General features: G+C 44.1%; 11 non-coding genes across 11 annotated transcripts; all 11 read right to left on the bottom strand.

Annotated features, from left to right (window-relative positions):
- Positions 1-32,875: 32,875 nt before the first annotated feature.
- On the bottom strand, positions 32,876-32,965 carry TRNAY-GUA (transfer RNA tyrosine (anticodon GUA)). Its single transcript is given in 2 exon segments — positions 32,876-32,911; positions 32,929-32,965. It is a non-coding gene; the product is annotated as a tRNA-Tyr (tRNA).
- Positions 32,966-35,918: 2,953 nt separating this feature from the next.
- Positions 35,919-36,008, bottom strand: TRNAY-GUA (transfer RNA tyrosine (anticodon GUA)). Its single transcript is given in 2 exon segments — positions 35,919-35,954; positions 35,972-36,008. It is a non-coding gene; the product is annotated as a tRNA-Tyr (tRNA).
- A 2,258-nt stretch (positions 36,009-38,266) lies between these two features.
- TRNAY-GUA (transfer RNA tyrosine (anticodon GUA)) lies at positions 38,267-38,356 on the bottom strand. Its single transcript is given in 2 exon segments — positions 38,267-38,302; positions 38,320-38,356. It is a non-coding gene; the product is annotated as a tRNA-Tyr (tRNA).
- Positions 38,357-41,602: 3,246 nt separating this feature from the next.
- Positions 41,603-41,691, bottom strand: TRNAY-GUA (transfer RNA tyrosine (anticodon GUA)). The gene is given in 2 exon segments: positions 41,603-41,638; positions 41,655-41,691. It is a non-coding gene; the product is annotated as a tRNA-Tyr (tRNA).
- A 3,267-nt stretch (positions 41,692-44,958) lies between these two features.
- On the bottom strand, positions 44,959-45,048 carry TRNAY-GUA (transfer RNA tyrosine (anticodon GUA)). Its single transcript is given in 2 exon segments — positions 44,959-44,994; positions 45,012-45,048. It is a non-coding gene; the product is annotated as a tRNA-Tyr (tRNA).
- Positions 45,049-48,271: 3,223 nt separating this feature from the next.
- Positions 48,272-48,360, bottom strand: TRNAY-GUA (transfer RNA tyrosine (anticodon GUA)). The gene is given in 2 exon segments: positions 48,272-48,307; positions 48,324-48,360. It is a non-coding gene; the product is annotated as a tRNA-Tyr (tRNA).
- A 2,985-nt stretch (positions 48,361-51,345) lies between these two features.
- Positions 51,346-51,435, bottom strand: TRNAY-GUA (transfer RNA tyrosine (anticodon GUA)). Its single transcript is given in 2 exon segments — positions 51,346-51,381; positions 51,399-51,435. It is a non-coding gene; the product is annotated as a tRNA-Tyr (tRNA).
- Positions 51,436-56,533: 5,098 nt separating this feature from the next.
- TRNAY-GUA (transfer RNA tyrosine (anticodon GUA)) lies at positions 56,534-56,623 on the bottom strand. The gene is given in 2 exon segments: positions 56,534-56,569; positions 56,587-56,623. It is a non-coding gene; the product is annotated as a tRNA-Tyr (tRNA).
- A 2,785-nt stretch (positions 56,624-59,408) lies between these two features.
- TRNAY-GUA (transfer RNA tyrosine (anticodon GUA)) lies at positions 59,409-59,498 on the bottom strand. Its single transcript is given in 2 exon segments — positions 59,409-59,444; positions 59,462-59,498. It is a non-coding gene; the product is annotated as a tRNA-Tyr (tRNA).
- Positions 59,499-62,441: 2,943 nt separating this feature from the next.
- On the bottom strand, positions 62,442-62,532 carry TRNAY-GUA (transfer RNA tyrosine (anticodon GUA)). Its single transcript is given in 2 exon segments — positions 62,442-62,477; positions 62,496-62,532. It is a non-coding gene; the product is annotated as a tRNA-Tyr (tRNA).
- Positions 62,533-63,680: 1,148 nt separating this feature from the next.
- Positions 63,681-63,762, bottom strand: TRNAL-UAG (transfer RNA leucine (anticodon UAG)). Its single transcript has one exon. It is a non-coding gene; the product is annotated as a tRNA-Leu (tRNA).
- Positions 63,763-117,861: the final 54,099 nt, after the last annotated feature.

The raw sequence follows: 117,861 nt of genomic DNA on the forward strand, positions 1-117,861 counted from the left end.
GGTGACGTACAGTGTCAGCCGAAAAGAGGAAGACCCTCAAAGAGGTGGATTGACACAGTGGCTGCTGCAAAAATGGGCTCAAGCATATCGATTGTAATGATGAAGCAGAACCGTACAGTGTTTTGTTCTGTTGTGCATAGAGTCACTATGGGTCAGAACTGACTTTATTGGAATTCTTAAAATTAATAAAAAGTTTACAGAAACTAGGAAAATGCTTAGTCAATTAAAAAAAAAAAACCAGTTGACTCTAGGTAAGAGAGCTTAGTGGAATTGTAATTTACTCTAACCCCATTCCCTGCTGCCCAGCTTGGTGGGCACACATTCCCCGTTCAGGTTGCTAGTACTGAGGATCCGAACTGACCTTATTGAAGAATTGTGGCTGTTTGTGACCTGTTCAGTGGCTCCATGTTTCTGTTACACTGGAAGAGCTTGGTCACTTCCATAAGTCTGTCTACAGTGTTCAAGGAATGTTGTTGCTATTGTTGGCTACCATTAGTTGGTCCCTAAATCATGAAAACCTTATGCACAAGGAAACAAAACACTAACCAGTCTTGCACCATCCCCATGATTGGTTGCAAATAAGGCCATTGTGATCCATAGAATTTTCGTTGGCTGATTTTCCGAAGTAGATCAACAGGCCTTTCTAAGGAAAATTTGGAGAAGGTAGTTACAGGAGGGAGTGGTTGACATCAGCCTGCTGTACTGTCCTTTGTGTAGCAATGTGCTCACCAATTACAATGGCTTCTCTTGTCTCTCTCAGAACCTGAGAATTATCAGATGAATTAATTATCCTACTGCACACTGCCACACAGGGCCTACTGCTAATGGAACTATTTAATCGCTACCCATAACTATAAGCACTAGCATTGCACATGGCATGCAAAGTTAAAAAAATAAAACAAACAAAAAACCCCAAACACACTGCCATCAAGTCAGTTCTGACTCATAGATTTTTTAATTACCTTAATCATGATCACTGTTATAGATTGAACTACTTTCTCCAAAAATACATTGAAGTTCTAACCTGTGAATGTGACCCTGTTAGGGAATGGAGTTTTCTTTTGTTATGTTAATGAGGCCATATCATAGTAGGGTGGGTCCTAAACCTAATCCCTTCTGAGTGATGTCTTATAAAAAGAGAAAACAGATACAGAGAATCAGACACACAAAGGGAAAGATACCATGTGAGGATCCATCTACAAGCCAAGACATGCCAAGAAATGCCCAGGGCCATCAGAAGCTGAAAGAGACAAGGAATGAGCTCCTCTTAGAGCAGAACAGTACATAGTCCTGACAAACCAAAAAAAAAAAAAACCCAAACCCATTGTCTTCGAGTGGATTCTGACTCGTAATGACTCTATAGGACAGAGTAGAACTGCCCCATAGGATTTCCAAGGAGCAACTGGTAGACTTGAACTGTCAACCTGTTGGTTAGTAGCTGAGCTCTTAACCATTGTGTCACCAGGGCTCCATAGTCCTGCCAATGGTTTAAATTTGATTCCAAGCTTCCAAAACTGAGACAATAAATTCCTGTTCTTCAAAGCTAGCCATATGTGGTGTTTTTGTTAGAGCAGTGCTAGGAAATTAAAACCATCTCCTAGTGACATCATGTTCTCTGGTACCGTGTTTGAGAAACCCTTCTAAGCAGTATCAACTTGTGTAAATTCTAGATGTTACTATTCCTTTTTTTAGAAGTTACTTTTTAATATTATAAGCCTTCTATATATTTTTGTCCAAAATAATTTCTTTTTTCTCTAAATAGAAATTTTCTTCCTAATTAAGAAAAGTATGGTGACAGAAGCATCTTGGTTGATGAAAGCCCTTATGACGTCTGTCTCTTGTGTCACACCATTCCAAACCAGACTCTTTAGCCCTCATGCTCAAAGAATCTTGTCTTCCCCATGATTACAGAGATTTCCTTTACCTCTCTCCTATATTGGAGTGCAAGGTTTCTTTGTTTCCTATGTCTCTCTTTTTTTCTTTACATTATAGTGCCATGAAAAAGTGTAGGAAAAAAAATTTTTCGAGACCTTTAATGTCTGAAAATGTCTTTATTTTACACTACTACTTGATTGATAGTTTGGCTGGTTATAGAATTCCATGTTAGAAAATATTTTCCTTCAATATTTTGAAGCATTTTCTCCCTGTTTTTAGCTTCTAGAATTAGTATTGAGAAGTCCTAAGCCATTATGATTGCCAATAATTTATGACTTGCTAATCTTTTTCTCTCTGGAAAATTGTAGGGTTTTGTGTTGTTTTTTTGTTTTGTTTTTGATCTCTCTGAATCATCTCTATGAAATCCTTTGCTGTAGTTCTATTTTCAGTCACTGTTTTGCATGTTTGGTGAACACTTTTACTCTGAAAACTAATACATTTAAAATATGGTAAATTTTGGTGTTATCTTTTTTTTTTTACATTTTAAAAAATATTTTATTGTGTTTTAGGTGAAAGTTTACAGAACAAATTAGTTTTCCATTCAACAAATTGTACGCAAAGCATTCCATGATATTGGTTGCAATTCACACACTATATCAGTGCTCTTCCTATTTCCACCCTGGTTTCCCCATTTCCTTTCGTATGACTTTCCTACCCCTTCCTGCCTTCTCATCTTTACTTTTGGGCAAATGTTGTCCTTTTGATCTCATATAATTGTTTGTTATATGGAGCACATTGGTTTTGGGTGTTATTTTATAGGTCTGTCTATTGCCTGGCTGGAAGGTGGTTGCCAGGAATGGCTTCAGTTCCAAGTCAGAGGGGCATCTATGTTGGTCATCTGCTGTTATTGTTGTTAGGTGCCATCGAGTCAGTTCCAACTCACAGTGACCTTATGTACAACAGAACGAAACACTGCCCAGTCCTGCACCATCCTTACAATCGTTGTTATGCTTAAACCCATTGTTGCAGCTGCTGTGTCACTCCATCTCATTGAGGGTCTTCCTCTTTTTTGCTGGCCCTCTATTTCAGCAAGCAAGATGTCCTTCTCCAGGGATTGATTCCTCCTGATAACATTGATCCCTCCTGATAACAGTCTTGCCATCTTTGCTTCTAAGGAGCATTCTGGTTGTACTTCCTCCAAGACAGATTTGTTTGTTCTTTTGGCAGTCCATAGTATATTCAACATTCTTCTCCAACACCACAATTCAACAGCTTCAATTCTTCTTTGGTCTTCTTTTTCATCATGCAGTTTTCACATGCATAGGAGGTGATTGAAAACACCATGGCTTGGGTCAGGCTCACCTTAGTCTTCAAGGTGACATCTTTGCTTTTCAACACTTTAAAGAGGTCTTCAGCAGAAGATTTCCCAAATGCAATGTGTCTTTTGGTTTCTTGACTGTTGCTTCCATGAGTGTTAATTGTGGATCCAGGTAAAACGAAATCCTTGATAGCTTCAATCTTTTCCCCGTTTATGATGATATTGCTTATTGGTCCATTTGTGAGGATTTTTGTTTTCTTTGTGTTGAGGCGTAATCCATACTAAAGGCTGTGGTCTTTGATCTTCCTCAGTAAGTACATGTCCTCTTCACTTTCAGCAAGCAAGATTGTGTCATCTGCATAATGCAGGTTGTTAATGAATCTTCCTCCAGTCCTGATGCCACGCTCTTCTTAATGTAGTCTAGCTTCTCAGATTATTTGCTCAGCATACAGACTGAATAGGTATGGTGAAAGGATACAACCCTGATGCACCCCTCGTCTGACCTTAAACCACGTACTATCCCCTCGTTCTATTCAAATGACTGCCTCTTGATCTATGTACAGCTTCCTCATGAGCACAATTAAGTGTTCTGGAATTCTCACTCTTTGCAATGTTATCCATAATTTATTATGATCCACAGAGTCAAATGCCTTCAGATAGTCAATAAAACACAGGTAAATATCTTTCTGGTATTCTCTGCTTTCAGCCAGGATCCATCTGACATCAGCAGTGATATCCCTGGTTCCACATCCTCTTCTGAATCCAGCTTGAATTTCTCGGAGTTCATTGTTGACATACTGCTGCAGCCACTTTTGAATGATCTTCAGCAAAATTTTACTTGTGTGTAATATTAATGATATTGTTTGATAATTCCTGCATTGGGTTGGATGGTCTTTCTTTGGAATAGGCATAAATATGGATGTCTTTCAATCAGTTGACCAGGTAGCTGTCTTCCAAATTTCTTGGCATAGGCAAGTGAGTACTTCCAGCTCTTCATTTGTTTGTTGAAACATCTCACCTTGTTTTTCACCAATGCCTTCAGTGCAGTTTGGACTTCTTCCTTCAGTATCATTTGTTCCTGATCATATGGTACCTCCTGAAATGGTGGAAAGTCAACCAATTCTTTTTGGTATAGTGACTCTGTGTATTCCTTCGATCTTCTTTTGATGATTCCTGAGTCATTTAATATTTTCCCCAAAGAATCCTTCAATATTGCAACTCAAGGCTTGAAAATTTTTCTTCGGTTCTTTCAGCTTGAGAAATGCAGAACATGTTCTTCCCTTTCTACATCTCCAGCTCTTTGCACATTCATTATAATACTTTACTTTGTCTTCTCGAGCAGCCCCTTGAAATCTTCTGTTCAACTCTTTTACTTCGTCATTTCTTCCTTTCGCTTTAACTACTTGACTTTGAAGAGTGAGTTTCAGAGTCTCTTCTGACATCCATTTCAGTCTTCTTTCTTTCCTGTCTTTTCAGTGGCCTCTTGCTTTCTTCATGTGTGATGTCCTTGATGTCATTCCACAACTCATCTTTCTTTGGTCATTAGTGTTCAATGCGTCAAGTCTATTCTTGTGATGGTCTCTAAATTCAGATGGGATATACTTAAGGTAGTGCTTTGGCTCTTGTGAACTTGGTCTAATTTTTTTTCCTTTTCAACTTGAACTTGCATTGAACAATTGATGGTCTGTACTCAGGTTGGCCCTTGGCCTTTATCTGACTGATGATATTGAGCTTTTCCATTGTCTCTTTCCACAGATGTAGTTGATTTGATTCTTGTGTATTCCATCTCTTGAGGTCCACATGTATAGTCACCATTTAAGTTGGTGAAAAAAACTACTTGCAAAATTCTATCATGTGATCTCTGGCATTGTTTCTTTCACAAAGGTCATATTTTCCAACTACCAATCCGTCTTCTTTGTTTCCAACTTTTGCACTCCAAACTGCAGTAATTGTCAGTGCATCCTGGTTGCATTTTTGGTGAATTTCAGGCTGCAGAAGTTGATAAAAATCTTCAGTTTCTTCATCTTTGGCCTTAGTGGTTGGTACATAAATTTGAATAATAGTCGTATTAACTGGTCTTCCTTGTAGGCTTACAGATATTATCCTATCACTGATAGCATTGTACTTCAGTATAGATCTTGAAATGTTCTTTTTGATGAATGCAATGACATTTCTTTTTAAGTTGTTACTCCCAGCATAGTAGACTGTATGATTGTCTGATTCTACATGGCCAATACCAGTCCATTTCAGCTCACTAATGCCTAGGATGTCAATGTTTATGGGTTCCATTTCATTTTTGATGACTTTCAATTTTCCTAGATTCATACTTCGTACATTCCAGGTTCCAATTATTAAAGGATGTTTGCAGCTGTTTCTTCCCATTTTGAGTTGTGCCACATCAGCAGATGAAAGTCCCAAAAGCTTGACTGCATCCATGTCATTAAGGTTGACTTTATTTTGAGGAGGCCGCTCTTCCCCAGTCTTCTTTTGAGTGCCTTCCAATCTGAGGGGCTCATCTTCTGGCACTATATCAGACAATGTTCTGCTGGTATTCATAAGGTTTTCACTGGATAAATCTCTTCAGAAGTAGACTGGCAGGTCCTTCTTCCTAGTCTATCTTGGTCTGGAAGCTCAACTGAAGCCTGTCAGCTATGAGTGACCCTGCTGGTATTTGAATAACGGTGGCATAGATTCCAGCATCACAGCAACATGCAAGCCCACAAACATGTGGGGGTTTTAGTCATCTAGTGCTGCTATAACAGAAATACCACAAGTAGATGGCTTTAACAAACAGATGTTTATTCTCTCACAGTCCAGTAGGCTAGAAGTCCAAATTCAGGGTGCCAGCTCCAGGGCAAGGCTTTATCTCTCTGTTGACTCTGGAGGAAAGTCCTTGTCATCAATCTTCCTGTGGTCTAGGGACTTCCTTGTGCAGGAGCCTCAGGTACAAAGGACATGCTCTGCTCCCGGTGCTGCTTTCTTGGTGATATGAGGTCCCTATGTCTCTCTGCTCACTTCTGTCTTTTTATCTCAAAAGAGACTGACTTAAGATACTATCTAATGTTGTAGATCTCATCAATAAAACTGCCGCTAATCCATCTCATTAATATCATAGTGATAGGATTTACAACACATAGGGAAACCACATCAGATGACAGAATGGTAGACAATCACACAATACTGGGAATCATGACCTAGTCAAGTTGACAGACATTTTTGAGGGGCACAATTCAATCCATGACTGTGTCTTAGGGCCATAGTCTCGGGGGTTCCTTCAGTCTCCATCAGGCCAATACGTCTAATCTTTTTTTACGAGTTTCATTTTTTGTTCTATATTTTTCTCCTGCTCTGTCTGGGACACTGTATTGTGATCCCAGTCAGAGAGATCATACCACCATCTAGTTCTTCTGGTCTCAGGGTTGTGTAGGCTGTGATGCATATGCTCCATTAGTCCTTTCAACTAATTACTCCCTTGAGTCTGGTTTTCTTCATTGCCTTTACCCTGGGTAGTTTCTTAGGTGGCTTTTTGCGAGCTTTTAAGACTACAAATGCTACTTCCCTAAGTAGTATGCAGAACGTTTTTTTTATGCGCTGTGTTATGCTAGTTGACATAGGTGTCCCCCAAGTCTATGGTCCGTAGCCTTCAAGTCTAGTATCTTCATCCTGGGAGGTGTATTGTTGTGCATAAAGTGATATCCTTTTATTTCCATTCTCTCTCTCTCCCCTACTTCCCTCTTCTTACTCACTCATTGGAAATACTATGTCCTTTATTGATACTCAGATGCTCATACCTTCTCTCTCCTGTTTCCTATTAGTAATCATCTTGCTTTACATTTTGGGAGCTTCATTGCCTTTATCTTCAGACCAATTAAAAATTTTTGCTATCATATTTTTTAATTCCTAAGAGCTCTTTTTATTGAGTGTACTTTTTAAATGACATTTACTTTTTTTTTCTATGTGTGCCACATATTACCTCTGAGACAATTAATGACATATTCTAAAATAAAAGTATTCCCTTCCTGCATAGCCAGTGTTTTCTCCAAGTTACCTTGTTCAGGTAGCTTATTTCAGACAAATAAAACCACATGAAGTGATTTTTCCCCCCAGCAGTTGGCTGATCCTTGGCTGAGTATTTGTATTTAAGAGAGGGAGATTAAATAGCTATTTGGAAGCCTGAATGAATGGATGGTACTTGACCATTCTGGACCTCACTCTAGAGTAATATGGCTTGCTTGTTTTATTCTTGATAAACACCAATGTAGCATATTTAGCTCTTTAATTGTGGACTAGTCAGATTCCCCAGAGAAAATTCTTCAGTCCCCTGTCTAGCTGGCAAAGTTGTGGGAGCTAAGTAGCGGAAGTAGGCTTCAAGTAGGCACCTCAGCATTTAGTACACATACATTCATTTAAGTCCTAGTTTCAGGTACAGTACTCTTATCTTCAACAATCTAGAGAGATTCTGTTTTACCTGCTTCAGAAACAAACCATCCAGTCTTCTGCTGGGGTGCGGGAGGGATAGAAGCCAGCCTAGATAGTGCAGAAGGTATCTAGAATCTAACTGCTTGTTAGTCAGTTTTCAACCAATCCTTAATTTAGCCTTTCATTCATTCTGTTTCCTAAAATGTTGAGGGATTCTGCGGAATACATTGAATGGAATCTTGACTTTCCTCATTAATTCCTGAGTAGAATTAATCTTTCTCAGTCAGCCGTTCTATGTCAGTTACTACTAGACCATCTGCTTTACAGTTTTCAAAATTTGGTTGCTATCGTGTTAATTTCCCATGCTATTGTGGGGTTTCAGAAGGGAGTGAATGTAGCTGAATGTGTTTGATTCACCATATTTATCCTAATGTTTACCAATTTCTTTGTTGACCTTTATTTCTTATTATTTCAACCTGCCTAAGCTCATTTTCTGTTTTCCTGGAGTACATCTTTTAGATGTTCCTTTACTAAAGGCCTGTTGGTCATTAATCTTCTCCATTTTTATTTATCAGAAAATGTCTTTATTTCACTCTTGTTCTCGAAAGACAGTTTTTCTGCATGCTTCATTCAAAGACTTATCTTCTCTCAGCACCATCTTCAAGTTTTAACCCTATGGGGCAGTTCTACTCTGTCCTGTAGGGTTACTATGAGTCGGAACTGACTTGACGGCACCTGAAACAACACAACAACTTTGGGAAGTCAGCTATCATTCTAATTGTTATTCTTTAGAGGTAATTTTAATTTCCTCTGGCTGCTTGTAAGACCTTCTCTTTGCCTTAATATGCCAGAGTTTTACTACAATCTATCTATGTTTGGATTTTTTTTTTTTTTTTGCTTTAAACCTGCAGGGTCTTTTTGTACATTGTGCTTCCTATATCTGGAATTCAACTTTTAATCATTAGTTCTCTGAATTCATCATCTATTATCACTTCAAGTATCCTCTCTTCTTTATTCTCTCTGTTTTCTCCTCAAGGACATAATTTCTTACATATTTTCCATCTCTTCATCCCTCTTTGTTAAATTCTTGGTAACATCTTCAGATATATATGTATATATATATAACCCACTGCCGTCGAGTCGATTCTGACTCACAGTAACCCTATAGGACAGAGTGGAACTGCCCCATAGAGTTTCCAAGGAGCGCCTGGTGGATTTAAACTGCCAACTCTTGGTTAGCAGCCATAGCACTTAACCACTTTGCCACCAGAGTTTATATATATATATATATTTACTAATCCTTTTTTCTTGTGTGTAATCCGCTAGTTAAATCATTTATTGAGATTTTAATTTCAACAACTATATTTTTCATTTGAAATTTCAAGGGCTTTTTCTTTTGCAAATCTACATATCATTTTTATAGTTTGAAGTTGCTTACCTATTTATATGATCCCATCTTTTATTCCTTTAAACATTTCATCCATAGTGATTTCATATTCTTGAGCTGAAATTTTCCATATCTGAGTTACTTATAGGTATAAGGAAATCCTGGTGGCATAGTGCTTAAGTGCTATGGCTGCTAACCAAAAGGTTGGCAGTTCAAATCCACCAGGTGCTCCTTGGAAACCCTATGGAGCAGTTCTGCTCTGTCCTATAGGGTCGCTATGAGTTAGAACCAACTTGATGGCAACAGGTTTGGTTTTTTTTTTTTTTGGTTTTATGGGTATAAATCTTTTTTTTCCTGTTTCTTTTTTCTCTGTGGTTAGTGATTTTTTAAAAAAAAATAAAAGCTTGTCTTTTGCTTTATCTTTATCTGTGGAACCACTGACAAACTGATCTGAACATGCACTCAGTATTTGCCTTGCTTCTGCCCACAGCCAAGGCTGCCTACCTGCATTCACTTCAGATCACTTGGAGAGTCACAGCTTAATGAAGAAATCTCAGGTTAAACTCTCCTATTTTGTTCCCAGCCACTACACTTCTCCAACACATTCACCCAACCACAACCGGGATACGAGCACCTGCCTTCAGCGAAATCATGCTATCCAGTGTGCTCAATGACACATTACTACTCATTTTATGAGGGGGAGGGGAACCTGGAGATTTCCTTTATTTTCTGAAACCCTGTAACTGTAATGAAGATTCATTTTATGCATAATCTAATTAGTTGTAGCAGAAGTACCTCTTCCTCCAACAGAAGCAAATATTCCAATGATGTTATTGCTGCGGAGACTCTGTTACCAGGGTTTCTCAACTTCTGCATTGACACTCTTTTTTTTTTTTTTGAGAGGGGTGAGCTGTCTTGTACATTGTAGGATATTTAGCTGCATCCCTGTCCTCCACCCACTAGATGCCAGTAGCACCCCCTTTGCAGCTGTGACAACCAAAAATGTCTCCAGATATTGCCAGAGGTACCCAGGGAGACAAAATGGCTCCCGATTTAGAACGATTGATCTATAGAAAACTTAAACAAGCTCCTTTGAGCTGGAACCAAACTGGCCACCTAAAGATGTCTGCAGAACAATACAGTCTTCTACTTTACTGTCTAGACCAGAGATGCCAGAGAGCACACGAATTGACCATATGACTTGTTTCTTCTTATTCCATATCTAAAGGCCAAATGAGCCCCCTTTCATTTATATCAGGGGCAAATTGGAGAAACCTGAGTTTGTGGAACTACCTGGGAAGGGGGCTGGCTATTGCCCCCTTCAGGTATACAGCAACAGGTATCTTGGGAGCTCTGAAAAGCTTAAAGTCTTTGGAGTGCAAATTTAGCCTTAGAGTCAACTGGGGAATTAATAACAACAAAAAGTCTCAGTTCCTACCACTCAGATTCTGGTTAAATATATCTCGCTTAAAAATCTTTTCCAGATGATTCAGAAATGTTTGGGCATACCAAGTTTGAAATGACAGGGGTACCAGATTGTGATCCTGCAGGTCTCTGACTGTCTCGTCTGAGCGCTTCCCTTCCGTCAGCAGTTTTCCACTTCAAGGACCCACACCGACCTGGGAGACGTTGCCAAGAAAACCAGGGGCAGAAAAGCGAAGCCACCTGCTTTGGGGAAGAGACTGCAGACTACGACCTGCTCCTGGTGAAGCGGGGCTCAACCCCCAACTCTTGCGTCGCAATCGTCACAATCGCTGTGCCTTCCGTCACCCTCAGCCCTCGGGTCCCTACTGACATGAAGGGAGTACAGGTCTCTCAGCAAAGGGGCAGGGGCCTGTGAGGGGATCGCTTTCCTTCAGGTTTAAAGTTCAGAGCTGGGCTCAACCCAGCTATCCCTCTCTGCACCCAGGTAGGCCTGCTCCTTCAGGGCATGAGCTCTGCGGGTACCCCGCCCTTCCTTTCCTCTTCTGCTCCCTGACATTGCTCTCGCTTTCATTCTTATTTATTCTTGCCTCCACTTTGCGGGTCTCAGAGGCCTCAGGTCCCGCTGGAGACCATACCTGATCCATGGTCTCTGCCTACCACACCTGGCAGGAAAGATAAGCCCCCATCCCCTACCTTGTTACCTAAAGCCCTTAGATCTAGAAGCAAAAACGCTCGTGATTAGTCTCAAAGGGTCATCTCTTTGATGAATGAAGAGGTTCTTTCTCATTGAGCCTCAGAGTCTGGCTTGGTCTTCATAGTCCAGGTTCCACTTCCCCGTAGCTTCCCACACAGGAACTATAAGTAATGGTAGAGTGGAGACTCTTCCCAAGTGTGTCTGGCTGTTCCCCGTTCTGGCGCTTGGGAATCCAGGCCGGTGTGGGCGGCGAGGACCCCTGGGAAAGGCCTGGTGGGTTCAGGGTAGTCTGCCCCACCACGACTTGCAAAACCTTCCTTCCCCTGGCAGGTCCTGTGTGTCTGGTCAAAAAGCCAAACCCCATTACAGTCGAGTCGATCCTGACCCGAGGGTAGAACTGCCCCATAGGGTTTCCAAGGAATAGCTGCTGGATTTGAATCACCCACCTTTTGGTTAACAGCTGCGCTCTTAACCACTGTACCACCAGTGCTCGGGTGTGTCTGGAGGGAAGCATAATTACCGTAAACCTTAAACCGGCTGATTCCCATTGTCACGCCAGGAGCTCCCACCTGGGTTCTTTCAGAACAAACTACCTGTTTGTGCTGTAAATCTGGAGTTGCAATTGTTTGCAGGCGATAGGCAAGTATCCACGTTGGATTTACTCTATCCTAGTAATTCGTGGTGGATCTCCGACTTTAGACCTTCTCCCAAAAAAGCGTTCAGGGTGAAGCTCCACGCCCAGGAGTTATCACACTGCAAATCAGGGATCAATAGTTCAAATCTTGTTGGACCCTTTGCGTCTAAATCGAACATTAGCTTTCATCTTCTTAATAACGCTCTCCTAAAAAAAAAAAAGTTTTTTTTTTTTTTTTTTTATCGCTATGAGTCAGAATTGACTCAACAGCAGTGGGTTTGGTTTTTTGGTTTTTAGTGGTTCTGGAAGCCCTGGTGGCATAGCAGTTAAGAACCGTAGCTGCTAACCGAAAGTTTGGCAGTTCGAATTCACCAGGCGCTCTTTGAAAACTCCATGAGGCAGTTCTAATCTGTCCTATAGGGTTGCTATAAGTCGGAATCGAGTCAATGGTAACGGTTTTGGTTTTGGCTTTATGGTAGTTCTGGAAGCTCTGATCGTGTAGTGGTTAAGAGCTGCTAACCAAAAGGTCGACAGTTCGAATCCACCAGGCTCTCTTGGAAACCCTATGGGGCAGCTCTACTCTGCCCTGTATGGTCTCTATGAGTTGGAATGGACTTGATGGCAACGGGTTTGGTATTTTTGGTTTATGGTGGATCCAACAGAGGGGGGCAAACTCCTTCCTTACTGAAAAGAATTTTACAGTTGATTTGGAGAACACACACGTATATACATAAATCTTGTTCTGTCCTTGCTATACTGATAGAAGGTGTTTGGTGGTAAATGAAGAGTAAGAAATTCCCATCGTTTCACAATTATTTTGAAAATGTTTGGGACGTAGGGAGTCAGGATCATCGATGTAGATGCAAACAGACTTATTTTCCTGCCTCTTTAAGGGGGGATAAAAGAGATAGAGGAAAGTTAAGTTGACATAATTTAAGTAGGTTTAAAATTATCTAGTATCTATGGTTGATGGTATTCCATGTATTTAGTGGGCCAAAATCAGAGCTAATGTTCTGCTATATGATTATTCAGTATCAGATATTTATTGAGCATTTGCTGTGTTTTAGGCACTGTTCTAGGTGCTGAGGGTGTATTAGTGAACAAAGCAGACAAAACTGCCTCCTTTTGGAGTTTACCTTACATTAAATAGGTAAAAGAGTTTGAGAAGGGTGGAGGAGGAGCAGCTGATAAGACAGCAGATGAGGAAGAAGACCCCACCTCTGAGGACAGGGAAGAACCTGGAGGAAGTGCAGAAGGTGGGCACTGTAAAAGCAAGAAACTTTTTCTAAAGAATTATGATGATGATGTATGGGTTTGAGGCTAGCAAAAATCCTTATATTGAGACAGTGGATATTTTTTAAGACCCTCACAGAGTACATTCCTGAAGTGACTCAAAAGGCAATGCTCAACTGGAAGACAAGGTCAAACACAAGTAGAAAATTTCACTTTCTTGATTTAGAAGAACTCAAGGGGGTTCTTGAGTTGCCACAGTTAAAGAATTGCTTAAATATGAACGAAGAATTAAAACCAGCTAGAAAAGCCCTTAATGGAGCAAACTGTAACCTGGGACCTTTTGTACTTTCTAAAGACTTATTATTATTGTCTGGGACAATCGTCTATAGTAACTATTTTCTAGCTTGTTAAAAACTTAAGGTTCTTTCATGTAACCATGTAAATTAAAGGTGGAGAAATACCAAAGTTTCCAGCCTTTGTTCTGCTGCATTTTAGAAGTAATACTTAAGTCTTTAGTTGCTTGTCTTTATAATATCATACTTGGATTATCTATGGGGTTTCAATGACCTTACATAAATTAAAATACCCTGCAAACTATGCAATTCCTTCTAGATGAAGTAGTATTTATCTATTAGCAGCTTTTTGTGCCATTGTAAGCTATAAGAAGTTCTTTAATATTTGAAATCTGAGCATCTTTGGCTTCATGATAGTTGAAAAATGTACTTCCTGTAATTTCAAGTTTTTAGACAACAGTAGTTTGAGAATTTGTTAAAAATAGTGAAGTAATTTGTGTTTCTCTTAAATAGAAAGTGATAAAGAAAAGCACATTCTTTGGTATGAGTGTTCAACTACTTTAAAAATAGTTGGTTTTAATATCTGTTTCTTCAGATATTAAAAGTTATTTTCCTGAAGAAACTAAATATTCCACATAAGTGCCTCAGCGTTTTGTTTTGGATTTTTTTATTTTGAATCTTTAGGACTTAGAAATATTATTTGCCCAGTTTTAGGAGAACCCCATTTTTCCCATACAGAATTAAAATTTCTCGAAAGAAACAATTTCAATCAGGAATGGCACTGCTTTAAAAACTGATAACAAAAGCATATGGGTTGGTTTTCAATTGCTTATCTTATTAATTTATTATCTTATTAATATCTTATGATCTAAGTAATTATTAATGTATAGATGCTCTTTATATACTTGAGGTGTGAATCGCTTGTTGAATATCTTTTGCAAATACTTTTGCCCACTCTGTGGCAGGCCTCCTCACTCACTTAATGGTAATTTTTTTAAATAAAAAGATCTTAATTTTAATGTAGTCCAACTTATCGATTTCATCCTTTTATATTCATGCTTGTTGTATCTTGTTTAAGACATATTTGCCTAACTCAAGGTCATTAGGATATTCTCTTATGTTTTCAAGAAGCATTTTGTTTTACATTTCACCATTAGATTTATAATTCAGCATTTTTGTATGTGATGTGTGCTGTGAATCAGGATTCATTTTTCCCCATAGGATTAACTAATTGACCCAGCAACATTTATTGAAAAGACAATTCTCTCCTCTACTGCACTACTGTGTAATCTTTGTCATAAATCAGTAGGCAACTGTGGGTCTATTTCTAGACTCTGTTCTGTTCCATTGGTCCATTTGCTTATCCCGTGTCATTACTACACTGTCTTGTTATGCCTTTATAATAATTTTTGGTGTCTCGTACAGCAAAGCCTCCCTACTTATTCTTTTTGAAGAGTATATTACCTAGTTTTGACCCTTTGCATTTCCAAATATAATTTAGAAGCATCTTGTCATGACGATTGCCTTCACCAAAGTTACCACTTACCTACCGTCTATTTAGTATTTTTCCCTCCCCACCCTTCCTCTCCCTCATAACCACCAAAGATTGTTTCTTTTTGTGTGTAAAACTTTTCATGAGTTTTTATAATTGTGGTCTCATACAATATTTGCACTTTTGTGACTGACTTATTTCACTCAGCATAATGCCCTCCAGATTCATCCATGTTGTGAGATGTTTTGCAGATTCATCATTGTTCTTTATCATTGTGCAATATTTCATTGTACTATAGTTTGTTTGCAAATACCTTTTTTCAACAACATAGATGGTGACTACACACATGGACCTCGCTAGATGGAATACACAGGAATTAAATCTACTACATCTGTGGAAAGAGACGATGGAAAAGCTCAATATCATCAGTCAGAACAAGACCAGGGACAGTCTGTGGTCTCATATGCAAGTTCAAGTTGAAGTTGGAGAAAATTAGAACAAGTCCACGAGACCTAAAGTATGACCTTGAGTATATCCTACCTGAATTTAGAGACCATTTCAAGAATATATTTGACCCATTGAACACTAATGACCAAAGACCAGCTGATTTATGTAATGGGATGAAGAAAGCAAGAGGTCATTAAAAAGACAGGAAAGAAAGAGAAGACCAAAATGGATGTCAGAAGAGACTCTGAAAGTTGCTCTTGAACATAGAGTAGCTAAAGCAAAAGGAAGAAATGAAGCAAAAGAGCTGAACAGAAGATTTCAAAGGGCGGCTCAAGACGACAAAGTATTATAAAGATATATGCAAAGACCTAGATATAGCAAACCAAAAGGGAAGAACATCCTCGGCATTTCTCAAGCTGAAAGAACTGAAGAAAAAATTCAAGCCTCAAGTAGCGATATTGAAGGAGTCTACAGGTAAAATATTAAAAGATGTGGGAAGCATCAAAAGAAGATGGAAAGAATACAAAGAGTCACTATACCAAAAAGAATTGGTTGATGTTTAGCCATTTCAGGAGGTAACATATGATCAGGAACTGATGGTAAAAGTCCAAGATGCACTGAAGGTATTGGTGAAAAAAAAGCTGCCAGGAATTCACAGAATACCAAGTGAGATGTTTCAACAAATGGATGCAGCACTGGAAGTGCTCACCCTTCTATGGCAAGAAATTTGGAAGTCGACTACCTGGCCAACCAACTGAAAGACATCCATATTTATGTTTATTCCAAAGAACAGTGATCCAACCCCATACGGAAATTATCGAACAATGTCATTAATATCACACACAAGCAAAATTTTGCTGAAAATCATTCAAAAGTGGCTGCAGCAGTATATTGACAGGGAGCTGCCAGAAATTCAAGCCAGATTCAGAAGAAGACGTGGGTTGAGGGATAGCATTGCTATTGTCAGATGGATCCTGCCTGAAAGCAGACAATACCAGAAAGATATTTACCTGTGTTTTATTAACTATGCAAAGGCATTTGACCGTGTGGATCATAATAAATTATAGATAACATTGCAAAGGATGGGAATTCCAGAACACTTAACCGTGCTCATGAGGAACTGTACATAGCAAGAGGCAGTTGTTCCAACAGAACAAGGAGATACTGCATGGTTTAAAGTCAGGAAAGGTGTGCTTCAGGGTTGTAGCCTTTCACCATACCTATTCAATCTGTATGCTGAGCAAATAACCAGGAACTTGGACTATATGAAGAAGAACAGATTGGGGGAAGACTCATTAACAACCTTGGATAATCAGATGATATAACCTTACTTGCTGGAAGTAAAGAAGACTTGAAGTACTTACTGTTGAAGATCAAAGACCACAGCCTTCAGTATGGATTACACTTCAACATAAAGAAAACAAAAATCCTCCCAACTGTACCAATAAGCAACATCATGATAAACGGAGAAAAGATTGAAGTTGTCAAGGGTTTCATTTTACCTGGATCCACAGTCAACACCCATGGAAGTGGCAGTCAAGAAATCAAAAGACACATTGCATTGGGCAAATCTGTTGCAAAATACCTCTTTAAAGTGTTGAAAACAAAGATGTCACCTCGAAGACTAAGGTGCACCTGACCCAAGCCATGGTGTTTTCAATCGTGTCATGCATGCAAAAGCTGGGTAATGAATAAGGGACACCAAAGATGAATTGATGCCTTTGAATTGTAGTGTTGGTGAAGAATATTCAGTACACCATTGACTGCCAAAAGAACGAACAAATATGTCTTGGAAGAAGTACAACCAGAATGTTCCTTAGAAGCAAGAATGGCAAGACTGCGACTCATACTTTGGGCAAGTTATCAGAAGGAATCTGTCCCTAGAAAAGGATATCACGCTTGGTAAAGTAGAGGTTCAGCCAAAATAAGGAAGACCCACAACAGGATGGATTGACACAGTGGCTGCAACAATAGGCTCAAGCATTACAATTGTGAGGATGGCACAGGACTGGGCAGGGTTGCATTCTGTTTTACATAGGATTGCTATGAGTTGGAACCGACTCAGCAGCACTTAACAACAACATCAACAGCAGCAACCATAATTTGTTTATCCATTCACCTGTTACCTGGCACTTAGATTGTTTCCTTCTTTTTGCTGTTGTGAATAATGCTGCAATCAACATTGGGTGTGCATGTATCTATTCACCTGACAGCTCTTACTCTCTAAGATATGTTCATGGGAGTGGGGTTCCTGGATCATATGTTATTTCTATTGCTAGCTTTTAAGGAAGTGCCATATTGTTTTCCAAAATGGTTGTACCATTTTGCATTCCCACCGGCAGTGTGTAAGTGTTCCAATATCTCCGCAGCATCTCCAACGTTTGTTATTTTCTGTTTTTTTTTTTTTTTTTTTTGTGCCAGTAATGTGAGGGCGAGATGGTACTTCTTTGTGGTTTTGATTTGCATTTCCCTAATGAGTAGTGATTGCGAGCATTTCCTCATGTGTCTGTTACCCTCCTGAATGTCTTCTTTGGTGGAGTGTCTATTCATATTCTTTGCCCATTTTTCAATTGGATTATTTGTCTTTTTGTTGTAGAGGTGTTGGATTTTCCTGTAGATTTTAGAGATTAGAACTTTGCCAGATTTGTCATAGCCAAGTTTTTTTCCCCAGTCTTTTCGCTCTTTTGAAGTCTTTTGATGAGCATAAGTGTTTAATTTTTAAGAAGATCCCAGTTATCTAGCTTATCTTCTGGTGTTTGTATATTGGTAGTTGTGGTTTGTGTCCTGTTTATGCCATGTATTAGGGCCTCTAGTGTTAACCCTATTTTTTCTTCCATGATCTTTATAGTTTTTGTTTCATATTTAGGCCTTTGATCCATTTTGAATTCGTTTTTGTGTATGGTGTGAGGTATGGATCCTGTTTCATTTTTTACAGATGGACATTCAGTTTTGCCAGAACCTTTTGTTAAAAAGACTGTCTTTTCCCCATTTAACAGACTTTGGACCTTTGTTGAAGATCCAGTGACCTTAGGTGGATGGATTTACTTCTGGGTTCTCAATTCTGTTCCATTTGTCAATATGTCTGTCATACCAGTAGCAAGTTGTTTTGACTAGCACAGCTGTATTTAAGTTCTGAGGTCAGGTAGTGAAAGTCATTCCTTTATTCTTCTTCAATAGTGCTTGTAAAGATAATATTTTAAAATGTCACATTCTAACTGGTTGCTGTGGCATATATAAATATATTTGATTTTTGCATATTAACCTTTGATCCTGAAAATTTGTTAAAATCACTTGTTTCTAATAATATGCCTATAGATTGCTGTCACAGGCTGGGTTCTCTAGAGAAGCAAAACCAGTGAAGTGTATAGATATATGACAGGGAGAGGCTCACACAGTTGTAAAGGCTGGAAATTCCCAAGTCAATGAGTCAGGCAAGAGGCTTCTCCTGTCTCACGTAGCTGCAGGGGCTAGTGAACCCAAGATTGGCAGGTCAGACAGCAGGTCTCTGGCTCACAGCCTGCAACATGTTGTAGAGGCTGACAAATCCCAAGACTGGCAGGTAAGACAGTAGGCCGCTGGCTCAAGGCTGTGTTGTTGTTGTTAGGTGCCGTCGAGCTGGTTCCGTCTCCTAGCAACCCTGTGCACAACAGAATGAAACACTGCCCGGTCTTGCGCCATCCTTACAATCGTTGTTATGCTTTACCCCATAGTTGTGGCCACTGTGTCAATCCACCTTGTTGAGGGTCTTCCTCTTTTCCGCTGACCCTGTACTTTGCCAAGTATGATGTCCTTCTCCAGAGACTGATCCCTCCTGACAACATGACCAAAGTATGTAAGACACTGTCTTGCCATCCTTGCCTCTAAGGAGCATTTTGGTTGTACTTCTTCCAAGACAGATTTATTCATTCTTCTGGCAGTCCATGGTATATTCAATATTCTTCGCCAACACCACAATTCAAAGGCATCAATTCTTCTTTGGTCTTCCTTATTCATTGTCCACCTTTCACATGCATATGATGTGATTGAAAATACCATGGCTTGGGTCAGGCGCACCTTAGTCTTCAGGGTGACATCTTTGCTCTTCAACACTTTAAATAGGTCCTTTGCAGCAGATTTGCCCAATGCAATGCGTCTTTTGATTTCTCGACTGCTGCTTCCATGGCTATTGATTGCGGATCCAAGTAAAATGAAATCTTTGACAACTTCAATCTTTTCTCCATTTATCATGATGTTGCTTATTGGTCCAGTTGTGAGGATTTTTGTCTTCTTTATATTGAGATGCAATCCATACTGAAGGCTGGGGTCTTTGATCTTCAATGGTAAGTGCTTCAAGTCCTCTTCACTTTCAGCAAGCAAGGTTGTGTTATCTGCATAATGCAGGTTGTTAATAAGTCTTCTTCCAATCCTGATGCCCCTTTCTTCTTCATATAGTCCAGCTTCTCGGATTATTTGCACAGCACACAAATTGAATAGGTATGGTGAAAGAATACAACCCTGGCGCACACCTTTCCTGACTTTAAACCAATCAGTATCCCCTTGTTTTGTCCGAACAACTTCCTCTTGATCTATGTAAAGGTTCCTCATGACCACAATTAAGTGTTCTGGAATTCCCGTTCTTTGCAATGTTATCCGTAATTTGTTATGATCCACACAGTTGAATGCCTTTGCATAGTCAATAAAACACAGGTAAACGTCCTTCTGGTATTGTCTGCTTTCAGCCAGGATCCATCTGACATCAGCAATGATATCTCTGGTTCCACGTCCTCTTCTGAAACCGGCCTGAATTTCTGGCAGTTCCCTGTCGATGTACTGCTGCATCCACTTTCGAATGATCTTCAGCAAAATTTTGCTTGTCTGTGATATTAATGATATTATTCTATAATTTCCACATCCAGCTTTCCTGGGATCACCTTTCTTGGGAATAGGCATAAATATGGATCTCTTCCAGTCAGTTGGCCAGGAAGCTGTCTTCCATATCTCTTGGCATAGATGAGTGAGCATCTCCAGCACTACATCCATTTGTTGAAACATCTCAATTGATATTCCATCAATTCCTGGAGCCTCGTTTTTTGCCAATGACTTCAGAGCAGCTTGGACTTCTTCCTTCAGTACCATCGGTTCCTGATCGTATGCTACCTCTTGAAATGGTTGAACATCGACTAATTTTCTTGGTATAATGACTCTGTGTATTCCTTCCACCTTCTTTTGATGCTTCGTGCATGATTAAATATTTTCCCCATAGAGTCCCTCACTATTGCAACTCAAGGCTTGAATTTTTTCTTCAGTTCATTCAGCTTGAGAAACACCGAGCACGTTCTTCCCTTTTGGTTTTCCATTTCCAACTCTTTGCACATGTCATTATAATACTTTGTCTTCTCGAGCCGCCCTTTGAAACCTTCTGTTCAGTTCATTTACTTCATCAATTCTTCCTTTTGCTTTAGCTGCTCGACACTCGAGAGCAAGTTTCAGAGTCTCCTCTGACATCCATCTTGGTCTTTCCTTTCTTTCCTGTCTTTTCAATGACCTCTTGCTTTCTTCATGGATGATGTTCTTGATGTCATTCCACAACTTGTCTGGTCTTTGGTCACCAGTGTTTAATGCCTCAAATCTATTCTCCAGATGGTGTCTAAATTCAGGTGGGATATTCTCAAGGTCATATTTTGGCTCTCATGGACTTGCTCTGATTTTCTTCAGTTTCAGCTTGAACTTGCATATGAGCAATTGATGGTCTCTTCCATAGTCAGCCCCTGGCCTTGTTCTGACTGATAATATTGAGCTTTTCCATCCTCTGTTTCCACAGATGTAGTCAATTTGATTTCTGTGTGTTCCATCTGGTGAGGTACATGTGTATAGTCGCCATTTATGTTGGTGAAAGAAGGTATTTACAATGAAGAAGTCTTTGGTCTTGCAAAATTCTATAATTTGATCTCCAGCATTGTGTCTATCACCAAGGCCATATTTTCCAACTATCCTTCTTCTTTGTTTCCAACTTTCGCATTCCAATCACCAGTAATTATCAATGCATCTTGATTGCATGTTTGATCAATTTCAGACTGCAGCAGCTGATAAAAACCTTCTATGTCTTCATCTTTGGCCCTAGTGGTTGGTGTGTATATTTGAATAATAGTCTTATTAACCGGTCTTCCTTGTAGGTGTATGAATATTATCCTATCACTGACAGCATTGTACTTCAGGACAGATCTTGAAATGTTCTTTTTTTTTAAATAACTTTTATTAGGCTTCAAGTGAACGTTTACAAATCCAATCAGTCTGTCACATATAAGTTTACATACATCTCACTCCCTACTCCCACTTGCTCTCCCCCTCTTGAGTCAGCCCTTTCAGTCTCTCATTTCTTGACAATTTTGCCTGCTTCCCTCTCTCTCTATCCTCCCATCCCCCCTCCAGACAAGAGTTGCCAACACAATCTCGAGTGTCCACCTGATATAATTAGCTCACTCTTCATCAGCATCTCTCTCCCACCCGCTGACCAGTCCCTTTCATTTCTGATGAGTTGTCTTTGGGGATGGTTCCTGTCCTGTGTCAACAGAAGGTCTGGGGAGCATGGCCACCGGGATTCCTCCAGTCTCAGTCAGACCATTAAGTTTGGTCTTTTTATGAGAATTTGGGGTCTGTATCCCACTGATCTCCTGCTCCCTCAGGGGTCCTCTGCTGTGCTCCCTGTCAGGGCAGTCATCGATTGTGGCCGGGCACCAACTAGTTCTTCTGGTCTCAGGATGATGTAGGTCTCTGGTTCATGTGGCCCTTTCTGTCTCTTGGGCTCTTAGTTGTCGTGTGGCCTTGGTGTTCTTCATTTTCCTTTGCTCCAGGTGGGTTGAGACCAATTGATGCATCTTAGATGGCCGCTTGTTAGCATTTAAGACCCCAGACACCACATTTCAAAGTGGGATGCAGAATGATTTCATAATAGAATTATTTTGCCAATTGACTTAGAAGTCCCCGCAAACCATGTTCCCCAGACCCCCGCGCTTGCTCCGCTGACCTTTGAAGCATTCATTTTATCCCGGAAACTTCTTTGCTTTTGGTCCAATTATTAATGGATATTTGCAGCTGTTTCTTCTCATTTTGAGTCGTGCCACATCAGCAAATGAAGGTCCCAAAAGCTTTACTCCATCCATGTCATTAAGGTTGATTCTACTTTGAGGAGGCAGCTCTTCCTCAGTCATCTTTTGAGTGTCTTCCAACTTGGGGGGCTCATCTTCCAGCATTATATTAGAGAATGTTCTGCTGCTATTCATAAAATTTTCGCTGGCTAATACTTTTCAAAAGTAGACTGCCAGGTCCTTCTTCCTGTCTGTCTTAGTCTGGAAGCTCAGCTGAAACCTATCTTCCATGGGTGACCCTGCTGGTATCAGAATACTGGTGGCATAGCTTCCAACATCACAGCACACGCAAGTCCCCACAGTACGACAAACTGACAGACATGCGGAGGCTCCAGGCTGTGGAGTCTGACAAATCCCAAGATCAGTAGGTAAGCTGCTAGCTCAGGTCCCAAGAACTAGAAGTCAGATGAGGATCCAGAGGCAAGAAAAAGCCAGTGAGCTTTGCCAGAAAGCACACATATATTGAATGGAGGCCACATCCCTAAGGAAACTCCCTTTCAACTGATTGAAAATAGCAGATCTCATCATGGTAGGGATTACATTACATCAGATCTCATTACATAGCTGTCAAATTACATCATAACTGCCAAACACTGAGAATCATGGCCCAGCCTAGTTGACACACAGCCTTAACCATTGCAGTCTATTCCTTGTCAACTTGGCACCCATACACATTGCCCTAAAACATACACAATCTCTAAATAAAGACAATTGTAAAGTCATACTTGTGTGTAATATGATACAACTAACACAGATACAACAGAAAACCCCCTAGCCCTATTAATATCTTATATTTTATAAGTAAACAAAAATATTTTTGATGCACACATATAAGGAAGAAATACTCATAACAATTACAGTCCTTATTTCTGCAATTGGTCACAGAGTCTTAGCTGACATTTAGACCTGCTTTTTTTTCTTCTACCACCCATTCTGTATTGCCTTTACACTCAGCAAACACCTCAGCTGGTCATGGTTCTTTACCTGGTGGGCTGACCCAAACGTACATTCCTGAAGGGTCTGGGTCAATAGTAGTCAAGCTAGAATTGGTTTACTATAGTTTTCTGTTGACATTAATCACAGGGCATGATAGTACCAAGAGAAGTCCTAAGGATCCTCTGTATTCCAGACATACTCTTCTTTACCTCCATTATATACTATTAATCCAACTTCTTCTTGGTAATCAGAATCAATCACACTAGCCAGTATGGTAACGTCCTTCTTTGCCTATTGCAGAGGCATAAGGAGCCCAAAGTAGCCATGTGGCATTCTAGCTTCCAGTTCAATGTAATCATTGTTGTGTCTCCTAATGGGAGCGGTCCTCCCTTTGGAACAAAGACCTCTAGTCTTGCAGAGCATAAGGTCACAGAAACAGGAAGCAAAAATTTTGCTAGTGGGTCACTAGGGGTAATAGTGAATGGTGCCACTTCCATTTCCAATCCTTGATTCCTGTACTCATGAATCCTGGCTATGGGAGAAACAGGGCCGTATATCAGAGGCTGGTTTAGAGCATACACAGCCTTCTGGAGAGCATCACTCCAACCCTGCAAGGTATGGCCACCTAGCTGGTGCCATAATTGTGTCTTTAGAAGGCCATTCCATTCTTCTATCAAGCTAGCTGCTTCAGGTTAGTGGGGAATATGGTAAGACCAGTGAATTCCATGAGCATGGGCTCATTGTTGCACTTCATTTGCTGTGAAGTGAGTCACTGATCCAAGGCAATGCTGTGTGGGATACGAGGATGGCGAATAAGGCATTCTGTAACTCCATGGGTGTAGTTTTGGCAGAAGCATTGTGGGGAGAAAAGGCAACTCCATATTCAAAGCAGCTATTCCAGTAAGAACAAAATGCTCCCCTTTCCATGATGGAAGTGGTCCAATGTAATCAATCTGCCACTAGGTTGCTGGCTGATCACCTCAAGGAATGGTGCTATACTGGGGACTCAGTGTTGGTCTCTGCTACTGTAAGACTGGGCACTCAGCACTGGCTATAGCCAAGTCAGGTTTGGTGAGTGGAAGTCCATGTTGCTGAGCCCATACATAACCTCCATCCCAGCCACCATGGCCACTTTGTTCATGAGCCCATTGGCAATTATGGGAGTGAGTGGGGAGAGGATAACAGGTTTCCACAGAATGTGTCATCCTATCCACTTGACTGCTAAAATCCTCCTCTGCTGAGTTGGATGTACATAGCAACACTCCATCATTAAATGAAAATGATATATACGAGATTGGGCCTGAGCAAGACCTGAAGGCACAAGTAAGTTGCATGCATAAGTGGACCAAATGCCTATGGTCTCCACTCCTATCACATTGCCTTCCATCTTCCAGCCTGCACCTTTGGCCTCATAGGGAGTTCCTTGTGATCAATTGATTGAGGAAGTGAAAACTCCTGTCTGGTTTACAGATGGCTCTGCACAATATACAGACACCACTCAAAAGTTGACAGTAGAAGCGCTACAGCCCCTTTCTGGGACCTCCTTGAAGGACAGTGGTGAAGGGAGATACTCCCAATGTGCAGAACTTCAAGCAGTGCACATGGTGGTTCACTTTGCTTGGAAGGAAGAACAGCCAGATGTGTAATTGTATACCAATTCATGGGCTGTTGCCAATGGTTTGACTGGATGGTCAGGGACTTGGAAGGAACATGATTGAAAAATTGGAGACAAGGAGGTATGAGAAAGAGGTATATGGATAGACCTCTGTGAATGGGCAAAAGAAATGAAGATATTTGTGTCTCATGTGAATGTTCACCAAATGGTGACCTCAGCAGAGGAGGATTTTAACAATCAAATGGATAGGATGACACTTCCATCATGGAAAGGGGAGCATTTTGTTTTTACTGAGGTCACATCCCTGATTCAATGTAAAGGGAGTTTCCCTGGGATGAGGCCTGTACCACCTTTTGTCTTATAAGAGATGAAAGGAACGCAAGCAGAGAGTAGGGGATTTCATACCAGCAAGAAAGCAGTGCAGGAGCCCAGCGCATCCTTTGGACCTGGAGTTTCTGTGCAGAGAAGCTCCTAGTCCAGGGGAAGACTGATGACAAGGACCTTCCTCCAGAGTCGACAAAGAAAGCTTTCTCCTGGAGCTAACACCCTGAATTTGGACTTGTAGCCTACCAGACTGTGAGAGAATCAATTTCTCTTTGTTAAAGCCTTCTGCTTGTGGTATTTCTGTTAAAGCAGCACTAGATGAGCTTAGCCAGATCAATAGCTGCATACCAGTTGCCAGGAGCTGTATTAATTTCATCATGAAAGGAAACCACATCTGGAATAGCAGTTGCAATTGGAGTCACCACCTGGTTAAGTTTTCAGTAATCCACTGTCGTTCTCCAAGATTCATCTGTTTTTTGCACAGGCCAAATAGGCAAGTTGAATAGGAATGTGGTGGGAATCATCACCCCTGCATCCTTTAAGTCCTTGATGGTGGCAGTGATCTCTGCATTCCCACCAGGAATGTGTATTGCTTTTGGTTTTCTATTTTCCTAGGTAGGGGCAGTTCTAATGGCTCCCCTTGCTTTTTCCTACCATAATAGTCCTTACTCCATTTGTCAGTGATTCAATATAGGGGTTCTGTGATTTGCTGAGTATGTGTATTCCAATTATGGATTCCTGAACTGGGGAAATCACTATTGAATGAGTTCAGGGACCCACTGGACCTACTGTGAGAAAGACATGAGCTAAGACCCCATTGATAACCTGACTTCCATATGCCTTCCCTCTGACTGTTGGGCCACAGTGACATTCAGTAATTCAGTATTCAGTAATTCCCCCCAAAATCTGATTATCTCCTTTTCCCCAGTGAACAGTCATTCTCACAAAAGACCACACATCCTCTTGGGGAAGGCCGGGAGAAACATTAACGGCATAAATTTTGGGTAGTGTAGTGTGGTCCTTCCTCAAGAGAACCCAGCTTCCCCTTCATTCAAGGTGTTATGATTCTGTAAACTCTCTCAAGTCTGGATTAACAGGCCATGACTCTCTATTCTGGTGATTCAAGTTAGACTGCTGTTCACTTGGCCTAGAATTCTTCCTCTTGTACAGATCAAGAAAATATTTAGTAGATTTCCTAACTATTTCACTTATAAGAACGTGTGACTAAGTAGCCAATGGTATAAGTCCATCAAGTCAGACTATTCTAATTATTTCTTTGACTCCATTTGGTAATCACACCCACCTCATCTTCATTGATTGGGTGCCGACACTTGGCCCCTACCACCTCAGGGTCCAATCAACCCCACTGTAGTTAGTTGTCTTAATTCATTTAGAGCAGTTCCTGCTGTTGAATCTGACTTACATAATAGCAATAACAGCAGTCTTTAAGGATGCTGGGGCTCTCTTCACAAATTAGTTCCTCACTGTTGTGGTAAAAGATGTGTTTTGGGCATTCCGTGTGTGGGACTGTGGGTGCTAGGGTCTAACACTCTAGCATGCTGAATTCCCTAAGCCATTGGATATCTTCTTCTACAGTATACCAAGGCAGATCTGGCACTAAATTAACTTATCATAGGCTACCATATAATCCATGTTTCAGTGACCCAACCAAATAAACTATTAGATACTTTCTTAACTTCTCGAGCTGAAACATTGAATGAAGAATCTATGCTTAGTGGGCCCATAACAATAAACTCAGACTGATCCATCTTTATGTTTCTTGCAACATTATCCCACACTGTTAATAGCTGTTCCCACACATATCCCCCAGGTTTCTGTTTGTATATATTAGAAAATCAAGCAGTTCTTGGAGTGTAGTGTACCTTCTCCTGGGTCATACTTTGTACTTCACTTTTTAGGGCTCACTGCGACTTAAGTCTAGTTGTAGGTCTAGAAGCCAAAATTGGTGGTGGGGAAATGTTTTGAGAACATTCAGCATTGTTTTGTAAAACATCTGCCTCAGGCTATGCCTCAGGCAATGACTCAGACAAAAGCTCTTTAGATGCAGCTGTGTTAATCTCATCAGATAGGAGTGGAGGAGCTAATGGCTTTACTAGGGAGAGTGACCTAGCAGATAAAAGAAATAAACATGGGATAATCTCTTCAGATGGGAATGAGAGGGCTGATTTTGTTGACAGGAGTGATTCACCAGGATTTAGGAACTCAGTGTCTCCACCTTCCCAATTATCTGTCCTGTCATGGATGGAATTATGTCCCCACAAAAACGTGTGTATCAACTTGGTTATGCCTTGATTCCCAGTATTGTGTGATTGTCATACATTTTGTGATTGTAATTTTATGTTGAAAGGATTAGGGTGGGATTGTAATACCACCCTTAATCAGGCCACCTCCCTGATCCAGTGTAAAGAGAGTTTCCTTGGGGTGTGGCCTGCACCACATTTTATCTCACAAGAGATAAAAGGAAAGGGAAGCAAGCAGAGAGTTGGGGACCTCACACCACCAGGAAAGCAACACCAGGAGCAGAGCACGTCATTTGGACCTGGGGTCCCTATGCCTGAGAAGCTCCTCGACCATAGGTAGATTGAGGACAAGGACCTTCTTCCAGAGCTGACAGAAAGAAAAAGCCTTCCTCCGAAGCTGATGCCTTGAATTTGGACTTGTAACTTACTAGAATGTGAGAGAATAAATTTCTCTTTGTTAAAACCATTCACTTGTGGTATCTGTTATAGTATCACTAGATAACTAAGACATGCCCATATGTCCCCATCCCAAGTTTCAGGATCCTATTTCTTCAAAATCAGTGCCCTCACTTTAACTTCAGAGATCTCTTGAGGTTGGCAATTGAGTTGGGGTTGTAATTCAGCTGCTTCTATGATACGACTCTGGGTTTGGTTTCTGGCAATATCAGCTCTGTTAGTACAAGAAATAAGATTTTCTTTCAAGGCATAAGTGTAAACTTTGAGGTCATTTATGTGGCACTTGAGCTTTGACTCCGAAACCGTGAGCCCATTTCTTTCTTTTACCAGTTTGTCTAGTGAAATTAGGACCAATCAACCAGCTTTCATATACTTTTCATTATGACAAAACTGTAGAAAGATATCAAACATGTGATCACCCAGAGCCTTGCCTTTTACCAATACCTGACCTATTGGTGGTGCTATTTTGCACATTTATATTGCCACCTTACACCATGGATTAGTAGTGCCCTCTCTACTACTGGAGGCAAAGTCATCAACATCTTTAAGACTAACCAGGCTTGAAAACCAATTTAGAAAACTCATCCTTACAACCTCGTTTCTCTAGAACTACTCTCAGTACCAAATGTCTTGGCTGGGTTCTCTAGAGACGCAAAGCCAGAAAAATGTATAAATAGAGAGATTTATATCAAGGAAATGGCTCATCTCGTTGTAGAAGCTGGAACATCCCAAGCCCGTGGGTCAGGATAGAGGCTTCTCTTTATTCACATAGCCACAGGAGCTGGTGAACCCAAGATTGGCAGGTTAGAGAGCAAGGCTCTTGCTCACACACTGCAAAGATCAATGAATTCCAAGATCGGCAGGCAAGACCACAGGTAGGCTGCTAGCTCAAGTCCCAAGAACTGGAGCTCAGGTGAACAGGATCCAGCTGCAGGATCCAGAGCGAGCAAAAGCCCATGAGCCTTGCCAGAATGTCTGCTTATATTCAATGCAGGGCACATGCTCAAGGAAACTCCCTTTCAACTGATTGGCTACTCACAGCAGATCCCATCATGGAGGTGATCACATTATATCAAATCTCGTCATGGCATGGAAGTGATCACAACATCATGTGACTGCCAAACCATTGAGAATCGTGGCCTAGCCAAGTTGACACACAACCTTAACCATCACAGTCTATTAATGTGTCAAATTACATTGATTTTCTAATGTTAAATCAATCCAATAGCTCAAATTTTGTCAGATGTTATATTTTTTATATGTTGCTGTATTTGGTTTGCTAACTTTTCTTTTAAAATTTTAGCATCCATGTTCCCGATTGAGACTGGCCTATAATAACGTCCTTGTCTGGATTTGATATAAAACTCATATTGATTTTGTGAAATGATTTCTTTCCACACGTGAAATTTTTCTACTTATCACCACTCTGGATTTCCGCTTTCCCAGATTTTGGTTGAGTAACTCTTCTCATCTTTATTTTTTTTCCAATGTCATCAAGCAGATGTTTTCCTGTATTTTTTTTCAATTTTCAAGTTTCCTCAGTGGTAGAGTTGATTTGAATATCCAACTGTGTAATTTCCAGAGCTTCCTCATTTGATTTTCATCACAGAGAACACTGGACTGTTTACATGGAATTTCCATTGTCTTAGAAAAAAAAGTTTGTCCTCCAATAAATCAGATCTCTAGTCATTAATGCAGGATGTAATAATTCATTCAGAGCCCTCATCTTTCTTGAGCTGATGTTGAAATACCTATGATCAGTAAATAATTCAACTTTCACTGGGTGCCTTCTCTTGTAAGACACTGTGCATGATGCTGATGATACCAAAGTGAAGACCTTTACCCAGACCTCAAGGAGCTCACTGCTTATGAGCATGTTGAAGCATAAGATCAATACAGCATGATAGGTAGAAAGATAAAAATAATCAAGGTTCACCAGAGAAACAAAGAAGAGAAGAACCGAACTGAGACTTGAGGAGCTAGGGAAAGATTCCAGTAAAGGTAATCCTGAGATGGGTAATAGAGAATGTCACAAAAGGAGGCAGAGAGATCAAAGCATATAGAGAACCCTATTATCGCCTTGTGTTTATAAGCCCAGGAAACATGGTACATTTTGGCTAAATCAGAGAGTTGGGGTGGGGTGGGTGATAGAAATTATTAACTTGATTACTTCAAAGGTGACTTTTTCTGGGCTTCCAATATTTTCAGTAAAAACATCAAGGAGAAAGGAAGGAAAACTACATCTGTAAAAAGAAGAGTACTTGCCATCTTCTGGGACAGTGTTGATCTCCCATTGAAGGTGAGGTTATGCTATAGGACATAGAGACAGGAACTCACTTGCCCTTTTGTGACTTAGATTCCTGCCCTATTCTCTGAGGTATAGTGAGACTGGGCTGCAACGATGGGAAAAACATGTGGAAAAACAAGGTGATACGCCTAATAAGAAACTGCTTGTCTTTGATGCTTTTATCCCAGGCGTGGCTCTCAGATGCTGTTCTTCTTCCTTGTAAAAAGGGCTGCCTTCTGATCCTGAAGAGGCTGAGTCACACTTTATTCTTTGTAGCTACCAGCAGGTCAGCCTCCAAAGCCCCACCCTTCCCTGTTTTAGGAAGTGTTTAGCTGCAGTGTGCTCAGTGGTTTTGGCCCAAGCAGGCTCTGATACCTAAATGAAAAGTCTTTACAGGCAGTCTATGAACAGCCTGTAGTTAGGAACCAGCCCCCATAAAGCCTTACTATATTAAAAATTGGAGGTACATACAATGGCTCATAATAACAAACTGATGCTAATTTGCTATGAGCATCAAAACATTCCCCCTTGTCTGTCAGTTTGTTGTACTGTGGGGGACTGCATGTTGCTGTGATGCTGGAAGCTAGCTATGCCACCGGTATTCATATACAGCAGGGTCACCCATGAAGGACAGGTTTCAGCTGAGCTTCTAGACTAAGACAGACTAGGAAGAAGGACCAGCAGCCTACTTCTGAAAAGAATTAGCCAGTGAAAATCTTATGAATAGCAGCAGAACCTTGTCTGATATAGTGCTGGAAGATGAGCCCCTCAGGTTGGAAGTCACTCAAAAGACAACTGTGGAAGAGCTGCCTCCTCAAAGCAGAGTCAACCTTAATGACCTGGAATGGAGTCAAGCTTTCGGGCCCTTCATTTGCTGATGGGGCACAACTCAAAATGAGAAGGAACAGCTGCAAACATCCATTAATAACCGGAACGTGGAGTGTACCAAGTATGAATCTAGGAAAACAACAACAGCAATGTTAAAGATGTTTTAGTGTATCTGGACAAGTTTCTTTAATGTTTTTTATGCATAGAAAGGCACACTATATACTAATTCAAACATTTGACTGTCACGTTAAACACGAGCCATTACCTAACTGTTCCAGTTTATGAACAAATTTGACTTGAAGGCGGATTTAGGAACAGAATTCATTTGTAATCCGGGAACTTAGTGCACTTGAAAATGCACCAAGGTATTTTGATCTGTGTAAAATGAGGGACTGGAAGACAAAAGGTGGACCTCAAAGGATTTTACTTCTCATCTACCATTAGGAAAAGACACTGCACATTTATCCACAGTCCTTTAACCACTACTGATTGGAAAATCTTCCATGTGGGTCATTTTTCTAGTCTTGAACCACATTGGTTTTCATAATTGGTATTAGCCTGAGTGCAAGGATGGAGAAGAGTAAGAAAAGGCTTAGTTTCTAATTAATCCCATTATGTAAAGGTATAAAAACTTCAAAACTTCATTTATGAACTCAGTTACCAGTGGGGATGTCCCACATAGAGGACTGATATTGATCCAATCATCAGGAGCCCAGCAATGAGCAGAACTTTGCTCAGAAAGGTCCTTAGTTGATGAAGAGATGAGACCATGAGGGCTAAGTAAAACAGAAAATATTTAGGGACCTTCAATGGAAATATCCCAATTCTTATTCCCACCAAATCTGAAAAGGAAGGATATCCTTCATTAAGCATAGGATTTTCCTCTCTTGGCATTAGCAGTGATCCTTCCTTCATTGGTCAGTTTACAGAAGCCAGACAACCTCAAAAGTTGGTCAAGAAGCAAGCAGAGGTGAGTGTGGAAGAACGTGCTCATCATCTAGTTGTTCTTCGGCTGTACTCCAGGGAAATATTTTATGCATCAAGTTACATAGCCATGCTATTCTCCTTGAAGAATCACGGGGGTAACGGAAGATCCTTCCAATTATTTCTGGAATGAGCATGGACTGGAACGTCAGGTGTATGGTGAGATATGATAAAATCCCTAGCATATTTTTAATCACATTTTTCAGTTTCCAATGCAATTAGTCTTGCTGTGAGTGATGTAAAAAGACCCCGGCATAGAAGGGAGCCCACACAGAGGCAGGCCACTGAAGGCTGAAGAGGGTCCGGCTCAACCCGCCTCTTTAGGAGTGCCATTGGAAGAGGATACGGAGGCACGGAAGGCTGAGAATACAGGTGGGGGAGATTAGGGGCCGTTTGCAAGGAGGGGAGCGTGTACCCAGAAACGGGTACTAACTACACTCGCAGTCTAAAGCCTGAAAAATGCTTTCTGGCCCCGCAGCTGGACTTGGGTGACAGCAGCAGTGGCCCCAGACCTCACAGGGTCACACTCCCAACCCGGAATGCTCCTAATTTCTTGTCTCCGCTACCTGTGGTGGGGCTGGGAGAAGAGGGAGAAGCAAAGCAGAGATGATCTACTTTGAACTGAAGGGGATGTTAAAAAAAAAATTTTTTTTTTTTTTTTTTTTTCTGAAAAAAGGATCACGTGTGTTCCCTGGATAATAGCTCACGTCAGTGTTCCGGTAAGGCTTACCTGGCCTTTGCCTGTCAGAGTTGGGATGCTGCGTTGCTGCAGGATAAGGGGGTCCTTCAGGCAGAGGTGGGGCGAGGCCTGTACTACCGCTTTGCGCAAAAGCTTCGGGCACCTCCTTCGAGCCGGAATCGAACCAGCGGCCTAAGGATGTCCACACGTATTCTATCTACAGTCCTCCGCTCTACCAGCTGAGCTACCGAAGGGTGCACAGCGTAAGTGTTAAGGATGTTTCAAGAAATGCGGAAGGTCAAGGCATCCCACCATTTTGGGTCTCAGACGCCTTCTCTTGGTTTGGAACCCACCTATGCCGGCACACGCCGCCAGAACGCGCCTTTCCTGGCGGAATAAATATTCTGCGCTCTGTTTCCGCTGGCATTGGTCGCAGCGGAGCATCCTTCGGTGGGGATTTTAAAGATCCCTGGAGCCCCTCCCTGTGGCCTCAACGACCCCACGCCAACCTGTACCTGTGCGACGACAGCTCTGGGAGGGGGCCCAAGCAGGTGGGAGTGTCCGGGCGAGTGGCATAATGGGTGTGAGGAGTTGTAATGGAGGAGGGAGGTGAACCCGAAGAGTCACTGGGCGGGAGGCTGCCAACCGCTCCGGTCCTGCGGAGGTCCTCAAACCCGGGCCCCTCTCAGAGCCTTGCTTCCTCCAAGGCACGGTCTGCACCGCCCCTCCCCCCCTCCCCCCCCCCCCGCCACCGGCTTAACAAGCGAGGACTATTTTCCTCAATGAGGTTTGCTGGCAGGTGAGGGAGAAAGGATATGGCGCCAGGCAGGGAACACAGGCTCGACGCCTGGCCAAAGCTGTTGCCCGTCGTGGCCAGGGGGGACTTCTGCGCCCCCTCTGCCCGCCCGCGTATCCTGATCCACCTGCCTACGGCGACCGCTCCGAGTGGGTCAAAGTTATACCAGCGTCTAGAGAAGTAGCGGGATGAGGCAGGAGCAGAGACCATAGGTGTCCTGGTTGCTGCTGCTTGCCCTGGATCAAGTCTTTGGTTAAGCTTTCGGGACCCACCAAACAGCCTCTGGTCTCTTTACCAGCCTCACCGAAAACATCTTCTGTTGACCGAGTTTGACAGCCCCCACATGACTGGTCCTCAGTCAGGGATCTCCGTGGACCATGGTCAATTCCTCTCTCAAACCGCTGGCTTCGGTCAGTCCAGCCCAACAGGGTAAGGATCAGCTCCGAGTTCCTTCCGACTCGGTTGTGCGGGTCACCAAAACTCCCGGTCCTCCTCCACCATGCCCCCAAAAGCATCTAAGTCTGATTCCAAAAGGCCCTGAGCTTCGACAGCCATTAAGGGAAGAACAACCAATAAAGGGCTGAGGTTCCATCTTTTGTCCCTTTGTGCTGATATTTGTAGACGGTGGTGTTCAAGCTGCGGTGTCTGTGTGGCTAAGCTTTCCATACACTTGTCTGAGCCCACGGCATGCCCTGGTGGCCCACAGGAGACTGAAGAGGCTACTGCACCACCCCTCTCCTAAGGAATGTTGTCAGAGAGGGATAGTAGGCAGGAAAGGGGGAGGCTACAGGGGGAGAACAGGGGCAGCGTGCAAGGAGGGGAAACGCAGTCTACACTTGGAGTTCAGATTGGAAAGTGCCTTATGGCTCCGGGGTTGGGCAAGGGTGATCATGGCAGGGACTCCTGGGCCTCAAGAGCCACATTCCCAATCCGAGATGCACCTGGCTTCTTCCCCACCCCCACCCCACCCCCAATTTCAACTGCACAATATGTCACTGGCATTTTAATTGAAGAACCAAGGCTGAGAGCAAGGACCCTCCCTGGAATTCTTCTCTGCACCCACAGTCCCCTCCAGCCCCAAAGTGAAGGGACTCCTTGTATACTGCACTCCTCACTTCCTCCTTCAGGCTTAATGATGTGAACACTGCATTCTCTTCCTGGGGCTCCTGCAACTCAGTCCAGAGGGCCTAGTGCAAAAGGGAGCCTGCTGCTGAGACCTACACCTCCAGTGGCCTGCATGAGCAATGAAGTTGTGTATTCTTTCAAGATGGGAGCTGCAGTCCATGCCAAGCTTGCGCAGCGTGCAACCCCTCGGCCCAAACAGCTGCGCCACTCCTAGCCCTCTGGAGACACTTGGAGTGAGCTCTTTCCAGGCGTTCACATTCACTTGCTCTAGCTCTCTGACATAGCACTCACCGCCAGAAGTTGCAGGGGATTCGCACAACTGGTTTCCCCAACACTGAACTGCATGAGCCTCCCTCAGCAGGAGCCACAACCCTCTTGGGCAGCTAGAGGAGACATGCAGGCCTGTCTAAGGTGAGGCCTGCCCAAGGCTACGCCTGCAACGAACATGACAGGCAACTTGAAGGAGTTACTGGATGTCCTCTTGGAAGCCATCAATGCCACCTTTAGCCCTCCTATGTTAACCTCGTGAGTCAGTCAGCTTCAATGTAGATGCCAAATTCCCAAAGACTTGGGTGTCTCAGGGTGGCGTATCTGTCCACAGGTGTATTAATCATGGAAGGGGTAAGAATTTTCTTTGCATATTGGTAGACATATAAGGCTTCTAGACATGTACAGACATGACAGAGATAGGACCAGAGATAGGGAGACAGACAGAATTTTCAGAACGGTTGCCATGGTTTTTGATGACCAATATGCCTGTCACCCTCCAGAGTTACACCACGGATAGCTAGTTGGCCCACGGGATGGAAAAGACTACTCAATGGTGAGCAAAGTGGTGGTGCCAACAGGTGTAGGGGTTAAGAGCTTGGCTGCTAACCAAAAAACGTCAGCAGTTCAAATCCAGCAGCTTCTCCTTGGAAACCCTATTGGGGCCGTTCTACTCTGTCCTATAGGCGCCATGAGCTGGAATCGATGGCAAGCAGTTTGGTTTTTTATGGGTTGCTGAGAGAGTGGATGGGCACCCGAAGTTTGTAGGTGGTTTCGCTGTGCTATAAGGAAGAATCAAGACTACCACTATGTAAACCAAAGAGTACGTTTGGAGGGCACAAAGAAGGATCAGGTATATTCCCTGGGACAGTCAGCACACATCAACGTTCCAGGAAGGCTTCGCCCGATTTTTGCCTATCAGAGCCGGGATGCTGCGTTGCTGCAGAGCAAGGGGGTCTTCAGGCAGAGGAGAGGTGAGGCTTGATCTGCACTCAGGTTATGCAAAAGCATCCGGCACCTCCTTCGAGCCGGAATCGAACCAGCGACCTAAGGATGTCCACAAGCATCTTATCTACAGTCCTCCGCTCTACCAGCTGAGCTATCGAAGGGTGCACGCTGCCATAACTGGGGATATTTGTTTCCAGAAAGGCGGAAAGCGAAGTCATCTGACCGCTTTGAGTCCGAGATGCCTTCCATTGGTTGGAACCCACCTTTGGAGAGACGCCAGCACCGGTCGCCAGAGGGCGCCTTTCCTGGCGAAGCAGATATTCGGCACCCGGTTTCCGCTGGCGTTCGCAGCAGGGCACCCCTCGAGGGCTCTTTTAAAGATCTAGGGTCCTTCCCTGTGGCTTCATTGCCCTCACCCCCAGCGGTACTCGTGCAGATGATAGGCCGGGGGTGGGGGTGGGGGCGCGGAGGGAGACAGCGGATGGGAGGGTCCCTGAGACTGCTGCGGGGACGAACCGTAGAGGAAAAAGAACCAAAATGACCACTGGACAGAGCGGCTGCAAACCGCACCAGTTCTGTAAAACCAAAAACCAAATCCACCGCTGTGGAGTTGATTCCAATTCATAGCGACCCTATTGGACAGATTAGAACTGTCCCAGAAGGTCCCAAGGCTGTGATCTTTACTGAAGCCGACTACCACCTGTCTCTCCCGCGGAGCGGCTGATAGGTTCGAACTGCCTGCCTTTCGGTTAGCAGCCGAGGACTTTAACCACTGGGCCACCAGAGCTCCTTGAAACAAACAAAAAACAAACCCATTGCCGTAGAATCGATTCCGACTCATAGCGAGCGGCTACCTAGAGGCCCCAAACCCGCACTGCCTCTCGGAGCCTTGCTTCCCCAGGTACTGGTCTGGCCCCTCCCTCCTACTGGCTTTGAACCGCGTGGGCTCAGGTTTCCACAAAGATGCTTGAGGGCAGGTGAGGAAGAATGAATACGGCGCCGGGCAGGTACCCACTTTAAAAGCCTGTCCGAGGCTGGTGACTGTAGCGGGCAGCGAGGGCTTCCGTACCCTCATCTGCCAGCCCGGGGATCCTGAATCATTTGATAGAGGCGGCGGTTCCGTCCAGGTTCTGAGAAGAGACGATGCAAGGACAGAGACCACAGGTGTGCAGTACGCTCTCAATCTTTCAGAACCCACCAGGCGTATCACGCTCACAGACCGATATCCCAAAGGCTTGACTAGCCCTACCTAAGCGACCTGAGGTCAACCGAGTTTGACGCCCCTTCCCCTTACTCTCCCACTCTGTCCCCCACCTGACTGGTTGTCAGGAGGACCTCTGTTGTCCAGGGGCTCTTCCTCCTGCTGCATTCCTCCCGCTCCAGTGGGAAGGGTGAGTGCAGGGGTCCTTCCTAAGCAAGGCCCCCAAATGCAACCAAGCACGGTTCCAAAAGGACCTGGGGCCTGGACTTCCCATCAGGGGAGAATAGCCAATAAAGGGCTGACATTGCATCTTCTGATCCTGTGCTCTGGACTCTGCCGACCGTGGTGTTCAAGGCTCGGGTGTCTGCTTGGCTGCAGAGCTTTACAGTCCTCTCCGTGGTCACCTGTCTGTGCCCACGGCCATATCTCCTGGTCCACAGGAGGCTGAAGAGGCTTCTGCACAACCTGTCACCTTAGGAGTGCTGTCTGAGAGTGAGGTAGAGGTGGGGAAGGCTGAGACCAGAGGTGGGAGACCAGGGGTAGTTTTCTAGGATGAGAAAACACATTCCAGAACCCAGTCTCCACTTGGAGTCCAGAATCAGAAAAGCTCTTTCTAGCTCAGTGGTTGGGCATGGCTACTGAGGCAGGTGCCCCAGGGCCTCAGAGGACCACACTCCCAGCCAGTGATGCTCCTGGCTTCTTCTTCCTCCACCTTCCAACTGCACAACACTTCTCTGGCATTTTCATTGGAATCATCTCCCTGTTTTCTTCTCAGCACCCACAGCCCATTCCAGTGCTAAGATAAAGGGGCTCCTTATACAATGTGCAGCCCACTGCCTGCTCCAGGCTCACTGATGAGAATTCTGACTCTTCCTCCTGGGCATTCCTGCAACTCAGCCCTGAGGACACAATGCAAAAGGGAGCTAGGCCTAACTGGGCCAGTGGCCTGCAAAAGCAGGAGAAGTTGCGTGCCCTTTGCCACATGGAAGCTGAAGTCCATGCCATGCCTTGGTAGCACCCAACCCTTGTTCCCCACCATCTGCTTCCTAACCCTGGAGACACTTGGAGCAGCTCTTTCCAAACCTGCACGTTTGCTTCTTCTTAACCTTTTCCTGTCAGAGTCTGGAAGCTGGATTGCCGCAGAGCGAGGGGGTCGTCAGGCAGAGGAAGAGAAGGGGCTAGACGTGCACTGAGGTTTATGCAAAAGCATCAGGCACCTCCTTCGAGCCGGAATCGAACCAGAGACCTAAGGATGTCCACACGTGTTCTGTCTACAGTCCTCCGCTCTACCAGCTGAGCTATCGAAGGGCCCATACTACCACAGCTAGGGATATTTCTTTCCAGAAAAGCGGAAGGCGAAATCATCCAACCGCTTTGAGTCCCAGATGCCATCGCTTGGTTGGAACCCACCTTTGGGGAGACGCCGGTAAGAATCTCCAGAGCGCGACCGTCCTGGCGGAGCAGACGATCTGCACTCGGTTTCCGCGGGCGTTTGGTCCCAGCGGGGCACCCTTAAATGGGTACTTTAAAGACCTAGGGCCCGTCCCTGTGGCATCATTGACCTCACCCCCACCTGTACTCGTGCAGATGGACAACTCTGGGGGGAGGGGGTTGGCGACAGCGGGTGGGAGGGTCTCTGAGGCTGGTGTGGGGAAGGGCTGTGGAGGAAAAAGCAGCAGAACGGCCACTGGGCAGAGTGACTGCAAACCGCACCAGTACTGTAAACCAAAGATTCACCGCTGTGGAGCTGATTCCGACTCATAGCGACCCTACTGGAGAGATTAGAACTGCCCCCATAAGGTCGCAAGACTCTGATCTTTACAAAAGGCAACTGGCACATGTCTCTCCTGCAGAGTGGATACTAGGTTCGAACTGTCTACCTTTCTCTTAGCAGATGAGTTCCTTAACCACTGAGCCACCAGGGGTGCTTAAAACAACAACAAAAAAAATCTATTGCTGTCAAGTGGATTCCAACTCACAGCGACCAGGGCTCCCAAGAGGCTCCAAACGGCACCTCACTGCACCTCGTCGCAGAGCCTTGCTTCCCTGGTGCTAGTGTGGGCCCTCCCCCCTACCCACTTTCACCTACATGGTCTCGGCTTTTCACAAATAGGCTTGCCGACAAGTGAGGAAGAATGAATACGGCATCGGGCAGGTACCCACGCTAGAAGCTTGTCCGAGGCTGGTGTCCATCTTGGGCAGGTGAGGGCATGGAAGCCCTCACCTGCCCACCTGCGGACCCTGAATCATTTGATAGAGGTGGCTGCTCGGTCAAGGTTATGCGGGGAGAGCCGGCAGGGACAGAGGCCATAGGTGTCTGGGTTGCTCTCAGGCTTTGAAAACCCACCAGGTATATCACGCCCACAGACCTCTATCCCAATGGCTTGACTAGTCACACCGAAGAGACCTAAGGTCAAACAAGTTTGGCAGCCCCCCCTTCTACAGGCCCCGTCTGTCCCTCCCCCCATGACTGGTTGTCAAGAGGACCTCCTTTGTCCAGGGACGCTTCCTCCTGCTGCTCTCCGTCCAACCCAGTGGGAAGGGTGAGCACAGGGGTCCTTCCTAAGCAAAGCCCCCAAATGCACCCAAGCAAAGTTCCGAAGGGGGCTGGGGCCTGGACTTCCCATCAGGGAAGAATAGCCAATAAAGAGCTGACTTACATCTTCTGATCCTGTGCTCTGGACTCTGCAGATCGTAATGTTCAAGGCTGGGGTGTCTATGTGGCTGCAGGGCTTTACAGTCCTCTCCACGGTCACCTGTCTGTGCCCATGGCCATATCTCCTGGTCCACAGGAGATTGAAGAGCCCTCTGCACAACCTATCCCCTTAGGAATGCTGTCTGAGAGTGACGTAGAGGTGGGGAAGGTTGGGACCAGAGGTGGGAGACCAGGGGTAGTTTTCTAGGATGGGAAAGCACGTTCTGGAACCCAGTCTCCACTTGGAGTCCAGAATCAGAAAAGCTCTTTCTAGCTCAGTGGTTGGGCATGGCTACTGAGGCAGGTGCCCCAGGGCCTCAGAGGACCACACTCCCAGCCAGTGATGCTCCTGGCTTCTTCTTCCTCCACATTCCAACTGACAACACTTCTCTGGCATTTTCATTGGAATCATCTCTCTGTTTTCTTCTCAGCACCCACAGCCCCTTCCAGCCCCAAGGTGATGTTGCTCCTTATACAATGTGCAGCCACTTCCTTTCCAGGCTCGAGGATGAGGATGCTGGATCTTCCTCCTGGGCATTCGTGCAACTCAGCCCTGAGGGCACAATGCAAAAGGGAGTTAGGCCTAACTCGGTCAGTGGCATGGGGAAGCAGTTGAACTGTGTGCCCTTTGCCACATGGGAGCTAAAGTCCATCCCATGTCCAGACCGTGGCACCCAACCTTTGTTCCCCACCATCTGTCTCCTAACCCTGGAGACACATAGAGCAGCTCTTTCCAGGCCTGCATATTTGCTTCTTCTCGCTCTCTGGCAGCACTTGACACCAGAAGTTGCAGGCGAATCACAGCAGCTCATTTCCCCAGCAATGAACAGCATGTGAGGAGTCCTTGAGCCTCCTCCAGCAGGAGCCACAACTGTCCTGGGCAGCTAGAGGAGGCACACAGACAGGCACTTCTAAGGTGAGGCCTGCCCAAGGCCACACCTGCAACACACAATGACAGGCAAGTTGAAGGAGTTACGGGATGTCTTCTTGGAGGCCATCAATGCCACCTTTAGCCTTCCGGTGTTATCCTTATGTCTTGGTCGGCTTCAATGTGGATACCAAATTGACAAAGACTTGAGTTTCTCAGGGTGGCACATCTGTCCACAAGTGTATTGCTCAGGGGAGGAATGAGCATTTTCTGTGTGTACTGGGAGATATATAAGGCAGATAGACATTCAGAGCCATTTATAGACAGGGAGCTCTGTTGGCAGGGTGGTTAAGAGATGGACTGCTAACCAATATGTTGGCAATTTGAATCCATCAGCTGCTCCTTGGAAACACTATGGAACAGTCTACCCTATGCTGTAGGATTGCTATGAGTCGGAATATACTTGGTGGCAGTGGGCTTGTAAGTTTTTGTTTTTATAGACTTGAGGGAGAGAGGACCAAAAATAGGGAAACAGAGACAGAGAGTAAGAGTGTTCTCAGGACAGTTGCCATGGTTTTCGATGACCATTATGCCCATCAGTTCCCAGAGTCACACCATGGGTAGGTAGTTGGTCCACTGGATGAAAAAGACTCCTCAATGGTGAGCAAAGTGCTGGTGCCAACTGTTTTGGGGAGCTGTGTGAGAAAGTGGAAGGGCACAGGAAGTTTGTAGGTGGTTGTGCTGTGCTATAAGGAAGAAACAGAGTGCCACTGTTTGAGCTGAAGAGTATGTTTGAAGGGTGCAAAGAAGGATCAGGTATGTTCCCCGGGACAGCCAATACACATCTTTGTTCCAAGAAGACTTGCCTGGCTTTTACCTGTCAGAGTCCGGATGCTGCGTTGCTGCAGGGCTGGGTTTGGGGGGGGCTCATCAGGCAGAGGAGAGGTGGGGCTAGATGTGCACTGAGGTTTGTGCAAAAGTGTTAGGCATCTCCTTCGAGCCGGAATCGAACCAGCGACCTAAGGATGTCCACACTGTCCTGTCTACAGTCCTCTGCTCTACCAGCTGAGCTATCGAAGGGTGCACTCTGCCACAACTGGGGATATTTCTTTCAAGAAATGTGGGAGGCCAAGTCACTCCACTGTTTTGGGTCCTAAAAGCCTTCATTTGGTTGCAATCTACCTTTGGAGAGATGCCAGCACATGTCACCAGGGGGCTCCTTTTCTGGCAGAGCAGATATTCTGAGCTAGGTTTCCGCTGAAGTTTGTTCGCAAAGGGTCACCCCTCAATGGCTATTTTAAAGATCTGGGGCCCTTCCCTGCAGCTTCATTGACCTGACCCTACCTGTACTCATGCAGATGACAATCCTGGGGGGTGGGGAGCAAGTGGGAGGCTCTGCAAGATGGGTTTGGGGAGGAGTGGTAGAGGAAAAAGAACCAGGATGGCCATTGGGCGGGGGCCACAAACCACACCGGTCATGTAAACTAAAAACCAAACTCACTGCTGTCGAGTTGATTCCTACTCATGGCGTAGAACAGCCCCATAAGGTTGCAAGACTGTGATCTTTACAGAAGCCTACTGCCACATGTCTCTCCTGCAGAGTGGGTAGTAGGTTCGAACTGCCTACCTTTCACTTAGCAACCAAGTTCCTTAACCACTGCACCACCACGGCTCCTGAAAACAAACAAAACACAAATCCATTGCTGTGGAGTCGATTCTGACTCACAGCGACCAGGACTCCCATGAGGCCTCAAACAGGCACCGCCTCTCAGAGCCTTGCTTCCCCCAGTACTAGTGTGGGCCCTCCCCCTACCCACTTTCACTGACGTGGGCTCAGCTTTTCACAACTAGGCTTGCTGGCAAGTCAGGAAGACTGAATGCAGTGCCGGGCAGGGTACCCGGCTCGACACCTCTCTGAAGCTGGCCTGTCTTTGGCAGTGAGGGCTTCCATGCCGTCACCTGCCCATACGCAGATCATGAATCATTTTATAAAGGCAGCCGCTCTCTTAAGGTTATGCAGCGAGAGGACACAGGGTCCGAGGCCATAGGTGTCCAGGTTGCTCTCAGGCTTTGAAAACCTACCAGGTGTATCATACTCACAGACCACTATTCCAATGGCTTGACTAGCCACACCAAAGTGACCTCAGGTCAACTGAATTTGATGACCCCACCCCCTTCCGGGTCCCCCAAGTGACTGGTTGTCAGGAGGACCTTGATCGTCCAGGGACGCTTCCTCCTGCTGCCCTCCTTCCTGCTCCAGTGGGAAGGGTGAGCACAGGGGTCATTCCTAAGGCAGGCCTCTAAATGCACCCAAACATGTTTTCCAAGGGGCCTGGGTTCTGGACTTCCCATCAGGCGATAATAGCCAATAAAGGGCTGAGGTTGCATTTTCTGTTCCTGTGTGCTGGGCTCTGCAGGCGGTGACATTCAAGACTGGGGTCTCTGCATAGCTGCAGAGCTTTACAATCCTCTCCAAGGTCACCTGTCTGTGCCCACGGCCATGTCTCCTGGTCCACAGAAGGCTGAAGAGGTTTCCGGACAAACCGTCTCCTTAGGAGTGCTGTCTGAGAGCGAGGTAGAGGCAGGCAAGGCTGGGACTGGAGGTGGGAGACCGGGGACAGTTTTCCAGGATGGGAAACACATTCAGGAACCCAGTCTCTACTTGGAGTCCAGAATCAGAAAAGCTCTTTCTGGCTCAGTGGTTGGGCATGGCTACTGAGGCAGGTGCCCCAGGGCCTCAGAGGACCACACTCCCAGCCAGCGATGCTCCTGGCCTCTTCTTCCTCCACCTTCCAACTGACAACACTTCTCTGGCATTTTCATTGGAATCATCTCTCTGTTTTCTTCTCAGCACCCACAGCCCCTTCCAGCCCGAAGGTGATGCTGCTCCTTGTATAATGTACAGCCCACTTCCTTTCCAGGCTCACTGATGAGGATGCTGGATCTTCCTCCTGGGCATCCCTGCAACTCATCTCTGAGGGCACAACACCAAAGGGAGCTAGGTCTAACTGGGCCAGTGGCATGGGGAAGCAGTTGAAGCTGTGTGACCTTTGCCATGTGGGAACTGTAGTCCATGCCATGCTTTGGTAGCACCCAACTCTTGTTCCCCACCATCTACCTTCTAACCCTGGAGACACTTGGAGCAGCTCTTTCCAAGCCTGGCTGTTTGCTTCTTCTTGCTCTCTGGGAGCTCTTGACACCAGAAGTTGCAGGGGATCACAGCAGCTGATTTCCCCAACACTGAACAGCATGTGAGGAATCTTTGAGCCTCCTGCAGCAGGAGCCACAACTGTCCTGGGCAGCTAGAGGAGACGCACAGGCGCTTTCTGAGGTGAGGCCTGCCCGAGGCCACACCTGCAACACACAATGACAAGCAAGTTGAAGGAATTACTGGATATTCTCTTGGAGGCCGTCAATGCCACCTTTAGCCCTCCCATGTTAGCCTCACGTCACAGTTAGCGTCAATGCAGATGTCAAATTGGCGAAGACTTGAGTTTTTCAGAGTGGCATACATGTCCACAAGTGTACTAATCATGGCGGGGATGAGCGTTTTCTGTGTGCACTGGTAGACATATAAGGCAGATGGACATTTATAGTCATTTAGAGACGCTAATCTCTGGTGGCACAGTGGAAACACTATGGTGCAGCCTACCCTGTGCTATAGGATCCTTATGAGTCAGAATCTACTTGTCGACAATGGACTTGGATTTTTTTTTTTTTTTCGTTTTTATAGACATGAGGGAGAGAGGACCAGAAATACAGAGACAGACAGTAAGAGAGTTTTAGAATGATTGCGATGGTTTTCAGTGATCATTATACCTGTCAGCCTCCAAAGTTACACCACGGGTAGCTAGGTGGGCCACCAGGTGGAAAAGACCCCTCAATGGTGAGCAAAGAGCTGGTGCCAGCACAGTGGTTAAGAGCTTGGCTGCTAACCAAAAAAGGTCAGCAGTTCAAATCCATCAGCTGCTTCTTAGAAACCCTTTAGAACAGTTCTAGTCTGTGGTACAGGGCTGCTACGAACCGGTATAGACTCCACAACGGATTTGATTTTTTATGGGTGTCTGAGAGAGTGAAAGGGCACCAGAAGTTTGTAGGTGGTGGTACTGGGCTATAAGCCACAACCAAGAGAGCCACTATTTGAGCCGAACAGTATGTTCGGAGGGCACAAAGAAGGATCAGGTATGTTCCCTGGGACAGCCACCACACATCAGTGTTCCAGGAAGGCTTGCTGGTTTTTGCCTGTCAGAGTTGGGATGCTGCGTTGCTGGAGAGCAAGGGGGTCCTCAGGCAGAGGAGAGGTGGGACTAGACATGCGCTGAGGTTTATGTAAAAGCATCAGGCACCTCCTTCGAGCCGGAATCGAACCAGCGACCTAAGGATGTCCACACTTGTGCTGTCTACAGTCCTCCGCTCTACCAGCTGAGCTATCGAAGGGTGCGGTCTGTCACAACTGGGAATATTTGTTTCAAGGAATGCAGGAGGCCAAGTCACCCCACGGTTTTGGGTCCCAAAAGCCTTCACTTGGTTGGAATCCACATTTGGAGACACGCAAGCACTTGTCGCCAGAGTGCTCCTTTCCTGGAGAAGCAGATATTCTGCACTCGGTTTCCGGGGGCGTTTGTTCGCAGCGGGGCACCCCTCGGTGGCTGTTTTAAAGATCTAGGGTCCTTCCCTGTGGCTTCATTGACCTCACCCCCACCGGTACTCTTGCAGATGACAGGCCGGCGTGGGGGGGGGGGGGGTGGGGAAGGGGCGACAGCGAGTGGGGGAGTGAGTACCCGAGACTGGTGTGGGGAAGGACGGTGGAGGAAAAAGAACCGGAACGGTCACGGGCAGAGCTGCTGCAAACCGCACCAGTGCTGTAAACCAAAAACCAATCCCACCGCTGTGGAGTTGATTCCGACTCATAGCGACCCTACTGGAGAGATTAGAACTGTCCCAGAAGATCTCAAGGCTGTGAATTTACGGAAGCCGACTACCTGCGGAGCTGGTGGTAGTTCGAACTGCCTCCCTTTCAGTTAGCAGCTGAGGACTTTAACCACTGGGCCACCAGGGCTCCTTGAAACAAACAAAAAACAAACCCATTGCTTGGAATCGATTCCGACTCATAGCGACCAGAGCTCCCTAGAGGCCCCAAACCCGCACTGCCTCGCGGGGCCTTGCTTCCCCAGGTACTGGTCTGGCCCCTCCCTCCTACCAGCTTTGAAGGACTTGGCCTCAGTTTTCCACAACGAGGCTTGCTGGCAGGTGAAGAAGAATGAATACGGCGCCGGGCAGGTGCCCATGCTCGACGCCTGTCCGAGGCTGGTGCCCGTCGTGGGCAGCGAGGGCATCCGTGCCCTCATCTGCCAGCCCAAAGATCCTGAATCATTTGATAGAGGCGGCAGCTCGGTCAAGGTTTTGCGGCGAGAGGAGACAGGGACAGCAGCCATAGGTGCCTGGGATGCTGTCAGGCTTTCAGAATTCACCAGGTGTCTCACGCCCACAGACCGCTATCCCAATGGCTTGACCAGCTACCTGGAAGCGACGTCAGGTCAACCGAGCTTGATGCCCCCCTCCCCAGTTCCCTACCCTATCGCCCCCCCGCCAAGCCCCACTTGACTGGTTGTCAGGAGGACCTCCGTTGCCCACGGGTGCTTCCTCCTGCTGCTCTCTGTCCTGCCCCAGTGGGAAAGGAGAACGCAGGGGTCCTTCCTAAGCCAGACTCCCAAATGCACGCATGCATGGTATGGAAGGGGCCTGGGGCCTGGACTTCCCATCAGGGGAGAAGGGCCAATAAAGGGCTGACATTGCATCTTCTGATCCTGTGCTCTGGACTCTGCAGACCATGACGTTCAAGGCTAGGGTGTCTGTGCGGCTGCAGAGCTTTGCAGTCCTCTCCAAGGTCACCTGTCTGTGCCCATGGCCATGTCTCCTGGTACACAGGAGACTGAAGAGGCCTCTGCACGACCTATCCCCTTACGATTGCTGTCTGAGAGTGAGGTAAGGGCAGAGAAGCCTGGGTCAGAGGTAGGAGGCCAGGGGCAGTTTTCCAGGATAGGAAAGCACGTTTGGGAACCCAGTCTCCACTTGCAGCCCAGAAACAAAAAAGTCCTTACTGGCTCAGTGATTGGGCATGGCAACCAAGGCAGGTGTCCCAGGGGCTCAGAGGACCACACTCCCAGCCAGTGATGCTCCTGGCTTCTTCTTCCTCCACCTTCCAACTGACAACACTTCTCTGGCATTTTCATTGGAATCATCCCTCTGTTTTCTTCTCAGCACCCACAGCCCCTTCCAGCCCCAAGGTGATGCTGCTCCTTATATAATGTACAGCCCACTTCCTCTCCAGGCTCACTGATGAGGGTGCTGAATTTTCTTCCTGGGCATTCCTGCAACTCAGCCTGAGGGCACAATGCAAAAGGGAGCTAGGCCTAACTGGGCCAGTGGCATGGGGAAGCAGTTGAAGCTGTGTGACCTTTGCCATGTGGGAACTGTAGTCCATGCCATGCTTTGGTAGCACCCAACTCTTGTTCCCCTCCATCTACCTCCTAACCCTGGAGACACTTGGAGCAGCTCTTTCCAGGCCGGCATGTTTGATTCTCTTCACTCTCTGGCAGCTCTTGACAGCAGAAGTTGCAGGGGATCACAGCAGCTGGTTTCCCCAACACTGAACAGCATGTGAGGAATCTTTGAGCCTCCTGCAGCAGGAGCCGCAACTCTCCTGGGCAGCTAGAGGAGGCACACAGGCACTTTCTGAGGTGAGGCCTGCCCGAGGTCACACCTGCAACACACAATGACAGGCCAGTTGAAGGAGTTACTGGATATTCTCTTGGAGGCCGTCAATGCCACCTTTAGCCCTCCTGTGTTATTCTTGTGTCACAGTCAGCTTCAATGCAGATGCCAAACTGGCAAAGACTTGAGTTTCTCAGGGTGGTACATCTGTCCACAAGTGTATTAATCATGGAGGGATGAACGTTTTCTGTGTGTACTGGGAGACTTATAAGGCAGATAGACATTCATAGCCATTTATAGACACGGAGCTCTGTTGGCAGGGTGGTTAAGAGATGGACTGCTAATCAGTATGTTGGCAATTTGAATCCACCAGCCACTCTTTGGAAATACTATGGAGAAGTCTAACCTCTGCTATAGGATCACTATGAGTCGGAATCTGCTGGACAGCAATGGGCTTGGATTTTGGGGGGATTTATAGACATGAGGGAGAGAGAACCAGAAATAGGGAGACAGAGACAGAGAATAAGAGTGCTTTCAGGACGGTTGCCATGGTTTTTGATGACCATTGTGCGTATCAGCCTCCAGAGTTACACCACCAGTCGCTGGTTGGTCCACCGGAGGGATAAGTCTCAGTGGTGAGCAAAGTGCTGGTGCCAGCTGTTTTGGGGAGCTGTGTGAGAAAGTGGAAGGGCACAGGAGGTTTGCAGGTTGTTGTGCTGTGCTATAAGAAAGAAGCAGAGTGCGACTGTTTGAGCTGAAGAGTAAGTTTGGAGGGCACAAAGAAGGATCAAGTGCGTTCCCCGGGACAGCCGGGAACCCAAGGAAGGCTTGCCTGGCTTTTACCTGTCCGAGTCGGGATGCTGCACTGCTGCAGGGCTAGGGGGTCTTCAGGTAGAGGCGGTGGGGCTAGACGTGCACTGAGGCTTATGCAAAAGGGTCGGGCACTTCCTTCGAGCCGGAATTGAACCAGCGACCTAAGGATGTCCACACTGTCCTGTCTACAGTCCTCCGCTCTACCAGCTGAGCTATCGAAGGGTGCACAATACTCCCAATGGAGATATTTCTTTCAAGAAATGCGAGAGGCCAAGTCACCCCACCGTTTTGGGTCCCAGAAGCCTTCACTTGGTTGGAATCCACATTTGGAGACACGCAAGCACTTGTCGCCAGAGGGCGCCTTTCTTGGCAGAGCAGATACTGTGCGCTAGGTTTCTGAGGGCGTTGGTTCTCAGCGGGGCACCCCTCGAAGGCTATTTTAAAGATCTGGTGCCCTTCCCGGTAGCTGCATTTACCTCACCTCACCTGTACTCCTTCAGATGATACTCCTGGAGGGGCAGAGGGTGGGGGAACAGGTGGGAGGGTCGCCTAGATGGGTTCGGTTAGGGGAGGTGGAGGAAAAAGAACCAGAAAGGCCAGTGGGCGGGGGTTGCACCGGTCCTGTACACCGAAAATTAAATCCATGGCAAAATCAAATCCATCGCTGTCGAGTGGATTCCGATTCATAGCGTAGAACTGCCCCATAAGGTCGCAAAGGTGTGGTTTTTACAGAAGTCAACTGTCCCGCGGAGCGGCTTGTAGTTTCGAACTGTCTAACTTTCGGTTAGCAGCCGAGTTCCTTAACCACTGCTCCACCATGGCTCCTTAAAACAAACAAAGAATAAATCCACTGCTGTCGAGTGGATTCCTATTCACAGCGACCAGGGCTCCCAAGAGGCCCCAAACCCGCACCGCATCGCAGAGCCTTGCTTCACCCAGGCACTGGTGTGGGTCCTCCCTACAACAGCTTTGACCGACGTGGGCTCGGTTTTCCACAACGAGGCTTGTTGGCAAGTGAGGAAGAATGAATACACCGCCGAGTAGGGTACCCACTCTCAACCCCTGTTCGAGGCTGGTGCCGGTAGCGGGTAGCCAGGGCTTCCGTGCCCTCATCTGCCCTCCCGCGGATGCTGAATGATAAAGGCGGCTGCTCCGTCGAGGTTATGGGGCGAGACGAGGCAGGGGCAGAGGCCATAGGTGTCCGGATTGCTCTCAGGCTTTGAAAACCCACCAGGTGTATCACGCTCACAGACCACTATCCTAATGGCTTGACAGTCACACCGAACAGACCTAAGGTCAACCGAGTTTGACAACTGCCCCCCTACGTCCCCCAAGTGACTGGTTGTCAGGAGGACCTCCAGTTGTCCAGGGCCACTTCCTCTGCTGCCCTCCTCCTGCTCCAGTGGGAAGGGTGAGTGCAGGGGTCCTTCCTAAGCCAGGCCCCCAAATGCAACCAAGCACGGTTCCAAAGGGGACTGGGCCTGGACTTTCCTATCTGGGGAGAATAGCCAATAAAGGGCTGACATTGCATCTCCTGATCCTGTGCTCTGGACTCTGCAGACCATGAAGTTCAAGGCTGGGGTGTCTGCATGGCTGCAGAGCTTTATAGTCCTCTCCAAGGTCACCTGTCTGTGCCCACGGCCATGTCTCCTGGTCCACAGGAGGCTTCTGGACAAACCATCTCCTTAGGAGTGCAGTCTGAGAGTGAGGTAGAGGTGGGGAAGGCTGGGACCAGAGGTGGCAGAACAGGTGCAGTTTTCCAGGATGGGAAATCACATTCCGGAACCCAGTCTCCACTTGGAGTCCAGAATCAGAAAAGCTCTTTCTGGCTCAGTGGTTGGGCATGGCTACTGAGGCAGGTGCCCCAGGGCCTCAGAGGACCACACTCCCAGCCAGTGATGCTCCTGGCTTCTTCTTCCTCCACCTTCCAACTGCACAACACTTCTTTGGTGTTTTCTTTGGATTCAACTCCCTGTTTTCTTCTCTGCACCCACAGCCCCTTCCTGCCCCAAGGTGAAGCTGCTTTCTTATATCATGAACAGCCCACTGCCTGCTCCAGGCTGCTGCATCTTCCTGGGCATTTTAACTCAGCCCCGACGGCACAATGCAAAAGGGAGTTCGGCCTAACTTGGCCAGTGGCATGGGGAAGCAGGTGAAGCTGTGTGCCCTTTGCCACATGGGAGCTGGAGTCCATGCCATGCTTCAGTAGCACCCAAACCTTGTTCCCCACCATCTACCTCCTAAGCCTGGAGACACTCAAAGAAGCTCTTTCCAGGCCTGCAGATTTGCTTCGTCTTGCTGCCTGGGAGCACTTGCCCCCAGAAGTTGCAAGGGAACCACTGCAGCTGGTTCCCCCAGCATAGAACAGCATATGGGGTATTGTCACTCCTCCAGGAAAAGCCACAACTCTCCAGCACAGCCAGAGCCAGAGTGCAGGCACCTGTAAGGTGAGACCTGCTTGAGGCCACACCTGTACCCTCACACTGACAGGCAACTTGAAGGAGCCACTGGATGTCCTTTGGTGACCATCAATGCCGACTGATAGCTCTTCTGTGTTGTCCTCTTGACATGGGAGCGTCAGTGCAGGTGCTGAGTTGCAGACACATTAAGTTTCTCAGGGTGGCAGATCTGTCTTCAAGTGGATTAATGATAAGAGTTTCTGAGTGTATTGACAGACATATAGAAATTTACAGACATAGGAGGGAAAGAGTCAAAACACAGGGAGGCAAAGATAGAGGGAGAGGGAGTGGAAAGGAGGGATGGAGAGAGAGTGGGAGGGAGGGAGGAAGGTAGAGAAGGAGGGATGGAAAGAGCTACAGAGAGAGAGAGAGAATAAGAGAGATTTTAGTCAGTATGCCATGGTTTTTCTGGACCAGTATGCCTGCCCGCCTCCAGAGTCATATGGTGGGTAGCCAGTTTGTCCACCTGGATGTAAAAAATTTGTCAGTGGTGAGCAAAACGCTGATGCCAGGATGGTCATGAGCTGTATTAGAATCACAGCAAAAGTTACAGGTCATTTATGGTTATGTTTGGAGAGCAGGAAGAACGATCAGATGTGTCCCCTGGGACCTACAGCTCCTCCCTTCCAGGAAGACTTTTGTCTGTCAGAGTGAGGATGCTGCGTTGCTACAGAGACGGGCGGGGCAGCAGGCGGCGGAAAGGTGGGGCTAGACCCGCACTGTAGTTTGTGCAAAAGCACCTCGCACCTCCTTCGAGCCGGAATCGAACCAGCGACCTAAGGATGCCCACGCGTGTCCTGTCTACAGTCCTCCGCTCTACCAGCTGAGCTATCGAAGGGTGCGCACTATTTCAACTGGGGATATTTCTTTCAAGAAATACTGGCGTCCAAGTCACTGGCCTGCTTTGGGTCACAGGTGCCTTTGGTTGGTTAGAACCCACCTTTGGAGAGACTCCTGCTCCCGTCGCCAGAGAGCGCCTTTCCTGTTGCAACAAATCTGCTCTCGGTGGCCTCTGACATCTGGTTGCAGCGGTGCACGCCGAGTGGGGATTACGAAGATTTTTGGGAATCTTTCATGTGAGCTTATCGACCCCACTCCCATCTGTACAGGTGCGGATGACACCTCTCGGGGGGGCCCCGGCAGCCGGGGGAAGGGTCCCGGAGAGTGGCAAGATGATTCTGGAGAGGATTTGTGGAGGAAAGAAGATCCAGATTGGGCACTGGGCTGGCTGCTGCAAACCGCACCCGTCCTACAGTTGCCCTAAACCTCTCACAACCTTACTTCTCCCAGGTCCAAATGTGGCCCCTCTCACCTATCCGCTTTGACCACGTGGGCTCAGTTTTACAAAATGAGGCTTGCTGGCAAGTGAGAAAGAAAGGATATAGTGCTGGGCACTGAGGCCTGTAGAAGCCATTGAGGGCTTGGTGCTTTTTTCTAACTGCCCATGCACCCTGAATCATAGGCTAGAGGTGGCCGCTTAATCAAATAGGTTAATCCTATAAGGCTTCCAAGGAAAGTGCCTAAGGTGGAAGGGAGCAGGTGAGGAGAACATAGGTGGCAGGGCTGTGCTCCTTGCTTTGGTTGGAGTTCTTTGCCAGGCTTTCAAGCACCCACCCCGCGTGTGCTCCCTTGGCTGCTCACCCACTTAGGGAAAGTCTTCCTGTGGCCTGGTCAGTCTTACCAAAACCATCTTTGGCCTACTGATTTTGATGGTCTCATGTGACTGGTCCTCAGTCTTGTACCTCTGTGGATCAGGGTCAGTATCTGTACCCCACCACCTGCTGTGGTCTGTCTGGCCCCAGTGAGGAAAACTCAGCATCAGGATTCATTCAGGGCTCAGTTGTACTGGTCACAAAGCCCCCTCGTCCTTCTCCTCCAGGACCCCCAAAAGCACCAGTGCCTGCCCCTCAACATACCCTCATGGAGAATAGGTAATAAAGGACTGATGTGCCATATTCTGTCCCTGTGCACAGGCAGTCATGTTTATGGCTAGTGTCTCCTCATGGAGGCAGAGCTTTACAGTTCTCCCCAAGGTCACCAGTCTGCACCCACAGGTGTGTTCTCATGGCCCTGGGAGACTAAAGTGCTCATCACATCTCTTTAAGAGTGCCATTTGAGGAGGAGATAGAGGAGAGAAGGCTGAGACTGCAGGGGGAGACCAGGGGTAGCTTTTAAGGACTGGACAGCAGGTGTGGAAACCCAGTCTCACTTGGAGTCCAGAATCAGAAAAGCACTTTTTGGTTCAGGGGTTGGGAATGGGCAACTGAGGCAAGGAACACAGGGCCTCAGGGGACCATATTCCCAGCCCAGGATACTCCTAGCTTTTTCTCCCTGCTACCTTCAACTGCAAAACACATCTCTGTTGTTTTCATTGGAGAGCCAAGGCTGAAAACAAGGGCCCTCCTTGGTGTTCTTCTCTGCACTCACATCTCTCTCCACCCCCAAGGTGAAGCCCACAGGGTTCACTGCAGCTGGTTTCTCCAACATTGAACAGCATGCGACGAATCATTACTCCTCCAGGAAAAGTCACAACCCTCCCAGGCAGCCAGAGCAGACAAGCAGGTCCGAGGTTACACCAGGACCCCCTACATGACGGGGCCACTGGGTGTCTTTTTGGTGACCTTCAAGGCTGACTGATAGCCTCCCTTGTTGTCTTCCTGGCAAAGTTACCTTTGGTGCAGGTTAAGAACTGGCAGACTTTTGAAGTTTTTCGGGGTGGCAGATCTGTCCACAGGGGATTAATCATGGGGGGGATGAGCACTTTCTGTGTGTATTAATAGACACATAAGACATATAGACATTTAAAGACATACAAGGGAAAGAGGGTGAGACAGGGATATAGAGAGGGCCAGAGAGAGAAAGAATAAGAAAATTTTCAGGAAGGATGCTGTTATGGGTTGAATTATGCCCCCCTCCCCCCCCCAACACACAAGAAAAAAATTGTGTTGTAAATTCTACTCTACCTGTGGTTATAATTCCATTTGGGAATTGGGTTGTCTTTGTTATGTTAATGAGGTAGTATTAGTTTAGGGTGCATCTTAATCTCTTTTGAGGTATTAAAGTGCAAGTTACATGTAAGCAAGAAAGCAGATGAGGGGTAAGAGAGATGCCATGCCACCAAGCTCAAGAAACCAAGAAGCTCACCAAGGAGTTAGGGAACAGAAGCTGAAAAAGAGACAAGGGCTTTCTCCCAGAGCCATCAAAGAGAGAAAGCCTTCTCCTAGAGTTGGTTTACTGAATTTGAACTTCTAGCTTCCTAACTATGAGAAAATTAATTTCTGTTTGTTAAAGCCACCCACTCAAGGAATTCCTGTTATAGGAGCACCAGATAACTAAGACAGATGCTGTGGTTTTCTCTGATTGATACGAATATCAATCTCCTGATTTACACTGTGGGCAGCTATTTTTCCACTGGGATGGAAAAGACTTTTTCCATGTTAAAGCTGGACAATGAATAAGGAAGACCAAAGAAGAATCGACGCCTTTGATTTGTGGTGTTGGCGGTAAGTATTGAATATATGATGGACTGCCAAAAGAACAAATAAATGTGTCTTGGAAGAAGTACAACCAGAATGCTCCTTAGAAGCAAGAACGACACAACTTCGTCTCACATACTTTGGACGCGTTATCAGTCCCTGGAAAAGGATATCATGCTTGGTGAAGTAGAGGGTCAGTGAAAAAGGGGAGGACCCTCAACGAGATGGATTGACACAACGGCTGCAACATGGGTGCAAGTGTAACAACAATCATGAGCTTGGCACAGGACCGGGCACTGTTTAGTTCTGTTATACATGGGTTGCTATGGGTCGGAACCCACTTGGCTGGCATCTAACAACAACAAACCAAGTCTTGTGGGCCTGTTGGGCACTCAGGATCTGTGTGAAAATGAAAGTGAAAGGGCCCAGGCATTTGCCGTTGGTGGGTCTGGGCCATATGGTAGAAGCAAAGGGTGACTGTATTGAGCTGAAGGGTATGTTTGCAGAGCAGGAGGGAGGATCGGGTGTGTTTCCTGGGACCACCAGAACACGTCGGTGCTCCAGGAAGTCTTGCCTGGCTTTTAGCTTGTTAGAGTGGAAATGCTGCCTTGTGCAGGGCAGAGTTGGGCAGCAGGTGGAGGAGAGGTGGGGTTAAACTGGCACTGGGGTTTTCACAAAAGCATCAGGCACCTGGAACCAGCCACCCGAGGATGTCCACCTGTGTCCTGTCTACTGTCCTCCGCTCTACCAGCTGAACTATCAAAGGGTGCACGCCAGCACAGCTGGGAATATTTCTTTCAAGATATTCCAGAGGCCAAGCTGCCCAACCGCTTTGGGTCCCAGATGTCCTTGGTTGGTGGGAACCCACCTTTGAAGAGACACCAGCCCAGGTGGCCAGAGTGAGCCTTTCCTGGCAGAGCAAACGCACTGTGGGCAGTTGTTGCTGCCACTTGCTCACTGCAAGACATACCCAGGTGGTGATTTTAAAGATTATTTGGGCCCTGTTGACTCCACTCCCACTATACTCTTGCGGATGACAGTCCTGGGAGGGGAACTGAAAGCAGAAGGGGTGTTCCGGAGAGTAGCTAGATGGGTCTGGAGAGGAGTGATGAAGGAAGGAGGGAAACTGAAAGGGCCACTAGGCGGGCAGCTGCAAGCTGCATGTGTCCTGGGGAGGTCCCCAAACTGGTGCAGCCTCTTAGAGCCTTGCTTCTTCCAGGTCCTGGTCTGGCCCCTCGCTCCTACCTGCTTTGGCCGGCGTGGGTTTGCTTTTCCATGCAAAGAGGCTTGCTGCAAGATAGGGAGAATGGATATAGCTCCAGGAAAAGAACTCACACTCAGTGCCTGGCCAAGGATAGTGCCCATCATGGCCAGTGGGTCTTCATTGCCCACATCTGCCCACCTGCGAACCCTGAACCATCAGCCAGAGATTCATAACCATAACCATGACAGCTTCCATGGAAAGACACGTGCTGCAGGAGGAGGCAGAGCAGAGACCGTAGGTGTCCAGGTTTCTCGCAGGCTTTCAGAACCCACCAGACGTGTCACACCCATAGACCTTCCAACTGTGCCTTGACTAGCTACAGTGAAGAGACCTCAGGTTGACCAAGTTTGATATCCCCCATGATCCCAATGTGACAGCTTGTCAGGAGGACCTCAGTTATCCAAAAGCTCTTCCTCCTGCTGCTGTCTGCCCCACTCCCCCGCCCCAGCTGTAGGGTGAGTGCAGGGATTATGCCCCTCCTCCGCCAGAACCACAAAAGCACCCAAACCAGACTCCAATTTGCATCTTCTCTCCCTGTGCATTGGTCTCTGCAGACGGTGGCGTTCAGGGCTGGGGCTTCAGTGCAGGTGCAGAGTCACAGACACATGGAGTTTCTCAGGGTGGCAGATCTGTCCACAAGTGGGTTAATCATGGGAATGATGAGAGTTTTCTGGGTGTATTGATAGACATCTAGAAATTTACAGATATAGTGGGGAGAGAGGGCAGGAGACAGAAGAAGTGAAAAGGAGGGACTGAGGGAGGGTGAAAGCAGGTTAGAGAGAAGGAATAAGATAGTTTTCAGGAAGAATGCCATAATTTCCTTGATCTGTATGCCTGTCAGCCTCCAGAATTACACCATGGGTAGCTAGTTTGTCCTCCTAGATGAAAAGAAAGAAAGAAATCCTCAATAATGAGCAAAGTGTTGATGCCAGTTCGCCCGGTCAGGAGTTGGAGCTATACGTGAATCAACGCAGAAAAGTGCAGGTCATTCGCGGACATGTTTGAAGAGCACAAAGAACGTTGAGATATGTTCCCTGGGACCAACATCACACCTCCGTGTTCCAAGAAGGCTTGCCTTTCCTGACTTTTGCCCGTCGGAGTCGGGGTGCTGCCTTGCAGTGGGCCAGGGTGGGGCGTCAGGCAGCGGAAAGGGGAGGTTAGACGTGGACTGTGGTTTGCGCAAAAGCCTCAACCACTCCTTCGAGCCGGAATCGAACCAGCGACCTAAGGATATCCACGTATGTCCTATCTACAGTCCTCCGCTCTACCAGCTGAGCTATCGAAGGGTGCACACCTAAGTTGATAGAGAAATATCTTCCAAGAAATATTGGCGTCACTGGACTGTTTTGGGTCCCAGATGCCTTTGGTTGATTGAAACCCACCTTTGAAGAGACGCCGGCACAAGTCGCCAGAGCGCGCTTTTCCAGTTGCAACAAATCTGCGTTCCGTGGCTGCTGGTGATTGGTCGCTCCGGTGCATCCGGAGCGGAGATTTTAAAGATGTCTTAAAAAAAAAAAAAAAATTTTTTTTTTTTTTGGGCCCTTCACTGTGGCCTCATCGAACTCACCCCCACCTGTACTCGTGAGACGATAGCCGTAGGAGGCCCAAAAGCGCGTGGTAGGCCCCGGCGAGTGGCGAGATGGGTGTAGGGAGGAGTTGTGGAGGAAAGGAGAACTGGAACTGCCACTGGACGGGCGGCTGGAAACCGCAACCCTCCTGGAGAGGCCCCCCGGCAAACACCGCCTCTCAGAGCCTAGCTTCTCCCAGAGCCAGATCTGACCCCTCCCTCCTGCCCGCTTTTACCGACCGGTGTTCAGTTTTTCACAATGAGGCTTGCTGCAAGGGAGGGGGAAAGTATATATAGCGCCGGGCGGGCTGGTGCCCCTCTGGATCCGTGAGGGCTTCCATACCTTTTCTGTCTGCACACAGAAGTAGCGGCGGCTTCCTTAACTAGGTCAAGGTTACAGGGACCTCCATGGAAGGACGCCTGAGGGTGGGAGGGGGCAAGTAAGAGAACAAAGCTGTTCGGATTGTGCTGCTTGTTCTGTCTTAGGCCAAGCGTTCAGCACCCACCTGGTGTGTGACTCCACCAGGCTGCTGGCTCACACAGGAAAGTCCACCAGTGGCCTGGTCGCTCACACCCAAGCCTTATTCCTCGTAGGCGTTTGACGCTCCCACGTGACTGGCGGTTACTCTGGGACCTCCGTGGACCAGGATCAATTCCTCTCTCATGCCACCTGCTACTGTCTGTCCCGCCAAGCGAGGATCTGTCAGTGCCGAAGGTCTTTCCGATTCGGTTGTGCTGGTCACCAAAGTTCCCTGGCCCTCCTCTCCAGGCCTCCCAGAGCACCAAAGTATGGTTTCAAGGGTCCCTGTCTCTGGATATCCAATCAGGGGAGAAAAATCAGGGGAGAATAGCCAATAAAAGGCTGAGGTTCCAGCTTCTGTCCCTGTGCACTGGTACCTGCCGACAACGTTCAAGGCTGTGGTCTCTGAGTGGCTGAAGAGATTTACAATCCTTGACAAGTCACCAGTCTGCTACCTGGGTGTGCCCTTGTGATCACTAGACACTCAAAGGGCTCCTGCCCAACTCAACCCTTGCTGTCCGGAGAAGGAGATGGAGGCTGGGAAGGAGGAGTCTGCAGGAGGAGACCAGGGGAAGTTTGTAAAGAGGGGAAACCATGTGCAGAACCTCAGTCTTCACTTGGGGCCCCGATTCAGTAAAGCACTTTTTGGCTGCACTATCAGGCATGGACAACTGGGTCAGGGACACCAGGGCCTCAGATAGCCGCATTCCACCCCAGGCTGCTCCTGGCTTCTTCTCCTCTCTACCTTTCAACTGCACAACACGTTTCTGGCATTTTCGTTTGGACAGCCAAGTATGATCAGCTCCCTGACATTCTTATCTGCACTCACAGCCCCCTGCAGCCCCAAATGAAGCATCTCCTTGTAGGACGCTCAGCCCACTTTCTGCTCCAGGCTCACTGAGAAGGATGCTGCATCTTCCACCTGGGGCTCACGGCAACTCATCTCTGAAGGCTAAGTGTAAAAGGGAGCCAGCCAGCTGCTGAAACCTATCCGGACAGTGGCCTGGGTAAGCAGGTGAAGTTGTTTTCCCTTTGCGAGTTAGAAGCTGTGGTTCACATCTCACTTCCATGGCACCCAACCCTCAGCCCCTACCTTGCACCCCTCCTGTTCCTCCTAGACAGAGAAGCACTCACCACCGGAAGTTGCAGGACAATCATTGCAGCTGGTTTCTCCAGCACTGAACAGCGCGTGAGGAGTCATCGATTCTTCAGCAAAAGCCACAACCCTTCTGGGCAGCTAGAGGGGGCACAAATGACGACTGGCAAATAAGGCCTGCCTCTCTACTCTTCAACTGCACACACTTGAAGGAAACTTAGAGGAGCCACTGGATGTGTTCATAGTGACGGTCAAGGCACACTCACAGGCCTCCTGTGTTGTCCTCGTGCCATGGTGAGCTTTGGTGAAGGTGCAGAATCGAGAGAGACTTGGAGTTTTCAGGGTGGGAGATCTGGTGGACAAGTGGATTAACAATTGGAAGGCAAGCGTTTTCTGTCTGTATTGATAGATACATAAGACATATAGAAATTTGTAGACATATGAAGGAGAGATGTCAAAAGGGAGAGACACAAAGAGGAGACAGGGAGGGAGAGGAGACAGAGAGAGAATAAGAAAGTTTACAGACCGGACGCTATGATTTTTCCTGACAGGTATGCCTGTCAGCCTCCAGAGTTGCACTGCGGGTAGCTAGTTTGTCCACCTGGTGGAAAAAATTTCTCAATGGTGAGCAAAGTGCTGGTGACTGATTGGTGGCTCAAGAGTTCTGTGAGAATAAAGGCAGAAAGGAACAAGTCATTGCGGGTATGTTCGGTTAAGCTAGAAGGAGGGCCAAATGTGTTCTCTGGGACCAACACGGCACGTGCCTGCTCCAGAAAGGCTTGCCTGGCTTTAGTCTGTCGGAGTCGGAATGCTGTGCCGTAGTAGGGAAGGGCTGGGCGGCAGGCAGAAGAGAGATACACTGTGGTTTGTGTAAAAGTGATAAGCAACTCCTTCGAGCCGGAATCGAACCAGCGACCTAAGGATGTCCACCTGAGTCCTGCCTACAGTCCTCCGCTCTACCAGCTGAGCTACCGAAGGGCGCACTCCAGTACCGCTGGGGATATTTCTTTCAAGAAATGCTGTAAGCCAAGTCACCGGACCACTCTAAGTCCCGGATACTTTTCCTTGGTTGGAAGCCACCTTTGGAGAGACGCCGGCACTGGTCGCCGGAGAGCGCCTTTCCTGGCGGAGCAGATATTCTGTACTCGGTTTCCGCTGGCGTTTGGCCGCGACCGGGACTCCGCGGTGGCGATTTTAAAGATCCCCGGGGCCCTTCCCTGGGGCCTCATCGATCCCACCCCCACCTGTACGCAGGATGGCCCTCCGGGGCTAGAAAGCAAGTGGGAGGGTTCTGGCCAGTAGTGAGAAGGTGTGTCGGGAGGGGTGATGGAGGAAAAAAGGAACGGCCGCCCATGGCGTAAAATCCCGTTGCCCTCTAGTCTATTCCGACTCACAGCGACCCTATAGGGCAGAATAGAACTGTCCCGTAGGGTTTCCATGGAGCCGCTTGTGGATTCGAATTGCCGACCTTTGGGGTTAGCAGCCGAACGCTCAAGCGCTGCACCACTAGGGCTCCGAAACTCGCACAGTTCTCAGTTTTGCTTCCTCCGGGTCCTGCTCTGGCCCCTCCCTCATGCCCCCTTTGACCCATATGGCCTCGGTTTTCCCCAATGGGGCTCGCTGGCAAGTGAGGGAGAATGGATAAGGCGCCCGGCAGGTGACCCACCTCCATGGCTGGCGGAGGCCGATGCCCCTCGTGCTCTCATCTGCCCGCCTGTGGATTCTGAGTCGGTTGCTAGAGGCGGACGCTTGCTCAAGTAATTCTAGGTTATGCTGGCTTCCATGGAAAGGCACCTTCGGTAGGAGGAGGCAGGGACAGACACCACAGGTGTTCGGGTTGCCCTCCTTGCCCTGGCGCAAGTCTTTGGCCAGGCTTTCAGCACCCACCTGGTGTATCACATCCCAGGTCGTGGAGCAGTGCGCTTCATCACCGCCTTTTGTTGCTGTCTGTCCTGCCCCAGCCGGGAAGAGTCAGCTCCGGGATTATCCCCAACCTGGTTGTGCTGATCACCAAAATCCCTGGCTCTCCTCTTCAGGCCCCCAAAGCATCAGATTTCGATTGCGAAGGGCCTGGCACCTCAACATTCCATCAGCAGAAAAGAGCAAATAAAGGGCTGAGGTTCCAACTTCTGTCCCTGATTGCTTTTCCTCGCAGACCATGACGTTCAAGGTTTCTGTGTGGCTGCAAAGCTTTACAGTTCTCACCAAGGTCTCCTGTCTGCCCACACAGGCTCCCTCCCGGCCACTAGAGACTCAAGAGACTTCTTCCCTACTTAACAGTTTAGGGAAAATGTCGGAGAAGGAGGTGGAGGAGGGAAGGTGAGATTGCAGGGATGAGAAGAGCAGGGGCAGCTTGCGAGGACGGGAAAGTACTGCAGAATCGCAGTCTCCATTTGGAGTCCAGATTCGGAAAAGGGCTTTCTGGCTGAGGGGTTGGACATTGGCGACTGCGGCAGGGCCCCCAAGGCCTCAGAGGGCCACACTCCCAGCTGGGGATGCTCCTTGTTTCTGCTCCCTGCTATCTTCATCTGTACAACACGTGTCTGGTGTTTTCATTAGAGAGCCAAGGATGAGAGCTGGGTCAGCTCCCTGGCGTTCTTCTCTGTGCACCCACAGCCCCCTCCTGGCCCAAGGGTGAAGCACCCTTGTGTAAGGCTAAGCCCACTTTCTGCTCCAGGCTTGCTGATGGAGATGCTGCATCCTCCTCCTGGGGCTCCTGCAACTCAGCCCTGCAGGCCCAGTGCAAAAGGTGCTGAGACCCACCCAGCCCGGGCAAGCAGGCCAAGTGTGTGCCATTTTCCAGATGAGAGTTGCTTTCCATGCCAGTGTTCTACCACACCCAACCCAGCGCCCCCGCCACACACATCTTCCCTCCCTCACTCAGGCCGGCTCCTTCCAGTCCTGCATGTTTACTTGCTCTTGATCCCTGGAGCAGCTCTCACCTCCGGAAGTTGCAGGAGAATTGCCGCAACTGGTTTCTCCAGCGTTGAATGGCGTGGGCGGAGTCATTGCTCCTTCAGGAAAGGCCACAAACATCCTGGGCGACAGAGGCCTTCATAACGACAGGCAACTTGAAGGAGCCACTGGATGTCCTCTTTGTGACCGTCAAGGCCGACTGAGAGTTCTCCTGAGTTTTCTGTAAAGATAGACGTATAAGACGTAAAAGCATATGAGAGACAGGGCAAAAGACAGAGAGAAACCAAGAGAGAGTGAATGCATGAACGAATGTTTTCAGGAAGAATGCCATGATTTTTCCTGCCTCTAGAGGGTCGCTAGGAGTCGGAATCAACTCGACGGAAGTGGGTGTTTTTTTGGTTTTGGGGGGGTTTAAAGTTACACTATGGGTACTATGGGCTGCCAAAAGAACGAACAGATCTGGCTTGGAAGAAGTACAACCAGAATGCTTCTTAGAAGCAAGGATAGCGAGACTGCGTCTTACATACTCTGGACATGTTGTCAGGAGGGATCAGCCCCTGGAGAAAGACATCATGCTTGGCAGAGTACAGGGTCAGCGGAAAAGAGGAAGACCCTCCACGAGATGAATTGACACAGTGGCTGCAACAATGAGCTCAGACATAATAATGATTGTAAGGGTGGCGCAGGACCCGGCGGTGTTTCGTTCTGTTGTGCATAGGGTCGCAAGGAGTCGGAACCGACTCGACGGCACCTAACAAGGGGTAGCTAGCTTGTCTACCTGGATGGATAGATTCGTCAATTGTGAGCAAAGTACCGGTAACGGACCTGTCGTTCAGTAGCTATGTGAGAATAAAATCAGAGAGGCACGGGCCTTGCGCGAGTTGATTCTAGGTTGTAGAGTGTCAGAGTCGGGATGCTGGGTTGCTGCAGGGCAGGAGCAGGGAGCAGGCAAAGGAGAGGCGGGGCTGGACGTGCACTGCGGGTTGAGCAAAAGTGTCGGGCACTTCCTTCGAGCCGGAATCGAACCAGCGACCTAAGGATATCCACAAACGTCCCTTTCTACAGTCCTCCGCTCTACCAGCTGAGCTATCGAAGGGTGCATGCCTTCTCACCTGGAATATTTCCTTCAAGAAAGTCAGAAAACCAAGTCACCCGATTTTTTTGGGTGGGCCCAGAAAGACTTAGCTTGGTTGGAACCCACCCTTGAAGAAATGCCTGCACATGTAACCCCACCTGGTGTATAGAATTATGACAAAAATACTTCATAGGTGGTCTTCTCCACACTATATATTGTGTAGATTATCTCCTCAGGAGGTGCATGACGTTCCAGACTTCGACACTAATGTTGATTAGTGGGTTCATAAGGGATTTTTTTAAGGGATAGCCTGAGCTGTCCACTGTAAAATTCACCTAGTCCTACCGTTGAATTATTATTTCATTCACTATGATTACGACTTGAATAAAATTTTAGGATTTGCTAAATTATTATGTATAATTCTATATTTCTGCCATGTTTTTTCAGTATAGCTCCTCTTCAAAGAGATTTTACTCACCAACTGGAGCTGTCTGGTTACCGTAAAATAGAATTTATACATTACAGGGAGGGAGAATGCTTGCTTCTTATCATTTACTGCCAAATTTCACAGTAAGTAGTTTTGGCCCTAGCTTTCCCCACTGGTGATCAATTTTTTAAATGCCTTTCTTCACTTAAAAATCATTATATATTAGTATATTCAATGTGTTTCTATCAATTGCAGTCATTATTCTTTTTGGTCATCAGTTTATTCCATTTCTGGCCAATGGAAACGTCTTTACGTTGGCCCCTGTGAACTTTGGACATAACCAGTCATGTCAGAAGTACCCAAAAAAGTCTTGCTTTCTTGCCAGGATCTTCACGTATGTTTTCTGCCCCAAACCTGAAATCAGCCACTCTAAGAAGCTCTGGTTCTTCTTAGCGAGGAATAGTTTTTAGAGACTACAGTACTTCAGAGAGATTTCATGAGGAAGCACCCATTCTTTATTCTGCTTCTATTATAGAAAAGAAATAAAGATAAGTGTCTTCCCACTGGAAGATCAGTGGTTTATGTACCCAGGTAGTTCGTGAGCTACTCGTGGTGGGAAATGTGAACATTTATTTATACCCGCTTTTTTTTTTTTAATAGGTAGGAGAAATTGAATTGGCGGGTTTTGCGATAGAGTGAGTAAAACAGGCGAATAACTTATATTAAAAACAAAATACACCCCTGGCAGCGGTGGGATTCGAACCCACGCCTCCGGAGAGACTGGAGCCTAAATCCAGCGCCTTAGACCGCTCGGCCACGCTACCTGCTGACACCAACCTACTCTCACTCTTCCCACATTTTGTAAACAAACTGGAAGGTTTTACTTTAAATCCACTGCCACTATTTGTTTAAAAACGAAAAGGAATTTCTGGAGGACGGAACCATGTCTCCCAGCGCCAAACTCCGTTCTTGACAAATAATAGGCGCTCCGTGATTCTTTGAAGGGTCGGCCGTACGTCTTGATCTACATCCCTTCTTACTAGGGTTGGAGGGATGAGAGAAGAGAGAGATAAAACGTCCTCTCTACACGCCATCCAAGCACCAAAACGTCTGATCTTCCTAGGATTTGTTAGCGAGATACTCGGAGACCCAGAAAGAGTTGCGCAGATGTTCGGCGTGCCCCCAGGTGTTCAGAAGTGTCTTAAAAATTCTAGGAAGTAGGCGTTCCCCCTTCTTGCTTCCGGAGTCTGCGATTTTTAAGGTGGGACCTTAGTAACTGCACCCTTGTAGGCTGTTGGGAATGATCCAGGAGAAGACATAAGAAGACACTGTTGGAGAGCAACGGGGGATGACATTCAGTGCACAGGTGGCGGGGATGGCCTTAGTTAGGATCTCGGACAGGTTATCCATAGTGACAGGAGGCATTAAGGGCACTCGGATGTAGGTAGATGGCGACCTTGTAGAAGTTCTCCTGTGCCTGCTTCTGTTTTCTCCGTGAAATATGAAGCTGAGAGTCAGGCTATGTGAGGAAGTCTGGGCAGTTCTGAGGAGATAGGACAAGGGATGAAAGGGTAATCTTTAAGAAATGGTACAATGAATGGGTTGAGACAAATAGATTGTCATGCAGACGCACTTCAGATTAGTCATGAATTTAATGTGAGACCCCGTTAGTATTATTGTGTTTCTCTCCAGCCTAGGTCAGCTAGGTGAAAGTAGGCTGAATGTTGCATTTAAATAAGAAATGCGATTTGGGTGAATACGCCTAAGCAAAAGTCGGGCAACCAGAAGCCGACCAGGAACTCGAAGCTTCTCTAAGGACCTCTTTTAAGAGCACAGACCAGCTCCGTTCCTTCATCACCTCCTGAAATGAAGTTCCTCCCGTTCCCCTAAAAGCGCTCTCTCCTTTTCAACTCCCTCATAGAGATACTGAACAAAAGACAACACAGATTCAACCCAGGTTGCAGGGGACCCCAAAGACTAGCCATTCACCTTCTGGAACCCCCAAAGCGAGCACAAACTCGGAAGAACATTGTACTCATAGAGGTGAGAATGTCTGATAAGAGTTCAGGTTATGGATTGAAACACTCTGGGGCTCTTTGAGGGCGAGAGGGGAGGGGCAGCGATCTTGATATCCAGGCTGGTTATCAAGGATCCTAGGCTCAAGTCTGCAAGAGATGAAACATCCCCTCGCCCGGTGGGCATTGTCTCTTTGCTGAGTCACATCGCCTAACCGTCTTTCTCAGACCTCTTTCCGTTTCATTTCCTGGTAGAGAAAGACCCTAGGGAAGAGGAGACGCTGGTCTTGCCAGTGAAGACCAGGAAGGGAGGGGTTTAGGGGATGGGGAGACAAACACGTTCCACAACAAACAGATCACTGGGGAGCCGGGACCTCGAGGAACCCGCTCTGAAGTCTCAGTTGACTCCTGTGTTTTTGCCAACCCTGTTGCCTCTTGAAGTTCGCTCTAGGCTAGCCGACTTTCCCTTGAAGCTTCTATGAGTTTCTTTGTACTAAAGGAGAAAAAAAAAAAAATGTGACTAAGCACCACTACTTGTCCCTCTCCAGTCTGTATACCAGTCCTCCAGCTGCAAGGGACATCTGCTTCTTCTCGGGGTCAGGTCTCCCACTGTCAGGTCTTAAAACTTGTTTCCCCACACTCTTACCCTCCCAGCGAACTTCATCTTTGAAGACTATGCAAAACATGACCCTTGGGCAAAACTTCTCTGAGCTCTATCCCGGCAGAGCACGGGGGGAGGGTGCCTACGGGACTTGAATGGGTCGTCTACACAGCTAGAAAAAGGGGAAGCTCTTGGCAAGAGTCACTCATCAATATATTTCGGTGCCAGTCCCAATCTAGTGATGTTGTTTGGTGCCTTGAAGGCAATTTTCGACTCATAGCAACCCCACGTGACAGAGTAGAACTGCTCCATAGGTTTATTTAGGCTGTAATCTTTAGGAAGCAGATCGCCAGGATCTTTCTCCCTTGGAGTCGCTGGGTAGGTACGAATTGCCACCTTTCCTTTGGTAACCAAGTGCTTAACCATTGCTCCTGGGATATGCACCATCTTTTGGTCTGTGCTCTGCAATTGGCAAAAAAAGAAAGAGAACCTTCATTGGTAGGGGTGGGATTCGAACCCGTCCTCCCAAATAGACTGGAGCCTTAATCCACCACTTTGGACTGCTCAACCACGCGATCAAAACCTGAAAACCAAACCCATTGCGGCCCAGTCGATTTCGACTCATAGCGACCCTACAGGGCAGAGTAGAACTGCCCCCATAGAGTTCCCAAGGAGCACTTGGTGGATTCGCACTGCCGACCTTAACCACTACGCCACCAGGGTTTCCACCACGAGATCGGGTGGTAAAAAAAATTCCTACCTTCTTCTGATTTTTTTTTTTTCTGATGGTGGCTACCTTCCTTTCCATCTTTTAGCTTTGTTCTACGGATTGTGCTTTTGAAGTCCTACTGAGTCCACCTAAAAGCATGCGCAGAAAACGTTCAGGAAAACAGCTGGTCTTTTCACAGAACTGTACTTTCCCAGTTGGGTCTGGATATTCATTCTCAGCGTTGAAAGAAGAAGGTCTTACAGAGGATGGAGTTTTCATTTTTCAATCAAGGTAGTGAAACTCTAGGTATTTAAAATGGAAGCTCCTAGCGGAAACTAACTAGGTCAGATGTGGTCTTTTTTCCCCAGTGCCTTGCATATAAATAGTAGATGTACAGAAGATATTGGTTGAAGAATGAATCTACTAGGTCTTTGGTCCCAGAGGAAGCCCGCAGAAAAGATAAACGACTCTTCCACATGGCACTCAAATACGCCATATCATTTATTTCCCTGACTTTGTTCTCTGTAGGTATAGAAGTCCAGGTAGATCAGGAAATGTAGGTTGTCTATTAAAGGGCCAGGAAGAAAGGTCACCTACTAGCTCTCTTTTATTCTTGAGTAAGAGTCACTTCCGGGCTCCTTTTTCCCGGATTTTTCCGAGAATTGCTAGGGCAAAGGCCTGCAGCTACATAGGGGCTAGCTAGACTGTGGGATCCCTGCAGCTATCCTCCCTTCTGGCAGTTTTACAGAATATTCCGCCCTCATTTACAAAGGGCCTTCCTCTGATAACTGGTGGCATTTTTCAAAAACCGCATTAGGGCTTGTTCAAGTTTTGAACCTGGCACCTCACGCTCAAAATAATAGTTATATCCCTAGAGCAATTCTCAACACTGGCTACTCATTAGAATCACATGTGGAGCTTTAAAAAAATTTTATGTCAAAATTGCACCCGAAACCAATTAAATCAGAATCTCTGGGGGTGGTGTCCAAATATCAGTATTTTATAAATTTTCCAAAGTACAGCCAAGATGGAGAACCATTGACTGAAGACAGCCCAACAAGTTGTTCTATTTGTTTTAAGGGAATTTCCTCAACTGGATAAAGTACATCTATGGAAAACTTCCAGCGAACATCATACTTAATGGTGACAGAGTGAATGTTTTCCCAGTAAGATCAAGAGCGAGCAAGAATATCTGCTTTTGGGATGCAGACCCCAAATTCTCATAAGACCAGACTTAATGGTCTGACTGAGACTGGAAGGACCCCGATGGTCATGGCCCCCAGACTTTCTGTTGCCCTGGGACAGGAACCATTCCCGAAGCCAACTCTTCAGGCTTGGATTGGACTGGACAATGGGTTGGAGAGAGATGCTGGTGAGGAGTGAGCTTCTTGGATCAGGTGGACACTTGAGACTATGTTGGCATCTTCTGCCTGGAGGGGAGATGAGAGGGTGGAGAGGGTTAAAAGCTGGCGAAAAGGACACGAAAAGAGAGAGTGGAGGGAGAGAATGGGCTGTCTCATTAGGGGGAGAGTAATTGGGAGTGTGTAGCAAGGTGTATATGGGTTTTTGTGTGAGAGACTGACTTGATTTGTAAACCTTCACTTAAAGCACATTAAAAATTATTTTTTTAAAAAGAATATCTGCTTTAAGATCAAGAGCAATGAAGATTATCTGCTTTCCTCACTTCTGGGGAATTTTGCCCATTCAACAAGGCAAGAAAATGAAATAAACGGCATCCAAGCTTCAAGGAAGGGCAAAGCTGTCTTTTATTTCCAGAAAACATGAAAGTCAATTGTAGAAAATCTTATAGAATCTACAGAAAGCTTCAAATATAATAACTACATTTAGCAAAGTTGCAGGATACAAGATCAATATTCAAAGTTAATTGTATTTTTATATACTGGTAATGAACAATCAGAGCCCTGGTGGCACAGTAGTTAAGCTCTCAGCTGCTAACTGAAAGGTCAGGGTTCGAACCCACCAGATACTGTTCGGGAGAAAGATGTGGCAGTCTGTTTCTGCAAAGATTACAGTCTTGGAAACCCTATGGGGCAGTTCTACTCTGTCCTACAGGGTCGCTATGAGTTGGAATCGACTAGATGGCAACAGATACAAGTTATGAACAATCAGAAATTGAAATTTTAAAAAGCAATTCAGTTTGCAGTTGAATCGATAATATCAAATACTTTAGGATAAAACATGTACAAGACTCGTACACTGAAAAAAATGTTGAGAGAAATGAAAGAAAACCTAAATACGTGGAGAGAGATTTCATGTTCATGAATTGAAAGACTCATTATTGTTAAGATATCAATTATACCCAAATTATAAATCCAATGTAATCCCAATAAAAAGACCAACAGGTTTTTGTTTGTTTTGCAGAAATTGACAAGCTGATTCCAAAATTCGCATGGAAATTAAAAAAAAATAGTATACCCAAAACAACTTTGAAGAAAAGAAAAAGCTGGAGGACATACTCTGTCTGACTTTGAGGCTTATTACAAAGCTACTATAATCAAGACAATGTGGTATTGGCGTCACAATGCCACATGGAACAGAATAAGAGTACAGAGACAGAAGACACATATATGGAGTAACTGGTTGTCAACAAAGTTTCAAAGGCAATTTATCAGAGAAAGGTAGTCTTTTCAATGAATGGCGCTAAAAAAATTGCAACAACCTTGTCTTAGTCTTAATAGAAATACCACAAGTGGATGGCTTTAACAAAGAGAAATTTATTTCTTCACAGTAAAGTAGGTTAGAAGTCCAAATTCAGGGTGTCGGCTCCAGGGGAAGCCTTTCTCTCTCTGTTAGCCTTCTCATCCATCTTCCCCCAGACTAGGAGCTTCTCTGTGCAGGGATCCTGGGTCCAAAGGATGCGCTTTGCTCCCAGCATTGCTTTCTTGGTGGTGTGAGGTCCCCCACTCTCTGCTTGCTTCCCTTTCCTTTTATCTCTTGTAAGATAAAAGGTGGTAGAGGCCACACCCTAGGGAAACTCCCTTTACTTTGGATCTGGGATGTGACCCTAGTAAGGGTGCTAAGATCCCACCCTAATCCTCTTGAACATAAAATTGCAATCACAAAATGGAGGATGACCATGCAATACTGGAAATCATGGCCTAGCCAAGTTCCTATACACATTTTGGGGGGAACATAATTCAATCCATGACAAACTTAAAGCTTATTGATCCCTACTTGGCATCATACACAAAAATTAACTCAAAATGAATAACGGATCTAACGGTGAAACTCAAAACAACAAATTTTTAAGGAAAATATCTTTGTCCACTCAGATTGGGAAAAGATTTTTTAGATACGACACCCAAAGCATAATCTATAAAAGAAAAACATGATTCATTGTATTTTGTAAAAAAAAAAAACAAAACAGCAACATTAAAAAGCTTGTGTTTTGTAAAACACTGTTGAGGGGTAGAAAAGACAAGCCCCACACTGGGAGATAATAATTTTACCCTCCTCAGCCTCCATGGATGACTTGCCTCCCTAGGGGACATTTGACAATGTCTGGAGACATTTTTTGGTTGTCACACTGGGAGGTGGTGCTACAGTCATCTAGTGGGCAAAGGTCAGGGATGCTGCTAACCATCCTCCAATACACAGGACAGCCTCTCACAGCAATGACTTATCCAATTCAAAAATGTCACTAGTGCTGAGATTGACCAGCCACATAGACAAATTTACAATTTGTCCCTTTTAGGGCACAGGCCAGTCAGGCTCTATCATTACTGAATGAACTGGTGATTTCTTTCCAAAGCCTTGAGGAATGGGCAATGCCGGGATTCAAACCTGGGTGTGGTGGAGTCTCTAGGAATGCACTCCCTGGACACCAAAGGCCAGTGAGCAAGGCAGGAAGGATGCTGCACTCAAAGGTCCGAAAGTGAGAAGCTCCCTTAAAGAGTTCAAATTCTGACTTGGAATCCACCACGGAACCCTTTATGGGTTAGGTGGGGGGCAAAGTGGTGGATGAAGGGGTTGTCCTTGGCTGGTTCATGCCTGAGAATGGGATCTTCTTTAACATCACCTCCCTGAGCTGGTGAGCAGTTGCCTCCCTTGGTTATTCCTGTCCTGTTTAAACCCATCTCCTTTATTTGATATTTAGGGACAAATGATGAGACAAAGCCTCGTCCCCTGCTTCCCTTCAGTCTCCGCTCCCCACCCTCTCCCCCCAATTCACAGAACATACCTTGCACTTTCAAGGCTCCAAGCCTTTCTAACCTTCCCCTCTCCACCTCTTAACTCATCCAAGGCTCCATCTCAAATGTCATCAGTTTGGTGCCCTGACTCCCTTCCAAACTGAACTCAAGGATCAAAGATGAGTGCCTCTGCTACTGGGCTTTTACTGGTCCATGCATCCACTTGTATTGTGAGCACCGTGTGGGTAGACTGTGAGCCATTCATCCACTGGTCCCATAACCCAGTCCAGTGCTTGGCATTCGCAGAGAGTTCAGGTGTTAACATGGATAATACTTGGGATATTTGCAGAACTTTTACCCTCAGTGAAGACCCGGGAAGTAATCACTGTCGACATAGAAACAAAAACCTAGCTCTGGTAGGACTCAAACCCATGCCTCCAGAGAGAGGAGAGCCTTAGGCTTCTTAGCCACTCTACCAGACTGTGCAATATTGCCTGTCTACTAAAAAAAAAAAAAAAGTTTTTTTTTTTTTTTACTCCTCCTAGTCACGTTTTCTGTCATTTCTTCAGCGTTTTCCTCTGGATGCGAGACCAGAAGCTTTGATCCCAGATACCACCAAAAAAGGTTCAGGGGAAAGTTCCGAAAAGAGCCGATTTCTTTCTTGCCTTCCTCCTCGGCTCCAGTAGGACTCCAACCTGCACCCGTCCGTCCCGCACCGCTCCTCTCCTTCAGGGAACTGAAGGGCAAGATCTTTCTTAGAACAAGCTATCTGCATGGGAAACGAAGCTCTTGAGATCTAGAATGTAATTGTTCCTAGAAAGGAGGAGCTCATCAGCCTCTGCCGTGCCCAAGCGCAGACCCTGGCGAGAGCAAACGCTCATAAACTTTAGAGAACGGAAGACAATTTCTTAATCTAGAGCCCTTGGATAGATTGGGGACAGTGGCGGCGGTGATGGTAGTGGTGATAGCGATGGTGGTGGAGAAAAAACTCTTTCCCTGTTACCCCCGAGAAGCGCTATCAGTTCTTCGCTAGACTTTGAGTTTGATACTTTCGAGTTTCCAGGAAGTCTAAGCCGAGCGTTAAGGGACCACAAAAAACCTTGTCACCTTGTTCCTTTCTGATCCTTGAGACCCTACGCGCGGATAGCCTGCGCGGATCAATGCACACTCCCCAGAATCAGCCTAAGTAGTTTTTGCAGAGTTTCTGTCCCCTAATTCTAAGTGTCTGAAGAGAAGCCTATCTTTTGGGTTTAATCAGTTCCGTTGCCGGGGAAGCAGCGGATCCTTATCCTCAAAACCAGTATCTGCGTCTCCCAAAGAAGTCCCCTTTCCCAGTCAGCAAAGTGGAGATTATTTTGACAGATGGCTGGGGAAGGAGATGGCTGGAGAGACCCTTCTACAGAGAATGAGCCCCGGTTTTGAACCCAAGCTGGTGTTTGAGTTACCCAGGGTTCCTGAGAACTCCGTGCCCTCAGTCCCGCAGGCTCCCCAGGCGCACAGACTTGCCTGCTGCGCTCCGAGGGAGCAGGGCGGAAACTGCTCGGTACAATAAATTTCCAAAGCCACTCCTCTTGACACCAGGAAGTGTAGCCACACCTCAATTCTCCTAGAGTTAGAGCTTCCATTTTAGGGTCCACCAAACTTCTCGAAGAAGGAGCTTTTCGCTCCTGTCCATTACAACGAAATGGAAATGCCGAGATGCTGCTGTGTCTCTTCTGGTAGTGGGTGTCAATACAGAGGATTTAACTCATAACCACTGCCTAACCTTGCAGGGATAAACAGGTGACTACCCCAGCAAAGGGGCCCTGGTGGCGCAGAGGTTAAGAGCTCAGGCTGCTAAGCAAAAGGTCGGCAGTGCAAATCCGTCAGTTGCTCTTTGGAAACCCTGTGGGGCAGTTCTACTCTGTCCTATAGGGCCGCTGTGAGTCTGAACCTACTCCGTGGCAACCGGGTTTGGTTTGGGTTTGGGATTGAGGAATGGTGTGTGGGGGGTGGGGGGGGAGGCATTCTGGCCACTCTTTTTACCCTCCAAGGGCGGAAATTGTAGCTTCCTGGTGACAGCCAATCATAACCTTCATTTGATAAAATTAAGGCTATTTGGTGACAAATGTTCACAAAGAGACCTTAAACAACGAGGTTGTAGATAGTCATGGTCTAGATTTTCTCTCTTGCAAATATGCATCCTATATCACGGGAGAGGCAACTAGACTTGGTATACTTGCTTAAGAACGCAATATTCCTCTCTTAATTAGGTGTGCTTCTCAAAAGAAAGCAAAATTAATTCCATGGTCGTGTCAGGGGTTTTCAGACCTCAGACACCTTATGGGGTTTTTCCCAAGAGTCTTCCCTAAAATCTCACGGTCTTTTAAGCTAACATTTGAAATTTCTAGTCTTTTTGAGTTGTTACGTGGGTAGTCCTTGTGACAGACAGCTTACCTTACCCCAATATGGCCCATTCCCTTTTTCTCAGTACTCTATAACCCCAGTGTTAGGAGGACACAGACTACATTTTCCTGCCTTCTCATTCTTTCGATGCCCACTTGTTAATCATCTCTACATGCTGGGCAATACTCTAAGCACTGGGGCCAAATAAAACAGACAAAAATGTCTCCTCGTATGGAATTTTACACTTTAAAAGGGGATAGACAATTAAAAATAAAATAAAATATATACTGATTCAGATGATGATAAATGCTATGGAGAGAAATAAAGCAGTTAAGTGGGTGGCAAGTATGTGTGGGAAGAATGTGTGCTTTTAACTAGAGTGGTTAGTGAAGGCCTCCACGAGAAGATGACATTTGAGCAAGATCTGAAAGAAGTGAGGTTGTGAGCCATGCATATCAGGAGGAAGGGTTTTCTAGGGGCAGAGAAAAGCAGGAGCAGAAGTCCTGAGATGGAAAGTGCCTGCCTGTTCTGAGAGTAAGGGTTCCACGAGGATGTTGGTGAGGTAATGGGGTTCCAGGTCTTGTGGTCCTTGTTGACCATGGAAAGGACTTTGAATTTTTCTCTGAGCAAGTTGGAAACCCACTGAAGGGTATTAAGCGGAGGAATGATATGATCTGCTTCACATTTCAACAGGATTACTCTGGCAGTGGAGGTGGTGAAAGGTGAATTCTTACTACTTTTTTAGATAAACCTGGCAGGATTTGCTGAGAGATCAGATGTGGAGTGCCAAAGAAACAGTCAATATGAGACTTAGGTTTTTGGTCTGAGCACCTGGAAGGGTAGATTTGTTATTTACTGAGATAGATACATGCTAGGAGGAGCAGGGTTTGTGTGTGTGTGTGTGTGTGTTGTGGGGGAGTAGGAATATCAATTTAATTTTGAACAAGTTAAGTCTGAGTCATCCATTAGACATGGAATTGAAGATACCTGGTAATGACAATGGCTGAAAAAAAAGGGAGCCAAGTCAAGACACTCCCTTACATTCTGGGACATCATATCTGCAGAATGCCAAGATGGCGTAAAAGATTAAGATCTATCTGAGAAGGTACAATATCCAAACACAAATCTTACAGCTTTTGTTCCTAACAACTGAGCAAAAAGTAGAGTTCCTATGTATCTCCTCTCCCTCTACACGTGGTTTGTTTGTTTTTATTGCTGAGTGCTGTTCTGCTGTGTGCATGTACCACAAATTGTTAATCCATTCACTTGATGGACGTTTGGGTGGTTTCCAGTTTTTGGCTGTTTTACAAATAAAGCTGCTAAGAACATTCATGCCCAATTCTTTGTGTGGGCATATGCTTTGATTTCTCTTGGGCTAACACCTAGGAATGAAATGGCTGGGGTGTATGTGCATTTAACATTTTGGGAAACTGGCAAATTGTGTTCTAAAGTGGTTGCACCATTTCACATGTCCACCTGCAGTGTGTGACTCTTGGTATGGTCAGTCTTTTAAAATTTAGCCATTCAAATAGTTCTACCGTGGTATCACATTGTGGTTTTAACTCACATTTCCCTAATGACTAATGGTGTTGAGCATCTTTTTTCATGTGCTGATTTGCCTTTGGTATATCTTTTTTGTAAAGTGTTTAAATTTTTGCTAATTAAAAATAAAGGGCTTTGTTTTCTTATTATTTACTTTTGAGACTCTCTTAGTTATCTACTGCTGCTATAACAGAAATACCACAAGTGGATGGCTTTAACGGACAGAAATTTATTTTCTCACAGTTTAGGAGGCTAGAGGCCCAAATTCAAAGCACTGGCTCAAGGGGAAGGCTTTCTTTCTCTCTGTTGGCTCTGGAGGAAGGTCCTTGTCTGTTCAGCTTCTGCTTCCTGGTTCCCTGGAGGTCTCCATGTGTCTTGGATGTATTTTACCCCATGTCTCTTTCTGTTCTTTTGTTAAATCTCTTTTTATATCTCAAGAGATTGACTCAAGATACACCCTGCACTAATCCTGCCTCATTAACATAACAAAGACAACCCCTTCCCAAATGGGATTATAACCACAGGCATAAAAACAACAACAACAACAACAAAAAACATTGTCCTTTAGTCAATTCGGACTCAGAGACCCTACAGAACAGAGTAGAGCTGCCCTATAGGGTTCCCAAGGAGCAGCTGGTAGATTCGAATTGCCAACCTTTTGGTTAGCAGCAGAACACTTAACCACTGCTCCACCAGGGCTCCAAGGTTAGGGTTTACAGCACATATTTTTGAAGGGCATAATTCAATCCATAGAAATGAGATTTTATATATTGTAGATATGTCTATTGACAGACATGATTTGCAAATATTTTCTCCCAGTCTGTTGTCTTTTCATTCTTTAGAAGAGCAGAAACTTTGATTTTAAGTCTAATTTACTAATTTTTTCTTCTATGGATTATGCTTCTGGTATTGTATCTAAAAAAATCTTTGTCTCACCTTATGTCACAAAGTTTTTTCCTGTTTCCTTTTAGAGGTTTTATAGTTTCAGGTTTTACCTTTAGGTCTATGATTCATTTTGAGTTGGTTTTTATATACGATCTAACGTATAGATTCAGTTCTTTTTTTTTTTTTTTTTGCACGTGGTTACTCAATTACCTCAGCATCATTTGTTGAAAAGATAGCCTTTCTTTACTGAATCACTTTTGCACACTTGTTGGAAATCAATTGTCCATATATGTGTAGATCTGTTTCTGGATTCTCTATTCTGTTCTGCTGGTCTATTTGTCTATGTTTATACCAATAGCACACTGTTTGGCTTACATTATTATTATAGCTTTATAATAAGTCTTGAAATCAAGTAATGTCAGCCCTCCAACTTTGTTCTTTTTGAAGTTGTTTTAGATATTCAAGGTCCTTTGTTTTTCCACATGAATTTTAGAATCAGTTTGTCAATTTCTTCAAAATTCCTTTTGGGATTTTGCCTGAGTTTGCATTGAATCTGTAGATCAATTGAGAGAATAGACATTTGAACAATATTGAGTGTTTTGACTCATGAGCATGATATACCTTTCCATTTATTTAGGTCTTTAATTTCCCTCAGCAATACTTTGTAATTTTCAGTGTATATTTCTTGCACCAGTAATGAAATTGATTGAACATGCAATCAAGATGCATTGATAATTACTGATGATTCGAATGCCAAAGTTGGAAACAAAGAAGAAGGATCAGTAGTTGGAAAATATGGCCTTGGTGATAGAAACCATACCGGAGATCACATGACAGAATTTTGCAAGACCAGCGACTTTTTCATAGCAAATACTTTTTTCAACAACATAAATGGTGACTTTTTATACTTGTGGACCTAGACAGATGGAATGCACAGGAATAAATTGACTACATCCGTGGGAAGAGATGATGGAAGAGCTAAATATTACAAGTCAGAACAAGGCCAGGGGCTGACTGTGGAATGGACCATCAATTGCTCATATGCAAGTTCAAGTTGAAACTGAACAAGTCCACAAAAGCCAAAGTACAACCTTGATTATATCCTACCTGAATTAAGAGACCATCTCAAGAATAGATTTGATGCATTGAACACTAATGACCAAAGACCAGAGGAGTTGTGGAATGACATCATAGACATTATACATGAAAAAAGCAAGAGGTCATTAAAAAGACAGGAGAGAAAGAAAAGACCAAAATGGATGTCAGGAGAGACTCTGAAACTTGCTCTTGAATGTCTAGTAGTTAAAGCGAAAGGAAGAAATGAGGAAGTAAAAGAACTGAGCGGAAGATTTCAAAGGGTGGCTTGAGAAGGCAAAGTATTATAATGACATGTGCAAAGACCTGGAGTTAGAAAACCAAAAAGGAAGAACAGCCTTGGCATTTCTCGAGCTGAAAGAACTGAAGAAAAAATTCAAGCCTGGAGTTGCAATATTGAAGAATTCAACGGGGAAAATATTAAATGACAAAGAAAATGAAAAGAATACACAGATTCACTACATCAAAAACAATTGGTCAGCAATCAGCCATTTCAGGAGGTGGCATATGATCAGGAACCTATGGTACTGAAGGAGGAGGTTCAAGCCGCACTGAAGGCATTGGCAGAAAACAAACCATCAGGAATTGACCGAATACCAATTGAGATATTTCAACAAATGGATGCAGCATTGGAAGTGTTCACTCCTCTATGCCAAGAAATTTGGAAGACAGCTACCTGGCCAACCGACTGGAAGAGATCCATATTTACATGTATTCTCAAGAAAGAGAATCCAAAAGAATGTGGAAATTATTGAACAATATCATTAATATCACACACAAGTAAAAATTTGGTAAAGATCATTCAAAAACAGCTGGAGCTTTGTATCGACAGGGGACTGCCAGAAATTCAATCCTGATTCAGAAGAGGATATGGATGGAGGGATATCATTGCTGATATCAGATGGATCCTGGCTGAAATTAGAGAATATGAAGATGTTTACCTGTGTTTTATTGACTATGCAAAGGCATTCAATTGTGTGGATCATAACAAATTATGGATTATGTTGTGAAGAATGGGAATTCCAGGACAGTTAATTGTGCCCGTGAGGAATCTGTACATAGATCAAGAGACAGTTGTTTGAACAGAACAAGGGAATACTGCATGGTTTAAAGTCAGGAAAGTGTGCATCAGGGTTGTATCCTTTCACCATAATTATTCAATCTGTATGCTGAGCAAATAATCCAAGCAGCTGGACTATATGAAGAATGGTACATCAGGTTTGGAGGAAGACTCATTAACAACCTGCGTTATGCAGATGATACAACCTTGCTTGCTGAAAGTGAAGAGGACTTGAGACACTTACTGATGAAGATCAAAGACCACAGCCTTCAGTATGGATTACACCTCAAAATAAACAAAAACCCTCACAACTGAACCAATAAGCAACACCATGACAAACAGGGAAAAGATTGAAGTTGTCAAGGATTTCCTTTTACTTCAATCCACAATCAACACCCATGGAAGCAGCAGTTGAGAAATCAAATGAAACATTGCATTGGGCAAATCTGCTACAAGAGACCTCTTTAAAGTGTTGAAAAACAAAGATGTCCCCTTGAAGACTAAGGTGCACCTGACCCAAGCCATAGTGTTTTCAATCACCTCACACACATGTGAAAACTGGATGAAGAGTAAGGAAAACTGAAGAATTGATGCCTTTGAACTGGGGTATTGGTGAAGAATATTGAATATACCGTGGGGTGCCAAAAGAATGAACAAATCTGTCTTCAAGAAGTACACCCAGAACGCTCCTTAGAAGCAAGTTGGAGAGGCTACATCTCACATACTTTGGACATGTTATCAGGAAGGATCAGTCACTGGAGAAGGACATCACACCTGGCAGAAAGTCAGCAAAAAAGAGGAAGACCCTCAACGAGATAGATTGAGAAGGTGGCTGCAACAATGGGCTCAAGCATAACAATGATTGTGAGGATGATGCAGGACCGGGCACAGTTTCGTTCTGTTGTACATAGGGTCGTTATTAGTTGAAACCCACACAACAGCACCTAACAACAACAACAACAACGTGTGTTGCACAACAACTTTTTGATGGTGCTGTAAATGTTATTTTTTATTTTAAATTTTGATTGTTTGTTGTTAGCATTTAGAAATACAATCAATTTTTGTATGTTAATTTTGCACCTTTCAACCTTGCTAAACTCACTTGAGCTGTCAAACAATGGCAACTACCCGGAAGTTATCATCTCTGCATCTGGTTAGTCCATACTTTAGGATCCAATAATCACTATGGGCTCTTTTTCTCTCAATTCCTTTGCTTGAGAAATCTCACCTCAACCTCTGTAGTTTCAGAGCAACTTTGGACTTCTATTGAGTTAAATGCTTTGCATGAAGCAAAAGTCATTCAAGAGAGAATAAAGAGCCTTCCTGTACCTGCCTGACAGTTCTTGCAAACTTCCTTTCAGGACGTGGCTTCTTGTCCATTTCTTGTCCTCAGTGGGTCTTTCTGTGCCAAGGGACAAGTCAGCAGAAAGACAGACTTAAAAATCACCTCAATTAAAATGGATGTTGGGGGAAAGAAAGAAGATAGGATATCAGACCACTTAGTTTGGCTCTGAGCTGCAGGTGGCTGGCACTCACCTCTGTGGCCTTTGTATAGAGTAAAGAGTGAGACTGGAAAAAAAAAAAAGCATGCATATATTACAATTTCCTGTAACTTGAGATTTGGTTCTCTATTACCATAGAGAATAATTCCGTTTTCTCTTTCCTCATGCTGGCTTGTCAGGCTCTTAAAGACGGTGATGATGTCCCTCAAGTTTCTCTTTTATGTGTTAAAAATCTTTGGTTCCATCCATAAACACTCTTCCCCTAATGAGCTATCCACTCTTTCGTCCATGCATCTACCCATCAAATCAGTCCTTTGCTTTCCTGGTTGTTCACCTTGGAATGTGCTTCATTTGCCTGAGAGCACTGTTTGCAAAATGATCCTGGTGGAAAGAAAGGTGGGCATCTATAAGCAGCTGCAGAGAGGAAGAAACCAAAGGCCAGAAGGCAAGAAAACAATAGTGGAAGACTAGAACCAGTAGCAGGTGAAAGCTTTTCTAGAGAACAAAATAATCTGTAGGCGACATTTAAAGTAACTCAGCAAGAATTCCTAGGCCCAAGAAAAGTGTTCATAGGGTAAGGATTGACATTCCAATTCTTGAAATTCTTTTAATTCCTTTAGAATACAAACAATCAACTTTTGTAGAAAACCAGTTGTTATGGGTTGATTTGTACCCCTCCCCACCAAAACGTATGTTCAAGTCTTAACCCCTGGTACCTGTGAATGTGCTCTCATTTGAAAATAGTCTTTGAAGATGTAATTAGTTAACATAAGATCAGGCTGAAGTAGGATGGGCCTTAATCCAATATGACTGGCGTTCTTATGAAATGAGGAGACAAGACACACTCTGACAGACACAGAGAAAATGGCCATGTGAAGACAGAAGCAGAGATTTGGTTTATGCTGCCATAAACCAAAGAATGCCTGGTTAGAAGCTAGAAGAGGCAAGGAAGAAATCCTCCTCTAGAGCCTTCAGACTGAGCATGACCTTGAAAACACCTTGATTTTAGGCTTCTAGCCTCCAGAACTGTGAGAACAAATTTATGTTTTTTTCAGCCACCCATTTTGAAGTATTTTGTTGTAATAACCCCAGGAAAATGAACACACCCTTTTACAAACAGAATTCTCATGGATTCTACCTGCGTCCGTCCAAAATGTTTCCTTTTTCCATTGACTTCCTCTTTCCTACAACAATATTCACAATTTTAAGCCCCATTCTTGAGGAGTGTTGCATTTTTAAGTCCTCTCACCACACCCTGTTTCTCTGCCAAGTGAAAATGTTACTATAAGATAAATTCATCTGTGCTAATGTCTTCTACTTAATGTTTTTGCCTTTAGGAAACATAATGCCTTAAACCATCTAAAATGCACTTACCTGTTTAGAGTCATTTTAAATGAATCACGACAGTAGGGAGCTCTGCCACTCTGCCGCTGATAGAGGAAGAGCTCTTTTTGATTCTGGGAGTTTATAGCTTCCTCACAGATAACAGGCTACTGTCTTTTTGTATTAGAAATCCCTACTTTCTTAAGCTAGAGAGAGCAGATGATTGATGGGCACTTGTCATGTTTGTTTTATCAAAGTCAAAGCTGAACTCCTAAGCCAGAGGATGGGAAAAGAAAACCATATTTGACTGAGCACCTACTATGAGCCCAGGGACTATGCTGTGTGTTTTTTACCGAGTTAGCTCTGCCTACCCCACCCCCAATCTGTGTGAGGCTCAGCATGTCACAACAATCAATGCCTAACACACTATCTGGTCACAGCTTGTGCCCAGCTTAGCACATAAACATTTACACACTCATCATAAAAGTAAAACATATCACACACTTCAGATACACACACACACAACACACCTTAAACCTACACACAGCACATATCACATCCAAGCCCCCAATCTATACCACACTTGCAACTGTACCACCTGTACAAAAATCAATAAGACATATTCTGCACACATCACACATAAATGTCACACACATTGGAATGATATAGTTTATTTAGGGAAGGGAAGATTATGAGACTTGTGTAGGCATAAGGAAAGTATTAGGCTAGTCAAGAAGAGATGCCATATGAGTTGAATCTTGAAAAAAATATAGGAGTAAATCAGGCCAATAGGATAAAAGGGTATTTCAGGCAAAGAAACAGCTTAGGTAAAGTTATGGTATCAAGAAACAGTGTGATGCATAAGTCTAAATAGTTTGAAAACTTTGGCATATGAACTGCAAAGTGGGGAGTGGCAAGGACTATTGGTGTAGGCAGGGCCTACCACTTGGGAAGCACTGAATAAGATATTTAGTGCCTGGGGAAGTGGGTAGCCTTTCTAGTAGTAGATGACACCTAACACCTGCAAATCTTCTATGCTATCAACATACCCTTCCACGCTACAGTGGAATTCACTGTAGCTGTAGCTCCTTTTCTCTCTATACATATCTTCTGAATTCCTCTTACTACACTTGAGTGTTTTGAAGGGTTGCTTGGACCACACATACACATTTCTCTTCTGCTCTCTCCAGGTCCTGAAACAAACATTGTAAATTTGGTGCCATGGAGTATAGAGGAAGATATGAGAGTTCTTCTCTTTCAGACCTTGTATTTCCTTCATGAGGACATCACATTTGTACTGGCTGAATGCCTGGCTTGGCCTCAGGTGGTGCTGTTTCATGAACTCCTCCCGGGAGAGGTTCTGGCCATATATGAGCTGCTCCCATAGGGGGAACAGTAGGAGAAAGACAGAGCCCAGGACCTTTAGAGAAGATGCCATGTCAGTCAGAAGGGCCACCTGCAAGTCCACAAGGAAGAGAGAGGAAAGCATTATCTAGACACTGCCCTGAGAGCTCAGCACCACCTTAAAATCCCTTTCCTTGCCAACACAGGCCCTTGGGCCCAATTTCATTATTTGGTTCCTAGCCTAAAACATGCATGGAAAGTCTCATTAGATAATAAAGTTTTTAAGAATTGAAAATAGGCTGCAGTCTGAGTCAGCCAAGCACAACATTGTAAAAAACATGAAGTTTATTTTGAGAATTCCAAACATTTCCTGCCTGTCCTCTCTTGTACCAACAATTGCCCTCCAGCTAGCTCCTCTTTACCCTCCAGGTATACTCTCGGAGAGTGTGGCACTTTAAGCTGTGTGTCTGTGAAGTGGAAAGTCTTGTGTGGTGGATTAATTACTTTTGTGTGTGGCCTTTATAGCCATGGACTTGTAACTCCCACCCAGGTGATTGTGTGACAGAATAATTGTGGCCTACCAGGGGGATTGGTCAGCTCTGCCTTAAAAGAGCCAATTCCAGAGTGAGGAGGAGAGCTTACCACCCGTTAAGAAGGACAGACCCACAGGAGATGGCACAGTGGGCTTCCCTGACCCATGGAGCAAGAAAGCTGAATGCCTTTGGGCAGAGATTGAGGGCCAGGGAAAAGTCTGTGCCTGAACAGCAAATTTGGGACTTGCCAGCCTCCAAAACCTCACGAACCATTACTTTTATATGGTCCGTGAGTTCTGTGAGACGTGGCAAGAAATCAGGGAACCCAAAGACAGGAGGAAGAGTACTGAGGTGAGAGGGAGTCGATGATGGCAGAGATGATGGAGTGGTACGGCAACTTGGAAAAGTTAGACACTTGGTATATCTTTAACCTTGGCCTCACAGGAACCAGCTTTGTGCTGATCCTTGTATAAAAAATTATTCGTTTAGCTTGTCACCTTTTTAGGGGAAATAGAAGATGAGGAAATATTTGGGAGACATTTTCTGGGCAGGAAGGTTTAAATTCCCTGCAGTCACATCCCACGTTGCAATTACACTGACTCTGCATAATTGTGCTTATCCACTCTCAGCTTCCTTCTAACACTTCCCCAAAGCATGTGTGAAAGATTGTCACTTCTAACTACTCACATCCCTTCCCAGGGCCCATTTCTCTGTCATTGTTATAAACGATCTTGGTTTGTCTGAGCTATCTGTTGAGAATGCCTTCATGAAAGACTCCAGTTTTGAAATATCACTCTGACCAATCAAGTACCGAGACAGAAACTGCCCTCACAGGAGCTGCTGTAGCCAAATTATGGGCTGTAGAGTTGTTCAAAGAGTCTCCCCTTAGACCAGCCCATCTGTGCTCATCTACTATGGGGAGTGTACCTGGTTCTAGTGAACCTCTAACCTGAGTCTCAACTCTCTGAGCATCAGTGTCCTCAAATGGGCCTAATCATGGCTCCCTCATAGACCTGTGAGAATCTAATGAGATGCATGTATGTCAGGCACAGAAACAGGGGTAGGTATTTTGTCTTTCTGGAACCCTGTTCCTGGCCATAAAGGCCTAAACAGGATGGAGAACAGAATTCACAGCTTCACTGCGGGGAGGGGTATAGATGGGGTGAGAGGACTGTATCAGTGGGATTAATACTGGATTCAATTCAGGCCTTTGCTTCCTACCACTTGAATCATTTTGCTTTCTTAAGTCTACCATCTAAACTTTCAGCCAAGATCCTGGTGGCTGCCAGTGCTCCTTTTCCCTAAGCATCCTTAGCATGAACCCATGTAACTCACCCAATTCAGATTCAATGTTCAAGTCACTCGTTGTGGGAATTAGTACGAGGATCTGAAGACCAGAGTCTGTGTCCGTTTTCTGTTCTTAGAGCCCAAGAAGTCCAGCTGTGGAGAAAGAAATAGCAGTGAGAGGTGCAGGAAACCAGCTGATTGGTAGTGGCGGTCAGGCCAAGGAGCAGCCTGGTTATATAAACCTATTTCTGTATCTTCTCATCTAGAACACTTGGGTTCACTCTGAGAATAGCCCTGAGCTAGGGTCTGACATCAAAGACTGACTCCTGAGTACAAAGGAGTTGCAAGGTCCTGGGGTAGAGGTGACCCTGAAGAGGGGTCATCTGGATTTATCAAGAGAGAACTAGAGATCTGGCTTCTATGCTCACTTCCTTACAAAATTCTGGGGAAATGTCCGTGAATGGCTAAGTTCTGTGGGAACTTTAGGGAGGAAAACCACTTCTGGAGCTGTGACTGTGGGACCCTCATCAAGGGGTGAAAGAGCATCTAGTCAAAAGTACAATTTAAGGATAAAGTGAGATGCTTGAATTTGTTTTCTACTAACACCTTTAAGGTTTTCTCCTTTGATTGAGTTTCTCATCAGGCCACCTTTTCAAAAGAGTTCTATTTCTATCTAGAACTTATCTTCAAAGCATGTCAGTAATGCCATTCTGTTCTGTAGTCTCCTGATCTTCTCTTTGGATGAGACATAAGTCATCATGATTAGATAAAGACATGTTGGCATTTGCAGAAACTGCCCTGGGCCACAGTGGTTAAGAACTCAGGCTGCTAACCAAAATGTTGGCAGTTTGAATCTACCAGCCACTCCTTGGAAACCCTATGGGGCATTTCTACTCTGTCCTATAGGGCCACTATGAGTCGGAATCAACTCCATGGCAATGGGTTTGGTTTTCTGTAAACCCCAGCTCCTGTCAAGCATTCCTTGAATAATAGGAAAAAAGGAAATCATCGTGTGGTAGGCTGGACTGAGGTTGTCTCAAATCACACTTTGTAAATTCTTCTCATCTCTGGTCCTTTGGGTGTCAGAGGAGATTAAAAAGGAAGGAATTTTTGTTTCTTTTTTTTATGTGATAATTGTGGCCCACCAAAGGGATTGGTCAGTTTTGCCATCCTGCTGGATTTGAAATGAGCACCTCAAGAGGCAAGAAAGAGAAGATGCCACCAACACTAAGGAAGGAAAGACTGGCAGGAGAGACCCTCAGGAAACTGTGCAGTAGGCTTCATGACCCAAAGGGAGAGAGAAAGCTGAGTGTCTTTTGGCAGAGGACTAGGGCCAGGTAGAGGTGTGCCCGCGAGCGTGGCTGGGAAGAGGTTGTCCTGACAGAAGAACCGTATCCTGAGTGTTCTTGAGCCTGAATTGTAGCTGTTGCTTCCCTAATAAACCCCATAATTGTGAGTATTGTCTGTGAATTCTTTGTGGCTGTTACTGAACTTGGAAAGGTGAGTTCTTATCTAACACATTCAGACTTGCCAATTACCTGGACACCAGTCTTTGAGAAAGAGAAAGTAACTTTATTGCAATGCGAAGAGAAAGGAGCTAGGGGGATGTTCCTCAGATCTGGCTCCGTGAGTGTAGGGTAATGCTATTCAGCTGTATGTATCCCCTCCTAATGAAGTTAGCTTTGCTCTTCCCCAAAGCATGGCCGGGATGAACTTGGGATGGACTCAGGCTAAGGAACAAGGCCGAGACTGGCTTGACTGGCTGGTGGCCAAGGCCAGGGAATGCCTTACAAACAAGAAGACAAACATCTGAGCCTGGATGTGAAGTTCCTGGGAATGCTGGCTGCCCAAGGACTTGGGAGGAAAAACAAATGAGCCTTAGCACCAACTGGAATGATACATAAACTTGTGTCCCCTGCTAGGTGGTTGCAGAGCACTAAACTGGTCCAGCTGCTGCCCTGGGCTGACTGTCCCATAAGTAAGTCCTCCAATTAAACCATATGTCATGATTGCTGGCTCTGGAGTCCTTCTTCAGTCTCTTGGAGACTCGGGTCCAGGAGCCACTGGGTTGTTACACAACACAGAGGTACAGGGAGCAGGGCTTATTTGTGATTTGGGCAGCAAGATGGTGGCCGAGCAGGCATCCTGGGATGGAAAACTCTAGAAGGTGGCCAGGAAACAGGAGGTGATATAGTTCTTGTCAGATCTCTTGCTTTGGAATAGGGCGTGGGTGATGAATTTTCCTTCTAATTTGTTCCTCCTATTGCTGCAGCCTCTGTTGAGGTCAATTAGTGTTCACAGCTGGCCCTTCTGTGCATGAGGGGCAGGCCAAATCTGGCTTGGGCTAGTTTAAGGAAATTTACTGGCATTCGTAGGGTCATGTTACAATCTCCTCTTGGGTTGTAGCAATTCCTTAATCTTAAGAGATAAGGGTTGATGACTCGTCTGGCTACTTCCTGCTGACATGGCGCAGAGTTTCAGGGACCTGTTGTTGTTGTTAGGTGCTGTTGAGCTTGTTTTGACTCATAGCAACCCCATGCACAACAGAACGAAACACTGCCTGGTCCTGCGCCATCCTTACAATCGTTGTTATGCTTGAGCTCATTGTTGCAGCCACTGTATCAAGCCACCTCATTGAGGGTCTTCCTCTTTTCCACTGACCCTGTACTGTGCCAAGCATGATGTCCTTCTCCAGGGACTGATCCCTCCTGACAACATGTCCAAAGTATGTAAGACGTACTCGTGCCATCCTTGTGTCTAAGGAGCATTCTGGTTATACTTCTTCTAAGACAGATTTGTTTGTTCTTTTGGTAGTCCATGCTATATTCAATATTCTTCGCCAACACCACAATTGAAAGGTGTCAATTCTTCTTCAGTCTTCCTAATTCATTGTCCAGCTTTCACATGCATATGATGTGATTGAAAATACCATGACTTGGGTAAGGCGCACCTTAGTCTTCAAGGTGACATCTTTGCTCTTCAACACTTTAAAGAGATCCTTTGCAGAAGATTTACCCAATGCAATGCATATCTTGATTTCTTGACTGCTGCATCCATGGGTGTTGATTGTAGATCAAAGAAAAATGAAATCCTTGACAACTCCAATCTTTTCTCTGTTTATCATGTTGTTGCTCATTGGTCCAGCTGTGGGGATTTTTGTTTTCTTTATGTTGAGGTGTAACCCATACTGAAGGCTGTGGTCTCTGATCTTCATTAGTAAGTGCTTCAAGTCCTCTTCACTTTCAGCAAGCAAAGTTGTGTCATCTGCATAATGCAGGTTGTTAATGAGTCTTCCTCCTATCCTGATGCCCCGTTATTCTTCATATAGTCCAGCTTCTCGGATTATTCGCTCAGCATACAGATCGAATAGGTATGGTGAAAGAATACAACCTTCATGCACACCTTTCCAGACTTTACACCAATCAGTATCCCCTTGTTCTGTCCAAACAACTTCCTCTTGATCTATGTACAGGTTCTTCATGACCACAATTAAGTGTTCTGGAATTCCCACATTACACAATGTTATCCATAATTTGTTATGATCCACACAGTTGAATGCCTTTGCATAGTCAATAAAACACAGGTAAACATCCTTCTGGTATTTCTGCTTTCAGCCAGGATTCATCTGACATCAGCAATGATATCCCTGGTTCCACGTCCTCTTCTGAAACTACCCTGAATTTCTGGCAGTTCCCTCGGGATATATTGCTGCAGCCTTTTTTGAATGATCTTCAGCAAAATTTTGCTTGCGTCTGATATTAATGATATTGTTCTATAATTTCCAAGTTCAGTTGGATCACCTTTCTTGGGAATAGGCATAAATATGGATCTCTTCCAGTCAGCTGGCCAGGAAGCTGTCTTCCGTATTTCCTGGCATAGATGAGTGTGCACCTCTAGCACTGCATCTGTTTGTTGAAACATCTCAGTTGATATTCCATCAATTCCTGGACCCTTGTTTTTCACCAATGCCTTCAGTGCAGCTTAGACTTCTTCCTTCAGTACCATTGGTTCCTGATCATATGCTACCTATTGAAATGGTTGAACATCGACTAATTCTTTTTGGTATAATGACTCTGTATATTCCTTCCCTCTTTTTTTGATGCTTCCTGCATCATTTAATATTTTCCTCATCGAATCCTTCACTATTGCAACTCGAAGCTTGACTTTTTTCTTCAGTTCTTTCACCTTGAGAAACGCTGAGCGTGTTCTCCCCTTTTGGTTTTCCATCTCCAGCTCTTTGTACAAGTCATTATACTACTTTATTTTGTCTTCTCGAGCTGCCCTTTGACATCTTCTGTTCAGTTCTTTTACTTCATCAATTCTTCCTTTTTGCTTTAGCTGCTCAATGTTTGAGAGCAAGTTTCAGAGTCCCCTCTGACATCCATCTTGGTCTTTTCTTTCTTTCCTGTCTTTTCAATGACCTCTTGCTTCCTTTGTTTAAGTTGTCCTTGGTGTCATTCCACAACTCATCTAGTCTCTGGTCACTAGTGTTCAGTGCGTCAAATCTATTCTTCAGATGGTGTCTAGATTCAGGTGGGATATACTTAAGGTCATATTTTGGCTCTCGTGGCTTGTGCTGATTTTCTTCAGTTTCAGCTTGAACTTGCATATGAGCAATTGATGGGCTGTTCCACAGTCGGCCACTGGCCTTGTTCTGACTGATGATATTGAGCTTTTCCATCGTCTCTTTCCACAGATGTAGTCAATTTGATTCCTGTGTGTTACATCTGGCAAGGTCCATGTGTATAGTCACTGTTTATGTTGGTGAAAGAAGGTATTTGCAATGAAGAAGTTGTTGGTCTTGCAAAATTCTGTCATTTGGTCTCTGGCATTGTTCCTATCACCAAGGCTGTATTTTCCAACTAATGATCCTTCTTCTTTGTTTCCAACTTTCACATTCCAATCACCGATAATTATCAATGCATCTTGATTGCATGTTTGATCAATTTCAGACTGCAGCAGCTGATAAAAACCTTCTATTTCTTCATCTTTGGCCCTAGTGGTTGGTGTGTAAATTTGAATAATAATAAATTTATTGTTCAATTTAGGGAGCTAGGAATAGGCAAAGAATGATTACCTCCTGGGGGTAGCAGGCAAAGAAGGCTTAAAACCAAAGACACACGGGAAAGATCAGTCCAAAGGACCAATGGAGCACAAGCACCAAAGCCACCACCAGACCGAGCCCTGCGTAGCCAGATGGTACCTAGCCACAACCACTGACTGCCCCAACAGGGACTACGACAGAGGGTCCCAGACAGAGCTGGAGAGAAATGTAAGTTACTCCTGAAGTTCACCCTTCAGCCAAAGATTAAACAGGCCCATAAAAATGCTTAAGTGATAAGACAGTCCCATGACACTGGGAAAGCCAGCACAATCCGTCCAAGGCAAGGTCATGGAAGCTCCACAGAAAAAGGAAGGAATTTTTGTGACCTGGGTTTGGTTGGCTTGAGTGGTGACACTGAGAAATGCATGCCTGTTTGGTGGATTGGTGGTAAAATTCTCACCTTCTATGTGGTAGACCCGGGGTCAAATCACAGCCAATGTAACTCATATGCAAAAACACCCATATGTCAGTAGAGGTTTGTGTGTTGCTATGACGCTGACCAGGTTTCAGTGAGCTTCCTGAATAAGATAGACTGTAAAGAAAGCAATCTCTTTCCAAAAATCAGCCAAGAAGAACTCTATGGATCACAATGGTCCTATCCCCAACTGATCATGGGGATGGCACAAGACCAGGCAGCATTTGTTCCATTGTGCATGGAATCACCATGAGTTGGGGCCAACTCAACAGCAGCTAACAACAACACCACATAAACAAAATCATATGCCCACACATTCATAGGTATTTCTAACATGTTTCTGTTATCTGAAACAAAACAAAACCTGTTGCCATGGAGTTGATTCCCGTGTTACAGAGTAGAACTGTTAACTACAGTAGACTTAAACTGTAGTGACTCAAATGTATGGGGGAGGGGGGAGAGGAAATCACCATGGCCAGTGTGTGAAGAGGCACACTGAGAATGAGATACATACAGTTTTCTAATGCATTGGAAACCTTCATATTTTATAGCATGTTATAGAATGTCACCAGGTAATTTTGTAAATTACAAGAAGCAGTGTATGTGAAAGTAGTTTTTTAAACAATGAAGTGTTATGATATGATAATCTTGCTAATCTTATCGGGTTGTCCTACCCCAGTCATTTCCAATGTCAGCTAGGTAATCCAGTGTTTCTCAAATAAGTGTGATGTTCCACTTTCAATATGGTAACAAAAAAGAAAAATTACATGATATAATCCAAAAGTCCTAAGGCCTCTGATATAAATCCAATTAGGAAGCAACCTAAATGGTGGAGAACAGTATCCTTTTGTACCTGCAGAAATAAGCAACTACCAAAGCAGCCCAGGAAGGTAAGGAAACCGTTGTTTCTGGAAGCTACTTGTTGGGTCTGCTTCCTAGAACTCTGTCTACCAGATTTTGTAGCAGAGGCTGCTTTTGGTTGTGGCTACTGATTTAAGTTCTTAAAAACATACAATCCTTTGGATAAAAATTTAAAATCATTTCTTAATCACCTTCCTTCCTTAAAAATTTTCTCTGACATTTCCTTTTGTTAACTACTATTTCATTTTTCAAATTTTTGTATAACCCTTTAAAGGATGAATTTTTTTTAGAATTGTTTTGTGCTGCCATGTTTTTTCACTAATGGAATGGATGCTGAATCGTTGTTTGTTGGTAGTTTATTATTTGAAAAAGTGGGGTGCCAATTACAGTTGGCCATATCAGTCCCATTTTCTATGAAGTACATCACAAACATGTACATGAAGTACACGTCAGTCCCGTGGCCCAGAAAGTGCATCACACTTCCTGGTTACACTGGAGCCATAAAATATCTTACTCGACTTTCCAAAAATACACATGAAAATACTAGATAAACATTGCACTTGCTGCATATAATTATTGTCAGTTTGATTTTGAATGAAACTTTAGAAAACACAGAGTGACACATAGAGGCACTTTATACCTTCTGCACATAATTTTTCTTCAAGTTTCCTTCTTCTGAGTGCTGCATTCTCTGCATCACCTTCTGGTTGTCTTGACCAGGAGATGCTCTCCATTAGGGAGACAAGCACTTTATAAAAGATCTCATCAGGAAGGTGACTAATGCAAGCAGGCCATATCGGTCCCATGTTCCATAAAGCACATCACATACATGGCACATATTGGTACCATGGCCCAGGAAGTACATCACAAACGGCTTTCACCCAAAAACTAGCTCATTTACTTGAATATTTCTGAATGCCAGAATCCCAATAAGACAAAAGAAATAGTAAACATAGTTGCAAGCATTATCTCACTGTATAGAAGCCAAAAGACACAAAAGTTTCACACAATCACCTTTCTGGGAAACATCCTTTCATATGAATGGCTCTCAACATTCAATTGTGGCTCAGACCAACTTCCTTGTTTTTTAGGCAGTTGCACCAGTCTTCCCCATGATGCCAGAACTTACTAAAGTGGCTCAGATGCCTGCCAATAAACTTCCAGAGGTGGAAAATGTGAGTGGTAGTTATATATACACCAGGATATATACAAGAGATAATTATTTCACAAAATTACAATAGTGAAGTCTTTTAAATATAGATTTTTTTTTTTTGGAAACCAAGCCAAGAGTCCGTTCTACCTGTCAATATCCAGACATGTTGGCCCATTTACCAACAATTTTCTTTCTAGCCTTTACAATCGCTGGGCTGCTACTCATCCTCAGCAGTGCAGGTGTTATGAGATGCTCATCCATAGAGGTGATACATGAATCATTCACTCATTTGCCAAATCCCTCCTGTGATCAAAGGGACCCATATCTCAGGCAGGTGATACTGGGCTGAGGCATGGTCTCTGAACCTTGAACAGAGTTAAATGAAGAAACATCACATGAAGGGCTGCGGCATGGTGTGTTGCTTAGTACTATGTGGTTGAGTCAGAGACAGCTTCTTACTCTATTTAGGAGCTGTTGGCCTTATTTGTGTCTTGAGTCTTCTTCCAAAGTGGCATTTCTTGATACTAACTTCAGGAAATGTCCCTGAGTGGTTGTAAAATGGGAGTAGTAATAGTAGCACCAGAACCTGTCTAACTTTATAGGGGTTAATGAGAATCACCATCAGCACAAAGCTGATTTCCTATGAAGTAAAGATCAGACATACCTCCACTCTCCAACCTTTTTACCAATTCTGACACCAGCCATTCCTCCCATGGCACCCTGTACTTCTTTTCTAGGTTCAATAATCCGTTGCAATAACCACACAGAACTCATAGAACCATACTTATAATTAAATAGTTTATTAGGGAAGTAACAGGGTACAACTTGGGATCAGTATCAACAGGTACAACTCAGGATCAGGAATCACGCAGGCAAGGTCTGAGGGCTTCCCCGAAGTGTAGACCACATCCCTCTCTTTTTCAGTGCAAGACAGCTCTCTCAGTTCCTCTCTGCTATACAAGCAAGCAGCCCCTTCTATCTGCCATGCACACCTCCTTTCAGATTTGCAGCCTCAGGACAGGCTTTTCTTGGTTCCCTCAGGACAGACTCCTCTTGGCCCCTTAGAACAGACCTTTCTGCCTTTGGCTTCCGTGCCATAGGCTCCCACTGGGCCCCTTCTGGGCCTGTTGCCATCTTCAGTGTTACAGCCCTTGACCCGTGTTACAGATGTTTTAGGAGGTTGCTTGCCTTCTCTCTCTCTGCTTCTTTTCTTTTCTTTCTTCCTTCTGTTTCTCTCTCCCAACCTGTGTTGGCTGCATATATAAGCAAAATCTTTGTTGATTTCAAGGTATGTCCTTCCCACCCAGGCCAGGAACCGATCAATCCCCTCTTGGTAGGCCACAGCCATTTCATTTGCATAGTAGGCTATAGTCATTTCATTTGCATAAATATATTGACTAGTCCCTGCCAGGTGCATAAAATAGACCAATCACAGGGCCGTATGCAGTCCAGGGCCAGACAAAAAGTATTAAACCACAGGTTGTTTCCAACTTTCCCAGGAAATGTCAATCAACCTGGACAAAAGTAACAAACCCTCTGGGGTAGAAAGCTAGGGCAAAGGTAACTCTTCAGGGCTTAAAGGAAAAATCTCCCAAGCTGTTTCTCCAAAGCACCAAGGCAAAAAGCACCATAAAGGAAATTATTTCAACACAGTGGTGCAAACAGTTTGAACCCATCTAGCGGTACCACAGAAGAAAAGGCCTGATGACCTGTTTCTGTTAAGATTACAGCCAAGAGCACCCTATGGAGAGGTTCCACTCTGTAACACATGGGATTACCATGAGTTGGAGTGGACTAAAATGCAACTAACAGCAACAACTTCAGGCAAGAAAGAAAAAAACCTGTGAGATAGAACCATGATGTAGCAAAAAGGATTTTGGATTTGCACTCAAGAGACTTAACTTTTCCACTAATTAACCACTAATTCAATCTCTACAGGCTTTAAGTTATTCTCCTGTGAACACTGTCAAAAAAGAATTCAAGTGTATAGGGTTTATTTGAACAGTTAATCTGTATGCTCACAGGGAGGCTTTTCTGTTCAGAAAAGCAGAAAGGCTCTTCTTAGATCAGTTACAATGAATTTTTAAGGAAGGGAGAAGGAAATACAGAGCAGAAAATTAACCATTGGCTATTCTTAGCAAGGAGCCCTGGTGGGGCAGTGGTTAAAGGCTTCACTGCTAACCAAAAGTTTGGCAGTTTGAATATACCAGCTGCTTCCTGGAAACCATGTGGAGCAGTTCTTCTCTGTCCTGTAGGGTCACTATGAGTTGGAATTGACTTGACAGCAATGAGTTTGGTTTGTTTATCTGTTTTTTTGAATCTTAGCAAGTTTGATTGAATCATGCTCTGCTTCCTGAGATCAGGAACCACAAGGTGGTTTTTGGGAACTGGCCAGCTCCCTATTCATTTATACAAATTCTCAGGTATTCCAGAGGTTTTAAATAATAAAAGCACCTCAACTACTCAGGAAATTTTAAAGTTTTAGAATCATATCTCAAGAAACATGGGGAAGTTACTGAAAGTTAAATTCTTGGCATAGATCAACTCTAATCAAGTTGATGGTTAACAGATATTTTTGTCATAAAGGGGAATTTACAGGACTTCGTGGTCACTATGCTTCCACATTATTTCTACTTATCTACTTTTGGATACATTTCACAACAGTCAGTGACTTCTGTAAATTTTCTTATGCTCTCAGAGGAATCTGTCAGTTTGGTCCTCAGTTTCTCTCTTTAATAACACTTACATAGAACTTGTGATGGGGCAAGTGAAGGTGCTCTGGTATCACAGTGGTTAAGTGCTCGGCTGCTATCAGCAGGTTGGCAGTTTGAACCCACCAGCCGCTCAGTGGGAGAAGGATGTGGCAGTTTGCTTCTGTAAAAAACCAACCCCTATAGGACAGAAGGAAACTCTGGTGGTATAGCGTGGTTAAGAGCTGCAGCTGCTAACCAAAAGCTTGGCAGTTCGAATCCACCAGGCACTCCTTGGAAGCCCTGTAGGGCAATTCTACTCTGTCCCATACGGTAGCTATGAGTCGGAATTGACTTGATGGCAACAGGTTTGTTTGTTTGTTTAATAGGACAGAATGGAGCTGTAATGGTACAGTGGTTAAGAGCATAGGCTGCTAATCAAAAGGTCAGTAATTCACATTCACCAGCTGCTCCTTGGAAACCCTATGGGGCAGTTCTACTCTGTCCTATAAACCAAAAAACCCAAACCCGTTGCCATCGAATCAGTTCGGACTCATAGCAACCGTATAGGACAGAGCGGCTTCAGTAAAGATTAACCAAAAAACCAAACCCATTGCCATCAAGTCAAGAGTATAACTGCCCCACAGGGTTTCCAAGGCACAGGTGGTGGATTCAAACTGCCAAACTTTTGGTTAGCACCCAAACTCTTAACCACTGTGATACCAGGATTCCATGTCTGTAAAGATTACAGCCTAGAAAACCCCATGGGACAGTTCTACCCTGTCCTATGGGATCACTATGAGTTGGAATCAATGGCAATGAGTTTGCTTTTTTTTAAATGTGGTAAGTGTTGTTTTGTACATTTTAGATACCCATAAAAATGCATTTAATCTTCACAACAATGCTATACAGTAGGTACTATTATTATCCCCATTTTTATGGGGGAAACTGAGGAAAATCAGAGAAGTTAAGTAATTTGCCTGAACTCAAAATGCTAGTAAAATCAATAAAACCTGGATTTGAATCCAGACAGTCTGGCTCTAGAATCTGTACTCTTGACCACAACATTATCAGAATAGAGAAGGGTTCTAAAATCTAAAGTTTTAAAATCATATTATCAAAAAATTCATTGTAGAGTTAGTTGAGCTTGAGATAACAAGGAGGCGCTGGTGGACTGAGGAGTAGAAAGAATGAATTGGGACGAAGGCTTGAATTTTGTAGCTTTTTGAGGGATGAGAGATGTTAACAACAGATGACGTCCCGTGTGCATGATGAAGTGTTAGTACATAGATAGGGACATCATCAGGCCACTGGGGGACAGAAGTGGGCAGTGAGAGGTATTGTGGGCAAGAAAACCTTGTATGGGTAGGATAGCTATATAAGGACCCAAAGGTTATGTTAGTAGTAGGGAGAAGCCAGCTTTGGGCAAAGAAGTTGGTTTTGGCTATGCAGAATAAAGGACTCTGCAGGGTGTCTCTTGTTTTCTTTTTAAGATAGTCCAGTATGTAGAAGGAGTTGAGAGGGTTCAGACAGCTCTAGAGTGGTAGAAGAAGATGGTGGCATCTGATCAGAAACGGGTGCTGGAATGAAGAGTGAAAGTGAGAGTGTTGAGGCTTACACATGAGGTGGAAAATGGCCAAGGTATCTGACTGGAGCATAAGAACAAATAGGCAGAAAAATAATTACTTAGGAAGTGTGTTTTGTGACCATGAGCTTCAGACTAATTTGGAAAATTAAAAGTGACATGGCTACGAATAAGGGAAAGCTAAGAAACATGTTAGTTTATCTTTCTATGTCATAGAGAAAATGTAGTGTGGGGAAAAGGTGGTACAAATGACCTCTCTCCACCACCATTATTATGCCTACTAAAAAAATGTATCCCCAAATGGACTAAGACTCTTGTCTTATAAATGATTTTACTTCTATAGGAAAAGAGATTGCAATGCAGTAGAGGAAGGTGACAATATGAGCAGCAGCCAAAGGTAGGATACTTTGAGGTGCTGAAGGAATTCACTGACTTTGAGGCCAAGGAAGGTGCTGGGAGGACTCTACTTAAGGAATGGCTCCAGTGCCAGGGGCATTTTTACCTCTCTCCAGCAGTCCCTATGGCCATACAATGGTAATTGATTGGTGAGGTTGGCTATGGTATTTGGGGATTTATCCCACTATTAAGATCAATTCTCTGGCTTGTTAAAATTCTGTTTTTATCAAGTGTGGGGGCAGGCTGGCTGCTGGCCACAAAAATCTATCTCTTGGTCTTTCATGGTAATAGATTGTAGCTGGGTATGTGGCCGTTCAGCCAGACTACATTTCTCAAGCTCTCTAGGTATTTGGTGTGGCCTGTATGTTCTTACCAGTTGAATGGGAAGAAATGTGATATGTGCCCTTTTCTACTCTGGTCCTTAGAATTTTAGATGTGCTACCATCTAATCTCACTCCCTTCCAGCTGCTAGAACCGGAGCAAGATGATTAGGTTGCCTCATGCAAATGATGATGATGTCTCAGAGGGTCTTAACCTGGGCCCCGTGGGTCTCCAAGGACTTCATGCACAAAATTCAGAGGATCCGTGAGCTGACATAAAGTCCCAAGGTGACTCAAATGGTTTGTACTTGACTGCCAATCTTTGAACCCACCCAGGAGTACCACAGGAGGTAAGCCTGAAAATCTGCTTCTGTAAAAGTTATAGCAAGAAAAACCTATGGAGCAGTTCTACTCTGTAACACATGGGTCACCCTGAGTCAGAATTGATTTTATATATATATATATATACACACACACACACATATATACATGTATAAGTGTATATATGCATACACACATTAAATGATGTGGGTCTAATTACTACTATAATTTTGAAGTAGTGATTAGTATTGTCAACTTGGCTAGGTCATACTTCCCAGTATTGTATGATTATATGATTGTCTACCATTTTGTCATCTGCTGTGTTTTCCCTATGTGTTGTAAATCCTATCACTAAGATGTAATGGGATGGATTAGTGGCAGTTGTATTGGTGAGATCTACAAGATTAGATAGTGTCTTAAGCCAACCTCTTTTGAGATATAAAAGAGAGAAGCAAGCAGAGAGATATGAGAACTTCATACCACAAAGAAAGCAGTGCTGGGAGCATAGTGTGTCCTTTGGACCTGAGGTTCATGCACAGAGAAGCTCCTAGACCAAGGGAAGACTGATGACAAGGACTTCCTCCAGAGCTGACAGAAAGAGAAAGCCTTTCCCTGCAGTCAGCACCCTGAAATCGGACTTCTAACCTACTGGACTGTGAGAGTATAGACTTCTCTTTGTTAAAGTCATCCACTTGTGGTACTTCTGTAATAGCCACACTAGATGACTAAGACAAATATAAAATGATGTTTTGACATATCTGCAACAACTGTAAGATGACATGAAAAAGCTGTGATTTCTATTCGTGACAAAGTCAAAAGTACTTTTAATCCTCCTGTGGTTTCTGTTCTATATTCTTAAGTGAAAGAAGCGAAGCAGTCGCTAAATTTCAGTTGCAGGTTAGTGAAAATAAAGATATAATTTTTCCCCATATTAGGTCATGTTGGTGTTAGTTGCCTTTGTTAGTTTCCATTAGGCTTTGGTTGAATTTCTGAAGTACCAGGAGGCACATTCAGGCAGAAATATGCTTGTACCCTAATAATTCTCCAACCCCTAAGTCTAATTCTAGCACTCCCCCTACTCACTGCTCTGGCTCTCTTCTCTCTCTACCACTGATGTCAAACGATTAGGAGGAAGGTAAGGAAGCAATATGACCACAGACTTCCTCTCTAAATAAGATATGGCTCCAGAATGATAGTGGACAATCAAAATACCACCTAGATGTCAAACTTAACAAAAGAGATCTGTGGGTAAAAATATTTCAGTTATGCTATCTACATTATGGAAAGAATAATGGGGAACAACAAGCTCTTCAAATGGATCTGGTACATCATGCACATTTGTATCAGATATGTCAGCAACCAGGCAGTAGAACTTGAAGAACTCAGGGAAAATGTTTAAATTTTCATTTCAGATTCAATCAAGAAACTATGTACAAGTCTTGGCTACTGTCTTATCTAGTGCTGCTATTAAGACATAGGTCCCCAGCCTGTGGTAAATTCCATTGCCTCAAGCAACTTCCTTGACATGCCCCAAAGCTTTACATTAGTGTCTTTGTTCCTTTGCTTGGCACGCCCCATAACTTTACATTAAAATCCTGGCCATGCTTAAAGTTATATGTAAACCCCATTGCGCCTGTATAGCATGGTTAAGAATGTTGCTCATGTAATTTGTATGGACTTTCTACTTGTAAACCCCTTAAAAGTATCCTTTCTCCTCACACTTCCTGAGCACTCCTAGTGGCAGTAGCCCCGACTGTCTCCTTTCCTTCTGCAATGAAATAAAGGTACCTTTCTCTTCTCCCACCTTGGTCTCTCATTTATTGGCTGAGATGGGTCATGCTGAGAAGAACCAGGGTTTCCACATTTCTGGCAAGCAAGGCAGAGGTCACCTGCTCAGTTCCGGAGGCAGATCGGACAACAGATGGGCCCTGATATCTGGCACTACCAGGAGATTTCTCCTGGAGACCTCGGGTCAGCCCTGGAAGCCAATTCACATAGGACCTAATGGTGACTCTGCTGTTGTTGTTAGATGCCATCAAGTTGGTTCCGACTCATACCAACCCTATGCACAACAGAATGAAACATTGCCCGGTCCTGTACCATCCTTACAATTGCTTTTGTGCTTGAGCTCATTATTGCAGCCACTGTGTCAATCCACCTCTTTGAGGGTCTTCCTTTTTCCCACTGACCCTGCACTTTGCCAAGCATGATGTCCTTCTCCAGGGAATAATCCCTCCTGACAATGTGTCCAAAGTATGTAAGACTCAGTCTTGCCAACCTTGCTTCTAAAGGGCATCTGGTTGTACTTCTTCCAAGACAGATTTGTTCATTCTTTTGGCAGTCCATGGTATATTCAATATTCTTTGCCAACACCACAGTTCAAAGGTGTCAATTCTTCCTCAGTCTTCCTTATTCATTGTCCAGTGTTCACATGCATATGATGCGATGGAAAATAGCATGGCTTGAGGAGGTGGAGCCAAGATGGTGGAACAGACAGACGATTCTGGTGGGCCCTCTTTACAACAAAGACCAAAAAAAAAAAAAAAAAAAACCAAGTGAAATGAGTATATTCATGACCAGGTAGAAGCCCTGAGCATCATAGGCAAGCATAGAAAAAGAACTGAGGGGCAGGGGCAGAAAGAGACAGTTCAGCAGCTGAGTAGAGTTACAGGACTTGAATAGTGGGGAGCCCTCAGGCACCATTCTCGGAGCAGCAGTGGTGGGCTGGTAGTAGCGTTCGGCCGCAGTTTCCTCAGGGAGAAGCAGCGTGCCACACAGCCTACTCACACCTTCGGAACCAGAGAAGAACACCACTCTAGGCAAGAGCTAAGTACTTGTGTATATTTTACCACATGCCCCTCCCCCAAGCCAGCTTCAATGACTGAATTCCCTGGGCCTGAGATAAGCCCTTCTGAGTGCCTAGAGCCATCATCCTGGCCTTGGAGAAGGGAAAAAATTTGCAATTGGGGGAAAAGATAATTTGCCAGCTCCACTACCTGGGGGAGCTCAGGACAGAAGTCGCTCCTGTCCAAGCATAAATGGGGAAAGGACTCTGAGTACCTTTCCTCTCTGTATGGACCTGTGTGGGCCTATTTCAGGAGAGTAGGCCCTTGTTGGCAGACTCCAACCGTTTCAGCTGTACGGCGGAAAGTTGGGTGTTTGATGTTTGACATTGCTTTGCTTATTAAACAGGGTCCTCACCTACCACATCAGAGCCCTAAGGACTGGTAGCTCCACTCAGGTCACCCAGCCACCCATGAAAGAGGTCCAAGGATAACTGGTACCTTCCAATCCTTACAACCAAAAACATTGGTTACCCATGATCCATCTGCAGAACCCACCCACCTGTACTCTCTAGGGAACAGGGACATGCTTTCCTTAGAGGCATGTGGGGGATGATTCTCAGCTCCATGCCTTGTTCAGAGTGTGACCCTCTGCTGCAACTAGATACTGGTACCTATACCAATCACCCCTGCCCCTCTAAGACTGTAGGATAGAGCCTGTACCACACACTTGATGATCAGCTACTTGGACACCTGAGCTGAATTCATATAAGAAAAGTGAATGGCCTCTTAGGCTGATATACCTGGTAACAGCTCTAGCCACCTGGGGACAGGACGTCAGAGCTCCAAAGATGGAGATAATCAAGCTAGCTCATTCAAACAACCCATTTGGGCATATCAAAACAAAACAAAGAAAGAGGCTATGACACAGTAAGCAAACATAAAATAAACTAATACAATAACTTATAGATGGCTCAGAAACAACAGTCAATATCAAGTCACATAAAAAGACAGACCATGATAGCCTCAACAAGCTCTCAAAACAAAGAATCAAGGGATCTTCTAGAGGAAAGCACCTTCCCGGGATTACCAGAGGCAGAATACAAAAGATTAATATACAGAACCCTTCAAGACATCAGGAAAGAAATGAGGCAATATGCAGAACAAGCCAAGGAACACACAGATAAAGCAATTGAAGAAATTGAAAAGATTATTGAGGAATACAATGAAAAATTTAATAAGCTGGAAAAATCCATAGACAGGCAGCAATCAGAAATTCAGAAGATGAACAATAAAATTACAGAAGTAGACAACTCAATAGAAAGTCAGAGGAGCAGAATTGAGCAAGTGGGAAGCAGAATTTCCGAACTTGATAAATCACTTGGCACTAATGTATTTGAAGAAAAATCAGATAAAAGAATTTAAAAAAATGAAGAAATCTTAAGAAACACGTGGGACTTTATCAAGAGAAATAACCTACATGGGATTGGAGTACCAGAACAGGGAGGTATAACAGAAAATACAGAGAGAATTGTTGAAGGTTTGTAGGCAGAAAACTTCCCTGGTGTCGTGAAAGATGAGAAGATATCTATCCAAGATGCTCATCCAACTCCATGTAAGGTAGATGCTAAAAGGAAGTCCCCAAGACATATTATAATCAAACTTGCCAAAGCCAAAGATAAAGAGGGAATTTTAAGAGCAGCTAGGGATAAACGAAAACTCACCTACAAAGGACAGCCAATAAGCTTGGACTACTCAACAGATACCATGCAGGCAAGAAGGCAATGGGATGACTTATCCAAAAAATTGAAGGAAAAAATTGCCGGCCAAGAATCATATCTCCAGCAAAACTGTCTCTTAAATATGAAGGTGAAATTAGGACATTTCCAAATAAACAGAAGTTTAAGAAATTTGTAAAAACCAAACCAAAACTACAAGAAATACTAAAGGGAGTTCTTTGGTTAGAGAATCAATAATATCAGGTATCAACCCAAGACTAGAACACTGGGCAGAGCAATCAGAAGTCAACAAAGACAGGGAAATAAAAAAAACAAAGCAAGATAAAAAAAAAAAAAAAGGCTCAAAACGGGGTAACAGCAATGTTATCATGTAAAAGAAGACAACATTAAAACAATAAAGAGGGACTAATAAATGTAGTCATAGGTCTTCCATACGGAGAGGAAGATACGGTGATACAAACTAATAAAAGCTAGGTGTAAATTTAGAAAAATAGGGGTAAATAATAAGGTAACCACAAAGGAGACAAACGATCCTACACACCAAAATAAAATACAAGAAAAAAATAGAGACTCAGCAGAAACAAAATCAACAACAACGAATATGAGGAAAGGACAATATATAAAGATAATCTACCCAGCACAAAAAATTAAGTGGGAAAAAGAAACTGTCAACAACACACAAGAAAAGACATCAAAATGATAGCACTAAATTCATACCTATCCATATTTACGCTGAATGTAAATGGACTAAATGCAGCAATAAAGGGACAGAGAGTGGCAGAATGGATTAAAAAACAAGATCCGTCTCTATGCTGCCTACAAGAGACACACCTTAGACTTAAAGACACAAACAAACTAAAACTCAGAGGATGGAAAAAAATATAGCAAGCAAACAACAATCAAAAAAGAGCAGGAGTGGCAGTATTAGTTTCTGACAAAATAGATTTTAAAGTTAAATCCATCATAAAGGATAAGGAAGGACACTATATAATGATTAAAGGGACAATATACCAAGAAGATATAACTATATTAAATATTTATGCACCCAATGACAGGGCTGCAAGATACATAAAACAAACTCTATCAGCATTGAAAAGTGAGATAGACAGCTCCACAATAGTAGTAGTAGAGTTCAACACACCACTATCAGTGAAGGACAGGACATTTAGAAAGAAGCTCAATAAAGACACGGAAGGCCTAAATGCCACAATCAACCAACTTGACCTCAAAGACATATACAGAGCACTCCACCCAACAGCAACTGAGTATACTTTCTTTTCTAGTGCACGTGGAACATTCTCTAGAATAGACCACATATTAGGTCATAAAGCAAGCCTTAGCAGAATCCAAAACATTGAAATATTACAAAGCATCTTGTCTGACCATAAGGCCATAAAAGAGGAAATCAATAACAAATAAAAAACCAGGGAAAAGAAATCAAACATTGGAAACCGAACAGTACCCTGCTCAAAAAAGACTGGGTTATAGAAGACATTAAGGATGGAACAAAGAAATTCAGAGAATCCAATGAGAATGAAAACACTTCCTTTCAGAACCTTTGGGACACAGCGAAACCAGAGCTCACAGGTCAATTTATATCAATAAATGCACACATCCAAAAGAAGAAAAAAGGCCAAAATCAAAGAATTATCCCTACAAAAAGAGAGTAACAAATGAAACCCTCAGGCACCAGAAGAAAACAAATAATAAAAATTAGAGCAAAACTAAATGAAATAGAAAACAGAAAAACAATTGAAAGAATTAACAAGACCAAAAGCTGGTTCTTGTTAAAAAATCAACAAAATTGATAAAACATTGGCCCAACTGACAAAAGAAAAACAGGAGAGGAAGCAAATAACCCAAATAAGGAATGAGAAGGGCAGTATTACAACAGAAGAAACTGAAATTAAAAGAATCATATCAGATTACTATGAAAAATTGTACTGTAACAAATTTGAAAACCTAGAAGAAATGGATGATTTCCTAGAAACACGCTACCTACCTAAACTAACACAAATAGAGGTAGAACAACTAAATAGACCCATAACAAAAGAAGAGATTGAAAAGGTAATCAAAAAACTACCCCCCCACCCCAAAAAGCCCTGGCCAGATGGCTTCACTGCAGAGTTCTACCAAACTTTCAGAGAAGAGTTAACACCGCTACTGCTAAAGGTATTTCAGAGCACAGAAAAGGACTGAATACTCCCAAACTCATTCTCTGAAGCCACCATATCCCTGATACCAAAACAAGAAGACACCACAAAAAAAGAAAATTACAGACCTATATCCCTCATGAACTTAGATGCAAAAATCCTCAACAAAATTCTAGCCAATAGAATTCAACAACACAGCAAAAAAATAATTCACCATGACCAAGTGGGATTCATATCAGGTATGGTTCAACATTAGAAAAACAATTAATGTAATCCATCATATAAATAAAACAAAAGACAAGAATCACATGATTTTATCAATTGATGCAGAGAAGGCATTTGACAAAGTTCAACACCCATACATGATAAAAACTCTCAGCAAAATAGCAATAAAAAGAAAATTCCTCAACATAATAAAGGGCATTTATACAAAACCAATAGCCAACGTCATCCTAAATAGAGAGAGCCTGAGAGCATTCCCCTTGAGATCGGAAACCAGACAAGTATGCCCTTTATCACTGCTCTTATTCAACATTGTGCTGGAGGTCCTAGCCAGAGCAATTAGGCTAGATAACGAAATAAAGGGCATCCAGATTAGCAAGGAAGAAATAAAAGTATCTCTATTTGCAGATGACATGATCTTATACACAGAAAACCCTATGGAATACTCCAGAAAACTACTGAAACTATTAGAAGAGTTCAGCAGAGTATCGGAATACAAAATAAACATACAAAAATCAGTTGAATTCCTCTACACCAACAAAAAGAACACCGAAGAGGAAATCACCGAATCAATACCATTTGCAGTAGCCCCCAAGAAGATAAAATACTTAGGAATAAATCTTACCAGAGATGTAAAAGACTTATAAAAAGAAAACTACAAAACACTTGTGCAAGAAACCAAAAGAGACCTACATAAGTGAAAAACATACCTTGCTCATGGATAGGAAGACTTAACATTATAAAAATATCTATTCTACCAAAAGTGATCTATAGATTTAATGCAATTCCAATCCAAATTCCAGTGACATTCTTTAATGAGGTGGAGGAACAAATCACCTACTTCATATGGAAGGGAAAGAGGCCCCGGATAAGTAAAGCATTACTGAAAAAGAAGAACAAAGTGGGAGACCTTACCCTACCTGACTTTAGAACCTATTATACCGCCCCAGTAGTCAAAACAGCCTGGTACTGGTACAACAGATACATCGACCAATGGAAAAGAATTGAGAATCCAGACATAAATCCGTCCACATATGAGCAGTTGATATTTGACAAAGGACCCAAAATAGTTAAATGGGCAAAAGACAGTCTTTTTAACAAATGGTGCTGGCATAACTGGACATCCATCTGCAAAAAAATGAAACAAGACCCATACCTCACTCCATGCAAAAAAAAGGAGCTCAAAATGGATCAAAGACCTAAATATAACATCTAAAATGATAAAGATCATGGAAGAAAAAATAGGGACAACGTTAGGAGCCCTAATACATGGCATAAAGAGTATATAAAACATCACTAACAATGTAGAAGAAAAACTAGATAACTGGGAGCTCCTAAAAATCAAACACCTATGCTCATCCAAGGACTTCACTAAAAGAGTAAAAAGACTACCTACAGACTGGGAAAAAGTTTTTAGCTATGACACTTCCAGTCAGAGCCTGATCTATAAAATCTACATGATACTGCAAAAATTTAACTACAAAAAGACAAATAACCCAATTAAAAAATGAGCAAAGGATATGTATAGACACTTCCCTAAAGAAGACATTCAGATAGCCAACAGATACATCAGGAAATGAAATGCTCACGATCATTAGCCATTAGAGAAATGCAAATCAAAACTGCAATAAGATTTCGTCTCACTCCAACAAGGCTGGCATTAATCCAAAAAACACAGAAGTATAAATGTTGGAGAGGTTGTGAAGAGATTGGAACACTTATACACTGCTGGTGGGAATGTAAAATGGTACAACCACTTTGGAAATCGATTTGGTGCTTCCTTAAAAAGCTAGAAATAGAACCACCGTACCATCCAGCAATCTCACTCCTTGGAATATATCTTAGAGAGATAAGAGCCTTTACAAGAACAGATATATGCACACCCATGTTCATTGCAGCACTGTTTATAACAGCAAAGAGATGGAAGCAACCAAGGTGCCCATCGACAGATGAATGGATAAATAAATTATGGTATATTCACACAATGGATTACTACGCATCGATAAAGAACAGTAATGAATCTGTGGAATGTTTCAGAACGCGGAGGCATCTGGAAGGCATTATGTTGAGTGAAATTAGCCAGTTGCAAAATGACAAATATTGTATGAGACCACTATTATAAGAATTCAAGAAATAGTTTAAACAGAGAAGAAAATATTCTTTGATGGTTATGAGGGTGGGAGGGAGGGAGGGAGAGAGAGGGATATTCACTAATTAGATAGTAGACAAGAACTACTTTAGGTGAAGGGAAAGACAACACAATACAGGAGAGGTCAGCACAATTGTACTAAACCAAAAGCAAGAAATTTTCCTGAATAAACTGAACATTTCGAAGGCCAGAGTTGCAGGGGGGCGGGTCTGGGGATCATGGTTTCAGTGGACATCTAGGTCAATTGGCATAACAAAGTGTATTAAGAAAATGTTCTGTATTCCACTTTGGTGAGTGGCGTCTTAGGTCTTAAAAGCTAGGGAGCAGCCATCTAAGATCATCAATTGGTCTCAACACACCTGGAGCAAAGGAGAATGAAGAACACCAAATACACAAGGTAATTATAAGCCCAAGAGACAGAAAGGACCACATAAACCAGACACTACATCAGCCCGAGACCAAAAGAACTAGATGGTGCCTGGCTACAACCAATGACTGCTCTGACAGAGAACACAACAGAGAATCCTTGATAGAGCAAGACCGCAGTGGGATGCAGGCCTCAAATTCTCATAAAAAGGCCAGACTTAATGGTCTGACTGAGACTAGAAGGATCCTGGAGGTCAGGGTCCCCAGACCTTCTGTTAGCCCAAGACTGAAACCATTCCCATAGCCAACTCTTCAGACAAGGATTGGACTAGAAAATGATACCTGTGAGGAGTGAGCTTCTTGGCTCAAGTAGACACATGAGACTATGTGGGCACCTCCTGCCTGGAGGGGAGATGAGAAGGCAGAGAGTGAGAGAAGCTGGCTGAATGGACACTGGGAATACAGGGTGGAGTGGAGGAGTGTGCTGTCTCATTGGGCAGGGAGTGGGGGAGAGCAACTAGGAGTACATAGCAAGGTGTATATAAATTTTTGTATGGAGACTGACTTGATTTGTAAACTTTCACTTAGAGTACACACACACACACACACAAAACTGGGAATAGGGACACAGGCAGACATGGCTCTGACAGCATGCTTGTCCATTTTCTCATTTTTATCTATTCTGTAATATTTCCTTGAACTCAGACAGACATAGCTCTGGCAGCACAGTTATTCGTTTCATATTTTTGCCTCTTTGAACATATGCCAAATAAAACCCTGCTTTTTCCTTTACTAAACTTTGTGGTGTTTTAACCCTAAAACAGTTAATGGCGTAGTCATTGCAGGAATTCTAAAGCCACAAATCCAGTCGACATCAAGGAGACCTGGACTGTGGAGCACAAGCCAGCAAAGAGAGATCCTATCTTCTGGACCCACGCATTTATACTCCATGTCCCTTCAGCACCGATGGGGTAAGTGCTCTCAGAAAATGAGCCTTTGCTTATTCTTTTTTGTTCTGTTTCTCACATTTTCTTAAGTTTTGTTTGGCATATCTGTTTGAAAAGACAGTGGTTTAAGGATAATCTTTCTTAAGATTTTTGCTTGATCATTTGGTTAAGAGTGATACTAGTAACTCTTTTGGGGAGCTGCAGTTTAGGTCCGGGTTCAGGTGTTTGAAACATTAAAGACGTAATTCTAGTTTCAAAGAACTCTGGGTCACTATAAGCTGCAAAATTCGGGCATGGGTCAACCAGTAAAAGCCATTAGAGTAGTTGCCAGTGCTCATCATGAGTGTTAAAGACTCCCCTGACAGGCTAACGTGGTTTCAAGACAGGCTAGAGCACTAGGCTGCTTGCTACCCGCAAGCAAACTCTCACACAAGGGAGGTATACGTTGGTCTAAGCAAAACACTGTCAAAGCCCTGCAGTGTTCCTCATTAGAGTTCTTTTTGTGACTCATAGAAAACCCAAAAATGGTGCTCTTGCCAAATTTGCAGGTGAGGTGGCAGCTCCTGAGCTGTTTTATGAAATTCGAAGGGAGAAGTGGTAGCTCCAGACCTTTTATTATATAGTTTCTCAATAAAGAATCACAATGTTAAAATTAAAATTATCGGTAGCTACTTTCCAATTGAAGGAACTGGTATATTTAAGGTCCAGAATAAGAGACTAAGTTTCTGGCCAGCAGAAAGAATTAAGTTCAAAAAGAAGAAAGCCAAAAGTCTGAACCTTAGAGCTTAACATCTTTGATAAATGAGCCTGGATTTCCTCCCTGCTACCAAGACAGTGGTTTGAGGTTCATATTAAAAATGCTATAAACTGAATATGTTGTTGTTGTTGTTGTTGTTAGGTGCCGTGGAGTTGGTTCCGACTCATAGCGACCCTAGGCACAACAGAACAAAACACTGCCCGGTCCTGCGTCATCCTTACAATCGTTGTTATGCTTGAGCTCATTGTTGCAGCCACTGTGTCAATCCACCTCGTTGAGGGTCTTCCTCTTTTCTGCTGACCCTGTGCTCTGCCAAGCATGATGCCCTTCTCCAGGGACTGATCCCTCCTGACAACATGTCCAAAGTATGTAAGACGCACTCTTGCTATCCTTGCTTCTAAGGAGCATTCTGGCTGTACTTCTTCCAAGACAGATTTGTTCGTTCTTTTGGCAATCCATGGTATATTCAATATTCTTCGCCAACACCACAATTCAAAGGCTTCAACTCTTCTTCGGTCTTCCTTACTCATTGTCCAGCTTTCACATGCATATGATGCGATTGAAAATACCCTGGCTTGGGTCAGGAACACCTTAGTCTTCAAGGTGACATCTTCGCTTTTGAACACTTTAAAGAGGTCCTTTGCAGCATATTTTCCCAATGCAATGCATCTTTTGATTTCTTGACTGATGCTTCCAAGGGTGTTGATTGTAGATCCAAGTAAAATGAAATCCTTGACAACTTCAATCTTTTCTCCATTTATCATGATGTTGCGTATTGGTCCAGTAGTGAGGATTTTTGTTTTCTTTATGTAGAGGTGTAACCCATGCTGAAGGCTGTGGTCTTTGATCTTCACCAGTAAGTCCTTCAAGTCCTCTTTACTTTTAGCAAGCAAGGTTGTGTCATCTGCATAACGAGGGTTTTTGATGAGTTTTCTTCCAATCCTGATCACTCGTTCTTCAATAGTCCATCTGTTTGGATTATTTGCTCAGCATACAGATTAAATAGGTATGGTGAAAGGCTACAACCCTGACTCACACCGTTCCTGACTTTAAACCACGCAGTATCCCCTTGTTCTCTCTGAACAACTGCCTTTTGATCTATGTACAGTTTCCTCATCAGCACAATTTAATGTTCTGGAGTTCCCATTCTTCACAATGTTGTCCATAGTTTGTTATGATCCGTACAGTCGAATGCCTTTGCATAGTCAATAAAACACAGGTAAACATTCTTCTGGTATTCTCTGCTTTCAGCAAGGATCCGTCTGACATCAGCAAAGATACCCCTGGTTCCACGTCCTCTTCTGAATCTGGCCTGAATTTGTGGACGTTCCCTGTCAATATACTGTTGTAGCTGCTTTTGAATGATCTTCAGCAAAATTTTGCTTGCATGTGATATTAATGATATTGTTTGATAATTTCTGCATTCGATTGGATCACCTTTCTTGGGAATAGGCATAAATATGGATCTCTTCCAGCTGGTTGGTCAGGTAGCTGTCTTCCAAATTTCTTGGCATACACGAGTGAGCGCTGCCTGTGCTGCATATTTTTGTTGAAACACCTCAATTGATGTTCCTTCAATTCCTGAAGCTTTGTTTTTTGCCAATGCCTTCAGTGCAGCTTGGACTTCTTCCTTCAGAAACATCAGTTCCTGATCATATGCTACTTCTTGAAATGGTTGAACGTCGACCAATTCTTTTTGGTATAATGACTCTGTGTATTCCTTGCATCATCTTTTGATACTTTCCGTGTCGTTTAGTATTTCCCCCGTAGAATCCTTCACTATTGCAACTCTAGGCTTGAATTTTTTCTTCAGCTCTTTCAGCTTGAGAAATGCAAGCATGTTCTCCCCTTTTGTTTTTCTATCTCCAGCTCTTTGCACATGTCATTGATAATACTTTGTCTTCTTGAGCTGTCCTTTGAAATCTTCCGGTTCCTTTCCTTCATCATTTTTTCCTTTTGCTTTAGCTGCTCGATGTTCAAGAGAAAATTTCAGAGTCTCTTCTGACATCCATTTTGGTCTTTTCTTTCTTTCCTGTCTTTGTAATGACTTCTCGCTTTCTTCATGGATAATATCCTCAATGTCATTCCACAACTCATCTGGTCTTTGGTCATTTGTGTTCAACACATCGAATCTATTTTTGAGATGGTCTCTAAATTCAGGGGGGATACATTCAAGGTCATACTTTGGCTCTCATTGACTTTTTCTAATTTTCTTCAGTTTCAGCTTGAACTTGCATATGAGCAATTGATGGTCTGTTCCACAGTCGGCCCCGGGCCTTGTTCTGACTGATGATTTTGAGATTTTCCATTGTCTCTTTCCACATATGCAGTTGATTTGATTCCTGTGTATTACATCTGGTGAGGTCCATGTGAATAGTCACTGTTTATGTTGGTGAAAAAAGGTATTTGCAATAAAGAAGTCACTGGTCTTGCAAAATTCTATCATGTGATCTCTGGCATCGTTTCTATCGCCAAGACCATATTTTCCAACTACCGATCCTTCTTCTTTATTTCTAGCTTTCACGTTCCAATCACCAGTAATTATCAATGCATCCTGATTGTATGTTCGATCAATTTCAGACTGTAGAAGCTGGTAAAAACTTCAATTTCTTCATCTTTGGCATTAGTGGTTGGTGGATATATTTGAATAATAGTCGTATTAACTGGTCTTCCTTGTAGGCATATGAATATTATCCTATCACTGACACTGTTGTACTTCAGGATAGATCTTGAAATGTTCTTTTTGACGATGAATGCAACGTCATTCCTCTTCAAGTTGTCATTCATAGCATAGCAGACCATACGATGGTCCTATTCAAAATGGCCAATACCAGTCCATATCAGCTCACTAATGCCTAGGATACCAATGTTTATGTGTTCCACTTCATTTTTGATGATTTCTAATTTTCTTAGATTCAGATTTTGTACATTCCATGTTCTGATTATTAAAGGATGTTTGCAGCTGTTTCTTCTTATTTTGAGTCGTGCCACATCAGCAAATGAAAATCCCAAAAACTTGACTCCATCCACGTCATTCAGGTTAACTCTACTTTGAGGAAGCAGCTCTTCCCCAGTGGTTTTTTGAGTGCCTTCCAACCTGTGCTCATCTTCCGGCACTATATCAGACAATATTTTGCTGCTATTCATAAGGTTTTCACCAGCTAATTCTTTTCAGAAGTAGACTGCCGAGTTCTTCTTCCTAGTCTGTGTTAGCCTGGATGCTCAGCTAAAACCTGTCTGCCATGGGTGACCTTGCTAGAATCTGAATACCAGTGGCATAGCTTCCAGCATCACAGCAACGCTCAAGTCCCTACAGTACAACAGACAGACGTGTGGGGATTTATTTGTCTGACTAAAGTTTAATGGTTTAATTTATGAGATTTTTAGGAGCTTCGATGTTCAGTGGCATATAAAACAAAGAATTTGGTTTCTCACTGTTAAAATAACAAAATTTTCTTTGATTTCTGAGTTGAAGGGTTAATTTATTCTTTGTGTAATCTGCCTCAAAGGCAAAGATTCAGTCTGTCCTTAGAATAAGATTCTTGAGTCAAAAACCAAGCCTCATGGTTTAAAAAAAAAAAAGACTAAGATTTTACCTTAAGCTTTTGTTAAATAAGTATTTCTCAGCTACCTATAATGAACTGATAACTTTGAAACTTCATGGAAAGCCACACACACACGAAATTTTATAATGAAAAGTGCTAAAAAAAAAAAAAAAAGGTTTATTTAATGTTATAGATTACATGGAACGTGTTGTCAAAATCACAAGAGGCGCCTGATTCTCTTTGGGTTAAAATTTATATGTTAGTATTTCCTCTTATGTTTTTGCCTAATATTAGACAGGAAATGCATAATATGATGTCCTAATTTTATTATTATTTCTTTATTGCTAATTTGGTTGCATCTTTATTTTTTTGAATCTAGCATCATCAAAGCCAATGGTTTGATGGGGGAATTCAAATTGTTTATCCAGGAAGTTTTTTTTTTTTTCTTTTTTACTATTCAGGTATTTAGAGATTTGATCATCTTGGTATATTCTTGGTATATCCTGACCATATGGTATTAGGTCTCAAGACTATTGTGTATTATATCTGAAACTCTTTGAAAATAAGGGTAATCATTGTATTTAGAAATGTTTTTGTCTAAAGTTTTTTTTTAAACTGAATTTATTTGGCTTTATTTTAGGCACGTAATTAATTTCTATCAGGTCTTTTACTTTTAAGAGTATTATTTTTATAAATTAATCATGACCATATTAAGTTTTGTCATCTGCAGATAAGTTCTTACTTTGCTGAGTTGCTAAAAACTTTTGACCAAAATATCTCAAGAAAAAGATGGACTACGTTGGACTTACGAAAAGGACTGTGACTAGACTGAATCAAGATATCCAGAACTCATATGTAGAAGCTGACTGATTCACAGGCTGCAGCTGACCCAGTATCACTGGGAACAGAAAGAAACGACACAAGACTGAGTAAACAAAAGGATTACTATGGATTCTATGTGGAAATATTGCTGATATTTTAATGTCCTACTTTCTGAACGTAAGAAACCATTTTCCTTTCTCCTAAATTATCTAACTAATGGGTTTAGATAGTGTAACTCTCAAATTAGAAGTTCCTGTTGGTAAACCCTAGTGGCGTAGTCATTAAGTGCCACGGCTGCTAACCAAGAGGTCAGCAGTTCAAACCCACCAGGAGCTCATTGGAAACTCTATGGGGCGGTTCTACTCTGTCCTATAGGGTCCCTATGAGTCGGAGTCTACTCGACGGCACTGGGTTTGGTTTTTTTGTTTTGGTTGGTAAACTTAACAAAGTTATAACTATCATAACCATAGAAGTGTCTGAAGTTGGAGCTATGATTTTACAAAATAGAGTAGCATTAGATTTATGTTTTAAATAGATTAATTGAAGACCTCTTGATACCACTATAAAAAAAAAATACTAAACAGGATAGGCCCCTCCTGTATTATCTTATATCGTCAGTTTCCTCTAGACAAATTTTGTGTGCTCCTTATGGATATATGTTTTTGTGTGGTGGATCCAGCTATACTAGTTTAGATGATCCCTTCCCAACTGGCCGTAAATTTATGTGGGCAATTCCTTGTTTAGATTCCTAGCAAATACATGAGCAATACAGTCTGGGAATTTTAAGATTACTTTTAGATATTCATGGTAATGACATTGGGAAGGTAATGTTAAATTGTTATGCGCTGTAGAATGAGAGTCAGAAGAAAATCCATCGGTCTAACACTCAGGGTAAGGTTGGTAGCTTTAATTCCTACTTATGGTATAGCTGAATTGAAGAAATCTTTAAGATATTTGTCAATCACAATCAGACAAATATCAGACAAAGTTGCAAATAGGATGGAAACACAACAGCGATCTCTGACCTCATTAGCCAGATTACATGAGATAACAGAACAGCCTTATACTTTTTTTTATTAGTTCAAGAAAGTATAGTGTGTGCTGTAGCAAATACCTCTTGTATTTGGATAAATAACACAGGAGAAGTAGAAAGGATATACATAGAATTAGACAGCAAGCCACTTAGTTACACACTGTAACGCTCTTACAAACACCAGATTTATTTGGTTGGTTACCATCAGGAATAAATACATGGGTAGATCACTGTTACAAGGAATAATAATATTCTTAGTCTGCATCTGGATAGTATTAGGCATAATAAAACTTTTCTTCTGTTCTTACACACTTAAGAAGGCCTTGGGCTAAAATGTTGATGTACATTGGGTCTGCTCACTTCAGCGATGAGACTGCTGGGAACGTTGCTCTCTTACTTATGATCCTGGCGAAGAACCAGATCGTGTCCAGGGGAAAACCAGCACCAGGAGTTTAAAGAGCCTGCCATGGCCTCCATCTAGGAGCTCAACTAAGTACAGGTATTGATCATCAATGTGGTATCTCCAATCAAAAGGAGAGAATGATTTAGGAGATAATATTGGAGGTATTATTCCTTATCCTTGAGCATAAAGAATGTGACCTAACTGGAGCTAGACTCACAAGGATACATCAACTGGGCCCTGCGGTATAAAGACAATAGCCAGGACAATCTTGGAAAACATCTTTTAGGGAAACATTCACATAAGCAGAGCATAAAAGCCACTCTTATCTTTTTCTTTCAGCATTTAGTGAATAGGCAGTTGTAAATTGTATTGCATGGCTAACAATTGCTGGATTTGTTCACACCCCACTTCATATGTAGGGTAAGGATTACCCATAAGCTCTGTACCTCTCCATCCAATTTACTGGCTAAAAGAAGAGGGGGTTCAATTAGTAAATTAAAAAAACAAAGCCCTAGGCGGAGTCTAATGCACCACTGTGAGGTCTGCCTACCCATAATACCTCAAGAGTAGATCAGTTGCCACAATGAAAGGCCAACTGTTCAAGCTTATGTACAATATTTGTCCCTTCCCTGAGAACATGCCAAACAAATCTGAGCTGAGCTATAGTTTAGAATGGACACTGGTCCTGAACGATCAGTGTCCAAAAAGAAAAGGTGAGAATAAGACAGAGGCCCCCAGACTCCAGGAAATTCCACCGCCTCAAGCAGCTTGCTCAACATGCCCCTTAGCTTTGCATTAGAATCCTGGTTCCTTTGCTTGGCTGTGCTCTGGCACTACTTTCTTGGTGGTATGAGGTCCCCCTGTCTCTCTACTCACTTCTCTCTCTTATATCTCAAGAGATTGACTCAAGATACAACCTCATCTTGTAGATTGAGTCCTGCCTCATTAGCATAACTGCCTCTAATCCTGCCTCATCAATATCATGAGGTAGGTTTACAATATATAGGAAAATCACATCAGATGACAAAACGGTGGACAACAACACACTAGTGGAAATCATGGCCTAGCCAAATTGACACACATTTTCGGGGGACATGAATCAATCCATAACAACTACATTGCAATGAAAACTGAAAGGGGTGATCTCTTGAAAAGGACGTTAATACAGAGGATTAATTAGGGGATTAAAATAGTATATGGGCTGAGGGCATGGAGACAGGACTAGAGGATAAATCCATCACAAGTGAAGTTAGTAGCTGTCTATCTTCTCTAGTTGCTGGATCGTGGTGCCGCCACCTCTAGGCAGTGGAAAATAAATACAGATTTAACACAGGTTTAAAAAAAAAACCTCTAGAGCAACAACATAGAAAGCAATGTCATGTGGTTTCAGAACATCATTGTTTTTGTTGACTGATTGAAGAAAGGCATCCAGGCCCATCCGACTCCAAAGCCTGTGCTCTTCCATCATGATTTACTGCCTCTCTCATCCCACTCCCCAAATATTCAGGATATTAAAGAGTTTATGCTCGAAGTTAGTTCCTCTCTAGCTAAGGTTAATGAGGTGGTGCGGGAGGGCGGGCGGTGGTCACTCGCCAACCCTGACTAGTCAGACCTGCCGTCTGGCGGTCACTGCTGGGATTGACATAAACTAAACCCACTCGCCTTTTGCGGAGTTGCAGGGCCGACTCACTGTTCTCGTGTGCGGTGGGGTCGATTCCGATTCATAGAGACCCTATAGGACAGAGTAGAATTGCTCCATAGGGCTTCCAAGGAGCAGCCGGTGGATTAGAACCGCCGACATTTTGGTTAGCAGCCTGAGCTCTTAACCACTTTGTCACCAGGGCTCCAAAAGAGCAACGAAAAACCATCTCTGATTCAACAGGAAGTGAGCAACCTAAAGCAGCAAAGACAATTTTTTGAGAGTCAGACAGACTCATCTCTACAAGTGCTGTCCAAGGACTGGCCCCCCTAAACTCTGGGATTGATGTATATAGGCGCTACTGTCCTTTGTTTTCAAGGACGCTGCTTCATGTTGATGGATCACACTGTGCGAGTGGATAGCGCTGTAATGGCTGATGAAACCCAAAAAACCAAACCCAGTGCCGTCGAGTCGATTCCGAACGAACTGCAGGTGCCGCAGAATGGCTGATGAGGCGCCTGCAATTCGTTCCATCTAAAGCCTATCCTTTGATTAGTGATAATGACCACTATCAAACATAACCATCATTTTTTTTAATTGTGGTAAAAAAAATTTAATAAAAAAAAAAAACTTTTGCCATTCCAACTATTTTTTGAGTACAATTCAGCCACATTCATTGTGTTCACCAAGTCGTGCAACCACCACCACTATCTGTTCCCAATTTTTGTCACCCTAACCAGGGCTGGATTAAGGCAAGTGAGGGCCCTAAACCCTGATAATCTGTGATGCCCCCTCCTCTGTTACTCATTCATTGAAACAGGATAAAAACCCATTGCCGCTGGTTGATTCTGACTCACAGCAACCCTATAGGACAGCGTAGAACTGCCCCATAGGGTTTCCAAGGGGCACCTGGTGGATTCAAACTGCGGATCTTTTGGTTAGCAGCCATAGCACCAGGGTTTACAGGAGTTATATACAAAAACAAAAAAACCAAACCCACTGCCCTCAAGTCGATCCCAAGCCACCCTATAGGACAGGGTAGAACTGTGCCATTTGGGGGACTCAGACTGCCTGACCTTTTGGTTAGCAGCTGTAGCTCTTAACCACCATTCCACCAGGGTTTCTTGAGTTACATATATAAAAAACATATATATATATATATATATACATGTATATGTGTGTGTTTCTTAGCTATCCATGATGTAATTTCTTTTAAATACCACTATAATATTAGCAATTGAATTCAAAAGTGGAGTATGCCATTTTAGAGCAATGAGAAAAACTGGATTATAGAATTTTTAGTGGATGTGGAGTACTAATATTTTTACTATATGCCCCGTTTTCTACAAAAAGAATATTCCACATATCCTACAACAAAGAAAATGAGTCAATGAACTTCGCTGTTTCAGTAATCAGTGCAAAATTCTGTTGACCTCCCACAAGAAAAAACTGACTTTCACCTATTTGGCTTTAAACGGCTATTATAGATTGAATTGTATCCCCCCAAAAATGTGTGTCAACTTGGCTAGGTCATGATTCCCAGTATTGTGTTACTGTCCACCATCTTGTCATCTGATGTGATTTTCCTAAATATTGTAAACCCTACCTCTACAAAGTTAATGAGGCAGAATCAGAGGCAACTATGTTAATTTTTTTATGTTAATGAGGCAGGACTCATTCTACAAGATTAGGTTGTATCTTCAGTCAATCTCTTTTGAGATATAAAAGAGAGAAGGGAGCAGAGAGACAGGTGAACCTCATACCACCAAGAAAGTAGTGCCAGAAGCTCCTTTGGACTTGGGGTCCCTGCTCTGAGAAACTCCTAGACCAGAGGAAAATCGCTGACAAGGACATTTCTCTAGAGCCGACAGAGAAAGAAAGCCTTCCCCTGAAGCTGGTGCCCTGAATTTGGACATCTAGCCTCCTAGACTGTGAGAGAATAAACTTCTGTTTGTTAAAGCCATCCACTTGTGGTATTTCTGTTATAGCCGCACTCGATAAATAAGACAACAGCTCATACTTCGATTTTGATCCTTGTTTCATAATAAATGTTATAATTATAAATGAACAGATGAAAAGATGCCATAAAAGAAAACAAATTTTACAACAGATTGCTGTATTTTCTTTTTAGATAGGTCTTTCATCTCTAGCATATTATAATTAAAAAAGTTTCTTTTTCTTCTTTGCTCTTACAAATTCTTCAATGATTTCATCACAATTAAGCTACAGAACAGTATCTATTTCCATACCTAATAAGGATAAGGAATAGAGTCCTTCTTGAATCATTGTTGTCCGCTGAGGCATTTTGAGTCTCTTTAGGGACAAACAAGAGCATTGCATTGTGAAGTCTGTGATCGTTAAGGTTAGGAATATGCATAAAACAATCTCAACACTGGGAAGTATGCATTGTATTTTATCTTCTGTTATGGAATCATACGTGCCTACACGAGTAAAATTTGTCCTCCTGAATCTGTAAAGTTAGTTCCCATGTAAGAATGAAATTGTCGCACTTCTCCATAAAGGTTTGTATCTAAGTCATCGAGATAAACCTGCACGAAATTCTTGGATACCTTCATGCATTCTTCATCAGCTATATCCACATTCTGTATCTATTTGAAAGAACTTCATACACTTTTGCTCTTCTTTTCATGCAAGACTCAAGTGTGTCAATCACGGTGTAGCATATCGTTATGCAAAACTGATCTCTGGTACTCAGTATTTCTGGAGCACTTCCATCATTTAGTTGTTTCTTTCAAATGCTTCTGTGACAGTGAACTTCTTGATAATCAGTATCTGGGAGTATTTGTTTTGTTGTGTTTTCAAAATCTTTCTTAAATTATGCAATTACCCTGTTAATGACTGATAGAGATGTGTTTCTGTCTTTAAATTTACTTCTGACTCTTGGAAAGCGTGGCTCATTGGATGAAAATGCTGCAATATATCCTTCCACATAACCAACATAAATACATACTCTAGTGTTTGCCTTTTGTTGGCAATGTTTTCAGCTTCTCTTTCGGTGTCTCCTTTTTGTGTCCAGTCTTCAGCAATATTTTCTAAGGCATTTGGAATCTGAGTGTACAATTTCAGG

This window comes from Elephas maximus, chromosome 10, assembly GCF_024166365.1.
Source record: "Elephas maximus indicus isolate mEleMax1 chromosome 10, mEleMax1 primary haplotype, whole genome shotgun sequence".
NCBI classification, from domain to species: domain Eukaryota; kingdom Metazoa; phylum Chordata; class Mammalia; order Proboscidea; family Elephantidae; genus Elephas; species Elephas maximus.